At 37.5% G+C, this 144,179-nt stretch overlaps 1 protein-coding gene and 1 long non-coding RNA gene across 2 annotated transcripts; one reads left to right on the top strand and one right to left on the bottom strand.

Moving 5' to 3' along the window:
* Positions 1-32,047: 32,047 nt before the first annotated feature.
* LOC145270157 (uncharacterized) lies at positions 32,048-107,635 on the top strand. The gene is made up of 4 exons (XM_080125770.1): positions 32,048-32,156; positions 47,036-49,320; positions 93,948-94,061; positions 107,486-107,635. The coding sequence occupies exons 2-4, from the start codon at positions 48,454-48,456 to the stop codon at positions 107,633-107,635; spliced, it is 1,131 nt and encodes a 376-aa protein (XP_079981896.1). The 5' UTR covers positions 32,048-32,156; positions 47,036-48,453.
* A 16,682-nt stretch (positions 107,636-124,317) lies between these two features.
* On the bottom strand, positions 124,318-140,339 carry LOC145271012 (uncharacterized). Its single transcript, XR_013865651.1, has 2 exons — positions 140,066-140,339; positions 124,318-127,061 (listed from the first exon to the last, which is right to left on the bottom strand). It is a non-coding gene; the product is annotated as an uncharacterized LOC145271012 (long non-coding RNA).
* Positions 140,340-144,179: the final 3,840 nt, after the last annotated feature.

Here is a 144,179-nt window from a genome sequence, read left to right as displayed (position 1 = left end):
ATAATTTAAGTGTCCATCGGAGACCAACTTTAAATCCATGAAATCATTGTTTACAATAGCAGCAGTTAGGTAAGGTTGCATTTGTATCTGAATGTGATTTTGTAAATGATCATTAGGGTCATTACTTATTAGCCACGTTTGAGCTATCAAAAATTGTCCTTATTCACATAGATTAAGATTCTTAGAATTAGAATAAATTTTAAAACGAGCTTCTTTTAAATATTGTTGCCAGGAGTAAGGTATTCTCTTACGATAACTCAGTGTATCTCACCCCTTCCAAAGATCTGTCATCATACAAAGTAAGAGACAAGTGCATTGTTTTTTTTGTTTTTTTTGCTTTTTTTATTACATTTTCACCCCAAACAAGGCGCATTGCCATGTTGGTGTAGGGGGCTAGTATCAGGAGCAACAACTACTGGGGTACTATGTAGGGATTTGGGCAGCAAGATGTCGGTTCACATTACACTTGAACTTCTGCACGTCAGTACTGTTGGGGAAGCAAGGACCTGGAATGGAATTCCAAAGTCTAGCGGTTCTGGGGAAGAAACTATTGGAGTAGAAAGATCTTTTACATCTAGGGATCTCTACAGTGTGGGGTTGGGATTTAGCAGCCTGTCGGGTTTGTCGAGGGTGCTCATGTCGTCAGGAAAAACAAGAAATTTGATGGAATGGTGGAGCTCAATTATTTTATTGAACATTTATGGCAATTGCAAATGTATGTACACAAAAACTGCGAGACTGGCAGTGTGAAGGCTCTAATGTACCATATTGAAGAAGGCCTATTGCCTTGTGCACATACATAAATCACTGCGACCCTTTCAGACAGTGATTTTAAAGGAGCTAGATTATTGTCCCATGCGACTTGGGTTTGGCTTAAACACTGTGCCAATTATAATGTGATCCATTAATAAACACAGTAATTGTTGTGGGGTACAGATCACCCCTATTTGAGAACTAAGTGGAATCAACCAGTCCTATAAATACTACTGGCTTCAGAAACTAAATGGAGACATTCATACTATGTTTAACCACATGCTACGAACACGTTCCTCTCATACCACTTTAGTTGCTCCTACATATTATATTTTATACTCTTTGCACTACTCGTGGTTTCTTTCATTTGTGACCCCTAGGACGGGTCTACAACAGTAATTTACATGGTTACTTCAATACAATGAGCTATGTTGTTATACATTGGTGACGTTTTCAGCAATTGAAATCTCGAATCTGCTGAGTAAGTAACATTTGGCAAAATTTAGACTAAAACCTATATAAAAACTGGCCCTATAATAATTAATTGCAACTTACTATAGGTTCTATATAGATGTTGCACTAATCAGATTATGTCTATTTGCATAGGGTAGCAAAGTGGAAATAATTCTACTATCAGGAGAAGTAAGGTTCCACCTTCCTTCCGCTAGCCAGTGTAAGACATTTGACCAAGGTCGAGTACCACTCCCCCCCATCCCTATCAGGGTATGTGAAGTCACGCAGGGAGGTGGACTGTTGAGAATAGGTTAACTCTTCTTAGGTACGATGGCTAAGACTAAAATCTCTATAGTAAGTAATTGCAAGTTACTATAGGTTCTATACTGCAAAAACATTATGTTGTAAGTGAACAAATGTAAAAAGAAGTAATGGGCCCTAATCATCGACGTCTGTTTAAGACAGGTGACAACAAAGTCCACCAACTGATAAGAGTATCATAGCAGTGGCTCCCGCAAACTGGGGTGTACGACTGATTATAGTGTGCCTATGAAACAGGAAAAAATGGTGTGATTGAGAGAAGCAGCAGAAATGGGAAAATCATTATGGCTAGGAAACAATGTCCCATACCAGAGGAAGTATATTAGTATTACGTTATGTTAAAAGATGGTTTTTCAACATCCACTGCATGATCCAACGCTATATACACTTACAATATTCAAATATAAGGTATTGATTTTCTAGCAAACCTGACTCACAATTTGCTCAGGAGTAGTAGTGAGTCGGTGCTGTTTTTGTTAGAGTATATGGTACCAGGTGTATGAGCAAGTCAAGAAATGTGAAAACCATTTTGACTAAGAAAGAATGTTCCATACCAGAGGCGGTTTACTGGTATAACATTATGCTAAAAGACAGTGATTCAACATTCACTGCATACGCCAATGCTATATACATCTACAAGGTTTGTATGCAAGATATTGATTCTCTAGCAAGACCTTTGAGGTTTTGACAGCCAAAGAGAGAGAAGGAATAGATGTGGTAGAAGCTGCTATTTGGGTAAGAATATCTAATAGCAGGTGTATGAGCAAGTCAAGGATAGGCTGGGCGATTAGAATCAACAGATCACACTTAGTCTTGATGGAATACCTCATCATGTAAAGAATTTCCACCCTTTTCTTGGATCTCATATACAATCCAATATTACCAGTGGCTTGTCAGAAGAAAGCAAACATTAGCCATACTGAGTATTGGAAGCAGAGCGACTGGCATCTTCGTATATAAATTAGTCCTAATACCCTGTGTTTATTCGAATTTTCCTCGACTGACAGAGCCCTGTTGGTGGGGCATTAGAATACACTGACTGCCCCCCTGCAGAGGGTAAAAGTCCCTCAATGGGGGTCCTGGATATGACCTTAAACTATATTCAGTGGTGAGGCCCCAGCTTGTGGGCTTTGGGGAGTGTGGAGCCACCCTTTAATTACCATTGCTCCCAGGTCCACTCTGACTCGGAGTGGTAGTACCTGTTAGGGTTCCAACCATTGGTTAAATAGAAACCGACTTGAAAACAACAAATATATTCTATTAAAAAAATTTTCTCCAAAATCTTTGGATTCGGCATTAAATAACCCGAAAAGGGTTGATATGCCGTAAAACAAAAACAACCAACCAACCAAACCCTTCCGGGTTCCTGGTTCCCCAACTTCTGCCAAAACTCACTACTTAGAAACTCAACACTGCTGTCCAAATTCGTTACTCCAACATATAGGTCCTGGATATGACCTTGAACTATATCCCGTGGTGAGGCCCCAGTTTGCGGGCTTTGGGGAGTGTGGAGCCACCCTTTAATTCCCATTGCTCCCAGGTCCACTCTAGCGTCCCATCTATTGGTTGGGTTAAATAGAAACCGACTTGAAAACAACAAATATATTCTATTAAAAAAATTTTCTCCAAAATCTTTGGATTCGGCATTAAATAACCCGAAAAGGGTTGATATGCCGTAAAACAAAAACAACCAACCAATCGACTGACAGATTTAATCTTATCAGCTTTTTGGATTATTCATCATGGCCGCACAGGATTAAATTTTCTTTAAATTTTCATCATCATCTGTAACTGTTTTAAAACTCCAAAAACATATATACTTTCTGTCGCTTCATGATATTTATATCATACAATATTTGGATTAGTACAGTTTGGTTTGATTTTTTCTTTTTTTTTCTTTCTCTTTTTCGTCTTTCTTTATTCCCCTTGACAAACCTTATACAAACATTATTTCACAAGCATTTTTTTACCCAAACATTTTATATAAACATTATTTTACAAAGAGTATTTTACATTCTATGAGCACCATCATAAAATGCAGTTTCATAAAATGGTAAAACCAGCAAATTTTTAGCTCTGCTATATAATTTGTTAACTAGTTTCTTTCATCTGAAGACAAGAATCTTACATTCTTTGAAATTCTGCAGAATAAGGATATTTCACTGCCTTTCTTTATTGGAGTTATTCTGTCGAAAAATAAATTTTTACATGTGAATTCCCAGTTTGCACATAAGCACAAATAAAAACTACAAACGTTTTCTATGACTTTTAAGCAATATTTAAGTATTTTTTAAGTAACATTTTCAATATATGTGCTGATAATATGTTTATTCATAGCTGAACATTTTGCTAATTGCATTTCATTTCCTCAGATGATATGAGCCATTATTGAAAATCCATGGATTAACGAAATAAATAAAATTCTTTTCAACATATTTTTTGTTTCAAACAATAAATTCTTAACTTGAATATATTTTTATGTATATTTTAATCTACAGAATTTTACTTTAATTATCACACACACACACACACACACACATACATATTATCAGAATCGAGCAAGTAGCACAACATCTATAACACAACTTGCCACTCATTTTGGAAAAGATTGCCTTACAAATGATACTGAGAACCCAAACAAGCCTGCCACTGACATAGCCCAGAAAAGTCGGAAAAATACACTAGCCAGTTCCATAGTGTTAAAACAGAAGAATGGACCAACCATAAACGGGCAAAATACCTACCGACTGAACTATCCCAAGAATATATTGATAGGGATGGTTCCCTGGACTGGCTCAAAAGAGGATCCCTCCATTACGACCAAGAGAGGTTGATATTGGCTGCACAAGACCAGGGCCTCATGACAAACGCCTTCAAAAAGATGTGTGGTCTAAGCAACAATAATAAATGCAGGTTCTGTAGCACTGAGGTTGAGAGTGTGGGCCACCTGATTTCTGGTTGCAAAGTCCTACTTGGAGACGGTTATTATACAGATCGCCATAACGGAGTTTGCAAATACCTTCACTGGAAAGTATGTAAGAAACTCAACATTCAGTGTAGTAAAAACTCCTGGGAACATATACCCGAACGAACAGTTGGGAATGACAACTACACTATTCACTATGACTACATAATCCCTACTGCTACATATCTTGAAAATGCAGCTGTTAAACCAGATATAGTGATTTGGGACAGAGCAAACAAAAAAGCAACCGTAATAGAGGTCAGTGTACCCAATGATACAGGGCTTAACAGAGTTGAGAGGGAAAAGATTACAAAGTATCAAGGACTTATGTATGATATGAAACGAAATTGGAAATTAAAAGACGTTTCAATTATACCAGTCATCATAGGTGCAACTGGGCTTATGAAAAAGAACTTTAAAAAGTACATAGCAAGCATACCCGGTGAACCAAGTGCAAGTGAAATACAAACGATTGCACTGAAAGGGACGGCTAGAATCCTGAAAAGATCTCTTGGTTGGACTCACTAAAATAGGGGTAAATGTCAGACATCTGGTTGGATGTCCCATCCCCTAGAAGAAAAAGTTTAAGAAAAATGAAAAAAAAAGAGAGAATATATATATATATATATATATATATATATATATATATATATATATGTACTAGCATTTCAGCCTGGCATTGCCCGGGTGTTTGGAGGTTTATGTTGTAGCAAAAAAAAAAGCAGTCAATTTTTTTTTAACTTTGACCCCTATTATGACCCCTTAACATTATTTTCTTGAGCTCAAATCAGGTTATTAAATTAGATCCATGTCCAAGGAATCAATATCTAAAATTTTAAGTGTTTAGACCCAAAATTGGCAGAGGAGATTGGTAGAGTTCTCAAAGATAAAATCGTTGAAATTTGACCTCTTAATAGCCAAATTTCTGTCCGAAAACGGATTAGAAAGATTTTCCCAAATCTCAGTGCCCTGTATATCAAATTTCGAGTCTGTAGACTGAAAATTGACAGAGTTATTGTGTAGAGAAATGTACACAGACAGACACACACACACACAGACACGTTCGCTTTTATAGATATATAGATATGTGTGTGTGTGTGTGTGTGTTGCCTACATAACCCCTGAAGTTAAGCATTGATGAGGCTGGTCAGTACCAGATAAGTTACCATTTTGGGAATACTAGGCGCTGTATGTGTTGTAAACAACTGCTGCATTTAGTATCAAATTTGGTCATTTTCAGTGAGAGAAGTAGTTTATAACAGCGCGGCAAGGAAACAGAAGTCAGCACCGTTTGGCAACCAAAATTGTGTACTGGCATTGGGTAGCGGCAGACTTGTACGTAATTTTGGAAAAGCGGGAGATAACAACTGTTTGTTGTCCTTATGGTCTACCATAGCTGAGGTAATATCACATAACAACAAATTGCCAAAAGATATTATCACATTTTTATTAAAATGCGCAATTACTTATCAATTTTTTTTTTCTTTTTTTGTATTGATTCTTCAAAGCATTTCCTATTTAATGCTATATTGGCAATATGGGCCTCACTAAAAGAAAATTATCAATTTATTTTCAAAGTAGAACTTTTCGCAAAAATAATGAAAATATATAATTTTTTTTGCTAATCTGGAAGATGATAATTATTATTAACATATTAAATTTCACTTCAAAACACAAAAGATAAGAAATTAAACATATTCAAAATTCAGATTTTCAACCTTAAAATCTGATACGTGCACAAGTGTTTTTTTTTTTGTTGTTGCTCATTTTATCAACAATCCTAACCCTCCCACAACACAATATATTTTGCTCAGTGTCGGCTGATTATTTTAAACATATTTGTAACCATAAAAAAAGAAGGGGTGGTGTAGGCAGTATATATATATATATATATTTTTGTCATCCACATACAGTACTGTTTCGTTGTATTACAACTCATCAGTGCAGCTAGACAAACACCTTTCCTCAGCTGTGGATCGAACCTACAAATGTTGCGTTGACAGTTAGCACCTCTAACCATCTTTCAATGCTGTAAATATTTCTCCTTGAGTGTGTATTAAATCCACGCTCGCCCATCGCAGAAAGTGCTCAAACCATCATTTTTTTTTTCACACAGGCATCACCACATTATCAAGGCCAAGAGACCACTCGAGGATAAGGGTTAAAGACTGTACAGTAGAAATTGGACGATATAGTAATCAATTCGGTAAATTTGTTAACTTATATGGAACGGCTCATCAAGAACTTGTTTTCGTTAGGCTTGAAGACAACAATATTGTAGTTAGCCGGAAGGCAGGAAAACGGAAGACAATTCCACAGGCGTGCAGTTCTAAGAAAGAAGCTTTGTTCATGGAATCTACGTTTAGGTTTAGGCACAGATAAATAGTGAGCTTATATATATTTTGGGTACAGAAAGTTGTTAGATGAGACAAGTCATTGGTACCGTCGGTTTCAAACCCGATAATAAGGACTGTTTAAGTTATCCTTATCAAGCTCTCTTCAGCCAATATTGGTCTGGTTTATAACCGGAAGTGTGAAATTATATACCCTGTGAGCTCACATTTAAATCTCGTTTCGTTAAATCCCCCCCCCCGTTTATTTATCAGATGATGATGATTTCATTAACTTTAAAATACACTCTTACATTTCGGATTTTCCTTTTAATTGAGCACTCTGCTGGATTTCTTTTTCCAAAAAAACTAATCATATATATTATAATATATTAATATCGATTATGAAAAAAAAAGTACACCATCATAGAGTTCATTCGTCACTTAATAATCAGTGAAATTTCATACTGATCGGATAATTACTTGATTTTTGGTAGATTTTTAAAGAGAGACTCCATCAAAAAAATACTCATACCCATGTACAGGAAAAATGGCCACACAAAGATAGGGGACATAGTTTTAAAAGCCAAGTTATAATTATTTTGTAGAATTCCGATTATGTTTTGATTGCATTTGAAAGATTAAAGACTAAAGTTAATTCCTAAAAGGAAAAAAAATATTTGTACAAGTGAAAAAAGTTATGAAAAATGTTTTCCCGGCAAGCTACCTAATTCAGCTAAATTTTGAAAGTTAAATAAAATTCATTATAAAAATCCGTTAAAAGATAAATATTAGTTTTCTGAATCTATTTCAAAGATAATTAATAAAGTCCTAAGATATTGAATTAAATAATAAAAAAAAACCTTGTTTGTACGATAAAATAGTTTAATTAGCCCCTCAAATCGAGGGGATTCTGCTCTCCGCAAAATCGCAAGAAATGGAAGTTTTGTAAACATCAATTATACGGAAGCTCCAAATCTGAGACAGTCGAAAGGCTGTTTGAAAATGACGTCATGTAATTAAAAGGTAAGGGGTGTTGGTTTTCGTTTTTCCCTAGACGTGTATCCGTACATTATTATCCTGAACGTTTGTATCATTTTTACCATTTTTTAATTTAATTATTTTTCTATGTTCCTGCTTTTAAAATTATAAAAAAAACAAATGTTATTTTTCAAGATTATATAAAAATTATGTTACGCCAAAAGTTTTATATTCATGCAAGCAAGGAAAATATAAAACTCTTATGTATAAAAATTATGTGAAACCTTTAATTTAAAAAAAAAAAAGTAGAAATAATTTATTTTAATTATAATTTTTGTGTGTGAAAATATTAAATAAATAATGCTGTTGCAATATTTTGGAGATATAATAGGGTAAATATTTATTTTCGTAAAATACAATAAAAAATATTTTAAGAAAAATTTGGCACAAGGCCGAACATGGGGGAGTTGGGAAGGGCGGTCTTCTTTGTCTAAAGCTAACTAATCTAACCTAACTAGATCCTACTCTCACTCTACTTTCACCACAATACCACATTCATACTATACGTCCATCAACGTATACATCCTTCGTCAGTCACCATAACAACAACATACCATGATAAACTAATTAAAACTCATAAGAAGAAAGGGGGGTTTGGGGTATAAAAATATGATCACCCATCTGGTACTGACCAGGCTCATTGTTGCTTAACTTTAGTGAGGACTGGTGTGTAAACGTAATTACGCTTTCAAGCAAATGATGTTGTGCTAACTGGCTTCATCACTTGCCAATTGCTCACATTTCTTCGGCATTCGTTTGACGTTTGTATATGATACATGCATAATTAGTATAAAAGTGTGTAGTTAGAACATGCACACAGGATACTTGGATTCTCCTTTCCAGCTGTACATGAAAATACTATTTGTTTTTGAAAATTTAAAATGAACTTTGAAACTTAATTATTTTAAATAAAAAAAATAAAAAATCAAAAAATCGAGGTCATTCAAAGCAACCTCTCAATTTAATGATAAAAATATGCATTTCATTGTGTCAAATATAAACGTCATAAAGATAGAATGAAATATGTACAATGTTAGTAACAAAATTAAACTGTGGCAGGTGCGCTGATTCGCCAGTCGAAAAGGTGATGCGGGTCCGAACGCTTTATTTTAACACCTCTTACGAAAAAGGGAACCCGCATCTCTGGCGAATCAAGCGATCTGTCACCTAAGTTGGAGGAGGGAATGGGGTTAAAAAAGAAATGCAGTCGGACGATTCTATTTATAAACGATGCTGCTAGGAACTGACGAATCGAATTAATTCACATTCTGCTACCAGCCAATCAGAAACCAGAATTGCTCCATAAATATTAAACCTTTTCGGTAGCAATTTTGCATGTTTTTTCCGTCTCGACACGGTAAGAATATTTTGCACTGTGGAACTGCCTACTGCAAACCAGTCACCTCTCAGGACTTGTGTGTAACAACGAACCTTCGGAAACTGTTTCGTCTACTGCAAACCAGTCATCTCTCAAGACTTGTTTAGAACAACGAACCATCGGAAACTGTTCTGAAATTAAACATGGCTTACACTTCTAGAAATGCTTTATTCAATGATAATATCGATAGTTCAAGAAATTGATTTTTCTTTGGGTTATATCGAATTCATTAATACAAGTTTTAAGAGCTTTTTTTTTTATTTAACTTTAATTATTACACATTATTATATTCCTGTAAATATAATTTTTTTTAATTGTTATAATTTGCGATGCTTTATTTCCATAAAAAAAGCAAAAATAAATTCATGCCTTTTTTTTTTTATTACTGAAAACCATAACTTTAGTAAAGGTATTTTTTGTTTCAACAAAATAATACATTTCCACTATAATAAAAAATAATGGATTCCCTATATGTCGTGATCATTCTTTGTACAGTTTAATGAAGACATTAAAAAATGAAAATATCAAAAAAGGTTATATTGTACGTATCCGTTTTGAACTGAAGATCTCCGGAAAAAAAAAAAATTCACTTAATTTAATAGATTAGGTTTTCTTTTTTTTTTTTTTTTTACAGCGGAAAAACACGTTTTTATGAGAGCGCGTTGAAGGCAGGCATTTTGGATATTTTTTAAAAATTTTGTTTGAATTTTATAAACGGCACGGGGAAATAACTCCATGTAAAACGCCAACACTCCTTCCCCATCTTTAATACTAGCTTTTGGGGGTTGTATTACTGTACACATAGATTCGAAAAAGTTGTCAAAAAACAAATATATAACAAATAAATCTTATCAAAGGCAAGATAAGTTACTTTTCTACCAAACTGTATATATTTTTCGTGTTTTTATTCAATTTAACATGTTTATTCAGCTCGAAAAGCATACAGTGTTTACCGATGTATTGGAAAATTCAAGATGGCGTCTGATTCTCTCTTTAACACGGTAAGTTCGGGAAAAGGTGTTATAAATAATAAACTAGACAAAATACTATTAAAAAAAACCACCGAATATATGTCAAGCTATGTCACGGTAACATATTGAGCGAGTTTCTAACAGTATTTTGTCTAGTTTATTAATTATTACACCTTTTTCCTAACTTACCGTGTTAAAGAGAGAGTCGGCCGCCATTTTGAATTTTCCAATATATCGGTAAACACTGTATGCTTTTCGAGCTGAATAAACGTGTTAAATTTAATAAAAACACGAAAATTATATCCAGTTTGGTAGAAAAGTAACTTATCTTGTCTTTGATAACATATATATATATATATATATATAACTTGCCCTTCTAAAAAAAAAAAAAAACGTATACAATCAATTGAATTCAAGTAATACTTACCTTTTGTTTGGCAAATTTCTTATAAGAAAGAACTGAAATTTAATATGGCGGTCGGAATATCAAGTTCGCAGAAAATTAAAGTCTATCTAATTTAAAGCACTGCTGTGAAACAGTCGATATTTTCGGTGTATATAACGCACAAAATTCTTATTTATTTTACAGCAATATTATGATAGTTAAATATGAACAAAACAAAACACCACAGACCAGATGAAAGCCCCCCCCCCTTGACCGAGACAAACTTCCTCCTACAATGGTGTCTCGAACTTTTTGTATTTTAATTTAACATTTTTAAACATACGAAAATATCGATTAACATGTAAGTAAAGTGGTATTTTCTTATTGAAATATGTTTATTTACAGAAATAATGGTGCTTGAACAGTTGGTACTTGTACAGTTTAGTCAAGATATTAAAAAATGAAAATATCGAAAAAAGTTTAAATTGTACGTGTATCCGTTATGGAATGAAGTTCCCTGGAAAAAAAAATTCACTTAATTTCATCAAGTAGTTTTTTTTTTTTTTTTTTTTTTTTTACAGCGATAAAACAATTTGTTATGATACCGAGCAAAAGGTTCGATTTTTAGGAAGAAAAGCTAGTTTTAAAGATGGGGAGGGAGTGTCGGCGCTTTAAACTGAGTTATCTCCCCATGCCGTTTCTAAAATCCAAACAAATTTTTTTTTAATCGTAGAATCCTGTCTTCAACCAGCTCTCATAAAAACGTGTTTTTCCGCTGTAAAAAAAAAAAAAAAAAACCTACTCGATCAAATTAAGTGAAATTTTTTTCGGAGCTTCAGTTCAAAACGGATACGTACACTATAACCTTTATTTCGATATTTTCATTTTTTTTAATGTCTTGATTAAACTGTACAAGTACCTTATCAAATAATGATCACGACATATAGGGAAGTTAAAAAAATGTCACTTAATTTGATTGAGTATTTTTTTTTTTTTTTTTTTTTTTTTTAGACCGGTAAAAGCACGTTTTTATGAAAGTACGTTGAAAGGAGACTTTGATTTTTTTTTAATTTTCGTTTGGATTTTTAGGTACTTGTGCATTTAACGAACCAGACGTAACTCAGCATGACATCAACAGTTGGAAAAAACCGAGCATTGCCGCTAAAAAAAAAAAGAACGCTACAAAATAACTGATGCGCGAGCCTTTTCTAGTCTCACACAAAAACACGCGTTCACATTTCAAGCTATATTACTTGTCATATACATACGCACACACAAACATACGCGCCCACATCCACACACGTACATATATTCACGTTCGTGTACATACACTCACATTCATGTGTATATACACACACGCTCACACGTAGTCACACAAGGACAACGTAACTTCCCCTTTCAAAGGAAATACACACATGCGCAAAAGACCACCGGAAACAAGTATAAAAGAAAGAGAAATAAGCGGCTTCTCCCTTTTCAGACCAGCTTTCGAGCTGTACGGTCTATGGACCGACAGTGTGCCTTTTTCGGCATGAGCGCGCACGCGCGTACCTCACACCACTTGCTACTATGTGGGACAAAAAGCCAACAGATTGTACGTACACTTTATACGCTTTCTATCTCCATAACCTGGATTGACTTTCTCACTCTATCTACCCCTTCGGTTTTGGTCCACCAACACAGAGATGTGCGCGACTCTCTACTAAGCTTAACCCTCTCTTTCTACAGGCCGGCTTGCCACTTTGCGTTTCTCTATTGCATTCTCCTTTCCTTTCAATGGCCGAATGAACACGTGTACACCCAAGACTTTCATTTCTCAACAGAAAATAAACAACATGTTTATTTTATTCCAGCATTCGAGTTCTTTGTTTCCTTCATTTAATTCATTTCAATTTTTTTCCTTGTAGCGAATTTAAAAAAAAATTCGAGCTCGACAAACATTTTTCATGGTTTCCTAACATTACCCTGCAACAAACGCGAGGAGTAAAATCACATAGGCCTATACACATTCCCTCCCGCACAGCAGACACAACAACAAAGAAACAATTACAGGACATCCCTATAAACACATAGGAAGAAGTTGAATCAACAATACGAGTTGAGATGCACCACGCACACTGATAAACTCACAACTTGGAAGTTTCATTGACAGCCGGCAACCACACCTCATTCAACAAGAACGAATGCGCAACTAGCGCCCGTACAGACAATGTACGCACTACCGCAGAATCACATGCGAAGACACTGTTAACACGAAACAAAAATTTTCCTTCCAAATGAACAATTCATTTTACTGTCCAAGCAACTCGTTGCACATGTCAGCACACAAAAAACAACCAAATATCACCCTAAAAAAAGAGTAAACACCTTTTCCACGCGTAAGTAAATACTTTTTTTTACAAACACAATCCGTTTTTGACGTTTTTTTAAGCAAGCACACCAACACAAAAAAAAAACTGGACGCTCAGTTAATTGCCGAAAACATTACTTACAAAAAATATATATATATATATATATATATATATATATATATATATATATATATACACTGCATATATTTTTTTTTCCTAGGAAGGAGAGTATTGCGCAAGCCTTTTCTAGTCTCACACAAAAACACGCATTCACATTTCGAGCTATATTACTTGTCATATACATACGCGCACACAAACATACACGCCCACGTCCACACACGTACATATATTCACGTTCGCGTACATACACTCACATTCACGTGTATATATACACACACGGTAATGTACACACATGTACTCACACACGTGCACACGTAGTCACACAAGGACAACGTCATTCCCCTTTTAAAGGAAATCCACACATGTGCAAAAAACCACCGGAAACAAGTATAAAATAAAGAGCAATAAGCGGCTTCTCCCTTTTCAGACCAGCTTTGGAGCTGTACGGTCTACGGACCGACAGCGTGCCTTTTTGGCAGGCATGCACACACGCGTGCCTCACACCACTTGCTACTATATGGGACAAAAAGCTATCAGACCATATGTACACTTTATACGCTTTCTATCTCCATAACCTGGATTGACTTTCTCACTCTATCTACTCCTTCGGTTTTGGTCCATCAATACAGACATGTGCGTGACTCTCTACTGAGCTTAACCCTCTCTTTCTACAGGTCGGCTTGCCACTTCACGTTTCTCTATTGCATTCCCCTTTCCTTCCACGTGCGTAGTTATCAACAGCCCAATGAACACGTGTACACCCAAGACTTTCATTTCTCAACAGAAAATAAACATGTTTATTTTATTCCAGCATTTGAGTTCTTTGTTTTCTTCATTCAATTCGTTTCATTTTTTTTTCTTGTAGCGAGTTAGGGTATTTATATCCTAGTCTTCTACACTGTTAAATGAAATTGTAAATGTAGAAACATCCAAAAATAAATAAAAAGCAAAAACCTACCGTTCATTTAATAATAATAATATTAATAAATAATAATAAAATATTAGCATTATTGTTGGAAATTGTTTTCTGTTTGCAAAATAAATACGTATAAAACTTTTTTTTTTATTATAGTAATTTTTTTAACACGTAATAGTTAGTAATATTATTTTTTTCCGAAACTTACGTAAAAAAAGAAAAAATCGTAAAAAGAAAAAAAAAAGGCAATCAACGGAAACATTATTTTTTGTGAAACAAGTTTGGGGGGGGGGGGCAGGAACAAGGATTTTTGTTATTTTATTATTTTATTTATCTATCTATTTATTTATTTATTTTTTTTTTTTTTGCCAGAAACAAGGAATATTTTATTTATTTATTATTATAACCGGAATCCCTGCGAGATATTTATTTTTTGTTTTGTTTTGTGTGCCAGGAACACATTTTCTCAGGAGGATGTATTTTCCTCAGACTTTTGGAGGGCTTCAGATGACAAAGTAGACAGAGAAGAGGTAGCGAATGTGATAGGAAGCTAAGCTCCTCCTTACCAATCGGGTAGCTTTCGGTTATATGGGTTAATATGGAGTCAAAAGGCTGTCTACCAAACTTTTGCCTCCACGTAAACTCAATAAGATATGTGTCCAAAAGTTCCCAGTCGGTAACACGTTCTCGTTTATTGCATTGCTTGGCTTCCTTCCACATTAGCTTCACATGATTTACTGTTTATAAAAATATTTCATTTGAAACAATGTTTTTCTTGTTTGCTAATATTAAGAAAAAATAGCAGGCTTTTTCCTCCCGTAGATGTTATATATGTTACCGTGACATAAGTTGACATATATTCGGTGGTTTTTTAATAGTATTTTGTCTAGTTTATTATTTATAACACCTTTTCCCGAACTTACCGTGTTAAAGAGAGAGTCGCCCGCCATTTTGAATTTTCCAATACATCGGTAAACACTGTATGCTTTTCGAGCTGAATAAACATGTTAAATTGAATAAAAACACGAAAAATATATCCAGTTTGGTAGAAAAGTAACTTATCTTTCTTTGATAACATTTATTTGTTATATATTTGTTTTTTGACAACTTTTTTCGAATCTATGTGTACAGTAATACAAACCCGGAAGATTCATTATTTCGTCACTTGGAATGCAGTTATCTTCTTTTTTTTTTTTTTAACCCTCTTCAAATCAGCGTTTCTTTTTGTTTTGTTTTTTAACCCTCTTCCAATTGATAGTGAAATTCTCGTCTGCTGGTAGACGCGACGTGCGCCAGCAGCAAAACCCGAGCTGTTGACGTCACGCCGGTCAAAGCCGAGATCAGAATTTTTGTAGGAATTTTTGACACCCCTAACACGAAACTGCGAATAAAATATAAAAATCTCGCAATTTCTCTGTTAAAAGTGGGTTATTTATTTTCTTTATAGATTATACTTCCAAAATAAAATATTACAGTTGTTTTAAAAGTAATAGAAATTTTTTTTTTTTTAAACAGTAATGAATTTTCCGAACTCAATATTTTTCAATTTTTAAACTTTAAAAATCTATCAAAATTTTTCTATTGATTCTATTTTTACGATATTTTCAGGGTCAATGTGAAATTTTATGTTCTTTCCAATAAACCGAATATAATATTTTAGACAAACGTTTTTTTTTAATTCACGCCCCCCCCATTTGTGTAAGTGTCACACATTTTCAAGTTTCTCTTAAAAAGTAAATAATTAATTTATGTTTAATAGTTTTATATATCATAAATTGAAGAGAAAAGGTCAATAAATAATATATTCAAATTTAAAACAAAAAAAAAATCCGTTTTTTAGAAATTTACCCGTAAAGTCCGAAGTTTAAAACCTTTAAAAAAAAAAAAAAAAAAACACATTGTTGTTTTTGTTTTTTTTTGTTTTTTTTTTTAATGAAACCTTGGTACTTGCTCCTTTAATTGAAAAAAAAAATTAGGGCTTGAATTACATTTTTCGAGGAGTTATAAGCTTGGAAAGATGGGGTGGAATTATTCACTATTTTCACGAAATTTCTGACACCGCTAGAGTTACATCTGGTTCGTTAAATGCACAAGTACCGATTTTTATAAACGCCACGGGAGATAACTCAATTTAAAGTACTGACGCTTCCTCCCCATACTAGTTTTTCTTCGTAAAAATTGAACCTTTTGCTCGGTATCATAATAAATTGTTTTTTTTTTGTTTTTAGTTTTTTGCTGTAAAAAAATCAAAAAATACTGCCTAGATAAATATTTTAGTTTTTCCCCTCACTTATTAGTTGTCCTTTTTTAATTCCTTTTTCATTCTGTTCTTTGTTAATCGCGTTTTTGTGTAAAGGCATCCCCTCCCCTCCTCGTCCAGGAAAAATCTGAAAGATACGATCGACCTCATTAAAAGTCTATTAAAAAAAAAAACTACTTGATCAAATTAAGCAATTTTTTTTTATGAGAACTTAATGCTAAATGTGTAGTTTAGCGGTGAAAATTATTTGACAAAAAAACTTTAGGAAAACTATGTATTTTTTTTTATATATATAAAACACATTAATAGACCCCAAAGGCTGAAATAAACCAGAAAATAAGCATTCATTTTTATTTTTATTTTTTATCATTTTTTTATTAGACTAAATGTATGACAATTGAGGCCGCCATATTGCTTTTAAAATTTTGCCTTTCTAAAGTTTGACAGAGTGGTCTTTTTAGTCGTGTGCAAGCAACTCTATAAGTCACTCCGTCTCGGTTGGTCTGTCCGTAACACTTTTGTGCTACTGCTATGCCTTTTTGGTTAAGATCAAAGGTCTGTTGTTAATAGATGCTGTTCTTAGCTTTTTAAGCTTTTCTTGGCCTTTTGGCCATGATCAAAAAGTATTTTGATTGTAATTTTCATTTTAACGAAATAAATTATGTATGAAGATCAAAGTGTAGTATTTGTTCTCCCAGTTACCTCATTTTTTATTTTTATCAAAGGGCTTGACCCACCCCGGGTTAAGTTCAAGGTGTCACTTTTGTCATTTTCGTGACGCACTAACTTTTGTTAGTGGGACCGACCCCCTTTTTGGGGAGTCAGGACCCTCTTTTCTTCCCCCAGGACCAACGCCATTGTGTGGTAGTCTGGACCTGAAACCGATCCCTTCTTTGGGAGTTTGCTGTTTCCGGGACCGACAACACTTTCTTTGGTAGACGCAACCTGGTTGGGTTAGCTTTAGTTTGTTGGGTACTTCGTTTCCTCCTCTCCTCTGAGGTTGAAATGATCTATTCTCTCCTCTCTTAATTGCCTGAGCAGCACTCTGACCTGCCAGGCCCAATCTTTGTCTTCCTTCACTGCTCTCCCAGTGGATTGAGCAGATGGGGCTCTCTTTTTCGCTTCCTTGGGGTTGTTTGCGGGCAGGGTGACGTGAGTAGGGTGGGTGTTTCGTTTCTGCTCCCCTCTTTGGGCAGATACGTCTAACCTTCTCTCTCTTAATTGTGACATGGCACTCTGACCCACTAGCACCCACTGCGTCTTCCTTCGCGGCTCTCCTCCCTTGCGGGGGATCTGAGCTGACTAATCCGCCATCTCCGTGAGGGGAGGTCAATCCACTTTCTCTCTTCTGACCTTACCCACTCCCCCCCCCATTTCCCTGCATTTTCTTTTCTCCCCCGCTACACTTTGGTCCGCGGCAGCGGCAGCGGCCGGTGCAGTTTTTTTCCACACGATGCCGGAAAAAAGGCGTATACCACCTCAGATGCGCCACATTGTCCCACTCGAGTACTCCCTATCGGAGGGAGCACCTCCCTCGAGGGATGAAGAGGAGGAGAAGGCCAGCGTAGGGCCGCAGCCCGTGGCAACCCAGGCAGCGCCAACACCAGGAGGGCAACCAACCCAGCCCCTTGCTCCCCACGAGGGCCACTCCCCAGAACGGGGAGTCAAATAAGCGGCTGACGTGGCTCAAACTCTGTGGTACACACCCAGCGACACCGGTTCCACCTCAATCTTCATCGGTCAAAGCAAACACTCCCGCTCAGGCTCCTCAAGAGGACAAAAATGAAACGGAGGACAACGGAAAAACGGCTGACGAGGGAACGATGCACCCGGCAGGTGGTACACACCCAGCGACACCTGTTCCACCTCAATCCTTGTCGGCCAGTGAAAACCTCACCACTCCTGCTCCCCAAGAGGACAACTTCCCAGCAGAAGAGCAAAGAGAAGCTGAAGACGAGGAGACCAAAGACGACACTGATGGACCACAGCCTGTGGCACCACCGGTCTCCCAATCCCTTTCCGGTCACCCAACACCAGCTCCCCAAGAGGACAACTTCCCGACACCAGAAATGGAGGAAGACAATGATGGTGTTGCCTGCAGAACCAGAGCTCTGTTCAGAGACACGCTAGCATCGCTCAAGATTCTCGGGGGAGGGGGAGAGGGGGAATACAGGGCACCTTCACCGCTCAAATCTTCTCTAAACACGCCAACTCCACACAAAGTCCCGAAAGGCAACCCTCCGATGACCAAGTCTGCAGAGAAGAAACCCACCACTCCACAATCTCTAGGCAGAACCAAGGATGGGGGCCAGAAATTGGGCTACAACTAGTGCACGAGCCCCCAGGAGGTCTGGCCAAGCCTTACCCCAAACAAGGCAACTAGACAGCAGCCACAGCAGCTGCAACAGTAGAAAATGAAAGAAACAGCGGCCACTCCTTGTCCCAGTCCGTCCAACGCCAAACAGCACAGAACAGCGACATGGGGCCAACAGAATCAGGAGCAGATGACACCTGAAGAGTACAGAGAGCTCTTCAACTCAACTTACAAGGCCGTCACATAGGATAAACATCCAACCCCTTCCGGGACAAATTGAAGAGCTGGAGAAGAGAGTTCTCTCCCTGGTCACCTCTGATCTTAAACCAGGAGCATAACAGGTGTCAACAAAGACACCATGGTGGAACTCCTCATTGGACTGAACATACTGGTCAGCTACATATGCAGAAGTTTCGCCATGTGGGACATCCTACTCCCCAGTCAAGAAGAGGCAAAAAGACTGGCCGAGACTGACCACATAACTAGAAATATTCGGCTCCAATAAAAGAATCGCCTCAGTCTCAGTCTTAAGTGTCCCGTGCTACATGACCGGAAGGGAGCTCGGGGCCATAATGAGCCAGTATGGCGACGTGGAAGCTGTTGTCCCATCCCATGGTCAACACAACGTGATGACCGGTGACTACAAAGTCAGAATGGTCCTGGACAAGGTCGAATTTGACACCCTTCCGGCCATGCTCAAGTTTGGGGACTGGACCATGACACTGATCGTGCAGGGTAGAAGGCGGCACTGCTGGCACTGTCAGTAAATGGGACACATGGCAAAGGACTGTCCCAAAAAAAAAACAGCCAGAGCCCCGGTAAAAGCCTCCACCAAAGCACCGGCCAAAATTCCAGCAGAAGCCCAAGTCTCAACACAAGTCACAACCTCAGCCACAGTAAACACCGGCCCAGTAGCAGAGGCAGGTTGGGTGATGGTCACTAAGAAAGAACAAAAACCTGCTCAAGCCAATAGTGACCAAAACCCAACCCGACATCACACTGATGGACACGCAGGCATCCTCTTCCTCCAACAAAAGGAAGCTCCAAGATTCCGAGGAAGAGATTGTGTCGGACGGAGCAGAGGCGACCACAGACACAGAGGAAACAGCCACAGCAACAGTCACCAAAAAGACAAGCAAGAGGAGGAAGAGCAGGAAGACTAAAGGAGACACCCCCACCCACAAAGACAATAGTAAAACAGAAGCTGAACTCCCCACACACCCCACCCCCAATCAGCCAGTAGAACCAACCCCCTCCTGCCCAAGCTCCCCAGAACAGTTTCATGTAACCCATCCCCGGATAGGGTAGACACCAATCCCCAAAAAACCTACACCCTCAACTCCCATCACTCCTAACCCCACTCCTCCTCCTCCCCCCGGCCAAGGAAAAACCTACGCCACCAGTCCGCACGGAGTGGACGAAAAAACTCCCTTTCCTACCAGGGGAAAGCATTTGCAAACTGGACCCTCTGCAACCAATACCTGACTTCAAATGTCAGCAGAAGGTCCGGTACAACAAATTGAGGAACTTTGTGTATGTTGGTGGCGACAACGTCGCCGACCCAACCAAATTCAAGAACGTTCCCTTGCTGACCACTTTCATTAGGATCAACAAGGATGCTAGGACTGAAGCCCTCTGGGCCATGATAGATGCAGCAAAGGATGCTATCCCAGGCTAGCAGCTGGTGGATAGGGAGCATCCCTCACTGAACAATATCATACACAAATGCGAGGGAAGAATCCCTGTTTATGCTCACCCCTCCTTTTACAGGGCACTCAAACTCACTTTCCCCCTGGACGTGGGAGGTGTGGCCAAGGATGGATTACCCTCGCCGGACTTACTCACTGGAAGCATTGGACAGGCCTGCCACGTCCTCACCCCCAAGGATTTCAGGCCCGTGTGTGGCACTGAATAAGGTAGGTGACCATGGCTTTAAACTTGGCTACTTATAATGTGAGGGGCCTCAGATGTTAAAGCAAGGCCGTGCACGTGCTGAGAGATCTGGTGTCCCTCAAGGTAGATATTGCCGCTATACAGGAGACCTACTTTATTTGTGATTGGGATTGTCAGGTGCTGGTGAATGATTACGATGTTTACTCAGCATATGGCAATACCTATAGTCGTGGAATCTCCTTGCTAGTAAATCGCACCCTATCAGCGTTGGTGAATGTTGTTCATGCAGACGGGGACAGGTGGGCGATTGTCGTTGATGTTGCCATTAATAGCAGTGTGTTTCGGATAGTCGCAGTTTATGCGCCTAATTCTGCTGTGGAGAGGGCTTCCTTCATTCGACAGGTGGAGGGCTTTATAGATGATCCAGATGGGTGATTGGAATGTCATCCTTGATCCTAAAATAGATAAGGTCGGGGGGACTAGCAGGTCGGTGTGGTGTGACAGCAGTCTGTCTGACCTGATGGCTTTGTGCAACCTGGTTGACAGATTTCGCCTGGACCACTCGGGGCGGGAGATGTGGACGTGGCATTCTAATACGCCTTCCCATCCAAGGATCGGATGTTAGTTAGAAGAGGTGATGTAGATTTCCTATCTTGCTCCATGTTCCACCTTTTAGGACACTCAGACCATAAACTAGTTATGACCCGTCTCAACTTGAGCTCTAGGCCTAAACTGGCCGGATACTGGAAGTTCAACAGCACCTTGTTGGAGTTGGATGATTACCGGTTGAAGGTTACAGAGATAATCCAATGGGCATTAGTGGGGGCAGTTACCAGGAGTAAGTGGTGGGTTAGTCTCAAGGCTAGGATTAGACGCTTCTTGGTCCAGTACAGCCAACGCCTCGCGCCTCGCGCTAGATAAGGCTAAGGCCAAGAAGCAGATAGAGAATAGGCTGACCCGGGCGGTGGAGGCAAGGGGGGACCCCTAGAGATAGCATTAGCTAAACAAGACCTCAACCGCTTGGCTAGCGAGTGGTACTAGGGCCAGATAGTTAGGGATAGGCTAATGAAAGTCTCGAACGAGGCTGTTAATGTAGACACTGTTGAGCGTAAGGCTACTCTAAGGCGCGGCTCCTACGGGTACATTCGAAAAGTAAATGATCTGGAAGGACACGCCCTCGTGTCTACGCGGGAGATTTGCGAGGGGTTTCGAAAGCATCTATCGGAGCACTTCACCCAACCACCCAGACTAAGGGTCGAAGAGTTTGGCAGCTATTTGGCTGTCTCGCCCTGCGTCATGGCGGCTCAAGCGGCTAGCTGTGATGGTCTTGTTGTGGAACATGAGATCATTAGTGCGTTGAAGCAGGTCAGCTGCAACAGGTCCCCGGCTCTTGATGGTCTACCCTACGAATTCTACTTGAGGCTGTCGCCCATGTTGGTCCCTATTCTGAAGGACATGTTCAACCATTGGTTTGTTCAGGGCTCCATCCATGGGCAAGTGACCAAGGGAGTGATCACATTGTTGAGGAAAGGTCAACGGCACGGTGGGGAGGAAGATTTAGATGATTTCAGGCCCTTGACTCTGCTAAACACAGGGTTAAAGATTTTGGTAAAGCTTCTTGTGAATCGGTTGCAGGTTGTCATCACTGACTTGATCGAACCAGACCAAAGCTATGCTGTGAAGGGGAGATCGATTCAAGACAATCTTCATCTGATATGCACGATCATAGAGGGGACAGAAGACAATGCCGAGGCTGCTCAGATCAGTTTAGATCAGTCCAAGGCATTCGATAGGGTGTACCATCGGTTCCTGGGAGCTGTGCTAGAGGCCGCCGGATTTAATCCGGACTTTCGCGAGTGGATCTCTGTACTGTATGACAGCCCGACGGTAGTGGTGAAGATCAACGGTAAGCTGTTGGAGTCTCTTGCCATCTCCCGGTTGGTGCGACAGGGTTGTCCGCTGTCGCCTCTCTTGTACGTCCTGGCATTGGAACCCCTCCTTCGCAAGTTAAGAGACGAAGCGACTACACCAGTCCTGCGTGGGATAGCTCTCCCTGGAGGAACATGAGCCAGGGTTTCAAACTTTGCTGATGACGTCACTGTGTTCGTGTCTTGCCCCACGGACATTAAAGCGGTCACCAAGGCGCTCGCTTGATACAAAGAAGTTACGGGGGCCGTCTTTAATCGCAATAAGTCGGTGGGTCTGTGGTTGGGTGCCTCGACCGGAGTAAATTCACTTCCGAGCATCTTCAGTTGGACCGACGGCCCGGTCCGGATCCTCAGTGTGTGGTTCGGACCGGGTCTCCAGCTGAAGAAAAACTAGTTGGAAGTAGAGACCAAGGTCGAATCCTCTGTAAAGATTGGGGTTCGAAGGAAATTGTCCTTGAAGGGTCGGACGAAGGCGTGTGTTACATACGTCTTTCCGCTCATCCTTTACCGTCTGTCTGTAGTTCCCCTCCCTGCAAAATGACAAACCAGCTTACAGGAGCACCTCAACACACTCTTGTGGAACAAGGGTAAGCATTATGTTTGCAGAGAGGTCTATGTTCAAAATCCGAGCAAGGGAGGTTTGGGACTGCCCAGTCTCCTGTGTCACAAGCACACAGAGAGGTTGGCCTTCCTGAGCCGTTTGTTGTACATAGACGTTCTATGGGTCACTGCGGTTGGAAGCTCATTTTCTAATCTCACACCTGACCCCTCGGTCGAAGTTCGGCAAAGGCCGAGGGAGGAACAAACATTCTATGCTGAATGCCGGTCCACACTTAGAGCGTTGCCGAGGACCAGTGTCCTCAAACAGTCTAGGAACAGGCTTTATCGGGAGCTCATAGGGCGTAGCACAAAGGAACCGCTAGTGAAATGGACGAGAATGTGGTTAGAGGAGGTCCGCTCCCAGTGGAGTTGGGCGCTGAGTCGGGACTTTCTTATGTAACACTAAAGAGAGGCCACATCAGACCTGTAGGGTTGATGTGACGTTTCTTTTGGTTAAAAATAATTTTTTGTTCCCGGACGATGATCGGGTTTTGAAGGAATAAAAATTATTATTAATTTTTTTTGTCAATAAATTCTGAGCTAAGTCTGTTGTTGCGATGGTGGCGGCAAAAGTGCCTTTGTAGCGAAAAGTTAAATCACATTCTAAACTTCAAAAGCGAAAAAGAATGCATAAAATATTTTAGCCAAAAATACACAGGCGTTTGATCTGAAATGGCCGAGGTTGTAGTTGTACAGGAGCCGGGGAGTTGGGGATTGCACGCCCGCGGTTGGCAAAACTGTGGGCCAAGTTTGATCTGTGAGTTTGACAGTTGAAAGGGTCGGGTTGTTTTTGATCTGAGAGAAACACACGCAGTGACTCGGCATTGTGTTTTAGAACAAAGAATAGGAAAAAATGAATTGTCCGAAATTTCAAAACAATAATACATATTTTTATGACGTATCGAGAATTGTCATTTGGCGAATCAGGTCGAACGAAAATTGAAGTTATGAAATATTTTTGCTCGGATGGGAAAATGTGTTGTCCGATAAGTTCAAAGCGACAAATGCATTCTTGGTCTTTTGACATAATTAAAATGTCTGATATAATGGAATGGCCGACAACCAGAACTTAATTCAAAGATAAACTAAAATTCCTTTGAATTATCAAAGCTAAAAATGAGATCAATAGATAATTTTAAAACAAATAAAATCGTGTGATTTACTTTAAGTCATAGGAAAAATAATTTTCCTGGATATGGAAAAATTCCATTAGTAAGCCAGGGAGGAGTTAAATAATACAACGTGTAAGTTGGGCGTTAATTAAAGGAAGAGTCAATCCAATTTTGGAAATGGACCAATGAAAAAGGGCCCTGTCGAAGTATAATCAACCAATGAGAAAAGGCCCCGTTGAATTATAATCAAGCAATTTGATTGGTCGATGATGAACATGGGTGTCGTCATCATTCCATAATTGTATTATAAAAGAAATGAAAAATCAGAGATTAAGTCAGAGAGTCTGGGTCTGAGATTGGGAATCAGAGTCAAAGAGAGCTAAGTCGAGTTGTTTCGTCTCGGCAGAATCACCTCTCCTCTCTCTCCCCCTCGCTTGTTGCCTGATAACTCAACGCTTATAACGTGTTGATCACTTAACGAGAATTACGCAAAGTCCACGATACCAACCAGGTATTTCAAAAACAGAAGCTCAGTTGTAGAACTAACTGCTTGTTTGAATTAATTGTCAACTATATGTATATGCTGTAAATACTTCTTTTATGAATTTCCGAAATATATATTATATTAACCAACCTCCGGAGTTTTGTTGCTGATGTGCGTTGATCCCTATATGTGTATATTTCTTTATTTGCCATTTGTGACACCGTATCCGTCAACGAACACCCAGAATAACTAGACGATCCACGGAGAACAGGCCTTGAGGACCGAGCATCCGAGAAAAATCCCCAATGCCTTAACGAAGAACTCACTGGGTGACGCGACGTACTAACGGTTGGCAGACCTAGTTGCCCAGTCGACATATCATAACTGTACCGACCAGGGTGCAGATCATAACTGGGCCGGGATCAGAGGTTCAAGGTCGTGTAAGACCACGTACAAGGTCACATTTGCTGCCGTGACCAGGATTTGGACCCTGAAAGGCTTCTACGGCACATCAACCGGGAGGAAAAACTCAGAAGAAAAACCACGGCACAACGTTTTTGAAGGAAATCATAAACTACAGCGCAGCGTTATTGAATTGAAGGAGAAAACCAACCAGCCACCAAAAACTGGAACGGCTGCTTGCATTGAAGAACCAATCGACAACAAACACTACCACGGCACAACGTCATTGAAGAGACCAATCAACAACAAGGAACTACGACACAACGTCATTGAAGAGACCAACCAACAACAAGGAACTACGACAAAACGTCATTGAAGAGACCAATCAACAACAAGGAACTACGACAAAACGTCATTGAAGAGACCAACCAACAACAAGAAACTACGGCAACGCGTCATTTGGAAGTTAAAGAAGAAAAAGAAATCACAAACTGAACAGTATAGACTTTTTTCTTGCGCTCTGAGAGTGAGCGTGCAACCCCAAACTACGGGAACTCGACTCTCGGAACCTGAAGCGAAGCGGGATATAGGTGAGACCCTCTTATTTTTTTTGTGATTTTTTGACTTGGGTATTTTTTTTTCGCAGTGGTTTGGGGGCGCCTGGAGGCATTACTTGTGAAAATAGTGAGAAAGGGATAGACAAGCGAGTCATATTTTGTGGAGAACATTGATCCGCCACTGCCTATGGAGAAAAGAATGGTTTTTCTAGCAATACTGGCAGTAGCGAGGATGGTCATATGGATCACATGCCTCAAGCGAGTCCACGCAGGGATATCTGTTCCGGATCGGGATCTGATCCTCTACATTAAACATCTGCTTAAAGTAAAGATCAGATGCGATTGGAAGAGGTTGCCTCGAGTGGCCTTTAACAAGAGGTGGGTGCATGACGCTAGCTTGCGCATCTGACGAGGCGCCAAGTTTGAATTCGTGTTACCACCATAAGCATGGCACATGCGGTACTGGGTTCTACGGAGCCCATCCCGCTAGGCTAGACAAATAAAAAGTAAAAAGACTCTTGACTGGTGGTACAAATGAGATCCTGTCCCCTGATTATTTGTTTTTTGGCACTAGAGAACCTTCCGAGGCTACCCTACCACTACCCCTCCTATCTTTTTGTTTTATCACCCCCTGGTCAACCCCTACTCGAAGGTCGCTGCCTACAGCCACCCTCCCCATCTTCCCCTTTTTTGTTTTTGACAATTATTTATTTTTCCTCCCTACACCTGATAAAAATTCTTCCCAATCCCCACTAGGGATCTTCCCGCTTGTTTTCTGTGCCCCGGAAAATAGTAGGTGATCTAATTTCTAGATTAGCTCAGGGAGGGGCCTTACTAACAATGCACTAATTTTATTTTTTGTATATTTTTTTCTAGATTCCCCACTCCCCAGCACGAACTGTTTCTCTTCCAAATTCAAGAACTCTTTACTTTCCAATGAATTGAACTTTTTTCACACGCACACACACACATTTTAATAAAAAAAAAATTTTTACACGCGCGCACACACACACATTTTAATAAAAAAAAAATTTTTTACACGCGCGCGCACACACACACACACACACACACACACACACACAGAAATTGTAAATATATTCTTTTTTGCAAAAACGCTTGGGGTTTTCATTAGTTAGTTAAGAGTCCACAGAGAGTATGAGGTATTTTGATAAATGTTGCCAGTCAAGAGTAAAGTAGCCAAAGACTCCATTTTCACTTTAGTAACAAAGACCTTGCAACACTCCCCATCCCACTTCTTGTAGGGCCTTGTGCCTAAGTTTGTTTACAAATGCTAATATTTTACTTGTACTTTTTTGAATTTCTCGTTATTTAATTGTAAAATTTTTTCATTACGGAAATAAACTATATAAACAAGATCAAAGTGTAGTATCTGTTCCGGCAGATACTGCAAGCAAATGCTATATGAGGGTTTTCTCCCACATATAAGACCTTGGTCAATGTAGGGGCAACCTTCATACCAATTGTCACTATCCAGCTCCCCTACTCCCTGGGGAGTTGGTCCCCATTTCCCCTTCACTCCTCACATTAAAAATCGGCCTTGTGCCAAATGTGCTCGGTGGGGGAGCAAATAAATACCAACCCCACATATAAGACCTTGGTCAATGTAAGGGAAACCCTTCATGCCAATTGTCACTATCCAGCTCCCCTACTCCCCGGGGAGCTGGTCCCCATTTCCCCTTCGCCCTTCACTCCTCGCATTAAAAATCGGCCTTTTGCCTAATTTGCTCGGTAGGGGAGCAAATAAATACCCTTTTCTTGGCCTTCGGGCCGGGATCAAAGTGTAGTATCTGTTCCGGCAGATGCTGCCAGCTATGACTAGCTATGACTAGCAAAGACCAGATGTGGGGGCAACCCCACATGCCTGACCATTAACCAGCTCCCATTTCCCACCTCTCGGGAGCTGGTCCCCTTTTTCCCTTCCCCCTCCCTTCACTCCTCACATTAAAAATTGGCCTTGTGCCTAATTTGCTCGGTGGGGGAGCAAATAAATACCATCTGTTCCGGCAGATGCTGCAAGCTATGACTAGCTATGACTAGCAAAGACCAGATGTGGGGGCAACCCCACATGTCTGACCTTTAACCAGCTCCCATTTCCCACCTCTCGGGAGCTGGTCCCCTTTTTCCCTTCCCCCTCCCTTCACTCCTCACATTAAAAATCGGCCTTGTGCCTAATTTGCTCGGTGGGGGAGCAAATAAATACCATCTGTTCCGGCAGATGCTGCACTTAAGATAATTTGTACCAGTCAATGGAGGGGAAACCCTCTATACTGGGACAATTATTATTTTTGGTAACCAGAGTGCCCCCTTTTTGCCTACTTTTAGGGGAGCTGGTTTTTACCTCACATTAAAAACGGCCTTGTGCCTAATTTGCTCAGTGGGGGAGCAAATAAATACCATCTGTTCCGGCAGATGCTGCACTTAAGATAATTTGTACCAGTCAATGGAGGGGAAACCCTCTATACTGGGACAATTATTATTTTTGGTAACCAGAGTGCCCCCTTTTTTGCCTACTTTTAGGGGAGCTGGTTTTTTACCTCACATTAAAAACGACCTTGTGCCTAATTTTCTCAGTGGGGGAGCAAATAAATACCATCTGTTCCGGCAGATGCTGCACTTAAGATAATTTGTACCAGTCAATGGAGGGGAAACCCTCTATACTGGGACAATTATTATTTTTGGTAACCAGAGTGCCCCCTTTTTGCCTACTTTTAGGGGAGCTGGTTTTTTACCTCACATTAAAAACGACCTTGTGCCTAATTTTCTCAGTGGGGGAGCAAATAAATACCATCTGTTCCGGCAGATGCTGCACTTAAGATAATTTGTACCAGTCAATGGAGGGGAAACCCTCTATACTGGGACAATTATTATTTTTGGTAACCAGAGTGCCCCCTTTTTTGCCTACTTTTAGGGGAGCTGGTTTTTACCTCACATTAAAAACGGCCTTGTGCCTAATTTGCTCAGTGGGGGAGCAAATAAATACCATCAGTTCTTACTACATACTACTGCACTAATGTTCGTAACTTTGTGATATAAAGTGGGGGATCACTTTTCTGTATTAATTTAATGTAAAATGATCACCCACTTTACAACCAGTCAGTCTCAAAGCCATTCAAGTCATTCTCCAGATCATTCAAGTTGTTTTTGAAGGATTCCAATTATTTTTTAAGCAGCCAAGCCACTCTTAAGGTCATTCAATTCATCCTTAAGTTCATTAAAGTCATTCTAAGTTATTTACTTTTTATTTATTTAAGTCATTTCAGCCCATTTTTCGGTCATTTTAGTTTATCTTTAAGAATTTTATGTCAATCCTACATTCACGCATTCATTCATTACACGAGAGCACGCGACTAATGGCTGTCGGCCTTGTTTAAGGCCAAATTTGGCCTTTTTTGCACTCTTCCATTACAAAAAAAAAAATTTAAAAATATGGCGGCCAAAAAAATAGTCAATGAAACAACGTAAAAAAAGGCCAAATTTGGCCGTAAAAAAGCCACTCTGTCAAACCATAGAAATGCCAAATTTTTAAAGCAATACAACGGCTTCGATTGTCATACATTTAGTCTAATAAAAATGATAAAAAATTAAATTTTTTCGGGATTAGGGTCTAATAATGTTTTTTTTTTATATAAAAATAAATAATTTTTAAATTTTTCTGTCTATCAAATAATTTACGCCGCTAAACTACACATTTGCCAACTTAATTTCATAACGGGTACGTACAATATAATTTTTTTTTTTTTTTTTCAATATATTCGTTTTTTAATGTCTTTGTCTACACAAACATCACGAAAAATTAAAATCAAGCATTTTTCTGTAGATTTTGTCTCTGATTTAGCGGGTTTTGGAAATCTGCAAACACTCGGAGTTAATCAAGCTTCATTCTTCCCATGCAAACAGGTTTCTTAAATTGGCTTAAATATGTTAAACAGCACACGTGGACGAAAGATAATAGAACCAATCTCTTTGGTAAATATTACATGTAAAATATTATCATTTTTATGAATCGCAATGTGTTAATAGTTTAATGGAAACAAAACAAAATATAAGATACATCGGGTTTGTATTACTGTACACATAGATTCGAAAAAGTTGTCAAAAAACAAATATATAACAAATAAATGTTATCAAAGGCAAGATAAGTTACTTTTCTGCCAAACTGGATATATTTTTCGTGTTTTTATTCAATAACATATTTATTCAGCTCGAAAAACACAGTGTTTACCGATGTATTCGAAAATTCAAGATGGCGTCTCACACCCTTTTTAACACCGTAAGTTTGGAAAAAGGTGTTATAAATAAAAAACTATACAAAATACTATTAAAAACCTGCCGAATATATGTCAACCTATGTCACGGTAACATATATTGAGCGAGTTTTTAACAGTATTTTATCCGGTTTTTTATTTATAACATCTTTTCCCACACTTATCGTGTTAAAGAGAGAATCAGACGCCATCTTGAATACCGATAAGTAAAAACACATTTAGTTTTTATTTGCACTTTTAACAACAAAATTTTTTTTTTAAATAGAAGTTTTTATTTTATTTGAAACTTTATAATAAGGAATATGTTTATAAAATTATAAAAACAACTTCTCTCTCTCTCTCTCTCTCTCTCTCTCTCTCTCTCTCTCTCTCTCTCTCTATATATATATATATATATATATATATATATATATATATATATATAGGTTCGATCCTCGGCTTCGGATAGATGTTAGTCTAGCGGCACTGATGAGTTGTGAAACAACGAAACAGGACTGTATGTCGATGACTAAAATATATTTTATAAAGCCCTCCTCTTGGGTTGAGCACTATCGTAAATAATCTCACTCGCTACTTAATTTAGCTGAAAAAATGCGAAGCTCGCGGTTTGTTTACAAACAAACGTTTGAGTACTTTACGAGTGGCGGACGGATGTTTATTTAAATCGACATTCGGACAGATTAGTTGCGGCCATCGCTTCCGTAGTCAGGGGGTAGAACTGCCGACTGTCATCACGACGGTTCTAGGTTCGATCCTTGGCTTGGGATAGGTGTTAGTCTAGCGGCACTGATGAGTTGTGAAACAACGAAACAGGACTGTATGTCGATGACTAAAATATATTTTATATTATATATATATATATATAAGTTTAACTCGTGTCCGGGTAACCTACATTTAAAATTTCAAGTGTTTATACCCAAAATTGGCGGATGAGTTTAGTAGAGTCTGCAAAGGTCAACTCTCTCAATTTTGACCCCTTGGCAGCCAAAATTTTCACCCCAAAACTGATTAAAAGGCTTGTTGCATGTCTGAATACCCTTTATATAAATTTCAAATGTTTAGACCCAAAATTGGCTGAATAGTTTGCTAGAGATTGCAAAGGTCAAATCTTTTAAACATTAACCCCTTGGCAGCCAAATTTTCGGCCAAAAACCGATCAAAAAGCTTGCCCTATATCTAAATACACTTTATGTAAAATTTCAAATGTTTCGACCAAAAATTTGGCTGAGTAATTTGGTAGAGATCGCAGAGGTCAATTTTTTGTAATTTGGACCCATTAACATTTATTGTTTTGGGCTCAAATTAAATTAAAAGTTTGATCCATGTCCAAGTAACCTACATCTAAAATTCACTCTAAATTGGCGAAGGAGTTTGGTAGAGTTTTCAAAGGTCAAATCGTTGAACGTTGCCCCTTTGACAGCCACATTTCTGGCCGAAAACCGTTTAAAAAGATTTTCCCAGTTCTCAATACGACTTATGTCAAATCAAATCTCGAGTCTGTCGACTTGACAGAGTAGTTTGGTAGGGAAATGTATACACACAGACACACACACACAGACAATTTCACTTTTATATATATATATAGATATATGTTTATGAACGTCCAAAATAAAATTACTGAAATCCAAATAACAAATGAAATTATTGAAAGGTGTTTAGTTCTTTCCCACTAGACAGCAGGGGGACTTAGACAAAGTGGAACTAAGAAGTCAGCACCACCGAGGAGGGGTTGTTCTCTGACCTGCAAAATGTGGCTGGGCAGCAGGTATTGGCATTCCCCAGTAAGGCCGCCTATGGTGATTAACAATAAACTAAACTTTTCTCAAAGAGAGAAGTAAGGCCTGGGAGGGCGGACGTCCTAGAACTGCACAAAACTAAGCTCTCAACAGCAAACAACAGGAATCAGATCATTACAGAAATCTTCTAATCTCTGTTTGTTTTTTGGGAGCCGAGGAATCCCAATTAAAATTATTAAAATCTAAATAATAAATTTCAATCTAAAAATATCCAATACATAATAAAACCGATTTTCCTTGTCACCGCTTCCGGTAACACCCCGCAGAAAATTAGAAGATACGTTAGCTGACTATTTATATTAAAAAAAAAAAAATACAAAAAAAAGAGAGAAGGTAAATAAGAAAATTGTATAAATATAATAAACCAAAATAATCGAATAATCATGCTTACAATAGTAGAAAACAGAGAGGGGGGGGGGTCGGATTGATAACGCATGCGCCGTCAACATTAATATAACCTTGATGCACATTGCACAACTCCAGCATTCATCCAGTCCTGTTTTATTTCAAAGAATACAAACAAAAGAAGATTCGATAAAAGTAAGTTTAATATTATTTGAATTAATTTACATTTTTGTAAAAGTGTTTGTATTAACTTTCCAACGATATTACAATGTATTCTCTCATCGAGGTGAGGTAACTTTCTTTTAGGGGAAATGTCGCTAATTGGGAAATTTAATCCCAATTAGCGACAGCCTTTAAATAATGTAATCTGTTAAATGATTTAATTTTGGATGAATTCGGTCGATAAAAGCGTAACTATTTACGTCTTTGCATTTTTTTTAAGTGAGAGAAAACGTAATCACTGTGTAAAATAAAATTTAAAAAAAAAAAGAAAGAAAACTGGTTTGTATTACTGTACACATAGATTCGAAAAAGTTGTCAAAAACAAATATATAACAAATAAATGTTATCAAAGGTGAGATAAGTTACTTTTCTACCAAACTGGATATAATTTTCGTGTTTTTATTCAATGTAACATGTTTATTCAGCTCGAAAAATATAGTGTTTACCGAGGTAATGGAAAATTCAAAATGGCGCCCGACTCTCTCTTTAACACGGTAAGTTTGGGAAAAGGTGCTATAAATAAAAACTAGACAAAATACTGTTAAAAACTCGCTTAATATATGTTACTGTGACATAAGTTGACATATATTCGGCAGGTTTTTAATAGTATTTAATCTAGTTTATTTTTTATAACACCTTTTCCCAAACTTACCGTGTTAAAGAGAGAGTCGGGCGCCATTTTGAATTTCCCAATACATCGGTATACACTGTTTGTATTTCTGCCAAAAACTTTGGAGAGAGGCGACGGATTTTCATGAGATTGGCATCATTTTGAAGCTCGACATCTCGGACGACAAATATCAAAAAAGTGGCACAAAAACATTAATTCTTTCACGCTCAGCTGGGCATTTTTCTACAGAGAGGAGTCGCGTTTTTCGCTGATATTTTTGAAAGTCATCGCTTCTTTTTGATTGTCTAGCTTTAATTTAAACCTATGTCATTTCACTTTTGTTTTCACTTTATTTTCCTCCTTCACAGTAAAAGTTTGAGCCCGCCTGCCTACTACCACTTTTTTTTTTCGCTTGCAATTTTCCTTTTTTTCTTTTTGCTCAACCAACACCCTTACACACACCTCCACTTTCTTTTCTGCCTTTGCATCATTGGTTTGAGCCTGCCTGCCTTCTACAACTTTTTTTATCTCAACACTCACTGCCAAACACCCAGGCAACACTGGGTACCAAGGCTAGTCGATTATATGAAAGGCAAAATGGACACCAGCGTTTGTGTATGTCAGTGGGCATTCCATGCTCTTCTATCAGCGACGTTATCACTTTCAGTCATTGCTAGAGCAAAATTTCAGCCAAGTTAATATGCTGGGCATCATTCGTGGTGGACACAGTCAACACGCGCCTTTGAGAACAGTCATTTGAGGAGCATGATGAATCTACTCATATTGATGTATGGTATGAAAAGAAACTGGAATCTGAAGGAGATATCAATCATACCAGTTATTATAGGTGCCACAGGGCTTATGAAGAAGAACCTGAAGTCCAACCTAACTAATATTCCTGGTGAACCAAGTGCAAAAGAGATCCAGACAATTGCACTTAAGGGAACAATGAGGATACTAAAAAGAGCTCTCGGTTGGTTTCAATAAAAAGCAGGTCAATGTTGGCAGCTGGTTTCGCTGCCCCGTACCCAGCGTTACAATCTTCAAAGGAAGAAAATTAAAAAAAAAAATGGCTTGTCCATGCACACACTATAAGCCCATTGAATATATTAAGGAAACATCGAGATATTCACTTATCTATATATCTATAAAAGTGAACGTGTCTGTCTGTGTGTCTGTGTGTCTGTCTGTCTGTGTACATTTCCCTACGCAATAACTCTGTCAATTTTTAGTCTATAGACTCAAAATTTGAAATACCGGGTACTGAGATTTGGGAAAATCGATGTGACGGGTGTCAGCCAGAAATTTGGCTGTTAAGGGGTCAAATTTCAACGATTTGACCTTTAAGAACTCTACCAAACTCTTCCGACAATTTTGGGTCTAGACACTTGAAATTTTAGATATAGGTTCCTTGAACCTGGATCTAACTTAATAAAGTGATTTGAGCCTGAAACTATGAATTTTAAGGGGTTATAATAGGGGTCAAAGTTTTAAAAAATTAACCATTTTTTTGTTTTTTTGCTTTTTTTGCACAGCATACACCTCCAAACACCCGAGCAACGCCGGGCACCCCTGCTAGTCTATTATATTACTAACCTGGATGCCCGGCTTTGCACAGGTGTTTGGATGTGTGTGTTGAGCAAAAAAACAAAAAAAGTTGTAGCAAGCAGGTAGGTTCGAACCCAGGATGTGAAGATGAAAAAGAAAGTGGAGGTGTGTGTAAGGGTGTTGGTTAAGTTTAAAAAAAAAAAGGGGGGGGGGAATTGCGAGCACAAAACCAAAAAAAAAATAGGAGTAGTTAGCAGGATCAAACCCATAACACACCAGAAGAAAAAGAGGTGAAAAAAATCCCCAAAAAACAAACGGTCTTACCGATGAGCCTACCATGGTTGTGACGTCGCGAGCAGTCGAAATAACGTGTTCTATGCGACGTCAGGGGTTGAATGACTTGCAAAAAATGTCAGTGAAAAAAACCCGACCCTTCCTGTAGAAAAGGGCCCAGTTGTGGGTGAAGGAATTAATGTTTTTGGCTAATTTTTCAATATTTGTCGTCCGAATTGTGGCTTTGTAAAAATATAGGATGCTTTTTTGTGCAAGTCATTTCTTCCTTATCCTCATCAATGATTTTGTAAATCACATTCTAAGTTCATTCCTCGATATACGTGAAGATACACTTCCATTTATGGTACTACTTCAAAGGCCAACAATGACCAAGATTTCTTTGATTTTACTTCTCCATTCATCTGACTTTGAAAGCTCTGTTCATTACCTCATCCTCATCTACTTTTCACATATTTAGGGGACCATAGATTGGAGCTCAGTCGAGCACTTACTATGAAAATGACGGTAGAGCAGAGACAGGCTCAAAACATCTCTTCTATGGGAACGAGATTGCAAAGAAGAGAAAAGGGCATCGCCTACTAGATTGCGAAGTCGGTTTGGAACTCTGTCAAAGCTGGATAGGATGCTCTGAGCAGCTCCTGCCCAGATGTGGCAAGAGTATTTCATCCGTAGACATACTTGGCTCTTATACAGGTAGAGAATTGCATCGGCAGTGAGATATCTACTCTAGCGGTAGAATTATCTCTATTTTTCCAGCAGCTTTGGCAACAGATTTGATATGCGTGCTCCATTTCAGATCAGGAGTGAAGGTCAGATCAAGAAGCTTATCTAACCATGGAGCGTCTGTAGGTTTCTTTGTAGCTTCTACAGATGTGCTTATTCCTTGAATTGTTTATTAGAATTGCAGTCATGGTTTGTAAAGAAATAAAAGCCAAGAAACACAGAGGAGTAGGCTTCATTCGAGGCTACATTTTCATGTGATGCTGTAAATTGACTATCTTCACTATTGCTCACTGCATTGGGCTAATAGCAGAAGTTTCTAACTTGATACATTTTTATCTATTGTAACTTTTTGGCTACTGAATTCACTGCCCTTGTTGGTCTCCCGATTTATTGGAGAGGGACCTATGTTTTCAGTGGCATCCGTGCGTCCGATAGTCCAGGCTATTGCCAGATAACTGTCCATTAGTTTTTCCTGAAATTTTGACACAAATTGTATTTCATTAAATTGATGTGCACAGTTAAAAAAACATTTTATTACAAAAATTCCCGTTGTGCCCCCAGGGGCTCAAAAGAGGTAAAAAATGTCCCAAAATGGCTCAAAATTACACATTTTGCCCCATAACTTTTGATCAATCCATTAGATTTTTTTAAAACTTGGCCAAAATATGGAACCCATTGTTCTTTATATAAACCCAGTACGGGTGACCTTGGCAAAATTCTGGGACTTTTAAGTGCTAAAAATGCTTCTTTTTGTGGCTTTTTTTTCATATTTCTCAACAAAAACTTGATATATCTGACTATATAGTAGTTTTTTCACGGTGGTCAACTTAAATATACATGTGTTAAGGCTTGAAACTGCACTGTTATCCATTTACAGTAGGATTTGGCGTCCCTCGGTGCTCAAAAGGTATAAAAAAAATGTCCCAAAATGGCCAAAAATGACACTTTTTGCCCCATAGCGTTTGATCCATCCATTAGATTTTCCTGAAACTTGATCAAAATGTGGAGGCCATTGTTCTTAATATAAATTCAGTATTGGTGACCCTGGCAAAATTCTGATTCGCATCCCTCTGGGACTTTTAGGGCTAAAAATACATGCCTTTTTGGAGCTCTTTTTTTTCATATTACTCAAGAACTTGATATGTATATAGTAGTTTTCCATGGTGCTGAATTCAAATATACATGTCTTAAGGCGTGAAACTGCATCGTTTGCCCATTTTCACTGGGATTCGGCATTCTCAGGAGCTCACAAAGCGTCACAAATGCCCCAAAATTGCAAAAAATGCAACTTTTTACCCCATAACTTTTGCCCCATCCATTAGATTTTTCTGAAACTTGGTGAAAATGTGAAGGCAATGTTGGAACTTTACACTTCTCACATTCATCATTTCTTCACTATTTTTTGTGGCGTCGTCTCACATGCAGCACCAGAGGGGGACCATGCATGCGTGGCTTGTTATTGATTACTACATAAGGACAAGAGCAGAATCTTTAACTTGAGGATACACCCTATCTATTTCAACAGTTTGGACATTGACAATTTCTTTACATTGGAAAGCCCTTAATGCATCAGTGCATCTGTTCAGCAAGACTTCTGGGAACATCACTTCTTTTTCATAAATTGTGATTTCCATCTTAGTAACCTGATGCCAGAACAAGACATTTACTGGCATCCATTACATGAGCATGAGATAACCAGATCAGTTGGACTGTGTACACCAGACTTATCTGTCACATTATACTAATATATGCTTCATTGACTTGTGATATCATTGGTTAAATGATATTACCTGATGGTGGATAATCACTTGAAATATGATTGCTGACATTCTAAATCTTAGCAAAACACAATTTAGACAATGAAGCATTGTGTACAAAATTGTGTTGTAAGAATCGGCAGATAAGTGAATGCACAATGTATGATGTGTTTAATAGTTTTTTTTTGTAAATTTTAAATCCTTGGAATCAATATCATAGCAGCCGTCCTGTTATTACATGTATATTTCAATCATAGGAAGATGGCATACAGCGCCTAATACTCCTTAATTGTAACCTATCTGGTCCTGGCCCTGTACTGAATAATTTTATTTCCGAGAACTTTTTTTTTTTAAATTCAATTTTCACCTCAAACAAGGCACAGTGCCACTTTGAAGTAGGGGGCTACTATCAGGGACAATTTGCAGGGGCATTATGAAGGGAGATGTGTAGAAAGATGTTTGTTCACATTACACTTGAACTTCTGCGTATCAGTACAGTTGGGAAAGCAGAATCCCGGAAGGGAGTTCCAAAGACTTGCAGTTCTGGGGAAGAAGCTATTGGAGTAAAAGACTTTCTTGCACCTAGGGATCTCTACTGTGAAGGGGTGGGACTTAGTTGCTTGTTGGGGGGGTTGTCATGTCGAGGAGGTACAAGTGTTTGCAGTTCATTAGAACATTCACCATTAAAGTATTTGCAGAACAGGCAGAGGGATGCAACATCTCATCGATGGGACAGAGGCTGAAGCCTAGATGACAGTTCAGGACCTATCTGGTTGGCGACTCTCTTTTGAACCCTGTCCAGGAGTGAGAGACAAGCAGCAGATGCACCAGCCTAAATGTAACAACAGTATTCCATACATGGGCGAATGGTGGCCTTATAGCTTTAATAGAAAACGGGTATATCAATGTTATTATACCGTGCATGTTGGCTTTGGTAGGGTTATTTTAATAACTTATTTTGTGATAGATATCTCAATAACGTTCTTGTTAATTTTTTAATTGAACCAATAAAAAAAAAAAGATCCAAAAACAACGACTAATAAAGATGAGACTAATAGTCCGAAATAAAAATAAAAATTAACATATAATGCTCATCCCAAAAAATGAATTCCAATTAAGGAATAATATATATATATAACGTTCTTGTTGTTGCAAAGAAAACAAGAGTACACAAAACCTCAGCTCACTGCAGCAGCGTTGTCTGGCGGTACTTTCCGTAGACTCGTTTTCACGTCTGTTCCTATCTGCTCCAGTGGCCTGTTTTTATAAAAGACAGTCCTCCAGATTTGCATATGTGCGCAAGAGCACACAAGATTCTGCGAGACTGCATTGTTATATAAGGCCGCAAGTGCTATCTTGGACCCTTTTCAGTATCATGACGCTGCGTCGGCAAAGCGCACGCCAAGGCCATTTAAGAGGTAAGCGTGCGTTCCCACAATTTTTGCCGCAATCGTCTAACATGTAAATCCCCATTCGACCTTTGACTTTAAGAAGATTCTTAACCCTGATCAAGATCTTGATCACAGTAACACATACACTGGTATTCGAAAGTTAATGCCGGTTTGTGGTAAATTCTGAAATTCACTTTGCCAGGCTTTTTTAATCGCTAATTTACTTGGAGCATAGCAGGAGTGAAGCTGTTTTGCTCATACGAGAGGGGGGGGTGTAACTAATTTCATCTTAAGACTAGAAAGTTTGCAAAACAAGAAAAATAAGACATAATAGATATAAATAAATAAAAGAAAAACAAGCTATCTCAATAACATCGCCTAACATGGAAATCCCCATTCGACCTTTGACTTTAAGAAGATTCTTAACCATTATCAAGATGCTGATCACCATAACACATACACTGGTAGTCAAAAGTTAGACATTAATGATCTACATCAACATTTTTTGTGTTCATATTTACTTTTGCCACATTCTGCAAATTTAGTGGAGGTTACCCTTTTCTCTTCCCTGCAACCTCTCCCCCACAGAAGAGACGTTGCAAGCCTGTCTTTGTTTTATCATTATTTCCATGGCAAGTGCTCATCTGGGCTCCAATCTCTGGTCCCCTCTCGCCAATCTTTCACGAAAAACACCCGTCTAGCTGAAACCACTGTCAATAATTTTCCCCACTCTTTATCTGTGCCAAAATCACAATGTAGATTCAATGAACTAAGCTTTTTTTTTTTTTTTTACATAAGCATCACCACATTATCAAGGCCAAGAGGCCACTCAAGGATAAGGGTTAAAGAGTGTACAGTAGAAATTGGACAATATAGTAATCATTAGTAATGAAAATTTGGTAAATTTGATAACTTATATGGAACGGCTCATCAAGAACTTATTTACGTTAGACTTGAACACAACCATATTGTAGTCAGCCGGAAAGCAGGAAAACGGAAGACAATTCCACAGGCGTGCAGTTCTAAGAAAGAAGCTTTGTTCATGGAATCTATGTTTAGGTTTAGGCACAGATAAAGAGTGGGGGAAATTATTGATAGTGTTTACAGCTAGACGAGTATTTCTTGTGAAAGTTTGGCGAGGGGGGACCATAGATTGAAGCTCAGTTGAACACTTTCCATGAAAATAACGATACATCAGAGACAAACTCGCAACATCTCTTCTGTGAGATAGAGGTTGCAAGGAGGAGAAAAGGACATCTCCTACGAGGCTACGAAGTCTATTTTGAACTTTATCAAGGCAGGACAAGTCCTTTCTAGCAGCTCCTGCCCAGATGTGGCAACAGTATTCCATCCTTGGACGTACCTGGCTCTTATATAGATAGAGAATAGCATCAGCAGTGAGATATCACTTTCTTAGAAGTGCTCGCCTGTGGAACTCTCTTCCGTTTGCCTGCTACACACCTGACTACAACTTGCATGCCTTCAAGTCCAACATAAACAAATTCCTGATGAGCCGCCTCCTTAAGTAATCCAATTTACCAAATCTCCAGTACTAATGATTATTACGATATTATCCCATTGATTACTGTACACACAATAACCCTTATCCTCAGGTGGCCTCTGGGCCTTGATAAATAGTGATTCTTATGTAAAACAAACTTACAATGGCTCTTGATAAGGTCAGCAGCTTGTAAATGTCAAGCATCCTGATCAGAGAAATGTGTGTAAGAAGATATATATGAGCAAGTTAATCTAAAAGTGCATGCCTGTGGAACTCCCTTCCGTTTGCCTGCTTCCCAACTGACTACAACTTGTTGTTTTTAAGTCCAACATGAAAAAATTCCTGATGAACCACCCCCTTAAGTAATCCAATTTACTAAATCTCCATTACTAACGATTACTACGATATTATCTCATTGATTACTGTACATGCAATAACCTTTATCCTTAGGTGGCCTCCAAGCCTTGATAAGTGGTGACTCTTATGTAAATAAAAACAAACTTACAATGGCTCTTGGTAAATCTAATCATATTCAGACTCTCTCTCTGTCTAATAATATTTTTCAGTATTAAGACTTATCAGTGGATATTTGGAACTACAATGAAGGAGTTGGCCCCGAGTTTCACAAGAGCACAACCAAACGTCTGCATAGCACTTAGTCACTCATAGTCATCATTTAATATCAAATAATATCATAATGCTCGAATGCAAACAGTGAAACTCTTAAAAAATGTTCATTAGTTTCGGTTCATGAACCTCTTCATTTCGTCTGAACAAACTTATGGGGAACAATTTTAAATGAATCTTTTCACCTCAAAGAGTTAAAAGCATTCCAGATATTTGAAGTAGTTATTACGGCAATGTTGAGTGAAAATTTAATGAAAACTGAAACTTAACAGACCGATAATCGAATCGACCGATCTAATACATGATCGCATAACAGAAACATGTTAGCTATACTGCTATGAATTTAGTTTCTTTTTTTTTTCGTTTATTGATATTCATATTAAAAACCTTTCTTTCTATTTATTTAAAAAGAAAATACAACTTCGTTATATATGAGTCGTGGAACTGCAATCATCTGCAATTGTGTAAGAAGATATATATGAGCATAGCTTTAAGCTCATTCACTATCATATCAAATTATTTACAATATTTACATATGCCAAGAAATCTCTATAGTTTCAACCTGGTACAAACAGAATGCTACAGAGCATGTATGTCTTGCATGACTTCCCGAGAAGTGTTAATTGGGTTTTCTTTGTAAAAGAACACCTCTGTTTTTTCTCTACCATTTGTTGTTAAACCAAAGTGACACTATGTGTAAACACGTGTGATTCGACAGACTATAATTCTTACTTCACACAGCAAACACTTTCCATTATCTGTTGGTAAGCAGCGATCATTTCCATTTCACCAACATCGCTACAACAAGACAAAAATAATTCTAGAAGTGTAAGCCATGTTTCATTTCAGGACAGTTTCTGATGGTTCGTTGTTCTACACAAGTCTTGGAAGGTGACTGGTTTGCAGTAAACAGAACAGTTTCCAATGGTTCGTTGTTCTGCACAAGTCCTGGAAGGTGACTGGTTTGTAGTAGACAGAACAGTTTCCGATGGTTCGTGGTTCTACACAAGTCCTGGGATGTCACTGGTTTGCAGTAGACAAGTTTCTGATGGTTCGTTGTTCTACACAAGTCCTGGGATGTCACTGGTTTGCAGTAGACAACAGTTTCCAATGGTTCGTTGTTCTACACAAGTGTTGTATTATGGGGTTGCTCCCAAGTTGGGAAATCGTAATAGTGCGTAGGACTCCCTGGTTGTGGTACCTAGCAGTTTTAGTTACGTCGGTCGTCCGTAGGTTCACTTGTTTACTAAGTGGTTGTGATGACAACGAGTTAAGACTAGTGAGTTATCTCACCTTAGACTGGCACTTTTTCCTTATCTTGCCTCTCGTCAATTGTCAAAAATGTCATAACAACGTTGAACCTGAAAACAAAGCGGTTGACACTTAGAACAATCAGCCGTAACTTAAAAATATGCATTAAAAGACGTAAGTCACAATTGTGTTTGTTTTTGTATAAAATTATATTTTACAATATAGTTACAATTTAAAACAGATCGTCTTTTTTCTTTTGGTGGTTCTGAAGTTCACAGCGATAGTAAGTTTTCTCACAGTGCTCTGAAAATGACGCTTCAACGATCCGGTCTTCAGCAACACATGCTGTTCCGTGTTTCTTCTCTCTCTGCTCTGCTCCGCTCTGCTGATTCACCGTTTTTATTGGCATTTTGTCGCTTTGTTTTTTCTATCCACGCGTCCTGTCAATCGGTTGATAGATAATAGAACATGCGTTCTTAAGTCACGTTTTGACCTCAGAAGATCATTCGATTTTGTCTTCAACGGAGCGACACGTGAATTACCCACTCATGCCAATATCTGTAATTCCAGAGCTTACGAGGAATGTCACGTTTCTTTGTTTTGTAAACAAAAAAAATCGTCGTCCGATTTCTCTGTTTATGACGTAAGCCCTTCCTCTTTTCAACCGGTAGACAATCGATTATTCGATGCCCACTCTTTTAAATCTTTTTATTAAAGTTTTTTCTTTTCAGTTATGTATGATGGTTCCAGCCATTCATTACATAACACAAGTCCTGGGATGTCACTGGTTTGCAGTAGACAACAGTTTCCGATGGTTCGTGGTTCTACACAAGTCCTGGGATGTCACTGGTTTGCAGTAGACAACAGTTTCCGATGGTTCGTTGTTCTACACAAGTCCTGCGAGGTGACTGATTTGTAGTAGACAGAACAGTTTCTGATGGTTTGTTGTTCTACACAAGTCCTGGGAGGTGACTGGTTTGCAGTAGACAGAACAGTCTTCAATGGTTCGTTGTTCTACACAAGTCCTGGGATGTCACTGGTTTGCAGTAGACAGTTCTCGAGTTGGAATCCAGAGAGCAAAAGATTTTTTCGTATTCTTTCATTCTATCATTCCGCTGTTCTATTATTCTCCTATAATCTGCATTAGTTTGTAATTCATTTACCCCATTTTGTAGTTTTGCTCGTATCTTGTTATTCATACATCCTAACATTTGATTATTCCCAGAATAGTGGTACCATAATATGTTACATCCCACCCATCACTAAAAAATTTCTGGCTGGCGCTTACCTGACGCCCTATTCTGTCAACATGTAAACAATATGTCTTAAAACATATTTATCCTTCTAGAAAAACTTTGAAAATGTAAACCAACAACGAATATCATTATTTCTGGGATTGGCTTACATTTTTTCATTAATTTACATCAATGGATATCGAGATGAGCTATGCATAGTATAGAGGACTTCGATAAAAATGTCTCTTCATTTTAGCACCATCCTGCTGCATTTTCATGTAATGTCTCCGGTAGGTTTTACTTTGTTGAGACATGTCCTGGGACCAGCAACCAGCTCCCCGGGGAATAAACGATATTTCGATATGAAATGATAGGCACATGGACAATTGCTACAGAAAGGTTTACTATTTATGGAGCAATTCTGGTTTCTGATTCGTTGGTAGGTGAACATGAATTAATTTGATTCGTCAGTTCTTAGCAGCATTGTTTATAAATAGAATCTCCTGACTGTGCAGTATCATACCCCATTATAGTGCAAAAATATTGTAACAATAACAATGAGAAAAGAAGTGAAACTAAAATAGCAATGGCAAAATAAATATAAAAAGCATGAATTAACAATGTCTATGAAATAGCCATTTTTATATAGCGAGAAGGGCATATAAAGCAAACGTTAGTAGTTTTTATATTCTCATCAAAAGCAGAGGTTGTATTTGGAAAGATAAATAATTTGCAAAATAGTCGAAATGTCTCAAAGTTAATTGTGTAGAATTTGAAGTTTGAGCTCAGCTTTAAATGACATCAGCAACTGTTTAAGTGAATTAGTTTAGAGTCAAATGACGTCATTATAACATGAGTATGAAATGGAATTGTGCAAATGATGTGCAGTCTTGTATTTGTTCTATTGTATTTTTGAACCGAATAAACATGTTACATTAAATAAAACCACTAAAAAAAATTCTCCAGTTAGGTAGAAGAGTAACTTATCTTGCCTTTGATAACATTTATTTGTTATATATTTGTTTTTTGACAACTTTTTCAAATCTACGTATATAGTAATACAGACCTTTTTTTTTTAAATAGTATTTGCAAGTTAAATTTAAATTTAACAATATCTATTTTGGTTGGTTGTTCCACTAAAAACTTACATGCAAAAGCTGTTTATTCTTGTTTTTATTTTGTTCTTTTCTCTTTGTCTTCTTTCAACTTTCCCCGTCCTAGCATGGAAAATGATAAAGTAAGTTGTAGATGTTTTATATATAATAAATATATATCCATAATTACAATACACATTTTTAATAACCTTAAATGAAACTGAATATTGAAAAACTTTTGCATAATGCATTCAATGTATAATTCATTATAAGACTTGTTAAGGTGATCTACAATGATTACTTTTTAAAAAAAATAAATGCATATTCTTGTTTAAAGTAAGTTGTAGATGTTTTATATATAATAAATATATATCCATAATTACTCTCAACATTTCTAATAACCTTAAATGAAACTAAATATTATGAAAGGCGTAGCATAGACATTAAAAAAATAAATGCATATTCTTGTTTAAAGTAAGTTGTAGATGTTTTATATATAATAAATATATATACATAATTACTCTCAACATTTCTAATAACCTTAAATGAAGCTAAATATTATGAAAGGCATAGCATAGACATTAAAAAAATAAATGCATATTCTTGTTTAAAGTAAGTTGTAGATGTTTTATGTATAATAAATATATATACATAATTACTCTCAACATTTCTAATAACCTTAAATGAAGCTAAATATTATGAAAGGCGTAGCATAGACATTAAAAAATAAATGCTTAATCTTGTTTAAAGTAAGTTGTAGATGTTTTATATATAATAAATATATATATCCATAATTACTCTCAACATTTCGAATAACCTTAAATGAAGCTAAATATGAAAGGCGTAGCATAGACATTAAAAAAATAAATGCATAATCTTGTTTAAAGTAAATTGTAAATGTTTTATATATAAGAAATATATATAAATAATTACTCTCAACATTTCTAATAACCTTAAAGTAAACTAAATATTATGAAAAGTGTAGCACAGACATTTAAAAAATAAATGCATATTCTTGTTTAAAGTAAGTTGTAGATGTTTTATATATAATAAATATATATATACATAATTACTCTCAACATTTCTAATAACCTTAAATAAAACTAAATATTATGAAAGGCGTAGCATAGACATTAAAAAAATAAATGCATATTCTTGTTTAAAGTAGGTTGTAAATGTTTTATATATAATAAATATATATAAATAATTACTCTCAACATTTCTAATAACCTTAAATGAAGCTAAATATTATGAAAGGCGTAGCATAGTAAATTAAAAAAATAAATGCATATTTGTATCCATCATTTGTAATTTTGAAAATTTTATTGTGTAATGAAGTTTTAAGTATATATATTATTCCTTAATTGGAATTCATTTTTTTTTTTTTTTTTTTTGAGATGAGCATTATATATATTAATTTATTTTTATTTCGGACTACTAGTCTCATCTTTATTAGTTGTTGTTTTTCATCTTTTATTGGTTTGTTTATTCACAATGGCCTTCGTCAGGTGGTAACCGCGATGGATAGGAACTTCGAATCTCCTAACTGCATTCTCAGCCATCACTGCCATCCGTAGTTGTTGTCGTCTCACCACATTTTTGGCCAATTAACCTCTGGCATGCTTTGGGTGGGATTGAAACCGCTATCTTCAGACAATGTTCATCTGGAACTGTAGAGACTCAACATCTCTATCAACTGCGCCATGGGCCCCGAATGCAGTTAGGAGATTCGAAGTTCCTATCCGTCGCAGTTACCACCTGACGAAGGCCAGAGGAATTAGTTGGCCGAAACGTTGTGAATAAACAAAGCAATAAAAAATGAAAAACAACAACTAATAAAGATGAGACTAGTAGTCCGAAATAAAAATAAATTGAAGTTTTAAGTGTTTAAATCTTGTATCCACCATTTGTAAATTGGAAAGATTTAATATGTTATTACATTAAATTGTAATGAAGTGTTTTAAATGCTTTAATCTTCACAAATTGGCATATCAGTATGCTTAGTTTATAGGCAAGTTAATAAAGGATAATAATAAATTATTCATTACTAAGATGGCATTATTTTCAGTTCGTATTTAAAGAATGTAGGAATATAAGTTTTACATAAATGATAAACGCTCAATTTCATCAAATTTGAATTTATTTCCTGTCAGTAATTCAGTAAAGAAAGTATAAATGTATGAAATATTTAAAAATAATCTTGGAAAATTTAATTTACGATTTTCAATTTTATTTACATTATATAATCTATTTTTAATTAAAGTAATTATTACTAAAGTATTACAATAAATAATAACTAGTTAAGTAATACGATAAGTAAATAAAAGCTAATTAAATATTACAATAAGTAAATAATGACTAGTTAAGTATTATGATAAGTAAATAATGACTAGTTAAGTATTACGATGAGTAAATAATAGCTAATTAAATATTACAATTAGTAAATAATGACTAGTTAAGTATTACGATACATAGATAATGCCTACTTTAGTATTACAATAATTAAATCATGCCTGGTTTAGTATTATGATAATTAAATAATCTTTAGTTAAGTATAATAATAATTAAATAGACCCTAGCTAAGTATTATGAAAATTTAAATAATTACTAGTTAAATGTTTTAATAATTAAATGATAGTTAAGTATTATCTGCCAACAAAATATTAAATCGATTAATGAACTAAGTAAGTCACAAAAAATATTCTTGTTTGAGGTAATCGTTTGGTCAATATGTAAATGAACTTTAGAATAAATGTAAAAAATAAATGTAAAAAATAAATGTAAAAGTGTTTTATTAAATGAAATCTCTTCTTTATTGCAGGGATAATGGATGAACCTGAAAGGATTTTATGTATATATATATATGGAAAATAATATTTCTATTTTGTTGACAATGGAACCATATTTTAGAAAGATTTAATTTAAAAATGCAAATAAAACAATAGAAAAACCTGATGCTCATAAAGTGTGTAGGTTATCATTTTCATGTTCTTCAACATTAAAAGAGGAAAAACCTAATCAGTATTTTCATGAATGTGCAATTTACGAAAGAATAGAAACATCCCGAGAAATGCCTTATAATGATGAAGTTTGACTCAGCTTTTTGGAAACATCAGTTGAAAATTCAGGTACATGTTTATGACAACAACTGTATATGCATATTTTGAGTAAAGTTTAATGTCTTCACATGGAACAAAAAAGTAGAGTATTTGAGGCAAGCATTTATTTCATCTGCTGGTGTTGATTGAAGAATAACGGGTAACATTTGTCTGAAATCTCCTGCAAGCAATATTACTGCATTCCCAAATGGTCTGAAATTGCCACGCAAATCTTGCAAGGATCGACCAAGAGCCTCAAGTGATTTTTTGCGTACCATTGTGCATTCATCCTAAACAATAAGTTTGCATTTTTGCAATATTTTTCCCCATATTGGATGTTTTGGAGATGTCGAACATGAGATTTTTGAAAAATTGAATGTTTTAAAGTAGAATAAATAATTCTTCTACTTGGCAGAAAGTTCGCAGGTATTCCTCATGCAGCAAGGGCTAAGGCTATGTCATTTCGTTACCAAAACACTGATGAAAAATCTTCCGTTTGTGGATCAGCATTCTCTTGAAATTCAAAAGAAAAAAGGTGAAAAACTTTATGCACGTAAAATGTGTCTCAACGTCTCTCTCCGTTTTCACATATCTCTTTATCTTTCTATCCCCACGCCTCCTTCTCTCTTTCACATTTTTTCTCTCTCCTTTCTCTCTCTGTCTCTCTCTCAGTCTCTTTCTCTAGCTAGTTTGCGCTTTCATCCTCTTTCTCTCTCTCTATCACTCTCTCTATCTCTCTCTTTTCCTCTTACTCAAAATCCCTTTCTCTCCCCCTTTATATTTGTATGATGTATTACTCCATCAAAATTCACTTAAAAACTGCACAATCGAACAAGTTCACATGATAAAGAATTTTAAAAAATCTACATAGAAAATATATCTGTTGAACCAAGTTCAAGAGTGATTATACGATTCCATTTAAAGTGATGATTATAATCTTTAAAAAAAATCTCTTTGTTAAAATGTGCATCTCAATATTTTCACTGCATATGTGGACAACAAAAACTAGTTAAAAACCTTATTTATATGAATGTCTTGCTACAGTAAAATTCACTTCAAAACTGCACAATTTAACAAACATACATAATGAATCTACCTGGAGAAACCAAGTCCAAGTGATGGTTAGAATCTCTTTGTTAAAATGTATAAGATAGTTAGTGATTGTGTCACTTCCAGTAAAATGTCGCACCCCCAGCATGAACAAAATGATGACAGAATTAAAAAAAATAAAAAACCGTATATTTGTGAAGTGTGCAGCTCAACATTCTCAACGAAATTAAAATTAGAAAACCACATACGAACACACACTGGTGAAAAACCTTTCCCATGTGAAGTGTGTGGCTCAACGTTTTCACAAAACCATTATTTAAAAATCCACATGCGCTCACACACTGGTGAACGGCCTTATTCATGTGAAGTGTGCGGCTCTACATTTACTGTAAAACACGCTCTAACCCTGCATATACGAACTCACACTGGTGAAAAACCTTATTCTTGTGAAGTTTGTGGCTCAGCATTTTCAACAAGATCCAAATTAAATTACCACATGCGAATACACACGGGTGAAAAACCGTACGCATGTGAAGTGTGTGATTCAACGTTTTCACGAAAGCAGCATCTTAACTACCACATGCTGACACACACTGGTGACAAACCTTACGCTTGTCAAGTGTGTGGTTCAACGTTTCAAAGGAAATATACTTTAATGGTACATATGCGTTCACACACTGGTGAAAAACCTTATTCTTGTAGAAAGTGTGGCTTAGAATTTTCCAAAAAAGAACATTTTAATATCCACATGTTGACTCATAGTGAAAGACCTTATGCTTGTAAAGTATGCAGCTCGAGATTTTCAATAAAATCCGCTTTAAAACTGCATATGAGGATACACATTGGTGAAAAGGCTTACGTGTGTGAAATGTGTGGTTCAGCATTCTCAATGGAATCCATATTAAAAAGCCACATACGAACGTCACACCAAATTCCTGCCTCAGCAGACGTCAACTACTAAGCTTGGTGAAAATTCAGTGGTAACACACTGGATAACACAATAGAACAATATGGAATTGTCTTCTGTTTTCCTGCTTTCCGGCTGACTACAATATGGTTGTGTTCAAGTCTAACGTAAACAAGTTCTTGATGAGCCGTTCTATATAAGTTATCAAATTTACCAAATTTTCATTACTAATGATTACTATATTGTCCAATGTCTACTGTACACTCTTTAACCCTTATCCTTGAGTGGCCTCTTGGCCTTGATAAGTGGTGATGCCTATGTAAAAAAAAAAAAATATGACAACCCAGCAACCTGAGCACCTGAAAGAAGAGGAGTATTCTAAAAAGGAACTGAAAACAAGACTGGAACAATGGCAACAAGATAAGAGAACAGGTAAGTTCATGGAAGAACTGAACCAGAGCTACATCGACAAGGAGGCTTCTTTGGCCAAAATCAAAGTGTAGTATCTGTTCTTCAGATGCTGCACTTCCATTTCTTGTTCTCTTGCGGTGGAGGATCAGTCCTTCAAGACTGAGACAATTTTTTATTTTTGTACCTTTTCTCCACGTTAAAAAACGACCCTGGTGTCTAACTCTGTCCCGTGGGGAGGCATTGTAAATAGGTACATTGACAAGGAGGCTTCACTACTATGACTTAAAAGTGACAATTTTCTGTTCAATGAAGAACAATTATAGCTGCAAAGACTAAGGCTTACTCACGAATGGGTTTAAGAAAATGGCTGGTCTACAAAAATCTGACCCATGCAGATTCTGTCACTCGGCTGTTGAAAACCCAAAACACCTAATGTCTGGATGCAAGATCCTTCTAGCCAATGGTCATTACACTGCCTGCCACAACAAAGTGTGTACATACATACACTAGAACATCTGCAGAGAGATGCAACTTGACAGATCGTCGAACATCTGCGAATATGAACCACCATCGATAACATCAAACAGAAAAGTGACAGTGTTCTACGACAAAGACATACAGGCAGGCAGATACATAAAAGACAAGGCCATCAAGCCAGATATAGTAATATGGAACAAGCCCAAAAGAACTGCACTCATTACCGACGTCACAGTTCCAAACAACTTGGCCCTAATAGAGCAGAACGAGCAAAAATAACAAAATATCAGGACCTAAAAAATGATCTACAAACAACATGGTCTCTAAAAGAAATAAACATTATACCAGTTGTGATGGTCCTGGATATGACCTAAAACTATATCCGATGGTGAGGCCCCACCTTGCGGACTTTGGGGAGTGTGGAGCCACCCTTTAATTGCCATTGCTCCCAGGTCCACTCTGACCCGGAGTGGTAGTACCTGTTAGGGTCCTAACTATGGGTTAAATAGAATCTGATGTAAAAAAATATATATACTCCATTAAAAATCGTTCCTCAAAATAACTAGATTCGGCATTAAATGACCTGAAAAAGGTTGATATGCTGTAAAACAAAAACAACCAACCAACCACTTGTGATAGGACTAAGTGGTCTAATAAAAAAGAACCTTCAAAAATACTTAGGTTGATATGCCGTAAAACAAAAACAACCAACCAACCACTTGTGATAGGACTAAGTGGTCTAATAAAAAAGAACCTTCAAAAATACTTAGGTTGATATGCTGTAAAACAAAAACAACCAACCAACCACTTGTGATAGGACTAAGTGGTCTAATAAAAAAGAACCTTCAAAAATACTTAGGTTGATATGCCGTAAAACAAAAACAACCAACCAACCACTTGTGATAGGACTAAGTGGCCTAATAAAAAAGAACCTTCAAAAATACTTAGAAGCAATCCCTGGAAAACCAAGCTTTAAGGAAATACAGATAGCAGCCATAAAGGGAACAGTTTCTATTCTTAAAAGAGCCCTCGGATATAAGTTTAAATGAGCCCCTTGATTTCTGAGAACTTTGACTGAAGTAAAATAAAACAAAAGAGAAAAACCTCATTGCTGTCATGTGTGAGACTTCGTTTTACACGTGGCAGATGTTAAAAAGACACATGCAAAGTTACAGTGAAGTGACCGTGTTCTATGACAGACATACAGGTGGGCAGAAACATAAAAGACAAGACCATCAAGCCAGATATAGTAATATGGAACAAGCTCGAAAGGACTGCGCTCATTATCGATGCCACAGTTCCAAATGACTTTGGCCTTAATAGAGAAGAACGGGAAAAGATAACAAAATATCAGGATCTAAAAAATGATCTAAAAACATGGTCTCTGAAAGAAATAAACATTATACCAGTTGTGACAGGAGCAACTGGCCCAATAAAAAAGAACCTTCAAAAATACTTAGAAGCAATCCCTGGAAAACCAAGCTGTAAGGAAATACAGATAGCAGCCATAAAGGGAACAGTGTCTATTCTTAAAAGAGCCCTCGGATATAAGTTTAAATTGTAGCAGAATCAAGTGTTAGTCCAGGAAGGAGCCCCTTGATCTCTTCAAACTAACAAAAGTAAAATTAAAAAAGTGTGAATCGTGAAAAGACACATCAGGAATACCACATTATTAGCTACAACAAACTTGTTTCCTTCAATAATTACAAGAAACTATGTCTACCACCAATAGCAATAACCAAAGACTCTTTATCTGAAAGCACATCTTTTAAACTCCTCAGCCTAACGTTCACAGGAAACATGAATTAGAACAATTACATTAAGAGTATTGCCAGGACCGCTGCGAAAAAGGTAGGTTCTTTCTACCGTGCTAGAAAGCTACTAACACCCAAAAGTATCCTGTATAAGGCCACCATTCGCCCATGTATTATGTATTGTCATATTTGGGCCAGTGCATCTGCTACTAGTCTCTCACTCCTAGACAAGGTTCAAAAGAGAGTTGCCATCCTAATAAGTCCTGAACTGTCATCCAAGCTTCAGCCTTTGTCCCATCGACATAATGTAGCATCCCTCTGCCTGTTCTACAAGTACTTTAATGGTGAATGTTCTGACGAACTGCAAACACTTGTACCCCCTCTACGTAAATACTCCCGACAAACCTGACAAGCAATAAAATCCCACCCCTTCACAGTAGAGATCCCTAGATGTAAGAGAGCCTTTTATGCCAGTAGTTTCTTCCCCAGAACCGCTATACTTTGGAATTCCCTTCCAGGTTCCTGCTTTCCCAACTGTACTGACATGCAGAAGTTCGTGTAATGTGAACCGACATCTTGCTGCCCAACTCCCCACCTAGTACCCCTGTAGCCTGTGTCCCTAATAGTAGCGCCCTACATCAAAGTGGCAATGTGCCTTGTTTGGGGTGAAAATGTAATAAAAAAAATATGAAATGAAATAGTAAAAATAAAAAACGTAAATGAAAAAACCTGTGAAGTGTGTGGCTCGGCATTTTCATATAAGTCTTTTAAAAAAAATCAAATGAAAAATAACTATTCAACTACTGATATGGCATAAGACAATCAATCTCTATTTTTCTTCATAAGACAAAACATTCTGTTCACCTACATAAGCCAACCTTTGTCTACATGTGGACACACAGAAAAAAACGTGAGAGACACACAATTTATGAATGCACATGCAGAAACACAAGTAAACTGAGACCACATAATAACATAATCTTCAAAAACAAAAACTCGACCCTGTCCAAAAAAGCTAGAAATCGTTTAAATGAAGCAACAGTATATAGCTAATGACATAACACAGTTACATAGTTTTCCACAGAGGTGTTGTAGTTAGTCTCGTAAACTATTTTTATTGATAAAAAAAAGCACTTCACTCATTAATTAATTTTTTCGTCCGTTTATTAATTTATTATAAAATATTTTTGGGACAAGCATTCAGAATTTCTTTTCAAAAGTTTTTTTTTTTTTTTTCTTTTTTTATAGGGGCGAATTTATTCCTAGTAAGCTGCGATCAATTTCTGAATTTAAAGTAAAAAGGCAAATTATTCCTTTTTTTTATTCTTTAAAGTCACATTAAAAAGATGAAAACAACTGTTATCGAAATTATTAAAATACAGAGGTCTTTTTCTATCTATATGATTGAATGAGAAAAATTTTGGTTCGCGTCTATAATAAAAATTATGAATGGAACATTTTACTGTTTTAAGTGTTACTTCCTGGTAATATGTAAGAGTATCTTGTGTAGTTTCCGACGTGTAGGAGATGGGGAGTCTCGTCGTGGGCGACGAAGCGTATCACTGAAGAACCACGGTAACACACAGCGAACCAACAAACAATGACAGCCACGGCGCGAAGGTAATTAACAAAGCTCAGCTGACTGCACGAATAGAAACGGAACCCAACGGTCACTAACAGAACCCAACGGTCACTGTACTGATCGCCACGAACGTCAGAACCCGACTGCCTCGCACCTCCAATGGACCGATTTTTATTCCTCAAGATGGCCTAGCTAATTTGCGATCCTGCGAGATTCCGTCTCTAATAAAAGCAGGCAGGCGCCATCTTGGAACTCTTTCTTCCGCTGCCCCGACCACAAGATCAGCCACTACCCCGCATGCCAGGCACACACGGACCCTCTTGCACAGAGGGCTACGGTTAGTCTCACATAATATCAGTAAATTGGATGATATGAAAAAATAAATATGTATTTGCATTAAAAATGGTTCTTATCTTAAACAATATTACATGTTGAGTCATTTTGAGTAAAAATGCTAATTTATTGGATTTTTAAGTAATAAGATCATTATTTCAACATGGTTTGTAAAGTGCACAACTATTTCCCCCTAAAAAAAACATTTCAGACGAAAGATAAAAAAAACTTTCATCAAAATTATTAAAATACAGAGTTTTTTCCTATCTATATGAATAAATGAGAGAAATTTTGTTTCGCATTTATAATAAAAATTATGAATGGAACATTTTAACGTTTTAAGTATTACTTCCTGGTAATGTCACTAGATAGGATGATATGAGAAAATAAATATGTATTTGTATTATGTTGAATCATTTTGAGTAAAAATGCTAATTTATTGAATTTTTGGTGCTAAGGCTGAGAGTGATCCGCTCTATTTTTAAATCATATTTCAATGTTTAAGTAAAGTTTTATGGTGTTTCTTTTTTTTATTCAATTGTAAGGTTAAAGTGCAGAATAGGTACAAAACACCCTCCCCTTCCCATGTTAAGAATGGCTTTTTAAATAATAACTTTATTATTAAAAGAAGAACAAAACACCCTCCCCTTCCCATGTTAAGAATGGCTTTTTTAAATAATAACTTTATTATTTCAGCATGGATCATTCTCTGCATGAGTACCGAATTTTTAAGTAATAAGGTCATTATTTCAACATGGTCTGTAAAGTGCACAAGTAGCCCCTCCCCCCCCCCAAGGAAACATTTCAGATGAAAAAACTAGAAAATGCAAGTATGAACTTTGGTAATGTTGTTATGTAAAGAATGGCTTTTTAAATAATAACTTTATTATTAAAAGAAGAACAAAACACCCTCCCCTTCCCATGTTAAGAATGGCTTTTTAAATAATAACTTTATTATTAAAAGAAGAACAAAACACCCTCCCCTTCCCATATTAAAAATGGCTTTTTAAATAATAACTTTATTATTAAAAGAGGAACAAAACACCCTCCCCTTCCCATGTTAAGTATGGCTTTTTAAATAATAACTTTATTATTAAAAGAAGAACAAAACACCCTCCCCTTCCCATGTTAAGAATGGCTTTTTAAATAATAACTTTGTTATTAAAAGAAGAACAAAACACCCTCCCCTTCCCATGTTAAGTATGGCTTTTTAAATAATAACTTTATTATTAAAAGGAGAACAAAACACCCTACCCTTCCCATGTTAAGAATGGCTTTTTAAATAATAACTTTATTATTTCAGCACGGATCACTCTCTGCATGAGTACCGAATTTTTAAGTAATAAGGTCATTATTTTAACATGGTCTGTAAAGTGCACAAGTAGCCCCTCCCCCAAGGAAACATTTCAGATGAAAAAAAACTAGAAAATGCAAGTATGAACATTGGTAATGTTATGTAATGGTTTATTTTTAAGATGTTGTATATTCTGTATTGTTGTTCGTCTTAGGAGAGTCTTAGTGAGAGATTAGAGTCTTAGGAGTGTTCATGTGTTGAGTGTTCGTCTTAGGAGTGTCTTAGTGAGAGATTAGAGTCTTAGGAGTGTTCATTTGTTGAGTGTTCGTCTTAGGAGAGTCTTAGTGAGAGATTAGAGTCTTAGGAGTGTTCATGTTGTAAGAGATAGCATATTTGAGACATAAACAGGTATATATAAAGAGAGATGCAGTTCTGTATGAACGGGAGTGTTTCTATAAATATTGATACATATATTTCTTACCTATTTTTGAGGTGATGATTTTCACAAAGTTCTTATAATATAAATGGACAATACCTTTTCCGTTGAATCACAACACGAAGACGCAGATACACAAAGATGATGACGTCCTTTATTTCATGACCGGTCCATGATTACGCTTGAAGAATTCAAAGTTTCTTTACATGGATTTTTCTTCTCTAACCTTTCGCTTCCAAGGTTTGACGTCAGTAGCCGTTTCTGAGCTCTCTCTCTTGGCTCTTTCTCTCCGACTCTTCTCCATTTCTCTCCGACTGCATCTAAAAACTCTACCTATATTGAGAACTCATGTCATCGCATGATTAAACATGTGCTCATAAAGCACAGATGACATGCGTCACGTTGCAAAACTTGACAGGACCCAGAGTTCAGTAACCTATTTTTCAAATAACCTCTTTTCAAAATATGTTTACAATTTCAATTGACGATTAAATTCCTTATTTTAATTTTCACAGAAACAAATTTCATTATTACATTCCTTTTCCATATACAGATATGTAAGCTAAACAATTGCAATTCCTTATTTCAATAACATTCTGTATTTATTTTAACTTATGATTGGAATTTTCAATTCCAAATTTAGCTTCGCAAGTTCGAATCCTTGACTATCCTATTTCATATTTACATTTAACTAATTCCCCATTTTTTTATATTTACGTGTAAAGGGGACAGCCCTTATCATGTAACAATATCACTACATAGTGTTTGTGGGTGATTATGAGAAAAATACGTCTATGTAGGCATTAAAAATGTTTCTCATCTTAAACATTATTAAATTAAGAATCATTTTGCGTATAAAGTTATATTATTTTACCTATTGAAACTGGAGAAATGCACAATTAAAACGTGTAAACATCGAATGTGAAAAAAATCAAGACGGCTGATACTAGCAAATTTATAGACCAAATAGCAGTTCCAGGTGAGCATTGTCTGAAGACAGCGGTTTCAATCCTACAAAAAGCCGGCCAGAGGAGAAGTTGGTCAAAACGTGATGACAAACAACTATGAAAAGCAATAATTACTGAGGATAAAGTCAATTCTCTCTCCTCTGATCTTGAGCATGTAGTACAATGGGGAAAGGAGTGGCTGGTTACTTTTAATGCATCTAAAACCAAGCTTCTCTCTTTACATCATCAACATTCTGATCCACATCTGGTATCAATTGAAATGAATGGCTCTCGTCTTCAGGAGGGCTCAAGTTTTGACAAGCTTCTGGGCTTGACCATTACTCCTGATCTTAAATGGAACACGTACATCAAATCTGTTGCCAAGGACGCTGGAAAAATGGTGGGATCTTTCTATCGATCCGGTAGATATCTCACTGCTGATGCAATTCTCTATTTATATAAGAGCCAGGTACGCCCAAGGATGGAATACTGTTGCCACATCTGGGCAGGAGCTGCTAGAAAGGACTTGTCCTGCCTTGATAGAGTTCAAAATAGACTTCGTAGCCTCGTAGGAGATGTCCTTTTCTCTTCCTTGCAACCTCTATCTCACAGAAGAGATGTTGCGAGTCTGTCTCTGATGTATCGTTATTTTTATGGAAAGTGTTCGACTGAGCTTCAATCTATGGTCCCCCCTCGCAAAACTTTCACAAGAAACACTCGTCTAGCTGTAAACACTATCAATAATTCCACCCACTCTTTATCTGTGCCTAAACCTAAACGTAGATTCCATGAACAAAGCTTTTTTATTAGAACTGCACGCCTGTGGAATTGTCTTCCGTTTTCCTGCTTTCCGGCTGACTACAATATGGTTGTGTTCAAGTCTAACGTAAATAAGTTCTTGATGAGCCGTTCCATATAAGTTATCAAATTTACCAAATTTTCATTACTAATGATTATCATATTGTCCAATTTCTACTGTACACTCTTTAACCCTTATCCTTGAGTGGCCTCTTGGCCTTGATAATGTGTTGATGCCTATGAAAAAAAAAAAGTCCAATGTGAACACGCTCTAATTGAATTGTCCCCCTAAGTAATCCAACTTAAAAAATTCCCACTGTTTACTATGCTAAAATCACAATGACTAATGTATACCTATTAACCCTTATCCTCGAGTGGCCTCTGGGCCTTGATAAGTGGTGACACCCATGTAAAAAAAAAAAAAAAAAAAAGTTTCTGGCTGGTCCTGTTCAGTTCAGCCCGTCATTCCGGCAGCCCTGGTCTCAGCCTCGATGCTTCTTTTCCATGTCTCCCTCAGGCGACCAATTTTACACTTGCCTTGCAGGTTCCACATCCTGGTCTTGGCCTTGGTCGTTCGTAGGTCTGTCAGCACACTGGCTTTTTTTTTTTACACAGGCATCACCACATCAAGGCCAAGAGGCCACTCGAGGATAAGGGTTAAAGAGTGTACAGTAGACATTGGACAATATAGTAATCAATTCGGTAAATTTGTTAACTTATATGGAACGGCTCATCAAGAACTTGTTTACATTAGACTTGAAGACAACCACATTGTAGTCAGCCGGAAAGCAGGAAAACGCAAGACAATTCCACAGGCATGCAGTTCTAAGAAAGAAGCTTTGTTAATGGAATCTACGTTTAAGTTTAGGCACAGATAAAGAGTGGGGGAATTAGTGATAGTGTTTTCAGCTAGAGGAGTGTTTCTTGTGAAAGTTTGGCGAGGGGGGAACCATAGATTGAAGCTCAGTCGAACACTTTTCATGAAAATAACGATACATCAGAGACAAACTTCCCAGAGGCTTTTACCCACTCACGCCATGAACTCCACAGATGATGTTGTTGCAGTTTCTGTAACTTTCTTTTACAGAATTGGGTTGTTGGCCCTAGTCTAATCCCCAATCTGGAGGACTAGTGATCGCTCTTAGTCTGATCTCTACCCTTCAACCTGTCTGGCTTGGGTGACCCTACCAGATGAATCTCTTGCCAGCATAGCTATCCGGGTCCTAGAAACATGCAAGCCCCCTTACCATGCCAAGGTTGCACTCGCTAGGTGGGGAGGATGAAGTCAAGAAACTTGGAATTCCTATCCCGTCACAGTTAACCACCTGATGAAAGTCAGAGGAATAGTTGTCCGAAACGCCATAAAACAATAACTATGAAGATGAGCATAACAGTCTGCAAACAAATATTTAAATTAAGTTTTTATTAATAAAAAAAAACGTGATACAATGAATTTAAGTATTTATTTGGTACGTTAGGGTTTGTGTTTCATGATAAAAGCATTGAGTTAGAATAAAATAAAATACGTATTAGATACGTTTGAAGCCAAAACAACGCATTATTAAAAAATAAACAGATATTTATTTTGTTTGAAATTTACTTGCCATGAAAATAACGACAAAAAAAGAGAAAGAGGTTGCAGAGAAGAGAAAAGGGCATTCCCACTAAACTACGAAGTCTATTCTGAACTCTGTCAAGGCAGGATAATGTCTTTCTAGCAGCTCCTGCCCAGATGTGACAGCAATATTCCTTCCTTGGACGTACCTGGCTCTTCTATAGGTAGAGAATTGCATCAGTAGATATCTACTGGATCGATAGAAGGATTCCATCATTTTTTCCAGCGACCTTGGCAACAGATTTGATGTACTTATTCCATTTTAGATCAGGAGTAAAGATCAAGCCCAGAAGCTTGTCTAAACATGGAGCCTGTCCAAGACGAGAATCATTCATTTCAATTTCTGCCAGATGGAGTTCAGAAAGTTGATGATGCAAAGATAAGAGCCTGGTTTTAGATGTATTAAAAGTAATCAGACACTTTTCCCACATGCTCAAGATCGGAGGAGAAAGAATCCGAGAGAATTTTGTCATTTATGGCCTTTGATGTGCTGCCATAGATGGTAGTGTTGTCAGCAAAAATGTCAACGAATGATCTAAGCATGTGATTTGGAAGATCATTAATATAGATCAGGAAAAGAGATTGGACCCAGGATGGACCCCTGAGGGACTCCAGCATTAATACTATGAGCTTCTGATTTCTGCCCATCAACCACTACTCCTATGAGCCTATCAGAGAGATATGGTTTAATAATTGAAAAGACATTTCCAGCTATACCATAGCTGAAAATCTTGTGAAGTAGACCTTTATGCCAAACGCTATCAAAGGCCTTTGATACATCAAGACCAATTGCACTAGAAAGGAAGCCTCTGTTGAGAGTTTCGCTAATCCTATGAGAAATAATCGTAAGCACATCCACTATAGATCTAGCAAAACAGAAACCATATTGCATGTCACTAAGAAGTTATTTTTACTGAGGTGGTTGATTACTTCTCTATGTAACATAGATTCAAGTAATTTACTCATGATGCGCAGGAGACTTATTGGTCTGTACTGATAGGGAGATGGCCGATCAGTTAAATTCTTAAATATAGTGCATGCCAATGAGATTTTCCAGGATGTTGGGAAGCAATTCTCCTTAAGACAACACTTAAACAGCTTTGTAAGTGTGGGAGCTATTTCTGGTTGAATCTTTTTGAGCACTATAATTGGAATACCGTCAGGGCCAGTTGCTTTACTGGAAACAAGGTTTATGATTAGCTTGGTAACATCATGCACAGATATTTGTATGTCACATAGCGTGTTTTCTGATACAGGAGGAAATATTGGGCGTTGATGGCCTTGGTCACATGGGGTAGAATTAGCTGCAAAGTTCTTAGCAAAGAGTTTGGCTTTGTCAGATGCTGACGAGATTACCTCAGGTCCATTGATGATAGTTGGGATAGAGCACACGCTTCTGTTCAGGATCCGGTTGATCTGGTCTCTTTCTGTCTGTCTGTCTGTCTCTCTCTCTCTCTTTCTGTCTCTCTCTCTCTCTCTGTCTCTCTCTCTCTCTCTATCTCTCTCTTTCTGTCTTTCTTTCTGTCTCTCTCTTTCTCTCTCTATCTCTTTCTCTCTGTCTCTCTCTTTCTCTTCTCTTTCTCTCTCTCTTTCTCCCTTTCTCTCCCTCTTTCTCTACCTCTCTCTTTTTCTCTCTCTTTCCCTATCTCTCTCTTTCTCTCTCTCTATCTTTCTCTATCTTTTTCTCTATCTCTCTCTTTCTCTCTCTCTTCTCTCTCTCTCTATCTCTCCCCTTCTCTCTCTCTTTTCCTCTTTCTCTATCTTTCTCTATCTCTCTCTTTCTCTCTTTCTCTTTATCTCTCTCTCTCTTGTGTTCTTCATTACTCTTTTACAGTGCTTGCTGGCAGTCCTGAAAACGGCTTTAGCCTCATTACATCTGTTATGTTCGAAGCAATGGAAAAAGTGATTTCTGTGGCAGCAGTACATTCAGGAGAGAACCACAGCTGGCTGTTAGGTTTTTGTTAGAATTTTAAATTGAAAATGTTTTGCTAATAAATAAAAAATAAAATAAACCTGGAACAGAGGGGTCCTCAAAGAACAATTATTGCTATTTTGACTAGTGTTTCCACTCTGAAAACACTGGGGAACCCAGAAATCACCGTAAAAATCACTTTGTAGAATTTTCAACTACATCAAGACTAAGAGTGGCAAGGGGAGGTTATTAAGAAATTGACTAAAAACGGATTCTTTTAATTCTTAGTCCATTTAACAACACCAGACAGATGTCTAAAAGTACAGCGAAGTGGCATACAGCAGCACAAATAACCTTGTATGCATCTAATTCTTATACAAGTAGAGCATGTAACTTATACAACATGCATTTTGAATTCACTCTATAACATATATTATTATTATTATTATTATTTTGAATTCACTCTATAACATATATTATTATTATTATTATTTTGAATTCACTCTATAACAAGCCTACTTATGTGGTTGCACATTCATCTGTTTCTTGAAAACGTGTAAAAAGACATATGGGGCAAGTTGAGCCAGTGGCACAACTTACCCCATTAGCATTGGCTCAACTTACCCAAGTCTGACATCATTGACTTGTCTGTTCAAATGCATGCATCCCATGTGTGGTGAATGTAAAAATATTTTACAGGTATGAAGTCAAATAATTGAACAAACAACTACCACGTATTATATCTAATCAAACTATTACTACACACAAGAAACATGCCCTCACCTCTGAAACGCTTTATGTTACTTTTTTGGCATGGAATCTGATTTTCTTTTACTGCATCAACCTCCGATATTGGTTCAGCAAAACAAAATGGATGGTGGAGGTTAAAGTCACGTGATCAGTTGTTTATAGATTGCATACAAACTTGGATTGGCTTAGTCAATTGTGGTTAAAAGGGGTGGCTCAACTTACCCCTATGCTCAACTTACCCCGACTTCCCCTACTTTATTTCTTTATAATATATACCAATCGTTATTTAAGAAGCTCAATGCAATTACAGAGCAATCTAGTGAATAAATGACAAAACATTATATTCCAAACGTCATGATGTTGACTATCTTAAAATGTATTACTTGTATCAGAAAACACACTACATGACATACAATTATCTGTGCATGTGTTACATATAGGGGTTATATTAAAAGAGTCTTAGAGATAAAGAGATGTTGTATCTTAGTGAGACTGTTTAAGAGGAATGTTGAAAGACTCAGGGAGAGAGAGAGAGAGATGTTGTTGTAAGAGACTTAGAGAGATTGTTCATATTATTACGATTCCTATATATTAAATTGTTCATTCCTTACTTGTGTTTATGGAAGAAGAAGAAGAAGAAGAAGAAGAAGAAGAAGAAGAAGGGGAAGCTCTTTGAGTGATGGGGATAATGTTCAGACATTGTGTAGACATGAGATGTCGAGACGTGTATGTAAAGACATTTTATAACACAAATATATAATACAATTTCACTTTACCTTTTTGTAAGAATTATAAGACAAGACGTTTTTATAAAACACATGATGAGGTTTATTTCTTCACGACCGGCCGTGATTTCCCATCATCAAGAATTCAAGGCTTCACATTTTAGTTTCAAAGTGACGTCTCGCTTCATAGACGACTGACTGTCTCTTGTTATATAGTTATTATTATTATTATTATTATTATTATTATTAGACGATACCACTTGTGCGCATATGTTACGTGAATTCTTATTAGTAATGATATGAGTCTTAGTGAGAGTTCTTGTCTTATTACATATGATGTTGTATCTTAGAGAGAGAGATGTGTATGTAATGACATTTTATACACAGACATATAATAACAATACAATTTACCTTTTTGTAGAAATCACAAACACAAAGATGAGCTTTATCCAAAACACATGATGGATTTATTTAATACGACCGGTCGGGATTTCCTCATTAAGAACTCAAAGTTTCACATCTTAGTTTCTGAAGTGACGTCTCGCTTCAGACGTCCGCCTGTCTCTGTCTCCCCTGACTGTCTCTCTGACTGTCTCTGACTCTCTCTACGACCAACTAACTCCCACCTCCTATATTGAGAACTCCATGCATCCCGGCCACGTGAGCAAAATTCACGTGTCTCAACATGCGCGACTTTGCACGTTTTCGACATTGATTTCCCAATAACCTATTTTTCTTGTGTTGTTTCCACAAAGGAATTTAACCTACATATCTAATTTATTTAACCATATTTTATTATCCACATTCTTTTAACAATTGAATCGTTTATTTATTATTTATTTCATCCGAATTAACAATTTACTGGACATTCCATTTAAACCTATTGTTCTTTAAAACTTATGTCCAGGGTTCGATTTCTGCTTTCTCTTATTTCCATTTTAACTAATCTCTCTATTTTTATACTTACATGAACAGGGGACAGCCCTTATCATGTAACATCCCTCCCTTCCATATTTCACAAAAAAAATGTATGCATTTTCAACTTTAGGACATTTTTTTTTTTTTTTTTACATCTACATCTACACAACCACACGGCTAGAAAGATCAGGCTAAAAAAACACAAAAAAAAAATCTCTTTCAGTCAGCCCTTCACAGCCGACTTCACAATTATTTATTTTTTTATAAGAGGACCTTTCTGATCTTTGTGGCATTTACTTTTTGGGTGTAGGATATTTACCTATGATACACATCAGCTATTTTTCAGCCACCCATATGCCGCAGACTAAAGGTTTTCACCTTTCTCGAAATGGACGACTTCCTTCGTCTCAAAAGTGTTCTGATCTCTCTTTCCGCATGGTTAGTCTTATCAAGTATGGCTTTGTTTTTTTTTATTCTATAACTATCTCATACGGGACATACCAAAGCTCATATACTTAAATCTTTGTGGTTGGCTTCAGAAGTTTAAGATATACCTTTTTTTCTCTCATACGGATTCACTCGGATTTCCTTGCTTGGATTTTTGAAACTTCGACGAGGATTTAGAAATATCATCCCTAACTAACTAACACGTTTCGCGCCCAACACCTTAATTGCGCCTAAATTCTATCTAATTGCCCGATTTTTTTTTTTGTGCTTTTTCTTTTCTCTCACCAGGGCTTCCAAGATCCAGCAGATATATCCCACATTCATGCGTCTCTAAAAAAAATACAAGGTTATATCTTTCTTACGTAATCTACGGCATATTTTTGCTTGTCTCTTACTTCATTAAGCTATATGTGATTGCCTCGGGACTACCTCTCATCGGTTTACTGGTCCCCTTAAGAATTTTCGTATTCTTTCCAACGCCTGTTTATTAACTAAGCCAAGACTTATTTACTACTTTGCTTGGAGTCGTTTACGTGCAACCAGCTTATTTTAAGCACTTAATTAACCAGGTTCCCAAATTTTTCGTATAGGGGCACTTCTTGTGCTTATCAATCCCTACCAAGTAACTTTTCTTGGATAAAAATTTTTAGGATCTCTAAAAAAAAAACAACAAAACCAAATGCTAAAACAAAACACCTTTCTTACGGCTTATCACATCTAAAAACTCCAAATACCCGTTTACGTAATTTTAATTCTTGTCCCCCTTCTAAAATTCTAACTGAATCTGTAAGCCAACCATACGTCTTAACTTATTTTCTACTAGATCATTTTAATCTAATGTATATTTACGGATAACTTTGAATTCTTGCTGTGAAAATCATAACATTACATACATAAGACAATTTACAATATTTGTTCAACATCATCACAAAACACATGCTGAATTTATTTCCTCACGACCGGTCGTTCCATCACCAAGAATTCAAAGTTTCACATTTTAATTTCTGAAGTGACGTCTCGCTTCAGACGTCTGCCTGTCTCTGAGTTTTCTCACTGACCGTCTCCCCTGACTGTCTCTCCTAACTGTCTCTCTGACTGTCTCTGCCTGTCTCTGACTCTCCTCGACCAACTAACTCCCACCTCCTATATTGAGAACTCCATGCATCCCGGCCACGTGAGCAAAATTCACGTGTCTCAACATGCGCGACTTTGCACGTTTTCGACATTGATTTCCCAATAACCTATTTTTCTTGTGTTGTTTCCACAAAGGAATTTAACCTACATATCTAATTTATTTAACCAATATTTTATTATCCACATTCTTTTAACAATTGAATCGTTTATTTATTATTTATTTCATCCGAATGAACAATTTACTGGACATTCCATTTAAACCTATTGTTCTTTAAAACTTATGTCCAGGGTTCGATTTCTGCTTTCTCTTATTTCCATTTTAACTAATCTCTCTATTTTTATACTTACATGAACAGGGGACAGCCCTTATCATCTAACACTCTCTGTTTTCCACTGTTTCTTCTAACTAAAGTTTTTCTCTATCCCTAGAACTTTCTATTTTCCGTGACGTCATACACATGTTAAAACATGTGCCTTCTTTCACGTGTTCTGGACATGCGTGTCCAAAACTTTTCCTATACTCAGTAACCTATTTTTCCAATATGTTAAAAACATTATCTTATAAGCTGCATTCTTTCAATTTAAAATTTCATAACAAACTTGACAGTTCACATTCTTTTCTTGAAATATTTTATCTATATTCTAAACAATTGTTTGTTTTACATTTTCAAATTCTCACACGTAATCTATTTCTAAACCTAAATTACGAGGTTCGAATTTCGTCTATTGCTATTTCATTTTAACTAATCTCTCTATTTTTATACTTACATGAAAAGGGGACATCCCTTATCATGTAACACATGATGTTACCAAGCTAATCATAAACCTTGATTCCAGTTGACATTTACAATTCTTGTCGGTATCTGTTTCGTATCACAAAATCAATCACGTAATTATTATATCAAGCAGTGAATCTATTATGCCCTTAACTCATCAGAAGAAATCTGTCAAAAGGAAATAAAGTGTGATTTGACATGATTAAAATCCGAAAACTGGAAGAGAAGCTACAAATACCGTTAATATGTTTCCATTATGCCATTTTGAATTTTTTAAATATATATATATATATATATATATATATATATATATATATATATATATAGAGAGAGAGAGAGAGAGAGAGAGTCTTTGAAGTTTTTAACCTTTAAAACTATACAAAAAAATACTTTTTATCATTCGTTAAAAACCATCTAGTCAGTAAGCCATTTAATCACCTGCAATCACTGCATCAACTCTCTCGAATTTACTATAATACCAATTTTTTTTATTTTTCAAGGGATCATCAGTTGTTTACCATGAAACACTGTTTCGGGGATTTAAAAACAAAACAGTATATTACATCATGGCTCCCCAGCAGTGTTGATCAAACACCACCACCCTTAATCTTAGGAAGAAGACATGTTACAAACATTTGATCCAATATATATATATATATATATATATATATATATATATATATATATAATTAATACTATAATATATATATATATATATATATAATTAATACTATAATATATATATATATATATATATATATATAATTAATACTATAATATATATATATATATATATATAATTAATACTATAATATATATATATATATATATATATATATATAATTAATACTATAATATATATATATATATAATTAATACTATAATATATATATATATATATAATTAATACTATAATATATATATATATATATATAATTAATACTATAATATATATATATAATTAATACTATAATATATATATATATAATTAATACTATAATATATATATATATATACATATATATATAATTAATACTATAATATATATATATATATATATATATAATTAATACTATAATATATATATATATATATATATATATATAATTAATACTATAATATATATATATATATATATATATATATATATATATATATATATAATTAATACTATAATAATTTGTCTATGTGCAGATTATGTGTAGGAATGATATTAATATGACAAGAACACATAGTAAGCTATTTAAAAATACAAGGTTCAAAGTAAGAATGTGAAGAAATAATAATTAATTAGATGTATGTTACTTAGACAAGTCACAAACAATGCTATAAAAAGAGTAAAACAAGACAATATGCTGCAATGCATTAAACAACATCTGCTTGAACATGTTTTCCCTCACATATACACACCCACATTATGCACGCACATACGCACAGACACGTACATATATTCACGTTCACGTACATACACTCACATTCATGTGCATGCACACACACACACTAACATACACACATGTACGCACACATGGGAAACGTCACTTCCCCTGAAAGGAATTCTAGACATGAACAGTAAGAACACTCACCCCGATATAAAAGTCAACATAACCATTCAACTTCGTCTTTCTTCCCTTTTTGTCTGGGTTTGTCAACCAAGCAAGTCCGCGTCCATAGCTCTTGGCTTGAAGACTTTTCCCCGTGGACGACTGCTATCATGAATGCACGGTTTTGCTGAGGCCAACACTCCCTTTCCTATTTCCCTTTCTACATGCAGGACGGCCATTTCTCGTCCTTAACTTCATTCCTTTCTTTTCCATGCGCATAGTCGTCAATGCCTGAATGAGCACGTGTTACACCTAAACCATTTAATTTTGACAGAAAATAAACGACATGTTTATTTTATTCAGCAATTGAGTTTTGTTTCCTTCATTCCATTCGTTTCATTATTTTCTTTTGTAGCGAGTTAGTATATTTATATCCTGGTCTGCAACACATCACAGTCAGGCAAATGTCTTTTCAATATAAAGAATGCTATAAAAAGAGTAAAACGTGATTATACAGAGTGAGAATTTTCGAATATGTGCATGTGCAATACTTAGATAAACAAGTGTTCTGCACGCTTTCGCATCAACAAGACAGTATGCTGCAATACATTAAACAACATCACAATCAGGCAAATGTCTTTTCAATATAAAGTACACAGCATTCCGCCATGCCATTCGATTAGGGATATCTAGGAGAAAAGATGATGATGCTCAAAATCCCATGCCTTAGCAAATTTTTGAAATGCTGGGAGCTAAAATGTGAACCATTATCCTAACTAGCCTTTCTGCGACTTTGCTCAGCAAATATTTGCTTGAGAAAACTAATGACTTCCATGCTGAGAATTCCCTGAGTCTGCGAATTAAGGAGTACTTTGAATAATAATCTAGGATGAGGAGATAATTAGCTCCATTTAGGTTGAAAAGGTCAGTGGCTAGGATTTGCCACGGCCGCGCAGGAATCTCTTGTGGCATGAGGGTCTCAGCAGTTTGGGATTCCTGCAGTTCTTAGAAAGAACAGGTCTTGGCTCTTAATTTGCACTTGTCACTTTCTTGGTGTCCATAATGCACCTTCTCCAATATATCTCGTTGCATTGATTTAGGGATCAGAATTCTGTCACCTTTAAGTAATAAATAGTTTATATTAATAAAATCTACAAGAGAGCTGATGGAAGCTTATCTGGACCAGTTCGATCGGATTGGTAACTTTGATGGGGAGTACCACATTGTACTTTACCCAAACAATCATCCCATAATCCACGCACCCAGAAAATGACCCATCAACACGAGGGACGAGATAAAGGTAGAACTGGATGGAGGTGTCCCAGGGGATAATACAAAAAATAGATGAACCAACAGATTGGGTGAGCAGCATTGTGCATGTGCGTAAGAGCAATGGCAAACTTTTCCTATGTTTACACCCTGAAGATCTGAACACAAACATAATACGTCGCCATTACAAGACACCAAACATGGAAACAGTCTATGTGGCTCTCACACAGACTGTCTGGTGTGAAGTTCTTCTTCAAGCTCGATGCAAAAAATCGCGGGTTTGTATTACTGTACACATAGATTCGAAAAAGTTGTCAAAAAAACAAATATATAACAAATAAATGTTATCAAAGGCAAGATAAGTTACTTTTCTGCCAAACTGGATATATTTTTTGTGTTTTTATTCAATGTAACATATTTATTCAGCTCGAAAACCATACAGTGTTTACCGATGTATTGGAACATTCAAGATGGCGTCTGATTCTCTCTTTAACACTGTAAGTTGGGGAAAAGGTGTTATAAATAAAAAACCGGATAAAATACTGTTAAAAACTCGCTCAATATATGTTACCGTGACATAGGTTGACATATATTCGGCGGGTTTTAATAGTATTTTGTATAGTTTTTTATTTATAACACCTTTTTCCAAACTTACGGTGTTTAAGAGAGTGTGAGACGCCATCTTGAATTTTCGAATACATCGGTAAACACTGTATGTTTTTCGAGCTGAATAAATATGTTACATTGGATAAAAACACAAAAAATATATCCAGTTTGGCAGAAAAGTAACTTATCTTGCCTTTGATAACATTTATTTGTTATATATTTGTTTTTTGACAACTTTTTCGAATCTATGTTTACAGTAATTAAAACCCAAAATGGCTATTGGTCAATCAAGCTCGACATAGAATCACAGCTACTGACCACATTCAATTCACCGTTTGGTTTGATATTGTTTTAAGACAATGCCCTTTGGATTGTTTGTCTTATGATGTTTTCCAACAAAAAATGGACATGATCATTGAAAAATGTCCTGGTGCATAAGCATTAATTGATGACGTCATCATCCATGGTAAAACTAAAGAGGAGCACGACAACAACCTAAGAAAGTTGATGGAAACTGCACGAAATACTGGCCTCACAGTCAACTTGTGCAATCAACCAAAATCAAGTAAGATTCTTCGGTGCAATCTTCGACGAGAATGGGATGCACCCAGATCCCGAAAAAGTTGAGGAAATAAAATCGCTCCCTAGCCTAACCAATACTACCGAATTGTAAAACGTACTGGGAATCATTAGCTATATGGCACCCTTCATTTCGAGACTTCCAGACCTCACAGCAAACCTAAAGGAGCTCCTAATAAAACATGCTGACTATTGTAAGAAATTCTCTTACTCGTTTTTGCCTATGGCAGAATGAAAGAGACACAGAAAAGCAACTAAGGCTCACCTTAAATCCAAGAATAATTTTATTTACAAAAGGGTAAAAAAGCAGTCCATATTGCAAAAGAATGCCCTCTTTAGCTTCTGACAAATGGCGGGTAGTTCTTGCCTTGAAAGGCGAAGGTAGTTGTAGTTCTTGCCTTGAAAGGCGAAGGTAGTTTTCTTCTTGTTGAAGATGCTGGTAGAATTGGCCGCTCGTAGAATTGGTTGAGGGTTCTCGTAATCCTTCCAGACTGTCGATACGATCAACGCACTTTGCGATCAATGTTCATAAAATAATATGCCCCCCTGCGGGCAATGTTAATGAAGTAATTAATCCGTAGAACATTTTAGCCTCTGGCTTATATCCGCATTTAAATGAGCGGAGAAATAAATGGGGTAGAACCATGCCTTAGTTCATTAGGAATAGAACGAGATTACGTGCGTCGGCTTTGCTCGATGCCAAATTGAAATCTGTATTTTGAAACATAAAATTCCCGCCACTTCTGAATCCTCCGCAGCAACTGGACAACGCAATACCATTGGTCGAAATAATCGCGTGATTGTAAATCACGCGGTTATCGCCCTTGCTTCTGAAATTTCTAACACTATCAATGGAGTAATAGCTGCCAGAGGTCGCTGCAACAAACAAAGGACTTAATATGCAAGGAGATGCTACTTCCATATTATGACTCTTCGAAAAAGTCCATCATACAAGTTGATGCATCATCTAGAGGATTGAGAGAAGCACTAATATTTTTCATTTATTGCGATTTAAAATTTTGTTTATATATATATATATATATATATATATATATATATATATATATATATAGTCTTTGAAGTTTTTTAACATTTGAAACTACACAAAAAATGACTTTTTATCATTCGTTAAAAAAAACACTTAGTCAGTAAGTCATTTAATCACCTGCAATCACTGCATCAACTCTCTTGAATTTACTATAATACCAATTTTTTTATTTTTCAAGGGATCATCAGTTGTTTACCATGAAACACTGTTTCGGGGATTTAAAAACAAAACAGTATATTACTTCATGGCTCCCCAGCAGTGTTGATCAAACACCACCACCCTTAATCTTAGGAAGAAGACATGTTACAAAAAATTTTTATCCAATTTCCTATTCTTAATTGCAATTACTAACCTTTTCATAGTATAAAAATGAATTTCTTACTTGTGCGATTCATCAATTTCCACATTTAAAATGGATTATATTTATTTGCTGTCCACTCAGCAAAATGTGGCACAAGGCCGGAAAGTGGTAACCCAGCAGGCTCCCCTAAAGGAGGGGCACTCCTGCAATTTTAAAAATTGCCTGAGTAACCCCGTCGGCATTCCCCGGTCGGGGCGCCTCAGGCAGCAAGCAATAAACTTGCCCCACCGGAAAGCCCGGTGGCAAGGCCTGGGAGGGTGGACCTCCTAGGTATTACCCAAGCGGTGTACCTCAGTCCAACAGGTGCTGGGCCGGTTCCCGGCCCCTCACCTGTTGGGCTGAGTGTCAAGTGACGGATCCTTGACTGGTACTATCCATTTAAAATGGATTATATTTATTTGCTGTCCACTCAGCAAAATGTGGCACAAGGCCGGAAAGTGGTAACCTAGCAGGCTCCCCTAAAGGAGGGGCACTCCTGCAATTTTAAAAAATTGCCTGAGTAACCCCGTCGGCATTCCCCGGTCGGGGCGCCTCAGGCAACAAGCAATAAACTTGCCCCACCGGAAAGCCCGGTGGCAAGGCCTGGGAGGGTGGACCTCCTAGGTATTACCCAGGCGGTGTACCTCAGTCCAACAGGTGCTGGGCCGGTCTCCGGCCCCTCACCTGTTGAGCTGAGTGTCAAGTGACGGATCCTTGACTGGTACTATCCATTTGAAATGGATTATATTTATTTGCTGTCCACTCAGCAAAATGTGGCACAAGGCCGGAAAGTGGTAACCCAGCAGGCTCCTCTAAAGGAGGGGCACTCCTGCAATTTTAAAAATTGCCTGAGTAACCCCGTCGGCATTCCCCGGTCGGGGCGCCTCAGGCAGCAAGCAATAAACTTGCCCCACCGGAAAGCCCAGTGGCAAGGCCTGGGAGGGTGGACCTCCTAGGTATTACCCAGGCGGTGTACCTCAGTCCAACAGGTGCTGGGCCGGTCTCCGGCCCCTCACCTGTTGGGCTGAGTGTCAAGTGACGGATCCTTGACTGGTACTATCCATTTAAAATGGATTATATTTATTTGCTGTCCACTCAGCAAAATGTGGCACAAGGCCGGAAAGTGGTAACCCAGCAGGCTCCCCTAAAGGAGGGGCACTCCTGCAATTTTAAAAATTGCCTGAGTAACCCCGTCGGCATTCCCCGGTCGGGGCGCCTCAGGCAGCAAGCAATAAACTTGCCCCACCGGAAAGCCCGGTGGCAAGGCCTGGGAGGGTGGACCTCCTAGGTATTACCCAAGCGGTGTACCTCAGTCCAACAGGTGCTGGGCCGGTTCCCGGCCCCTCACCTGTTGGGCTGAGTGTCAAGTGACGGATCCTTGACTGGTACTATCCATTTAAAATGGATTATATTTATTTGCTGTCCACTCAGCAAAATGTGGCACAAGGCCGGAAAGTGGTAACCTAGCAGGCTCCCCTAAAGGAGGGGCACTCCTGCAATTTTAAAAAATTGCCTGAGTAACCCCGTCGGCATTCCCCGGTCGGGGCGCCTCAGGCAACAAGCAATAAACTTGCCCCACCGGAAAGCCCGGTGGCAAGGCCTGGGAGGGTGGACCTCCTAGGTATTACCCAGGCGGTGTACCTCAGTCCAACAGGTGCTGGGCCGGTCTCCGGCCCCTCACCTGTTGAGCTGAGTGTCAAGTGACGGATCCTTGACTGGTACTATCCATTTGAAATGGATTATATTTATTTGCTGTCCACTCAGCAAAATGTGGCACAAGGCCGGAAAGTGGTAACCCAGCAGGCTCCCCTAAAGGAGGGGCACTCCTGCAATTTTAAAAATTGCCTGAGTAACCCCGTCGGCATTCCCTGGTCGGGGCGCCTCAGGCAACAAGCAATAAACTTGCCCCACCGGAAAGCCCGGTAGCAAGGCCTGGGAGGGTGGACCTCCTAGGTATTACCCAGGCGGTGTACCTCAGTCCAACAGGTGCTGGGCCGGTCTCCGGCCCCTCACCTGTTGGGCTGAGTGTCAAGTGACGGATCCTTGACTGGTACAATCCATTTAAAATGGATTATATTTATTTGCTGTCCACTCAGCAAAATGTGGCACAAGGCCGGAAAGTGGTAACCTAGCAGGCTCCCCTAAAGGAGGGGCACTCCTGCAATTTTAAAAATTGCCTGAGTAACCCCGTCGGCATTCCCCGGTCGGGGCGCCTCAGGCAGCAAGCAATAAACTTGCCCCACCGGAAAGCCCAGTGGCAAGGCCTGGGAGGGTGGACCTCCTAGGTATTACCCAGGCGGTGTACCTCAGTCCAACAGGTGCTGGGCCGGTCTCCGGCCCCTCACCTGTTGGGCTGAGTGTCAAGTGACGGATCCTTGACTGGTACTATCCATTTAAAATGGATACATTTTTTAATTTATCAGTCTTGTATTTATAAGCTTTGGATTAATCCATTTAACTACTTATCACCCCCACTATAATTAGTAGTTTTAATATTTACATTCTTATTTATTTAAAATTAGATATATAAAGGTTAAAAATATTTTATTTTTACATATATACATTTTTTTTTTTTTTTATATATATATAAATTTATTATATGTAATTATAAATACATTTTATACATTGCTAATATAGTTTTGCATTTCCTTTATTAATATAGTCTGGTTTATCTTAAACGATTCAAAAGCATCAGGATAACGAACAAATGCTTTATTTAACTGTTTAAATATTTTATTTTTATCCCCACCTTGTTTTATCATCCTTATTACTAAGCTAGAAACTGGTGGTATAAAATCTGTTAATTTTAGAGTAACGCGAGCTATTCTCAAAAACTCTGACATAATGGTTCCATACACAAAAACAGGGCAGGTGCTATCCTTATGGGGCATACGTACTATTTTAAAGGGGAATGCGTTTCTTTTATCAAATATTTTATAAAGAAAAATCCCATCCTCAATTTTTATATCTAAATCCAGAAATGTAGCCTGTTGTCCTCTATGTTCACAATTCACAGTTCGTTTAGTGTTATATATATATATATATATATATATATATATATATATATATATATATATAGGCGCTTATGCCAACGGATCATTAAATCTAAGGGAGATAGCCAGCATAAACATAACAAAAACAAGCATATTTTGCGAGATATAATTTAAAACGTTGAAAATTAAAACAGTGAAAAAATGTTTAAAAAAAAAAAAAGAAAAAATGATAACTGCAGCCGAGTTCCGGAAATAAATCGCTGTAACAGTTTACGAAAAAGAAATAAGTTAACAAAGTTGATCAACAAACTTAAAAATATAACAATGCTAAGTAACAAAATAAACTTATTAATTAACACAAAACAAAAGTAAACAACCTGTTACAATGAAACTATGTTAATTAATCAACAACAAAAAATTAAATAAACTTGTTTGAAACGATCGTAATTAACCAAAAACAAAAATTAAATAAACTTGTTAATTAACGAAAATAGCGAATCTTTTTTAAAGGAGATTTTTGTTGTGAGTTAATTGACATCGTTACATTGTAACAGTTTACTTTTGTTTTTGTTTTTAACTTTTGTTTTGTGTACGTTGATTAATTGTAATATTTTAAGTTCGTTGATTAACTTGTTTTTTTTTTTTTTGTTGAAATTTACGGGACTAATTTCAATTTCACCCGGCGTTTCCAGGTACAGTATTCGTGTGATAATACTTCTTTTCTCTCTCTCTCTCTCTCTTTTTTTTTTTTTTTTTTTTTTCAGCTAACATTCTTTCATTGTTCTACTGATTGTTTCAACGTCCCAAATTATATCTTGCAAAATATGCTTATTTTTGCTATGTCTTTGCTGGTTATCTCCCTTAGAATTAATGACATAAGCGCCGGAGAGATAACGACGTGACGTCTTTATATTATTACAAGAAACCATTTTCCTTCCAAGGGACGTAACTCGTATAGTTAAAAATACAAAGCAAGGTGAGATAATCCATATCTTGACAGGTTCTCTTGCAGTTTGGATAAATCAAAATACGAGGAAAATACTAAGATGTTGTTTTTTGTTTTGGCTTTAGCGATATGTTTGGAATGAATTCAATTATTTACGAAAATGCATTTGGGTTTGTATTACTGTACACATAGATTCGAAAAAGTTGTCAAAAAACAAATATATAACAAATAAATGTTATCAAAGGCAAGATAAGTTACTTTTCTACCAAACTGGATATATTTTTGTGTTTTTATTCAATGTAACATGTTTATTCAGCTCGAAAAACATGCAGTGTTTACCGATGTATTGGAAAATTCAAAATGGCGCCCGACTCTCTCTCGGAGAGGGGAAGTTTTGGAAAAGGTATTATAAATAATAAACTAGACAAAATACTGTTAGAAATTCGCTCAATATATGTTACCGTGACATAAGTTGACATATATTCTGTTGTTTTTTAATAGTATTTTGTATAGTTTATTATTTATAACATCTTTTCCCAAACTTACCGTGTTAAAGAGACAGTCGGGCGCCATTTTGGATTTTCCAATACATCGGTAAACACTGCATGTTTTTCGAGCTGAATAAACATGTTACATTGAATAAAAACACAAAAAATATATCCAGTTTGGTAGAAAAGTAACTTATCTTGCCTTTGATTACATTTATTTGTTATATATTTGTTTTTTGACAACTTTTTCGAATCTATGTGTACAGTAATACAAACCCGTGCATTTTTACCTAAATGCGAGTTGGGAATAATTTTCCCTTTTTTAACCAATTTGGTTCCCCCACATGGGGAGCGGTATATATATATATATATATATATATATATATATATATATATATATATATATATATATATATTATTTTTAAAATGTAATTATCCACTGACACGTGTTTCGTCATCTACGACTCATCAGAGTGGCTGCACTGTGAAGAGGGAGACAAATCTCATTTAGTAAATGATTCGTTCATTTTTTTTTTCATCTCACAATTTAGGACGCGATATTTTTTATTAAATCAAATCATTAAAAAAAAAAATGAAAGCTTCGACGAATTGTTTTAAATGTATCAAAGTTGATAACCTTAATAATACAAAATGTAGTATTTACGTGACTATTAAGAGAATCGTTTTTGTTTTCATATCATAATTTATTTAGGTACGGGCAAAATGAATGCCGATGCTCAAAATGTATAAACATTTTGACCCCTCCCTTTAATTAAAAATTCACCAAAAATCAGGAAATTAACCAATTTTAATGAAGTTTTCAGTTTTTATCAAATAATGATCGCGGAATATAACGAACGAATTATTTTTATTTAAATCTTAGTGGAAATATATTATTTTTTCTAAACAAAAATACCTTTACTAAAGTTATGGTTTTCAGTAGTAAAAAAAAAAAAAAAAAAAAAAAACGCAAGAATTTATTTTTGCAACAATAAAATAAAAAAATAAAAATTCTTACAGGAGCATCACGAAAAAAAAAGCCCCTAAAACCGTATTAACGAAATTGATATAACTCGAAGAAAAATCAATTTTTCTGACTACCAATATTATCATTGAATTAAGCATTGTTTATTTAATATTTTACACGAAAAAATTATAATTGCAAAAAATATTTCTATTTTAATTTTTTATACGCTTACATTTTTAACGTCATCTTTATATGTAAGATTCTAATATTTCCGTTGCACGCAAGAACGTATAATTATCAACGAAAGATAATGTTCATATAATCTTGGAAAATAAAGTAAAAAAAAAAAATTAAGTTGAAAAATAGGAACATAGAAAAATAATTTAATTAAACAATGGTAAAAATTATACGAACGTCCAATGTTGGTAAGTAGAGAGGCACAGAGTTGAAAATAAAACCAGTCTGTTTTGCCCACCCTCCTCCTCCTCTCTTCAACTACCCGCCTGTTTGTGTTTATCAACTTTAAATTTTACGTAAACATTATGATAAATTTTTACATCGGTTTGTATTTTTTTAGTGTGTAATTTTTTCAATAACTATAAATTGTTTTCTTAACCAATTGTAATTCTGTATTAATATTAATAAATAATGGTGCTAACTTTTTTTTTTCAATAAATAAATTGTCAGTAGTATAATTATTACCGAATTTCCATTACTAATGATTACTATATTGTCCAATTTCTACTGTACATTCTTTAACCCTTGTCCTCGGGTGGCCTCTTGGCCTTGATAATGTGGTGATGCCTGTGTAAAAAAATAAAAATAAAATAAATTGTCAGTAGTATAATTATTACCGAATTTCCATTACTAATGATTACTATATTGTCCAATTTCTACTGTACATTCTTTAACCCTTGTTCTCGGGTGGCCTCTTGGCCTTGATAATGTGGTGATGCCTGTGTAAAAAAATAAAAATAAAATAAATTGTCAGTAGTATAATTATTACCGAATTTCCATTACTAATGATTACTATATTGTCCAATTTCTACTGTACATTCTTTAACCCTTGTCCTCGGGTGGCCTCTTGGCCTTGATAATGTGGTGATGCCTGTGTAAAAAAAATAAAAAATAAAATAAATTGTCAGTAGTATAATTAATGAATTTAATGAACTTTTGTTACATGAAGGCTTTTGCGTCCTTTAATTTATTACTTATTTAATGGTTTGCTTTTCTTTTCTTTTTTTTTTATTACATTTTCACCCCAAACAAGGCACATTGCAGCTTTGGTGTAGGAGGCTACTATCAGGGGCAACAACTACTGGGGCACTATGTAGGAATTTGGCCAGCAATATGTCGGTTCACGTTGCATTTGAACTTCTGCACGTCAGTACAGTTGGGGAAGCAGGGACCTGGAACAGAATTCCAAAGTCTAGCGGTTCTGTGGAAGAAACTACTGGAGTAGAAAGATCTTTTACATCTAGGGATCTCTACAGTGTGGGGGTGTGATTAACAGCCTGTCGGGTTTGTCGAGGGTGTTCACATCGTGGGGGCACAAGTGCTTGCAGTTCGTCAGAGCATCCACCATTAAAATATTGTAGAACAGGCAGAGGGATGCAACATTTCATCGATGGGACAGAGGCTGAAGCTTAGATGCCAGTTCACTGGTCTCAATCTCATGGGGAGTGGTCACTGCAGACAGATGCATCGATAAACAACAAGACGGATTTGAAGCTTCAATCTTTTATTTCAAGGCAAGCCTATCATCTCGAACCCTGGTTGTTGGGAGAAACCCGAGATTTCCCGTCTGCATTCTCTGCTACACAAAACCAACTCTCTGCATGTGATCATCAACTGGAAGCCTACGACCACGGTTCTATTATATACATTTAAAATGTTGCAATTTTAGACAATAAAACTGTGTGTGTGTTTTTTTAAGAAACAAGGGAGAGTTTCTTGCTAATGTGAAACGTTTTTTCTCTAACTGTGCGGGTTTTATCTTAGGGATTTTTTCTGGTGTGGAAATTGTATGTAAATCGATGTAAACTGTTCTATGGAATGTTAAAATGTATGTTTTTTAGGAAGTGGCAGAAGAGGCCATAATAATAAGCACTCGGATAAGTAAAATGTGATGTTTTTCTTTAAAAAAAAAAAAAACCCTAGAGTTGCGTGACGTTGACAAATTTAGTTTCCATCGATTGTTATTTTGTGTTAAATTTTTGGTTGTGAAAGAATATGTGGAGGTTTATAAGTGAGTCGTTTTGTTTTCTTTGGAAACGACCATGTATTTTAATTGTAAATGTTTATGTGTTTTTTGTAAACGACTGTGATTGTTAATTTTTTTTATTTTTGATATTCTGTGAGGTGGTAAAGGTGATGTAGCCGACCTCAGAATTTGATGACATGGACAAAATTGGGTTTCCACGAAACTGTGTTTTGTTATTTGGAGTTTTATTATTGATGAGACGAGACTTTGTGAATGCTTATAGGATATTTTTCATTTTTATTTTTTATATAATTGATGTTTTTCTCGAATCGGTATTGTGCGATATTTTCTTGTTCGTGACATGACCCTAACCCGTCACCCCTAATTTCCCGTGCATGTCACCCCTAATTTCCGGTTCATGTCATCCTAATTTCCGGTGCATTCTCTCTAGGTTGATACCTGTCAAACCTAACCTTTTGTGACCCTGCCAACTTGCTCATGGGAAACCCAAAATGTGCTTATATAACTTCTATTTCTAAAACTACCTATATAGCAATTAAGCTGGGATTCCCAATACTACACTTTTATGCATTTTAAAATGAAGGAAGAGGGTCTGCGACTCAAAAAAAAGTTGCTCGGTTTAAGTTTAATACACCAATTTCAATATTGTTTCATTTTAATTTTAAAATTCTTTTACAATAATAAAGTCATTTTCAATAGACAATCAAATTGCATTCTTACAGACAGTGTACCCCCAAATATGTCCTAGTATTTCCCTCATATTTTAGTTTATTTAAACTGCAAAAGAAGCATGATTTGTAGGTTCTGGCCGTGGGGTCACTAACTTGTAAAGGTGTGAGTCGGTGTTCATCAATTGATAATCGAGACCTATCAGTTTTAAGGAGCGAGCATGCAGATGCAGAAATCTCCTGAAGTCAAAAACAGGAGGGTATCCGCGGGACCATTAAAGGTAAATTTAATGAGATCGCAGATTAATAGATAGTTCTCACCAAGGCACATACTAGCCTATCATGCCTTGACAGAGTACAAAATAGACTTCGTGGTTTAGTGGGGGATGCCCTTTTCTCTACCCTGCAACCTCTCTCCCACAGAAGAGACGTTGCGAGCCTATCCTTGTTTTATCGTTATTTTCATGGCAGGTGCTCGTCTGAACTCCAATCCCTGGTCCCCCCTCGCCAATCTTTCACGAAAAACACCCGTCTAGCTGAATCCACTGTGAAAAATTCCCCCCACTCTATATCTGTGCCTAAATCAAAACGCGGATTTCATGAACAAGGCTTCTTTCTTAGAACTGCACGCCTGTGGAACTCTGTTCCGTCTGCCTACTTCCCTCCGGACTACAACTTGGATGTCTTCAAGTCTAATGTTAACAAATTCCTAATGAACCGCCCCCTTAAGTAAACACTTCATCAAATCTCCTCACTAACGTAATGTACTTGCAATAACCCTTATTCCTGAGTGGCTTCCGGGCCTTGATAAGTGGTGATCACTGTGTAAAAAAAAAAAAAAAAAAAATGAAAAAAAAAATAGAAATAACTCTGGAAAATAACGACACCTGACAAAGAACTCGACATCACTGTATTAATATGAAATAAACAACATTTATTTATGTGCATTATTATTCATCGGACTAATGTTCGCATCTTGAGTGTGATTTTCAAAACATTTCGGTCGATATAACCTCCGACCTTCTTCAGGTGTATCTTGTAGAACTCGGGAATGTTTCTATCGAACACGGGAATTCGGACGGAATTTCGATAAAAAAAAAAGCATGACTAAGAACTGCGTACATGAAATCCCATATAAATATGGAAAACTATACAGAGGTGAAACGTGTCATCCGGAAAAAATCAATTGTAAAAGTGATATTCTCCTGAAGGTTGCAGGTTCAATCCTCAGTGTGGGCGACAGAAATATACATTTACGAATTACTTAGGACCTCTATCCAGTCATGGCTGACGGAACAAGTGCATGCTACCCCGTTAAGTAAATAATAAAGGGTTCTGCTCGAAATTCCGTCCAAATTCTCGAGTTTGACAGAAACATTCCCGAGTTCTACAAGATACACCTGAAGAAGGTCGGAGGTTATATCGACCAAAACGTTGTGAAAATCACACTCAAGATGAGAACAGTCGTCCGATGAATAATAATACATATAACCAATCCTCATTTGAAAAATTCAGGAACGTCATTTATTTATGTGTTAGGAATATTAGTTCAAATCGTTCCAACGTAAGTGTTTTCTTGTAATGAATGTTTATTATGCAGGATTAGCTAAAGGGGGGTTTCTTGAGAATAACATGGAGTTTAAAATTATTGAGTTTCATGAACAGGATGGCACACGTTGCTTGAAATTAATGTGATTATTTTCTTAGAAAAGCAGTCATTAATCATGAGAGTGAAAACGTGTTTGTGTTCATCGCATAAGAACAGTAATTCGAAATTGTTATATATGTATATATATACATATATAACAATTATGTGGAATATGTATATATATACATACATATACAAAAGACATTTACTGCGGGTTGACAGTTGAGGACACTTCCGGTAGCTGGGGCTTCCAGTAAGATGGCGTTCTGGAAATAAAAAGGTGTTTTAAACTACTCGGATTAAATCTCTTTCCTCGTATCTCTTCCACAGGATATCCCGATCTCTACTCACTCATAATGATATTAAATAAGTATCTGCACGGTAAGACAAACTTATTTTATTGTCACACTCACAAATAGATAAACTTTGCTTATATAAATCACATACATAATGATGTATGTATACAACAGTGTATATATATATATAATCATTTATGTATACAACAGAAATAAAAATTGTTAAAAAAAAAAAGAATTAAATTCCTATTCGATGCGATAATTTTCCATGATGAGAATTAAGGTTAATTTGTCTTACGCGCCCAAAATCATGTTGGGGTGATTGAACGCCCAACAAGACAGAGTTCTTCAGCACAAAGTGCGGATTTGAAGAGAAAAACTGAAAATCTGATTTGATTTTTCGTGGCAAATCATTATATAGGGATGTTCTCAAAAGTTCCAACCAGTTTGCTGCATTTATAAACGAAGCAATGAAGCATAGTTCCTTTGTCTTAGATGTGCGGGTGGTCGTATCATACGTTATGTCTTTACGCATCCTTCATATGCGTTGGCATTGAAAACGGTGATTGCTATGAAATATTCCTGCAGGGGATTTGTGCCGGCCATATGTAGCAGCCACTACAGTCACGAGTTTCGTAGACAATATTTAAGATGGCGACCAAATTTAAAAAAAAAAAAAACGGCTTGCACAAAATTGAACATATTTAAATCACATAATTCAATTCATATTTTTGATAATACAAATTTGAATGATTTAATGGAGAAAATAAAATTTGACGGGCACCATGTTTGGTAAATTCATATTTTGGGGAACCAAAAAAATGGCTAATTATTTACGAAGAAAATGACATGCATTATGACGGATTAAATTTTTGGAACAAGGTAGGAAATAAGGACCCCAGTTAACTTCATTATAAAGAAAGAAATAAAAATGACAGATTTTGGTCAACACTGTTACATAATTATGGACAACATCTCATTTCGATTTATTAAACTTTCTTTTAACACATTCTTAATGATGCAACCCTGGTCCTAGCGAAAATACAGCAGCAGCAACAATTAACAGAAAAGAACAAAAACAGTCAATTATGTAAAATACTTAATTCTGATTGGTTAAAATCTCGAAGTTTGATTGGTTACTGTAATCCAACTTCAACCAATCAAAAAACAGTCGTCCTGGGAGTCAGATGATCAATATTTAAGGGAAGACTGTAGAGGACTAGGATATATATACCCTAACTCGCTACAAGAAAAAATAATGAAACGAATTGAATGAAGGAAATAAAGAACTCAAATGCTGGAATAAAATAAACATGTTGTTTATTTTCTGTTGAGAAATGAAAGTCTTGGGTGTACACGTGTTCATTCAGACGTTGACGACTATGTGCGTGGAAGGAAAACTCGCTCAAAACAATTAATTTCACAAAGGTAGGGTCCCCATGCTTGTTCATTTCGTGTCAGTCGGGCACCAGTTTGTTGTGAACTTGTGGCATAGGAGGAAATGCGTTTTCCTCTCGCGTTCAGGTGTCACCATTTTGTAGAGGTGGTGCAAATTAGGAATAATGAATTGCTTCGAGGAAGAAATGAATAGGAATTTATTTCGTGAAGAAACAAATGAAAGAAAAGGGTACTACACATGTTTAGTTTGACGTGCGTCTCTCGCTGTTAACTGGTGAGAAGGAAGGTCTATAGTTTGGCGGGCGTCTCTCGTTGTTAGCTGGTGAGAAAGAGTCTATAGTTTGCCGTGCATCTCTTGTTGTTAGCTGGTGAGAGGGAAAGTTTATTGTTGTAGAGAGAGAGAGTCTGTGTGTGTGTATGAGTGTTTCGTTCAAATTCATCGATTTCATTTTAAAATAACGGGGTCACCATCTTCCTGTAGAGGACTAGGATATATATATACCCTAACTCGCTATTGGAAAAAATAATGAAACGAATTGAATGAAGGAAACAAAGAACTCAAATGCTGGAAGAAAATAAACATGTCGTTTATTTTCTGTTGAGAAATGAAAGTCTTGGGTGTACACGTGTTCATTCAGCTGTTGATGACTACGCGCGTGACCGGAAAGGGGAATGCAATAGAGAAACGCGAAGTGAAAAGCCGGCCTGTAGAAAGAGAGGGTTAAGGTCAGTAGAGCGTCGCACACATGTCTGTTTTGATGGACCAGAGCCGAAGGGGAGATAGAGTGAGAATGTCAATCCAGGTTATGGAGATAGAAAGCATATAAAGTGTACGTACTCTCTGTTGTTTTTTTTTGTCCCACATAGTAGCAAGTGGTGTGAGGCACGTGCATGCCTAAAAGGCACGCTATCGGTCCGTAGAGCATACAGCTCGAAAGCTTGTCTTAAAAAGGGCAGGAAACAGCTTGTCTCTTGCTTTTATAGGTGTTTCCTCTGGTCTTTTGCGCATGTGTGGATTTCCTTCTAAAGGGGAAGTGACGTCGTCCGGGCGTGCGTGTATGTGAGTACATGTGTTTACGTTAACGTGTGTGTATATACACGTGAATGTGAATGTATGTACGCGAACGTGAATATATGTACGTGTGTGGACGTGGGCGCGTATGTTTGCGTGCGCGTATGTATATGACAAGTAATATAGCTTGAGATGTGAACGCATCTGTTTGTGTGAGACTAGAAAAGGCTCGCACAAGACCCAAACTTCTCCAGCAGCTTACCAAAGAGAAGAGAAGACCAGAGACAGCATTTTGACATCACCAACTTGGCAGACGACAAATCTGTACCAAGTTTAGGATCAACAAAGCCGTGAAACGTATCTGAACAACTGCCCCATTCAAACGTGAGTTGAATAATATTTCCACGTCAAATAGATAACAAGGCTGTTAAATTGTCTCCCTTGAATAATTTTCATTGAAAAACAAATTCTTGTTTTCTGATATTGTTGTCAACAAAACCAACCAGCACAAAGAATAACGTACGTTGACATATTTTTTTATCGAAGACTTATTATTTATGCTAAGTGGTTTTCCTTGAACATTTTTCATTGAAAAGTAAGTTCCTATTCTCCAAAACAATACCATAAAAGAATAGCAGATATATTGATATAATTTATCAACAAAACATGTTTGTAAGTTGTTAAGTTGCTTCCCTTGAATAATTTTTATCAAAAAACAAATTCTTGTTTTCCAATATTGTTGTCAAAACCAACCAACACAAAGAATAACGTACGTTGATATATTTTTTTATCAAAAACTTATTATTTATGCGGTAATCGTGAAGAAAGAGAGTCTAGTCTGCTTACCCCGTTTGACTATAGGTGGCGTTACTGTCTGTCCACCCAGTTACGGAAGCACAAAATGTATATAATGGCATCCTTGAAATAAAAATAAATGTTTTTGTTATATTTTCATTTTCAACATGTTTTTTTTTTGTTTTTTCTTTTTGAAAACATATTTAAGTTTTTTTGGGGTTTTTTTTTTCAAACATATTTACGTTTTTTTTTTTGATTTTGCAAACATATTTAAGTTTTATTTTTCCAAACAGTTACGTTTTTTTTAGTTTTTTTTTTTTTTTTTTTTTTTCAAGCATAAACTAAATGTTTTTGTTATATTTTTCTTTTAAACATATTTATGGGAACAACCGTTTTTCCGCGAGTATTTGTTACGCTCTTATAATAATAAAAAAAAATCAACGTTTTTTTCTTTTATCTTTTTTTATGGACCCCCCCTTTTTTTTCTTAATTTTTTTGCACTTATTTTACCTTTTCCGCGGGTATTTATATATATATTTGAAAAATGATATTGTAAAACCTGAATCTTACTTGAAACTAATATTAAAAAAAAAAAATAGCGCGGTACAATAAGTGCATAAGCAAACTTTTCAAAAAGAAAAATATTTAAAAAATATTTAGTTCATGCTTGCAAAAAAAAAAAAAAAAAAAAGAAACCGTAAAAACAAAAAAAAAGTAAATAAGTTTGAAAATAAACAAGCAACAAAACGTAAATGTTTTGGAAAAATAAAACTTAAATATGTTTGCAAAAAAAACAAAAACAAAAAAAAAAAACGTAAATATGTTTGAAAAAGAAAAAACCCAAACTTAAATATGTTTGCAAAAAAAAAAAAAGAAGAAAAAAAAACATGTTTAAAATTAAAATATAACAAAAACATTTATTTTTATTTCAAGGGTGGCATTATATACATTTTGTGTTTCCGTAACTGGGTGGACAGACAGTAACGCCACCTATAGTCAAACGGAGGAAACAGGCTCTCTCTTTCTTCACGATTACCATTTATGCTAAGTGATCTTCCTTGAACATTTTTATAATTAAAAAAATCTTTCATTCTTCGGTATGTTAACGGCACCCAGCACAAGGGATGGTACTTGTACAGTTTAGTAAAGACATTAAAAAATGAAAATACCGAAAAAAGTTTAAATTGTGTGTATTCGTTATGGAACGGAGTTCAGCGAAAAAACAATTTGTTATGATACCGAGCAAAATGTTCGATTTTTAGGAAGAAAAGCTAGTATTAAAGATAGGGAGGGGTGTCAGCGCTTTAAGTGGAGTTATCTCCCTTTGGCATATCTAAAATTCAAACAATTTTTTTTAAAATCCAAGATGGCGGCCTTCAACGCGCTCTAATAAAAACGTGTTTTTCCGCTGTAAAAAAAAAAAAAAAATACTTGATGAAATTAAGTGAAATTTTTTTTTTATTTATTTATTTTTTTTAGAACTTCGTTCCATAACGGATACATACAATTTAAACTTTTTTCGATATTTTCATTTTTTATTGTATTGATTGTAAGGAATAATGCAATAGTGACATACGTATATCAACGAAATTATTGTTTATAATAAGTTGTCTCCCTTGTATATCTCTTCTATCACTGATAAGGACTATGCTGAATGAATAATTAACAGCAGGAACAAACTGTTGTTCAACTGAAGAACATTTTATTTAATTTGAGTTTCTTAGGTTTATTTTAAAAATAAACGATTGAGCAATGAATCGCTTAAAATTAAACTTATATTGTTTGTCTGGTTCTTTCGTGCCACCATACGCCTATTTATAATATAACAACACCGGTTTGATCTGGACTCTTGAGTTGACTTTTGTGACCAAGTGTGCGCTTTTTTTATTTTTTTATTTTTAAATATTTTTACCCAACTTTACTTAAACATTGAATTGATATGTTTATTATCATTTACTCCCTGAGAGAACTCACACAGGCCATCAACAAAGATTTCTCCTTGAGAACAATGCCGTTCTCTAGAGTCTGAGTGACATCAAGTCTCCCCAGATTTCAACTACTCCCCACCTCTTTTCACAGCCATCCTCCTTCATCCTCCTCTCTTATTTTCTGGAGCATCAGTAGGTGTGTCAGAAATTTCGTGAAAATAGTGAATAATTCCACCCCATTTTTCCAAGCTTATAACTCCTCGAAAAATGTAATTCAAGCCCTAATTTTTTTTTTCAATTAAAGGAGCAAGGACCAAGGTTTCATTTAAAAACCAAAAAACAAAAATAAACGTGGTTTTTTTTAAAAGGTGTTAAACTTCGGACTTTACAGGTAAATTTCTAAAAAACCGTTCTTATTGTTTTGTTTTAAATTTGAATATATTATTTATTGACCTTTTCTCTTCAATTTGTGATACATAAGACTTTGGTACATAAATTAATTATTTACTTTTTAATAGACATTTCAAAATGGGAGGCGTGAATTATTCGACCCCCTGTCTTTCCAAGCTTATAACTCCTCGAAAAATGTAATTCAAGCCCTAATTTTTTTTCAATTACAGGAGCAAGGACTAAGGTTCCATTAAAAAAAATAAATAAAAAATAAATAACGTGGTTAAAAAAAAAGGTTTTAAACTTCAAACTTTACAGGTAAAATTCTAGAAAACACTACGTTTTTTTTTAATTTGAATATATTATTTATTGACCTTTTCTCTTCAATTTGTGAGTAAATTAATTATTTACTTTTCAGTGAGTAAATTAGTTATTTACTTTTTAATAGAAACTTGAAAATGGGGGGGGCGTGAATTAAAAAAACGTTTATCTAAAATATTATATTCGGCTTATTGGAAAGAACATAAAATTTCACATTGACCCTGAAAAGATCGTAAAAATAGAATCAATAGAAAAATTTTGATAGATTTTTAAAGTTTAAAAATTGAAAAATATTGAGTTCGGAAAATTCATTACTGTTTAAAAAAAAAATTTCTATTACTTTTAAAACAACTTTAATAGTTTATTTTGGAAGTATAATCCGTAAAGAAAATAAACAACCCACTTTTAACAGAGAAATTACGAGATTTTTATATTTTATTCGCAGTTTCGTGTTAGGGGTGTCAAAAATTCCTACAAAAATTTTGATACACCTAGTGCATCAGTACCCCTAGATTCACCTTCAAGGATCATAAACCTAATTTTTATGACAACCCCCCCCATCAGATTGATCTGCCTATCTAACTCTGACTTAGGTGCTGTAAGCAAAAACATCTTAGATAGAATCATCACTTCTATTAAAGAAAAAGCATTTCTACATACTTTCTTCATACTTTATAGCTTAATAATTCTTTATTTCTTCTTTGTTTGGCCGGTTTTTTATCTGCAATTTCCGTTTTAGTGTTTAAATATTCCTATCTATCAAATATATCAATCTACCGACACATTCATATCCTGTATGTATATTTACCTATATTTTACTATATACATTTACTTGCATACAGTTTTTGATAACAAACACACAAAAAAGAAGTGAAGATAGGAGTGCAGGAAGGATTCACTTACAATTATAGTTTCAGTTTTCATGATTCCATGTGATGCTCTTTGCATTTCACATCCATAGCATTTTTTGTATGCCCAGTTTTTGCTTATAGCTCATGTGTGTTAGTCTTCACATTCAAAGGTTTTCCTTAATATTTCAGCCCTTTTCATTACTGTTATTCGTTGTATCTTACCAGCCTTCCCTCTGTTTCCAATCTCTCTCATTCTTTTTTCAATAATGTTCGATATTGTTCATAGCGCTCCTACTATTAGTGGTGTTACCTTGAGTTTTTTTTCATCTTCCAAAGCCTTTTAAGCTCACTGGTTAGTTCAGTGTATGTGCTCCGCTCCGCTGTCTCCTGGATCTGTGGTTTGCTGGAACGGCAATATCTACAATGTGGCAGGACTTTTCCTTCTTTTTGACTAGTATAACATCCGGCCCTTTTGGTTTGATGGGTTTATCCGTTCATATATCCATGTTCCATAGAATTTTGTGACTTTCATTTTCAAGTACTGCCGGTTTGTGCTTGTACCATTTTTCCGGGTGTTCAGGATACAGTTGTTTGCATAATTCCCAGTGAACTACTTTCCCCACTTGACCGTGTCCATTCTTGTATTTCTTTTGGGCTAGTTTGCTTCATTCACTTATTATGTGGTTTTACGTTTCGTCTCTTTGTCCATAGATACTGCATTTGCTGTTTTCTAGTGTCTTGTCGACTCTTGCTTTGATGTGGTTGGTTCTAACCACGTTATTTTGTGCGGCTCTTATTAGAGATTCCGTTTCTCTGTTTAAATTTCATTTTTGTAGCCATGTCCAAATGTTTCGTGAGTCTCATATTTGGCCATCCTTAGGAATCGCCCGTGTGGTTGTTTCTCTTTTCATTTTTTTTTTGTTCTTGTCTTATTTTTAGTTTTTTTTTTCCATTTCTGTCTTGTTTGTTTTCTTAGTGTCTTTTGCTGCAGTAACTATTCTTTCGTGTTCTCCATTATGTATTTTTCTAAGCCTTTTGTTTCTATACATCTTCCTCCATCTTTCCTTTACACATAGAGTTAGTCAGTATCATCTTTTGGGTGTAGTGCGTTGCGCATAGTCATGACTTTCCTTGTCTTCTGGGTGAGATGTCATATTTCTTCTTTGGTCTAACCTATAAACGATCCAGAGTATCTTACTAGTGTTTACACCTTTAATTACGTTTCTAAGACATTGTTTAGTTCCAAGGGGTTTTATTATTCTTCTGAGGCATTTCTTTCCAATTTTCTTTTTCAATTCTGTTGCTTTGATGGTGTCTGCTTCCAGAACTCCCAAATATTTGTAGCTGTCATATACACATATTACCCCCACATCTGTTTGGTTGGATAGTATTACACCTTCCATTGCTTCCAGCTTTCCTCTTCTCATGATGGTCCTGGATATGACCTTAAACTATATCCAGTGGTAGGCCCCAACTTGCGGGCTTTGGAGAGTGTGGAGCCACCCTTTAATTGCCATTGCTCCCAGGTCCACTCTGACCCGGAGTGGTAGTACCTGTTAGGGTCCCAACTATGGGTTAAATAGAAATCGACTTGAAAACAACAAATACATTCTATTAAAATTTTTTTCTTCAAAATCTTTGGATTCGGCATTAAATAATCTGAAAAGGGTTGATATGCCGTAAAACAAAAACAACCAACCAACCATCTTTTCATGATCAGCAGTGCGCACTTTTCCATGCCGAATTCCATTCAGATATCCTGACTGAATATTCTCGTTGTGTTTATTAGCGCCTCTAATTTTATTATTATTGTTTTTTTTTTTTTTTGCAAATAGCTTCAGGTAATCCATATACATTAGGTGGTTCATGCTTTTATCTGCATTAGTGAACTTGTATCCAGCTTGGAATTTTCTTAGTATATTGTATAGTGGCATCACTGCTATGATAAACAGTAGTGGTGATAGGGAATAAACTTGACAGTAACCTCTTTGTATTTTAATATCACTTATGTATTGTCCATCAGCTGTCAGTTCGAATCGCAATGTTTTCATTACATTTTCTATTAAGATGGCCATCTTGCTTAATATTTTGTACATTCCTATGCATTATTTTAGCCATGCTTGCGGGATTCTGTCATGCGCTTTCTTGTAGTCGATCCATGCCATGGCCAAATCTTTTTTTCTATTGTTTACTTCCTTCAGAATCCTTTGGTCTATATATATATATAGATCCAGTGTTCTTTTTTTTTTTTTCCTTTTTGGCATCCTTTCTGTTCCTCAAGAAGTAGTCCGCGATTATAATGGAATGATAAATTTGTTCCCTCAGTTTTTTTAAATTTATTTATTTATTCAATTTTCACCCCAAACAAGGCACAGTGCCACTTTGAAGTAGGGGGCTACTATCAGGGACTTAATTAGCAGGGTCATTATGAAGGGAGATGAGTAGCAAGATGTTTGTTCACATTACACTTGAACTTCTGCATGTCAGTACAGTTGGGAAAGCAGAATCCCGGAAGGGAGTTCACAAGTTTAGCAGTTGTGGGGAAGAAACTATTGGAATAGAAGGCTTTCTTACACTTAGGGATCTCTACTGTGAAGGGGTGGGATTTATCTGCTTGTTGGTGGTATTCACGTCGAGGGGTTACAAGTGCTTGTCGTTCGTCAGAGCATTCACCATACAAGTACTTGTAGAACAGCCAGAAGGATGTAACATTTTGTCGATCGGACAGAGGCTGGAGACTAGATGACAGTTCAGGACCTATCAGGTTGGAAACTCTCTTTGGAACCTTGTTCAGAAGTGAGAGACAAGTAGCAGATGCACCAGCCCAAATGTGACAACAGTACTCCATACATGGGCGAAGATACAGTTGTGCTGTTAATATTTTCCACATAGTAGGTAACCATGTAATAGGCCTGTAGTTTCTGCAGGTGATTCCTTTTTTCTGAATTTTTTAGCACTAAAGTGGTTTTATCTTTGGTCATCCATTCTATTATGTGTGCTTCTTGGATACATCTTTTCAGGTTCTGAATTAGTTTTTCAAGTAATCTTATGAATTTTGTTTTTTAAGTCAATATGCATGTATTCCGTTGTGACCTGGGGCTCTCCAGTTTGCCTTTTTTTCATAGGGTTGTCTTGGGCGTTTTCTTGCTGGTTTCATTCTCTGTCCCTTCTTTGATTTTCTGAGATTCTTCTTTCATATGTCTCAGCCACTCGGCATTTTTATTATAATCCTTTCGCTCTTCCCATATCTGGCTCTAGTAGAGATATTGTTGCATAGGGGTGTTCGTATTGAAGAGAGACGGGGACATGTGTGCAATTTGATGAGGGAGAGATAGAAGAGAGAAGACATTTATACAGTTCTGTAGATTCTTAACATAGTGACTGAGAGAGGGTGATCACTTCTTTCACCACATAGAGAGAGAGGGGGTCACATTACTTAGATGAAGAGGAGAACACATTACTTAGATGAGTTATACACAATGCTCATTAATAAGATGATGAGTGGGAACAAGTTCATATATAATGAGAGGACACAAAGTTCATATTAACGATTAGTTCATACTACCTTCGATTTGGTAGAAAGATGATACAAGACGTCAGATACAAAATATGATGATGTTCGTTTATTACATTCGACCGGTCGCAATGATGATGACATCCAGGAAATAAAACTTCCTCTCTGGCTTCTAAAGGGAGACCCTCCTCTGATTCGATCCAGACTCGACTCTGGACTCCCTCTCTCTCTCTCTGTCTCCAACTCTGTCTCCCAATCTCACTAAAACTAGCAAACTATATTGAGAATTCATTTTCTTCCATGACGTCATACGCATGTCCAACAATGTTATCAACCCCGTGGCCTGAACATGTCTGGTTCGCACATGACCGCAGACAAGAATTCTTACTAACCTATTTTTCGAATTAACTTATTTTTCAATGTTTTTAAATTTTTATTGTTCGCTTTCTAGATGGCTTTATTTTAATTCAGTTTTCATAAAAAGAATTGAACAATCAAAATTCCTTTTACTCAAACATGTCTACTAGTTTATATTAAATTGAACAATACGAATTCTACATTCCATTTCTGACCCTATTTCTGAACTTTGCTTACAAGGTTCGAATCTCGGTTTATCTAATCTCATTTTCATTTATCTAAAGTTTTTCTTACTTACTTGGCCTTCGGGACAAGATCAAAGTGTAGTATCTGTTCCGGCAGATACTGCAAGCTATGACTAGCCAGGACTAGCTATGACTAGCAAAGACCAGATGTGGGGGCAACCCCACATGCCTGACTAACCAGCTCCCATTTCCCACCTCTCGGGAGCTGGTCCCCCCCTTTCCCTTCCCCCTCCCTTCACTCCTCACATTAAAAATTGGCCTTGTGCCTAATTTGCTCGGTGGGGAAGCAAATAAATACCATCTGTTCCGGCAGATACTGCAAGCTATGACTAGCTATGACTAGCAAAGACCAGATGTGGGGGCAACCCCACATGCCTGACCTTTAACCAGCTCCCATTTCCCACCTCTCGGGAGCTGGTCCCCTTTTTCCCTTCCCCCTCCCTTCACTCCTCACATTAAAAATCGGCCTTGTGCCTAATTTGCTCGGTGGGGGAGCAAATAAACACCATCTGTTCCGGCAGATACTGCAAGCAAAGACCATATGTGGGAGCAATCTCACATATAAGACCTTGGTCAATGTAGGGGCAACCCTTCATACCAATTGTCACTATCCAGCTCCCCTACTCCCCGGGGAGTTTGTCCCCATTTCCCCTTCACTCCTCACATTAAAAATCGGCCTTGTGCCTAATTTGCTCAGTGGGAGAGCAAATAAATACCATCTGTTCCGGCAGATACTGCAAGCAAAGACCATATGTGGGAGCAATCTCACATATAAGACCTTGGTCAATGTAGGGGCAACCCTTCATACCAATTGTCACTATCCAGCTCCCCTACTTCCCGGGGAGTTGGTCCCCATTTCCCCTTCACTCCTCACATTAAAAATCGGCCTTGTGCCTAATTTGCTCAGTGGGGGAGCAAATAAATACCATCTGTTCCGGTAGATGCTGCAAGCTATGACTAGCTATGACTAGCAAAGACCAGATGTGGGGGCAACCCCACATGCCTGACCATTAACCAGCTCCCATTTCCCACCTCTCGGGAGCTGGTCCCCTTTTTCCCTTCCTCCTCCCTTCACTCCTCACATTAAAAATCGGCCTTGTGCCTAATTTGCTCGGTGGGGGAGCAAATAAACACCATCTGTTCCGACAGATACCGCAAGCTATGACTAGCTATGACTAGCAAAGACCAGATGTGGGGGCAACCCCACATGCCTGACCTTTAACCAGCTCCCATTTCCCACCTCTCGGGAGCTGGTCCCCTTTTTCCCTTCCCCCTCCCTTCACTCCTCACATTAAAAATTGGCCTTGTGCCTAATTTGCTCGGTGGCGGAGCAAATAAATACCATCTGTTCTGATACCTACATCGTGCGAGGCAGTGCTGTTCTGGCGACACATTCTCGTGCCCGGAACACCTGACAAGCTTTTTGGGTCGCGTTCTGTCCGCACCCCCACTTTGTCTGTCTTTCTCTGCTCTCCCCCCTCCCCCACGGGGGGGATCCGAGCTGATAATTTACGACCTTCCCGCGAGGGAGGGTCGGAAACACCTTCTCTCTTCCCTCCACTAACTTCCCACTCCCTCTCTCAGTTCTATCTCCCCTCTTGCCGCCTTTTGGCGCCACAGTCGGCTCCCCACTTTGGACGCTGATTCCACGTCACTTTTTTCAGTGAATTTTTTAAAAGAGGGACCCAAAACGGACACCCCCAGCCCGGGGGCCACCAATATGGATACCCTCAGCCAGGGGCCCACCAATATGGATACCCCCAGCCAGGGGGCTACTGCTCCCCAAGAGGACGAATCCCCAACAGGAGAAAAAACAACTGCTGATGGGGCGTACCGCCATGGTATGACACCATTGGACGCTCCCCCGGAGGGGGAAAATTTAACAACAGCTCCCCCCGAGGGCGACTCCCCCCAAAGGGGAGCAAAACCAAAATCGGTCGTAGCATCTCACTCCAACCACAAAAAGGAGGAGGTGCAAGACCAAAAGGACAATAAAGGGGACAGCGCTCCCCAGGAGGGCTGCTCTCCCAAAAGGGGAGCAGATAAAGAAAATGAGGGGGCATACCGCCTGGACCTCACAAACGAGGAAGGGGCAGATGGCCTCAAAGTAAACAAAAAAGATCATGCTCCCCAAGAGGCCGACTCCCCAAAACGGGAAGCTGCTCCCGAAAAAGACACTAAAAAGGGAGCCGCCGCCCAAAAATGTGACACTCCCACAAAAGGACTGACCAAGAAATCTGGGGAGGCAGGAAGCGTCGCCAATAAACAGGCAGGGGCGATCTCCATAAAAAACCAAAAACGGTCTAACCCCACTAAAGACCCCATACCAACACCAACAAGAGGGTCTGCGTGGGGGAAGACCGTAGAAAAACAACTGTCCCCTCAAGAGTATAGAGACCTGTACCTGACAAAGTACAGACAATACATAGAGGGGGCAGATATAAAACCCATACCAGGTGCCTGGGAGGCGATTGAGGGCAGAGTCCTGTCCTTTGCCATTTCCGATATACCGGAAAACCGCCTCCTAGGGATGAAGAAGGAAGACATGGCGGGGCTCCTCCACAAACTTAACATCCCAGTACTATACCTGTACCAGAGGAGCTTCGCTGTGTGGGACATCCTCCTACCCACCAAGGATGATGCGGAGAGACTCTCCCTCCAAGAAATAAAGCATGGGAGAGTCAAACTAATACCTGAATACCAGGGCAAGAGAAGGACTCGGGTGCAGGTATTTAATGTGCCAACCCAAATACCTGTGGAAGTATTAGGATGCCTCTTCAGCCAGTATGGTGAGGTAGAACAGGTGACCCCAGTACGGTCAAAAACTGGGACTCACCTGGGCTGCTACACAATAGCAATGAGGCTGAAGAGGGAGGGTGTTCGAGCAATACCACCGCTGCTGACATACAAAGACGCCAGCATAACGGTAGTGGTGGAGGGCCGTCGTCCACACTGTTGGTTCTGCCATAAGCAGGGCCACATGGCTAGGAGTTGCCCCCAAAGGGTAACCCCTAATCAAACAACCCAAAAGGCGGTCACAGCCTCTGAGACAACGCCCGCACCAAAACAGGCGGCAACAACCCCTGCAACTGCAGCACCAACCCCAGCTCCAAGGAAAACCCAAACCACCCAGGAGGCCAAGTGGGAAGAATGGAGGACGGTAGTGAGACAAAAGCGGAAACACATAATCCCTTCTGCCACCGTCCCACCACCAGCCCAAAAATCGAGGCAGGAGCCTCTGCAAATGCAGCAACAACAACAGCCACCGCAGCCAATGCCGCGGAAACAACTGCAGCAACAACTACTGCAGCAGCAAAATCAGCAAGTGCAGCAGAAGCAGCAGCAGCAACGACACCAGCGAGAGCAGCAACAACAAAAACAGCTGCAGCAGCAAATAGAGGAGCAGACACAACCAATGGTCCCCACACCAATCGAGACGGGGATCAAGCGGAGAAAAGACTGCTCCTCTGAGGATGAATCCGCAAGTGAGAGGGAGAGGAACTCAACCTCACCTCTCCCCGGTTCATTCGAAAGAATGAAAAAGAAAAACAAAAGAAGAAAAGAGGAAGAAAAGGTGGCCCCCACTCCCTGTGAACATACACCACCCCTAACAACAAAATCCACTTCCACCCCCAAACCACACACTGCACCAACACCAGACACCGCACCAACACCAAACACCGCACCAACACCAGACACCACACAAACACCAACACCAACACCAGGCACCACACAAAAACCCGTCCCCACACCAAGGCAAACTGAGCCACTACCCCAAAAAGAAAAGGAAAAGAATTAACCGAGGGAGGGAAGAGACTCCTCTGCCTCTTGCAGACCAACCAGACTAAAGGTCCTTGCCCCTGAGGAACTATGTAATGTAGACCCTCTATCTGCGGCCACAGACATTTCCCATCGGCAGAGGAAAAACTTAAAACCTCTGCTCGATTACAAACAGATAGAGGGGAAAGATGTAAATATCCCCTCAAATTTCCCGGACGCCCCACTCCTAATAACTTTTGTCAGAACTCCAGAGGCCTGCAAGACCAACTTGTGGACAAGGCTGCAGGCCGCTGAAGGGGCGTTTCCGGGAATTGAACTGGTGAAAAAAAATGACCCTTCTCTTGATGAACTGTCAAAACAATGCAAGGGAAGGGTCCCCGTCTTGGTCCATCCGTCACTCTACAGGGCCATAAAATTAATTTATCCTTTGGACGTCGGCGGCATTGTGAGAGAAGGTCAGGATATTAAAAACCTGACCCCCTGTAGCATGGCACATAACGTCGGCGTCCTCTCCCCAGCTGACTTCGGAGCTGAGTGTGACACACCCTAAGGTAGGTACCATGGCTTTGAATTTGGCTAGTTTGAATGCGAGGGGCTTGAGATCACCGGGCCGGGCGGCTCGCCTCCGGCACGACCTCTTGTTCCTGGGAGTGGATGTGGCTGCGATTCAGGAGACGCATTTCGTTTCCTCTGTGGACTGTCAGGTGCTGGCCAGAGATTTTGAGGTTTTCTCAGCATATGGCAGCCCGCGGGGGAAGAGAGTTTCCGTGCTGGTTAAACGTACCCTGTCGGCGACGGTCGACGTTGTCCATAGAGATGCGGTGGGCAGGCTGGTTGTGGCCGATGTTGCCGTAAAAGATTCTGTGTTTCGGGTGATCGAGGTTCATGCGCCCAGCACCGCTCGTGAGACGGTCTCATTCTTCAGTCAGCTTGACGCGTTTGTAGATTGTCGGAAGCGGGTAGTGCTAATAGGAGATTGGAACGCCATCTTAGACCCCGAGATAGATAAGGTAGGAGGCGATGCTAGAGGATCGGAGAGGTGCGAGTCCAGCCTGGCTGATCTGATGGCTAGATGCGGTCTGGTCGACAGGTTTCGGTTCGAGCACCCGGGGCGGGAGATGTGGACGTGGACCAATAGCGTTTCCTCCTATCCAAATACCTATTTGGACAGGATGTTAGTTAGGAGAGGCAAAGTAGACTTCTTATCTTGTCCCACGTTCACTTGGCTAGGCCAGACGGACCATAAATTAGTTATGGCCTGGCTGAAGCTAGGAAATAGGCCTAAGTTAGCGGGGTACTGGAAGTTAAACACCTCCCTTCTGGAGATACAAGACTTCCAAGATCAGTTAAGAGAATTGATTAAAAAGGCACTAGTGGGGGCGGTTACCGGGAGTAAGTGGTGGTTAGGTCTCAAAGCCAAGATCAGAAGCTTCTCCGTCAAGTATGCCCAGCGCCTCGCACTAGATAAGGCCAAGACGAAGAAGCAGCTAGAGCAGAAACCAGCCCAGGCTACGGGGGAGGGTGATAGGGTTAGTCAGGAACTAGCTAAGCAGGACCTTCTACGTGAGACTAGCGAGCGTTACAAAGGCCAAGTAGTTAGAGCTAGGCTTAAAAAGATAGGCAACGAAGCAGCCAATTCTGATGCAGACGTGCGCCGTGAGGTTTCTAGGCGTGGCTCGGACAAATATATTGCGAAAGTCAAACATCCGGATGGACGCACCCTGGAATCGACTCGGGAGATCTGCGAGGGGTTTCGAGAACATTTCGAGAAGTGTTTTACGCAGCAGCCCGATCTTCCGGTCCTTGAGTTAAGCGACTATTTGGCCGACTCTCCCCGCCTCGAGGCGGCTAGAGCGGCTGGTTGCGAGGGCCGGGTGACGGAGCGGGAGGTCTTTACTGCGCTGAAGCAGGTCAGCTGTGACAGATCGCCAGGACTTGATGGTCTGCCATACGAACTGTACTTGAGGCTGTCGCCCATGTTTCTGCCTCTTCTGATGGATATGTTCAACCATTGGTTTGCTCAGGGATCCATCCCAGGGCAGGTGACCAAGGGAGTGATCACATTGCTGAAGAAAGGTGACGGGCATGGAGGGGAAGAATTAGACGACTACAGGCCCATAACTCTGCTAAACACAGAGTTGAAGATTTTGGCCAAGGTCCTGTCAAATCGGCTGCAGGTTGTTATCGACGAGTTGGTTGAACCGGAACAGAACTACGCTGTGAAGGGGAGATCGATTCAGAACAACTTGCACCTGATCTGCACGATCCTAGAGGGGGGAATAGATGACGACACGGAAGCCGCGCTGATAAACTTAGATCAGTCCAAAGCTTTCGATAGGGTCGACCATCGTTTCCTGGCATCTGTCTTAGAGGCCGCCGGTTTTGAATCGGACTTTTGCAAGTGGATCTCCATAATGTATCGACAGCCCATGGCTGTCGTGCAAGTCAACGGAAAGCGCTCGAAACCCTTTGTTATCTCTCGGTCGGTTCGTCAGGGTTGTCCACTGTCGCCCCTGCTTTATGTCCTGGCTTTGGAGCCTCTTCTCCGCAAGCTGAGACATGGGGAGGCAAATTCGGCCCTGCGCGGAATGGCTCTGCCTGGCAGCTCAGCTGCCAAGGTATCCGCATTCGCCGATGATGTCACGATCTTCGTGTCGGGCTTCAGAGACATTGAGGTCGTGTCGGAGGCACTCACACAGTACGAAAGAATCACGGGGGCCAAGATAAACCGCAACAAGTCGGTAGGACTGCGGTTGGGCGCATGGAGTGGCAACGCAAACCTCCCTGCGCCCTTCAGCTGGACAGATGGCCCGGTCCGGATCCTCGGCGTGTGGTTCGGACTGGGTCTCCAGCTTGACAAGAATTGGTTGGAGGTACGGTCAAAGGTGGAGGCTGCAGTCAATTCGTGGCTTCCTAGGAAACTTTCCTTAAAGGGTAGAGCTGAGGCGTGCGCCACTTACGTCTTTCCTCTCATCCTTTACCGACTGGCCGTACTTCCCCTGCCTGCACAACACCTAAAAGCTCTTGTCGAACTCTTGTCCTCGCTCCTTTGGGACAGAGGAAGACACTAGGTGAGTAGACAGGTCTGTATTCAACGTCCGTGTGAGGGAGGCTTGGGAATGCCGGACTTGAAGTGTCATCGAGATGCTGAGAGGCTGGCCTTCCTGAGCCACTATATGCAGGATGACCAACCGTGGCACCCCGTGGTTACTGCCGCCTTCCCCGACCTCGTTCTTGACCCTTCCATCGAGAGCCGTCGCAGGCCGCGGGGAGAATCTGCCTACATGAAAGAGTGCCGAGCCGCGCTAAAACGACTACCAAGGTCCAGTGACCTTGTGACTGCTACCCGTAGGGAAATTCACAGGGATCTAGTGAAGGGGGCCGCTGACGACCCGCTATGCGCGCGTTTGGGGTGGCAACAGAGTGAGATCCGCTCCGCGTGGAGCTGGGCGCCAGGTTCGAGTCATCTGAACAATTCGGAGTTCTCTCTGACCTGGCGATTGGCCCGAAATGCACTTCCACTCAACAACATATAATGCAGTTCCGGGTTTTTGGAGTCGCCTGATTGTCCCCGTTGTGGGACAACGGCCGTAGAAACTACGGATCACACTTTCTTCGATTGCCGCGAACTCCACCAGTACTGGTCGTATGTCAGCAGAGTGACGGCTCGCATCGATCCTGAGCATCCTCGCCCAATTACTGTATCCAATGTTGTGGACAACGTGAGGCCGCCGTGGGACCGGGAAAGACAAATGGTCTACGTTACGATCCTGGCCGTGGCGAGAATGGTGATTTGGACGTCGCGTCTGCAAGGTTGCTGGGGGGTGTTGTCTTTTTCTGATCAAGATCTGATCGCGTTCTTTAAACACCAACTACGGGTGAAGATCAGATGTGATAGAAGAAGGCTGCATCGCGCGGCATTTGACAGAAGATGGATACATGTGGCAAGTCTGTGTGTACGAAGAGGAGCCAAATTTGAATACGTGTTCCCCGCCTAGGTGTGGAATGCGCAGTTCTGTAAAGTAAAATTAAACAAGTAGTCTCTCAGCTAGCTGAGTGTGTGTTCCATCCCTCCCCGATTAGGAAGCCTCCAAGATCCCCATCCCCTCTTACCTGCAATTTTTGTTTTCACCCCTTCCTCTAAATTTTACCCATCTTGGAGAAAAAGAAATACAAACTAACCTCCATCCCTTACCCACAAAAATTTTCTTTTCTCCATTCACCCCCATCTAGAGGGCATCCCCACCTAGAGACTGACCCGCAGAAGCGAGGTTCCTTTTACAAACCTAGTGGAACGGACAGTCTATCAACTAGACGGGGTTGGGAGGGTCCTACTAATCACCTTTTGTTTTTTCTTCCCCCGCCCTCGACACAAATGAATTATTGTACCATTTTATTGTTATCTTTTTTGTTTTTACACGTCAATAAAAAATGTTTTAAAAATTGGGAGTTACTAGGACGTCCCCCAATATGAAAGGGTGAATGCGGTATTATGGTGAAAGAAGATACTAGCTGGGAGAAACTTTTGACTTTGTTTAGTTCTGTAGTGACAATGATGACCAACGACCCCCAAAATCCCCCCTTTTGAGTTGGCCATGTGCCTAAGTTTTTTGTTCATCGTTAATTTTGACTGTATTTTTTAACATGAATAAAAGATTTAATATCTCAAAGTGTAGTATCTGTTCCGGCAGATACTGCAAGCAAAGACCATATGTGTGGGCAACCTCACATATAAGACCTTGGTCAATGTAGGGGCAACCCTTCATACCAATTGTCACTATCCAACTCCCCTACTCCCCGGGGAGTTGGTCCCCATTTCCCCTTCACTCCTCACATTAAAAATCGGCCTTGTGCCTAATTTGCTCGGTGGGGGAGCAAATAAATACCATCTGTTCCGGCAGATGCTGCAAAGCTAAGACTAGCAAAGACCAGCTATGACTAGCAAAGACCATATGTGGGGGTAACCCCACATATCTGAACTTGGTCAAGGTAGGGATAACCCTACGACCACAGTTACTATCCAGCTCCCATTTCCCACCTCTCAAGAGCTGGATCCCCCTTTCCCTCCCCCCTCCCTCTCTCTCCACATTGAAAAACGGCCTTGTGCCTAATTTGCTCAGTGGGGAAGCAAATAAATACAAAGATCAAAGTGTAGTATCTGTTCTTCAGATGCTGCACTTCTATTTCTTGTTCTCTTTCGGTGGACGAGAAATCCTTCACGACTGAGACAATTTTTATTTTTGTACCTTTTCTCCACGTTAAAAAACGACCCTGGTGTCTAACTCTGTCCCGTGGGGAGGCATAGTAAATAGGTACAAGAAAAAGGGACCTTCCCCTTGTAGTAACAATATATCCGGCTCTAGTAGAGATTTGTTTTTGCCGTGTCTGGTTGTTCTGTTCTCATTCTTCCTCCTTTTCAATTTTGTACGAACTGACCTTCATTGCTTTCAAAAGTCCTGTTTCATTTGCACTGTTCACACTTGTATTAATCTCTCTTCTTTTGCTGCTATTTTTTCTTCAATTATTCCTGTTTTGTTTTTGTTTTTTTAAGCCTCTCCTTGCTTGTCACATTTCTACTGCTCCATCCTCCTCTAATCGTTTTCTTTTTATTTATCGCTTTAACTTCTTTCTTAATTTTGTCGATCTGACTTTACAGACTCAATTCTCATCCAGGTTTTGTCGGCCCATTTACTTCCCGGGCCTTTTTTTTTTTTTTTTCTACTTTGAAATAAATACTTACCGTCTTAGCACATGCGTACCTATTTACTATGCCTCCCCACGGGGCAGAGTTAGACACCAAGGTCGTTTTTTAACGTGGAGAAAAGGTACAAAAATAAAAATTGTCTCAGTCGTGAAGGATTTCTCCTCCACCGAAAGAGAACAAGAAATAGAAGTGCAGCATCTGAAGAACAGATGGTATTTATTTGCTCCCCCACCGAGCAAATTAGGCACAAGGCCGATTTTTAATGTGAGGAGTCAAGGGAGGGGGAAGGGAAAAAGGGGACCAGCTCCCAAGAGGTGGGAAATGGGAGCTGGTTAATGATCAGGCATGTGGGGTTGCCCTCACATCTGGTCTTTGCTAGTCATAGCTAGTCATAGCTTGCAGTATCTGCCGGAACAGATGGTATTTATTTGCTCCCCCACCGAGCAAATTAGGCACAAGGCCAATTTTTAATGTGAGGAGTGAAGGGAGGGGGAAGGGAAAAGGGGACCAGCTCCCGAGAGGTGGGAAATGGGAGCTGGTTAATGGTCAGGCATGTGGGGTTGCCCCCACATCTGGTCTTTGCTAGTCATAGCTAGTCATAGCTAGTCATAGCTTGCAGCATCTGCCGGAACAGATGGTGTTTATTTGCTCCCCCACTGAGCAAATTAGGCACAAGGTCGTTTTTAATGTGAGGTAAAAACCAGCTCCCCTTAAAGTAGGCAAAAAGGGGGCACCCTGGTTACCAAAAATAATAATTGTCCCAGTATAGAGGGTTTCCCCTCCATTGACTGGTACAAATTATCTTAAGTGTAGTATCTGCCGGAACAGATGGTATTTATTTGCTCCCCCACTGAGCAAATTAGGCACAAGGCCGTTTTTAATGTGAGGTAAAAACCAGCTCCCCTAAAAGTAGGCAAAAAGGGGGCACTCTGGTTACCAAAAATAATAATTGTCCCAGTATAGAGGGTTTCCCCTCCATTGACTGGTACAAATTATCTTAAGTGCAGCATCTGCCGGAACAGATGGTATTTATTTGCTCCCCCACCAAGCAAATTAGGCACAAGGCCGATTTTTAATGTGAGGAGTGAAGGGAGGGGGAAGGGAAAAAGGGGACCAGCTCCCGAGAGGTGGGAAATGGGAGCTGGTTAATGGTCAGGCATGTGGGGCTTCCCCCACATCTGGTCTTTGCTAGTCATAGCTAGTCCTAGCTAGTCATAGCTTGCAGTATCTGCCGGAACAGATAGTATTTATTTGCTCCCCCACTGAGCAAATTAGGCACAAGGCCGTTTTTAATGTGAGGTAAAAACCAGCTCCCCTAAAAGTAGGCAAAAAGGGGGCACTCTGGTTACCAAAAATAATAATTGTCCCAGTATAGAGGGTTTCCCCTCCATTGACTGGTACAAATTATCTTAAGTGTAGTATCTGCCGGAACAGATGGTATTTATTTGCTCCCCCCACTGAGCAAATTAGGCACAAGGCCGTTTTTAATGTGAGGTAAAAACCAGCTCCCCTTAAAGTAGGCAAAAAGGGGGCACTCTGGTTACCAAAAATAATAATTGTCCCAGTATAGGGGGCTTCCCCTCCATTGACTGGTACAAATTATCTTAAGTGCAGTATCACCGAGCAAATTAGGCACAAGGCCGATTTTTAATGTGAGGAGTGAAGGGAGGGGGAAGGGAAAAAGGGGACCAACTCCCGAGAGGTGGGAAATGGGAGCTGGTTAATGGTCAGGCATGTGGGGTTGCCCCCACATCTGGTCTTTGCTAGTCATAGCTAGTCATAGCTTGCAGCATCTGTCGGAACAGATACTACACTGTGATCTTGTCCCGAAGGCCAAAGGCAGAACATGTGTAATATAAATTGTTTAAGACTGTAATTGTATCTGTTGGGATGTATGGTAGGAGCTTAATAATCTTTATTCCATGAAAATGCGAGCTTTGCTTTTTTTTTTTTCCTTCGTCATAAGTAGGGCTATGACAACAGCGTATTATTTTTATTGTAGAGATTTGTTTTTGTCGGGTCTGGTCTTTCTGTTCTCGTTCTTCATCCGTTCATTGCTTTCAAAAGTCCTATTTTATTTTCACTGTTTAGATTTGTATTTGTATCGTCTTAATCTTCTTTTGCTGCTGTTTTTGCTTCAATTATTTCTGTTTTGTTTTTGTTTGTATTACTGTACACATAGATTCGAAAAAGTTAAAGTAAGATAAGTTACTTTTCTACCAAACTGGATATATTTTTTGTGTTTTTATTCAATGTAACATGTTTCTTCAGCTCGAAAAACATACAGTGTTTACCGATGTATTGGAAAATTCAAGATGGCGTCTGATTCTCTCTTTAACACGGTAAACTATACAAAATACTATTAAAAACCCGCCGAATATATGTCAACCTATGTCACGGTAACATATATTGAGCGAGTTTTTAACAGTATTGTGGTGTAATTGAAGAAAAAAGAAACAAGAACGACCGACCGCGTTTTTGTGTGGCTTACCTCGTGTTCATAATGAAGAAGAAAGAAACAAAAATGGCTGCCCTGTTTCTTTATATGCCTACAGGGTGACCACGAGGTATGCAAATGAGATGCTCCTGATTGGAGATAAAAGAGGAGTGATTTGGGGAAGGAAGGCATTCTGAAGTTAGATTGCGAGCAGAGAAGTAGTATTTGTAAAAGAGAAAAGTCGGATTCGGGCAGAGAAAAGCTAAAGTTGCAGAAGTTCGTTTTGGAGTGGAGAGAAGACGCGTCAAGTGGTAACCGGAAAGTGAAAGTTCGGACAGCAGTGTCACGCAAACGACAAGAATTTTATCTGGGGTTTTATTTATAACACCTTTTCCCAAACTTACCGTGTTAAAGAAAGAATCAGACGCCATCTTGAATTTTCCAATACATCGGTAAACACTATATGTTTTTCGAGCTGAATAAACATGTTACATTGAATAAAAACACGAAAATTATATCCAGTTTGGTAGAAAAGTAACTTATCTTGCCTTTGATAATATTTATTTGTTATATATTTGTTTTTTGACAACTTTTTCGAATCTATGTGTACAGTAATACAAACCCAGAAATTTAAATCCATCAGTTATTCTTATCGAAAAAGTAATGCATTGCCAGGAAACCAAATTGATTGGAATTTGATTTATGAAAATACAAAAATGAGCGGTGGTTTTGTTTTTGTTTTGTTTTTTTAAGCCTCTCCTTGCTTTAATTTCTTTCTTAATGCTACGATAAGGCGTTTTTCTTGCTAATTTCTTTCTCTGTCCCTTAGGGACTGCCAAAAGTCACCACAGAATTACCCCACCCTATATATAAAACGATGTAACTTTATTATAAATGAATATTATCAATATAACTTTTGTACCATTTAAAAGAAGGGCAAAATAAACCAGTAATAATTTTAAGAAATTTTTTTCATCGAACGAAAATAATGAAATTGCGAGACGAAAATCGTGTTTACCTAATTAGCGCTTTAAAATAACGTTCCCATGCAGTAGACATTCCGAACATGAAAACATACCCGTATTTAATAAATCTAGCAAATAACAACTAATGGTCAGATTTTCGTGAAATTTTCGATACTTATCCATTTTAGAATGCAATCTATATATATAAAAGGCAAAATGTGTGTGACCATTTCGTGTATGTCTTCAAAAGGCTTTTCGAGCACACGCTCCCGGGTGCGTTACTATCGCTTACAACTGTTTATATGGGTCCTATATCATAATATATAGGATTTGGGAACGCGGGCCGTCTCTAGATTTATTTACGTCGACTTTTATGAGATTCGTGCTATTTCGCTCTGTCCCCAGTTCGTCCTCCATTTTAGTATAAATACAGTGAAAAACGTTGGGTTCTCGGATTTTGCTCTGCTTTCCCCCCTTCCCACCATCATCTGGGGTGAAGTGAAAACTAAAAATAACGATCGCGCGATGACCTCATTTAGCGTTGTCCTGTCAATCAAACCTCTTTTAGCTTTATAAGCTTTAACTTAACACGCTAATGAATTACTCTCACTCGTGGTCGAGACCGTTAAGTAGTTGGCATTGGTTTCCACCTCCGCGTCAAAGCTTCCGGGTTCAATCCCTCCTCCCGACCAAACGTTTATTTTTATTACTTCGCTTATTCTTTAGTTTACCCCCACCCCTCATACACAGGTTTATTTATGCCATTTTTTTCCGTTTTGGTTTTGGATTTTTTTTTTTTACATCGTCTTTTTTATAATATTTAAGCGGATTATTAATTACGCCCCCCCCATACACACACCTACAAATACCCGTGCAACGCCGGATACCCCCCCTCGCTAGTTACATATAAAATGCAGTTTCCGTAAAATATACGAGAGGAAATATATTTTTAGTGCGTGTTCCCCCCCCCATATTTTTTTTTCGCAATTCGAACAAAATACATTTAAACCTATCGACATTTCTATTTATTATGAAACATAAGAGTTCAAATAAGTAAAAAATATTTACTTTTTAAAAATTTAAATACACGTATTGAACAAAAATTTACCTTGAAGTTGCAATTAAAAAATTGATATAAACTTAATATTATGCTTTTTTTTTTTAAGCGTTTTTTCGAATTGATATACACTATAATCAGTTGAATTGCCAAGGAAAAAGAAACCCCGTAAACATTAATTAATTTTTAAAAGATTAAAATTCCATTATTTCAAAATGTTCCGTTACGACATAGATTTTTAATTATTTGTGTTTAAATTTCTTTTAAATATTAAGTTTTAATATAAAAATTACACTTGCCAGCTATTTTATCGACAGATTAAAACCAATTTGAAAATATTATTGCACAATATTAACCTTGACCTTGACTTTGACATATAGATGTTTGAGGCCCAGGTTTTGGACCTGTTAATTGTTCCAAGGGAAACATATCCTAGACAACTTTGTGGCATGCGTGGCAGTGGCACAGAAACCCAGGAATTTGCATTTCCATTTAGGTGGATGGACAATATAAACTCGGCAGTAATCTCCGATAGGCGTCAAGTCTGCTTTTGAATGCGTTTACCGTTTGTGCTTGTAGAACTGCATCTGGAAGATAATTCCATGTGTTGACAACCCTCTGTGAGAAGGTCCCTTTGCGGACATCTAGCCTACAGTGTTTTTTTACGATTTTGAGGGTGTTCCCCCTGGTTGCGCTGTTTTTTTGGCGATCTGAAAAGACGGCTTTCTTGTATCATAGATCCCATGGATGTACTTGTAGAGAAATATCATTTCACCACGATTTCTCCGATGCTTAAGAGTGGGCAGTCTCAGCGTTCTCAATCTTTCAGAATATGGCTTGTCCTTCAGTGATGCCAGCAGCTTGGTTGCTCGGCGCTGTACGTCTTCCAGATCACTGCATAAGGTCTTATGGTGCGGCTTCCAGACAGAGTAGCAATACTCCAAGATAGGACGCACAAGGCTCTTGTAGAGTTGCCCAAAGACTGTATTCGAGAGGAAGTTAAAAGTGCGGCGAATGATCCTGACAACTTTATTTGCTTTTGCGATGGATTTAGCCACATGTTCCTTGGAACTCAGTTTGTTGTCATATAGACGCCTATGTCTTTCTCATGATCATGCTCTTCCAGTGTTATCACTCCAAGCGAGTTGTCTTTCAATGTGTATTTAGCCTCTGATCTCCTGCTCCCTAGTTTCAGGACGCTGCATTTCTGTGGGTGAAAACGGAGCAAACAGTCCTGTGACCAGTTCTGCAAGTTATCTATGTCAGCCTGTAGGCTGTCTGTGGCTCCTGGGATGTCACTACGTGTGAACAACTTTGTGTCATCTGCAAACAGCTTCATTTAACTTTGGAAGAGTTTGGGTAGGTCGTTTATGTAGATGACGAATAACAATGACACTTCCCTGTGGTATCCCCTCATTACTGGTGCTGGTCTTGATTTTGCTCCGTTTAATACAACACACTGTTGCCTAGCATTTAGGAACGCCTGAATCCAGTTGAGGATTTTGCCCTGGATGCCATATGACTCAATCTTTGTCAGCAGGCGATGGTGAGGCACGGAATCGAAGGCCTTCATGAAGTCCATGTAGACGATGTCGATACTTCCTCCTGCATCGAGAGTTTCTGTCCAGGTATCCATAACATCCAGAAGCTGAGTAGTACAGGACCTTCCCTGTACAAAGCCATGTGCTAATAACGTGGTTTTCCCTTAAATGCCTTATAACTTCTTTCCTGACGAGTTTTTCCATCACCTTACAGAATATGCATGTGAGACTAATTGGTCTGTAGTTACTCGCTTGTAGTCGGCTTCACTTCTTGAAGATGGGGGAGACTGTTGCCTTTCTCCAGTCCTGTGATACTTGTCTCTCTAGCAAAGATATACGGAAAAGCAGTGATACTGGGTGTGCCAAGGCATCAGCAGCTTTTGAAAGAACAAGAGGGTTGATGCCGTCTGGTCCTGCAGCCTTGTTGGTCTATATGTTCTTGAGTAGTTTCCGTACTTTTGCCTCAGAGATTTCGAATGTTTCTAAAGGTAGATATATAATTCTACATGCTTGATTCTGAAACAAATGCCATCAGGTTGAATGAGTTTTTATGAGGTAAATACGAGCCAACAATAGATGTAAAATGTACTTCTCCAGGTTCCTGACTTTCTCAAAATCAAATGTAATTGGTCAAATTGAAATTTGTAATTTACGAAAACTTTATTTGTTGTGGAATAACAGTATGTCTTAAATTTTTTAAAAATTATCCGTTCAAATACGAAACTCAGTAGGTGGTGAGTCAGGTAGCGGACCATCGTCTTCTCGGGTGAAAACGCTCTGGAAGAAATCATTTAGTGTATCTGCTTTTTCTTTATCTGATGTTGTTTTGCTTCCATCTTCCATTTCTAGGTTTCCTATTCCCGATTTCGTTGTCGTCTTGCTTTTAACGTATGACCAAAACGCTTTGGGATAACTCTTAGCCTCAGCTGCTACCTTAGCTTCTAGACCTCTTTTTGCTTTCCTGCAGTTTTTGGTGGCTTTGTTGTTTGCCTTAAGGTATTTGGTGTAGTCTTCTTTCTTTCTAGTTTGATGCCATTTCTGAAGAGTCTGTGTTTCTTTATGACTGTTTCCAGCGTTCCTTTGTCCATCCATTCTTTTGTATGGACTCGGCCTACTGATTTGGTTGGTGCTGAGCGTTGAACTGCCTGGTTGATTTTGTCCTTAATCAGAGTCCACATGCCGTCTACATTTTTGCCTTCCAGCTCCTTATCCCAGTCTATTTCCTGCAGTTCACTTATGAGTTTCTCAAAGTCCGTTTTTGGGAAGTTGAAACGTTTTTGCTTGGGCTGTTTTGCTTTATAGTGGTCTATTTTGATAATGAGAGTGTGGTGGTTAGTTTTCCCCAGTCCAGGTGCCATTGTAATTTCTTCAATAAGGTTTTCACGGTTCGTAAGGACCAGGTCCAACACATTAGATTTTTCCCCTTCTCTATATCTTGTTGGTTCTTTCTGATGTTGTACAAGAAATGCGTCTTGAGTAGCTTTCAGGAATTTTGATGCTGAGTGGTCAGGACCGACTGTGCTAATTTCTTGCTTCCAGTCTATGTTAGGAAAGTTAAAGTCACCGATCAGAAGTAGGCCCATTTTTGTTGCCTCTGTCGCTTTGCTTTAATGGTATTTAGTTCCCGTGTGTTTTCCTCACTGCTGCTTGGGCTTCTGTATACAAGGCCTACAAGGAGGGAAGAGTTATTTGCCATGTTGCAGTTGACGAAGAGTGCCTCTTTGAAGTCGTTTGCGTCCACTCTGTCACAGATGATCGGTTTCAAGTCTTTTGAGATCAGCAAGCATATCCCTCGTCCATCTTGCTCAAGTGTGTTGAACAGTTGATATCCCTCTATATTTATTTCGCATTCCTGAAGATCGTATTGTGATCTTTTGGGTTTCAATTCAGTTAGGCCTTGGATTGCTGGCTGGGGTAATTCTATCATTTTTTGTATTTCAGCTTTTTTTTTTTGTTTTCACTGTATCCACATTACAATAAATACATGGCCTTTTTGGTCAAGATCAAAGTGTAGTATCTGTTCTTCAGATGCTGCAAGCTATGACTAGCTATGACTAGCAAAGACCAGATGTGGGGGCAACCCCACATGCCTGACCTTTAACCAGCTCCCATTTCCCACCTCTCGGGAGCTGGTCCCCTTTTTCCCTTCCCCCTCCCTTCACTCTTCACATTAAAAATTGGCCTTGTGCCTAATTTGCTCGGTGGGGGAGCAAATAAATACCATCTGTTCTTCAGATGCTGCACTTCCATTTCTTGTTCTCTTTCGGTGGAGCATTAGTCCTTCACGACTGAGACAATTTTTATTTTTGTACCTTTTCTCCACGTTAAAAAACGACCCTGGTGTCTAACTCTGTCCCGTGGGGAGGCATAGTAAATAGGTACAATAAATACATGTTAAATCACTAACAGACTGCTCTAGTGAGAAACTAGGCGGAACAAACTCATGCTTGCAACTTTGATTAGAAGAAAACTTTGAAGAAACACACCCACTTTTAAAACCATGAACAAATATTTGTTTTGTTTTGTTTCTTACTTTCTTTTTAGGCTCTGCCCTGAGGGCTTGCCCGGGTACTTCCCTATGTTTATTACTTGTCCGTCTTGTCAGACCCAGTGGGTGTTCCCGTCCCCCGACTTTTCCGATTCCTCTCTCTTCCTCTTCATCTCCTGGTAAAGGTCCTCCTCATCTTCTCTCTCCTTCGGTGTCAGGTCCTTACATTTTGTCATCTCCTCCTCTTCGGATTGTATCTGCTTCTTAATTTTGTAAAATCCTCTCAGGGTCTCGTCACGAGTGTTTTCTGAAGAGAAGGTTAGTCTCAGCGGCCTCGTCTTTCTTCTACTTCCAGTTTCCCTGTCCTCTTGTGGTTCGTCTTCTCTCTTTGTACTACTGGGTAGCTTTCCTAAACGACGGATCTCAGCAGGTTGGTGCACTCCTTTAAGTTTTTCCATGATTTCCTGCACCGATTTCTCATCTTGTACTAGTTCATGCTCTTATCCCTGTGACGGGGGTTTCTTTCAGACCGAATATAACTATGTTAGTAGCCCTTCTGGTATAAGCATTTTGTAGCCCCCCCCTCATATTTTGTTTGTCTCTTTTTACCGAACAAAATATGGAACCCCGTAGGTAACCAAATGAACATTCAGTAAAACCGTTTTTCATATTTAATATACAAATGTTTATAATATTATTAATCATTAAACTGTGTAAATCTTAAAACCTAACAAAATTATAACAAAGATTAATTATTAATTGCAGTTTGAAGAAGCTAAACAAAAGATTTAAAAAAAATCATTGTCTCTTCTGCTTTTCCATAGTTCGTATAGTTAACACAAGTCTGACGTCAAGGAAATATGCGGTCCAATCTTCACAATCGTTTGGCAGTCCCTACTGCCCCTTCTTTGATTTGCTGTGATTCTTCTTTCATGTATTTCAGCCAGTCGGCATTTTTATTATCATCCTTCGCTCTTCCCATATCTGGCTCTAGTAGAGATTTGTTGGTAGTCTTGCAGTTAAGCCCGGCAAACCCAAAAGTAAGTTCGATAACTCTAGAAGGGTCACATTAGTATTTACACCGTCAAATCACAATATTACGAATTATTAATTGGTACTTATACAGTTTAGTCAAGACATTAAAAAATGAAAATATCGAAAAAAGTTTAAATCGTTATAGAACGAAGTTCTCCGAAAAAAAATTTCATTTAATTTCATCAAGTAGTTTGGTGTTTTTATGAGAGCGCGTTGAAGGCGGCCATCTTGGATTAAAAAAAATGTTGTTTGAATTTTAGAAATGACAAGGAGATAATTTCAGTTAAAGCGCTGACACCCCTTGCCATCTTTAATACTAGCTTTTCTTCCTAAAAATCGAACATATTGCTCGGTATCATAACAAATTGTTTTTTCGCTGTAAAAAAAAAACCTACTTGGTGAAATTTTTTTCAGAGAACAACTTCGTCCCATAACCAATACATACGATTTAAACGTTTTTCGATATTTTCATTTTTTTTAATGTCTTGATTAAACTGTACAAGTACCTATCAATTTTTAAAACATGAAATAAAAATATTTAATAAAAAAATATTTAAAAATTATTTAAATACTTTTATATCTATTTTCTTTTATTACGCACAGCAAAATTCCACGGTTTTTAAAAAAATATATTTTAATATTTTTTTTTATTTGAGGGTAAACCCGTCAAATCACGATATTACGAATTATTAATGTTTTCAAATGTTTTTTTTTTAATATTTAGATATTTTAAAATATTTTTTTAAAAATATTTCATTTCAAGTTTTACACTTTTGTGTAAAGCGTAAAACTTGAAATGAAATATTAAAAAAAAAATATTTTAAAATACCTAAATATTTTTTTTAAAAAGTTAGTTTTTTATATTATACTTTGTTCTGTTAAGATAATAAGACAGCTTCTAAAATTGTTCCTTTTTTCTGTTAAATAAATAGTAATAAATATATAAAAAGGTATATTTTTTCCGTTTACTTTATTTAATCAAGTGGTTACTTCCAATTCGTTCAATATAATTTTCTTAAAATAACATATGATTTACAGTGTAAATACGGATGTGACCTGTTGCGGACCAGGATATAAAATACCAACTCACTACAAGAAAAAAATGGTACTTATACAGTTTAGTGACGACATTAAAAAATGGAAATATTGAAAAAAAATTTTATTGTACGTAACTGTTATAGACTGAAGTTCTCCGGAAAAAAATTTCACTTCATTTGATCAAGTAGTTTTTTTTTTTTACAGCGAAAAACAATTATTTATCACGACGACGTCAACGTGGCCATTTTGGAAATGTACCTAGCAGAATACCTCCATTTAGGCCAAATTTCGCAATCTAGCCTTTTTTTTTCTCGCCATATTGGATGCATGCGCACAACACATCTGCAACCCTTTTACGTTTTTTTTCTTTTTTTTTTTAAATCTGCAATTTTTTTGCGTTTTTTCTTTTTTTAAAAAAGAATACTATTGAATATGCAAAAAAATTGAAGAATGCAAAGAATTGAAGAATTTTTATACGAGATTATTTTCGAAACATGCGCAGTTGGACACGCATGGATAACTTCGAAACTTCGTTTATTTACTTCTGTTACAAATTTAAAAAAAAAAAAAAAAAAAAAACGCCCCAAAAATGGCATCTGTCTTCGCAAAAAAAAAAAAAAAAAAACTCATTCTGGTGGGGAAAAAAGGGCTAGATTGGCCTAAAATGGAGGTATTCTGCTATGTACGGCAGTTACCTGCCCTTGGGGAATTCCTGGGCCTGCAATAACATTTCCAAAATGGCCACGTTGACGAAGCCGTTATAAATCATTGTTTTTCGCTGTAAAAAAAAAAACTACTTGATCAAATGAAGTGAAATTTTTTTTCGGAGAACTTCAGTCTATAACAGTTACGTACAATAAATTTTTTTTTCAATATTTCCATTTTTTAATGTCCTCACTAAACTGTATAAGTATCGAACAAAATAATGAAACGAATTAAATGAAGAAAACAAAGAACTCAAATTCTGGAATAAAATAAACATGTTTATTTTCTGTTGAGAAATGAAAGTCTTTGGTGTACACTTGTTCATTCAGCCGTTGACGACTATGCGCATAGAAGGAAAAGGGGGAATGCGATAGAGAAACGTGAAGTGGCCAGCCGGCTGTAGAAAGAAAGGGTTAAACTCAGTAGAACGTCGCGCACATGTCTGTGTCGATTGGCCAAGACGAAAGGGGAGATAGTGACATTAGAGAATGCGGTCAGTTCGTCGACTCAACAGATCGAACGCTGGTCCAGACGAAAAAGGGAAGTTAACAGGTTTTGTTGACTTTTATACTGGAGTTAGTGTTCTGGGTGCGCATGTCTGGTTTTCACTTAAAAGGAAGTGACATCCTGCTCGGGTGCGTGTATGCGCATGAATGTGAGTGTGCGTATGAGGCTGTGTATATGCGTGCGTGTGTGTATGTGCGTACGTACATGTGGGTGTGTAAATGTGGCTTAGTGGGGGATGCCCTTTTCTCTACCCTGCAACCCCTCTCTCACAGAAGAGACGTTGTGAGCCTATCCTTGTTTTATCGTTATTTTCATGGCAGGTGCTCGTCTGAACTCCAATCCCTGGTCCCCCCTCGCCAATCTTTCACGAAAAACACCCATCTAGCTGAATCCACTGTGAAAAATTTCCCCCACTCTATATCTGTGCCTAAATCAAAACGCGGATTCCATGAACAAAGCTTCTTTCTTAGAACTGAACGCCTGTGGAACTCTGTTCCGTCTGCCTGCTTCCCTCCGGACTACAACTTGGATGTCTTCAAGTCTAATGTTAACAAATTCCTAATGAACCGCCCCCTTAAGTAAACACTCCATCAAATCTCCACACTAACGTAATGTACTTGCAATAACCCTTATCCCTGAGTGGCTTCCGGGCCTTGATAAGTGGTGATCACTGTGTAAAAAAAAACAAAAAAAAAAACATGTTCGGACAGACCCTTCTGGAGTTGTCAAACTTACTTTCGACTTTGACGGGTTTAACTGCAAGACAGCCGATTTGTTTTTCTAGAGTCCAGTTGTTCTCTTCTCGTTCTTCATCCGTTCACATTTGGATAAAACTGGCCTTCATTGCTTTCAAGGGTCATGTTTTGTATTGCTGTACACATAGATTCGAAAAAGTTTAAAAAAAAACAAATAAATGTTATCAAAGGCAAGATAAGTTACTTTTCTACCTAACTGGATATGTTTTTAGTGTTTTTTATTTAATGTAACATATTTATTCAGCTCGAAAAACATACAATGTTTAACGATGTATTGGAAAATTTAAAATGGCGCCCGACTCTCTCTTTGACACGGTAAGTTTGGGAAAAGGGGATGGTATATATAGAGTTTCCCCTACATAGACTAACAATTCGGGACAAGATCAAAGTGTAGTATCTGTTCTTCAGATGCTGCACTTCAATTTCTTGTTCTCTTGCAGTGGATGAGAAATCCTTCACGACTGAGACAATTTTTATTTTTGTTCCTTTTCTCCATGTTAAAAAACGACCCCGGTGTCTAACTCTGTCCCGTGGGGAGGCATTGTAAATAGGAACAACCAATTGCCTCAAGGGCAATGGTCACAAAGTGCAGCATCTTGAAACAGATACTACACTTTGATCTCAGTTAAAAGGCCAAGGAGAGGGGGGGTCCCGCACAGATGGGAGATTCTATTTATAAATGATGCTGCTAGGAACTGACGAATCAAATTAATTCATGTTCAGCTACCAACCAATCAGAAACCAGAATTGCTTGATAAATATTAAACCTTTCTGTAGCAATTTCGCATATGTTTTCTTCGTGTCAACACGGGAAGAATCTTTTGCTCTGTGGATTCCAACTCCAGTTCTGTCTACTGCGAACCAGTCACCTCTCCTGACTTGTCTAGAACAACGAACCATTGGAAACTGTTCTGTCTACTGCAAACCAATCACCTCCAGGACTTGTCTAGAACAACGAAACATCGGAAACTGGTCTGAAACTAAACATGGCTTACACTTCTAGAGCTATGACAACAGCATATTCTTTTCATTGTTTTTACTCTTGAGTATATATTCGACACAATTAATCAAAGGAGAACCACATCACTCTACATAAAACATACAAGATATCAATAGATATATACCTGAGAATCAAAACAAGGAAAAGAATATGCTGTTGTCATAGCCCTAGTAATAAGATGTCTGATGTTTTCTACCTCAGCTGATTCATTCTCGTTAAGTTCTGTTGTTTCATAGATCTCGAACTCCATGTTTCTAGCGTCTGAATTCTCAAAGTTTTCTACATCTGAAGTTTCTATTTGTATTTTCTTCCCTCATAAGTTGTATGATGTTTTCAACTTCTGTTGTTTCATTCTCGTTAAGTTCCGTTGTTTCATAGATATCGGTCTCACCGTTTACTGTGTTTATATTTTGCTGGTCATCTATGTGTGGATTTTCCATGTGCGAGATTCCAGTGAGGATCTCTCGGTGTCTTTTCATCATTTATCCTTTGTTGTATTTCGAATAGTTCTAGATTAGAAATCCACCCTCTTCTGCGAATAAGTCGTGCAATTCTTTGTTCAGTTGTATGGTATTCTTTCCGATAACTGTGTTCCTTGTTACCAATCTATTCTCTTTCGTTGTTCATCTCTTCCTTTGGGTTTTTACCTTTTATTTTTATCATCATTATTTTAATAATAATGATAATGATGATAATAATAATAAAAGAAAACAAATTAATATAACAATAAACAAATTAATAATAATAATAATAACAATAATAATAATAATAATAATAATAATAATAAACAAATTAATAATAACAATAACAACAAAAAATTAATAATAATATAAAAATAATATTAATAATAATAAACAAATCAATAATAATAATAATAATAAACAAATCAATAATAATAATAATAATAATAATAATAACAGTAATAATAATAAACAAATCAATAATAATAATAATAACAGTAATAATAATAAACAAATCAATAATAATAATAAACAAATCAATAATAATAATAATAACAACAGTAATAATAATAATAATAAACAAATCAATAATAAGAATAAACAAATCAATAATAATAATAATAAACAAATCAATAATAATAATAAACAAATCATTAATAATAATAATAAACAAATCAATAATAATAATAAACAAATCAATAATAATAATAAACAAATCAATAATAATAAACAAATAATAAAATTAATAATATCAATGATAAAGAAATTATTAATACTAATAATATTAATAATAATAAACAAATCAATAATAATAATAATAATAACATTAATAATAATATTAAACAAATCAATAATAATAATAATAACATTAATAATAATATTAAACAAATCAATAATAATAATAATAAACAAATCAATAATAATAATAATAATAATAATAACAGTAATAATAATAAACAAATCAATAATAATAATAAACAAATCAATAATAATAATAAACAAATCAATAATAATAATAATAAACAAATCAATAATAATAATAATAAACAAATCAATAATAATAATAATAAACAAATAATAAAATTAATAATATCAATGATAAAGAAATTATTAATACTAATAATATTAATAATAATAAACAAATCAATAATAATAATAATAATAAACAAATCAATAATAATAATAATAATAATAATAATAATAATAACAGTAATAATAATAATAAACAAATCAATAATAATAATAAACAAATCAATAATAATAATAAACAAATCAATAATAATAAACAAATAATAAAATTAATAATATCAATGATAAAGAAATTATTAATACGAATAATATTAATAATAATAAACAAATCAATAATAATAATAAACAAATCAATAATAATAATAATAATGATAATAAAGAAATTGATAATAATAATGATAATAAACAAATTAATAATAAACAAAATAATAATAATAATAATAATAATAATAATAAACAAATTAATAATAAGACAAAGATTAAATATTTATAATAAACAACTTAATACTAATAATAACAAAAGAAAATGAATTAATGATAATAATATTAATGCTACTAATAATAAAAACAAATTATTAATAATAATAAACAAATTAATAATAATAATAATAATGATAACAATTAATAATAATAAGAAGAAGAGGAAGAATACAAAACAATAATAATAAAAAGAAAATTAATTATGTTATGTACTCGCGACCAAAGCTCCCCAAAATGAGGCACTCTAGAATCATATTTTTTATGGAAAGCAAAAAAAAAAAAAAAAAAAAAAAAAATGACGTAATATTTTAAAATTTAGGCAGCTAATTTCACTTGTTGGCAGTTAGTGATGGAGATATCTCTCCAGACTGGGGCAATTTTCATGCATAATAAAATCAGAAATAGAAACAACAAGTAAAAACAATATTTTTATGACTTTTATTTTTATAAAAATGTTATTTGCTAACCTCGTTACAAGCGCAAATTAAATGCAAGTTAAATTTTTAATCTAAAGAAAGGAAATTAATTAAAGCAAAATACATTTAAATAAATGGACGTTGTGCAGAGATGATACCAAACAATTTGAAAAAAAAAGGTATTTTCTGGGTGTCCTACATGTCGTTCATGTGAATCTAAATACGATATTCTACAACCCAAGCGTTGATTAAAACAAAATGTTTTTGAGGATTTCAATAACTTTCTATTGTCTATGTATGGACTTTTAGTTAATAATAATTAAAAAAAAAACAAAAACAACAAAAAAAAGGGAATGTTTGCGTATTCATATCATGTCAGGTTCACCAAAATATTTAGAATAAGAGACAACAAAATGGAGTTTCATTCTATATTAATAAACAACTTTATTTGTCATCTTTGTTAGTAGCTTCGTTACATATATGTCTGGCTGCTTATCATCTATCGATTAACTGGAGAGTTATTTCATTTATCCATGAATATGAGACACTTTGTTTATAAAAAAGACTTAGTTTATTTTACGATATATTAAATATACACGCTTCAACACAATGAGAGTGGTGGTGGGGGGGGTTCATGGTAGAGGTGGGTCGCAAACTGTATAAATTTGTGTCTCGCATTTGTCCGTTTCTCTGACTGTCCTTGCTTTATCTCCTTTTTTTATTGATATCTCTTCGACCTCTTAACCTATTTCTTCGCCAGCTTGTTATTGCACTTTTTGCTGGTTTTCGGTCTGACTCGATTGACGCCATTGATCCAGGTCACTACAAGTCCGGGAGTTCCATTGTTTATTTTCTTTTGCCTAGATGTAGATTAGGTCACCTTTCCCTGGGACCCATTGTTCTTTCCTGCTTGCCTGGACATTAGTTCGCTCGCACCTCTCCTTAACAGCTTTAGTAGAAGAGTACAAAAGAGAAACAGGTTAGTAGGTTGAAGTGTTCTTGTGTGAAGATAGAATTAATGTATTGCTGGCTTGTTGAGGAGAGAACAGCTCAGTCCACACGTGTTTGTAGCTAGTAGTCGTCAGGACGAAGGAAGCCGATTACAGGAGAAAGAAAGGGCAAAATCTTCAGTGCGTTATCGTAGGTGAGTGTAAGTTGTATCGACGAGAGTAGTCCGGTAGAATGAAAAAGTTTATGTGGGTACTGCACATGGAAATAAATGGTAGTCTGAAGAGAGCCATTGTTAGCGCGTTGTACTCACGTTCTGCCAAAGCCTCGGGCGGAGTCTGCTACCAGGCAGGGTCAGGATCAAAAAGAGTTAATGGTTTAGATTTCGCCTTTCTTTTATATACTCGGTCACGTGATAGAGAGCTGGCTTGTGATTAGACAAGCTTGTGATTAGACAAGCCAGGGAGAAAAAGGATGTCAAATCTCGAGTTGTGAGAAGTAGCTCCTGCCTGTGTTTGTAGCGAGTGTTGGCTGCTATAGAGTTGATTGTTTGGTTTCACAAGATAATGTGATTGGTAAACAGTGTAGTTGGAAAATCCTAAATCAGTTGCTACCGTACATTTTTCATTCAACGCTAGGAATTAAGAAAATATGCTAACCTCCAAGATCAGTGCTTGGAAAAAAATCAGGCTACTGGAAGTGGATGTAGTTGATTTTCTAAGGTAATTGAATGGAATGGAGTCACAGAGACACGAAAATGGAACCATATATTTATTTTTAAAAATTACTTTAGTTTTAACACTTCTTGTGTTATTACGAAACGAAAATAAAAAAAAATTCCATTATATCTTGATGAATTCATGTGGCTAGAAATATTAGGCTCAAATACATTCAGCGAGATGCTTTGCTGCATCGCTTCCAGTAGTAATTGCTAAACGAATATGAAAAAAAAACGTATGTTTTCGTGACGTCAAACTTGTGGTAACTATATGAACTATGGAAAAGCAGAAGCGACTTAATGATTTTTTAAAACCTTTGTTTATCTTCTTCAAACTGCAATTAATAATTAATCTTTGTTATAATTTTGTAAGGTTTTAAGATTTACACAGTTTAATGATTAATAATATTATAAACATTTGTATATTAAATATCAAATACAGTTTTACTAAATACGTACGAGTGTTCATTTGGTTAACTACCAGATTCCATACTTTTGTCCAGTAAAAAGAGACAAACAAAATATGAGAGTCGTTTATAAAATGTTTAATATTTGTGCAACAATATATTTTTTTATCGGTTTTAATTTGCACATAAAATAGCTGGCAAGAGCTGTGTTTATGTAAAAACTAAATATTTAAACACAATTAATTAAAAAATCTATGTTGTAACGGAATATTTTGAAATAATGGAATTTTAATCGTTTTATTCTTTTAAAAATTAATTAATGTTTACGAAGTTTCTTTTTCTTGGCAATTCAACTGATTATAGTATTATATTAATTCGAAAAAAACACTATTTAGAAAAAGCATAATAATAGTTTATATCAATTTTTTAATTGCAACTTCAAGGTAAATTTTTGTTCAATGTGTATTTAAATTTTTTAAAATAAATAATTTTTACTTATTTGAACTCTTATGTTTCATAATAAATAAAAATTTCGACAGATTTAAATATTTTGTTCGAATTTTGAAAAAATAAATATGGGGGACACGCACTAAAAAATATTTCTCCTCGTATATTTGTACAGAAACTGCATTTTATATGCAATTTGATTCAAAAATGTATAAGTATCGAAAATTTCACAAACATCTGACCATTAGTTAATTTTTGCTAGATTTATTAAACACAGGTATGTTTTCACGTTCAGAATGTTTACTACATGGGGACGCTATTTCAAAACTACTTATGCATACGGGGTGCTGATCGAGCTGTAGATCTTCTCATAAGATTTAAGTAGAAGGAAAACTATGAACTAAACATGTGCTACTGACCTTATGGATCTTGGCATTAAATGGATGTCCCCTCCTTGTTTCCCGTCTTCCTAAAGCTGATGACTCGAACAAATTACCGGTTTGCAAACCTAAACTTGCCCAGTTCTCATACTACTTTTTTGCTTATTAGCTAGGTCCAGAGGTGCGATCATAAGGACTCGACAGAGACACCCAATGTTTTACTGACGATGAAAGCCGTTCTCATCTACTATTGCATTCCCAACCCCTTAAGCTGGCATCTTGATGGTGCTTGAGTGCTATATAGGAATGTTATTTTAAAAAAAAATATTTTCCCTTGTATATTTTAGGAAACTGCATTTTGTATGTAATTTCATTCTAAAATGGATAAGTATCGAAAATTTCACGAAAATCTGACTATTAGTTGATTTTTGCTAGATTTATTAAACACGGGTATGTTTTCACGTTTGAAATGCTTACTACATGGGAACGTTATTTTAAAGCTCCAATTATGTAAACACGATTTTCGTTTCGCAATTTCATAATTTTTGTACGATGAAAAAAATTTTTTTTTTACAATTATTACTAGTTTATTTTGTCCTTCTTTTAAATAGTACAAACGTTTTATTGATAATATTAATTTATAATATAGTTACATCGTTTTACACATAGGGGAGGGGTTAATTCTGTGATGAATTTTGGTTGGTTGGTTGTTTTTGTTTTACGGCATATCAACCCTTTTCAGGTTATTTAATTCCGAATCCGGTGATTTTGAAGAAAATTTTTTTAATAGAATATATTTGTTTTTTGCAAGTCAGTTTCTATTTAACCCATAGTTGGGACCCTAACAGGTACTACCACTCCGGGTCAGAGTGGACCTGGGAGCAATGGCAATTAAAGGGTGGCTCCACACTCCCCAGAGCCCGCAAGCTGGGGCCTCATTATTGGATGTAGTTTAAGGTTATATCTAGGACCCCCATTGCGGGACTTTTACCCTCTGCAAGGGGGCAGTCGGCGTATTCTAATGCCCCACCGACAGGGCCATGAATTTTGGAGGTGCCTTTCCAGTTATTCATCTTAAGAAAATGTTTTATAAAATATTTATAGTGATAACACAAAAAGTGTAAACAAAATAAATGGCGGACGTTGCTCCCTATGTGTAAATTATTTCATCTAAAAAAAAAAAGTCATTTTATTTATCCTGTTATAACACAACAAGTGTTGAAAATAATTTGATAAAATAATGTAATGAATTACTTTATGTAATACTTTAATATTTTATGATACAAGAAGCATTTTCTTTTTTGTTGTTGTTTCATAATAACACAAGCGTTAAAACTTGTTGGGATTAATTTTACCCTAAAAAAAAAAAAAAAAGAGTTCTATTCTCACACATGAAAATATGGAGTTGCTGACCTTCCAGCAATTGCCGGAAATGGCGTATTGCAGAGAATGCAGCTAACAGCTCTCTGGAAAACGTACTATAGCGATTTTCTGTCTCAGTTAATTTCCTGGAGAGGAAGGAACTTCTTTTTTTACATGGGAGTCACCACTTATCAAGGCCCAGAGGCCACTTGAGGATAAGGTTTATTGCGTGTATCAATGGGATAATATCATAGTAATCGTTAGTAATGGAGATTTGATAAATTGGATTACTTAAGGGGGCGGTTTATCAGGAATTTGTTTTTGTTGGACTTGAAGACATCCAAGTTATAGTCAGGTGGGAAACAGGCAGACGGAAGAGAGTTCCACAGGCGTGCACTTCTAAGTTCTAAGAAAGAAGCTTTGTTCATTGAATCTACGTTTTGATTTAGGCACAGATAAAGAGTGGGGAAAATTATTGACAGTGATTTCAGCAAGACGGATGTTTTTCATGAAAGATTAGCGAGGGGGGGGACCAGAGATTGCAGCTCAGACAAGCATTTGCGATGGAAATAACGATAAAACTTGCTTGCAATAGGCTTGCAATGTCTCTTCTGTCGAAGAGAGGTTGCAAGGAAGAAAAAAGTGCATCCCCCACTAAGCTACAAAGTCTATTTTGTACTCTGTCAAGGCAGGATAAGCTGTTTTAACAACTCCTGCCCAGATGTGTCAGCAGTACTCCATCCTTTGATGTACTTGGCTTTTATATAGAGAATTGTATCAGCAGTGAGATATCTGAATAAAGAGTGCTTCTTTCAATTCTGGCTCTTTTCGTATGGACGTAAATATATTCTGCTTTCTGGCTTAGTCGCAATATTGGGAGATGAAAAATGACTATCTCCCTGCTGCCATCAGGGCTGCGCAGAGAAACAGTCACTGTAAATATGATAACGGTGAAAAAGAGGAAAATGGCTTTCTGTGACTGCCGTTGAGGGCTTTGTCACCAATATTCTCACTGCTGTTCTGCTGGGGTCGTAAAGAGGACGGAATGCCATGTGCAAGGGTTTTTATAGGCTGACTCACGTGACCCTTAAGAGAGTAGGGGATGGAACTCTAACCAATTCAGGGCTTTAAAGGGACGAGGTAATAAATAATCAGTGAAGAGAAGATGAGGCAAACAAATTAAAATTGAGTGAATTTCATAATTAGTTTCATTATTAAAACTGTGCGTGTAACAATGTTGTATGTTTAAGACATCTTGAATAGACGTACATATTCTTACACGAAAACAAAACAAAACGCATATCTCCTAACAAATATCAAAAGTTCGGCAAACATCCGAGCTGGTAGAGAAGGCAGGGGGGCACCACCCTCCTCTTTTTCACTTTCTCTCTCTTGCGCGCACCTCTGCTACTACCACGGTGACGAACGAGGCCAACCCCGGCCCAAGTCAGTGCGCCGTGCAACAGTCAACCTGTAACACCAGCCCGTTTTCTCGAATCATTTACACGTGTGCATGCTATCCACATATCTCTTCGCTACCCAACACATACACCACCCGGCCAACATCTCCTCGCTCCTTTGTGAATCCTATTTATGATGACTTTAATTGCAAAACCCAGTCAGTTTTATGTTAGAAAAAAGAAACATTTTATCGTATTTACTATGAACAAATTAATTCAAGGATAATTGTTGTAAACGTTAGGAGTTTAATAGTTGGTTGAATCACTGAAACTAGAAATGCTTGCAAACATAAATACTTAACAAATGCAGATAGTTCGCAAGTACATAGATGCACATTTTTATTACAAATTGACAAACGTGAAGGTCATGTAACAGCAGTAATTTAGTATTCACTTAGAAGTGGTTAAAGTTCTACTTTGTCTCATAGTGGGACAATGTTCTCACCCGGGTAAAACCTTACATTTTCTGTTAAGGCCGAAAGCTTCTTTCTGTCCTTTTTGTCCCAAAGGAAGTCACTCTCTGGTGTGTATATAAACCGGTGTTTTTACCTAAATTACCCTACAACCCCCCCCCCCGAAAGTCATGTAACAACAGTAATTTAGTATTCACTTAGAAGTGGTTAAAGTCCCACTTTGTCTCACACATATATATAATAAATGACGAAAACTATATTCCAAAACTCATGATGTTGACCATCTTATAATTTATTCTTTTAATTCAGTTGACTTTTACAATTCTTGACGGTATCTGTTTCGTAGCGCAAATTCAAAGTGGCGTAATGGCAACATGCTGCGTATACCTTTAATATGTTTCCATTACTCCATTTTGAATTTGTGCTATGAAACAGATACCGTCAAGAATTGTAAAAGTCAACTGAATTAAAGGAATAAATTATAAGATGGTCAACATCATGAATTTTGGAATATAGTTTTTGTCATTTACTTTATATATTGAGCTTCTTAAAAAAGGATTGGTATATATTATAAGAGAATATATTTCTACAGAAATTTTATATATATATATATATATACACATACACACACACCAAGTTATAGGTATTCAAAAGAGAAAACTCAAGAATTCAACAAGATTATTAAGAGTGCTCAAGTCACTCTCCGGTGAGTATATAAACTGGTGTTTTTACCTAAATTACCCTACAATCCCCCCCCCCCAAAATACGGAGATCCTGAAAAACAAAATATGAACATTTATTTTTATTCTATTCACACAAAAACAAAGTTCTTGAAATGGGCAGGCAATCTGACATGTTTACCTGACCGTTTCTTGGCAGGGGTAAGCAACTTTCTTTAGTGTCATCTCAGTAGGTACGGCGTTTGGGGTGTTATTTCTAAATACTCTTTTTCTAATACTGCAGGTTTTAATTCATTGAGCGAAACGTTCTGCTCACTATTCTTATTAAGAGCTTTGAAGAATTTCTTGTATCTCTCGATAACTTTATAAAGACCATGAGATGGTGGTTGCCATATCAGGGATAAAGATATGAGTGCAAGTTTCTTAAGTACGTATGTGTCTGTTTTTTTATTTACTCCTGACTCTTGGCTATGTTTATTGTCAATCAGTCGACAAACGCTGTCATATTCCAAACCTTCTTTGGAGCTTCAAAAAAATATTGCACTGGTAATGGCAATGTGGTTCCATACAGGGCTTCTGTAGCTGAGCACTCCACATCCCTCTTTACTGCGGTGCGCAGCCCCAACAGTATTAGTGAAAGGTGTTCAAGCCACTTTGCATTATTAGTAAGTTGCCCCCATAAGGAGGCTTTTAAGCTGCGGTGTAATCACTTGACCATGCCGTTTTCCTGAGGTGATAAGCCGTAGTATGGATGTCTGGTGCCCAAAAGTTTTGACAGTTTATGGAATAGGATTGACTCAAACTGTCGGCCTCTGTCCATCATTATGTTTTTGGGAACACCAAACCATACTGCCCAGCCGGCAAGGAATGTCCTGGTAGTTGTGTATGCAGTTGTCTGGCATAGGTAGAGCTTCGAACCATTGCAAGAATCTGTCAGTATATGTCAGCAAACAGCACTGCTCTTCACATTGAGGAAATGGTCCAGTGATGTCGATGTGTATGTGCTTGAACCTCTCATCGAGAATGTGCCTAAAGGAGCTCGAGTATGACGACCATTCTTGGCTTTTTGGTACTTCACACACGTTTTTACTGTTATATCTGCTTTGATCCGCAGCCAGACATATCGGTCAGTTAGTAGCCTTACCAATGTGTTAGTTCCCAGATGTGATAGGTCATGCACTGCAGTGAATATGTCGTTGTGTAAAAAAGCTGGAATATATGGATGCAATTTGTGCTTGTGTCACACACGATTTTTTGTTGCTGGTAGGGTTAGTAATCATCACCAGATGCAATGAAGTTGCATTGTTCTGCACGAGATTTTGTAAGTGTTCATCAGAGAAGTAGAGGAGGCAGAATGGCAGGGTGGTGTTGGGGTAAATGTTGGCACATTATGGAAAAACAGTTAATTAAACTGCAGAAGCACCTGTTAAGCCAGACAAGTTCTATAACTGAATCCCCACCCAAAAAATGTTTGGTGCTTTTGCTTTTGTCAACCGCTCATGAAAACTTTGTTTTAAATCAATTAAAATGCATGAAAAACTATGTAAGATAAAAAAAGTCCCCCCCTCAAAAAAATGCTATAATGTATTTTAAAAAGATTTTTGTTTTAGAAAACTTTTTCTCCTTATTTTAAATTGTCCGCCAATGAAAAAAAAATGATTTTCTGACATTATCCCCACCCGCCACTTGGAGTGCTTTTCTTCTTTTTCATATAATTTTAAATGTTCTGCGAAATATTTGTATGCTATGTGAGAAGGTAGTTTGCCATGCTAAGGCACATTTAGCAGCCATTATTTATGCTACCGCATGCATACATGTAGTGTACATGAAAGCTGTAAAATAGCAGAAAATAATCCTCAGGTTCAGGGGTTAATACCATGCAAACGGTAAATTTGCGACGGGTTTGATTATCAGATTCATTATCAGCGACCTTGAATACCCCTAAAAAATAAATTAAAGTGCTTGGTGTTCTATTGTAGCATAGCACTATACTTTTTTATGTAAAAGAAGCATGTGTCGCAACATATTTTGTTTTCGTGCAAAAGAAGAACCACATAATTCACAAGAATATGGTTTCTCTCCGGTATGTGTTCGCATATGTAGCATCAAATGTTGTTTCCTTGTAAAAGAAGTGGCACATACTTCACAAGAATATGGTTTCTCTCCAGTGTGTGTTCGCATATGTTGCAACATACTTTGTTTTAGTGTGAATGAGGCATCGCATATTTCACAAGAATATGGTTTCTCTCCAGTATGCATTTTCATATGTCGCAACATATGTTGTTTCAGTGCAAAAGAAGAACCACATACTTCACAAGAGTAAGGTTTTTCTCCAGTATGCATTCGCATATGTTGCACCACATGTTGTTTCCTTGTAAATGAAGAGCCACATATCTCACAAGAATGTGGTCGCTCTCCAGTATGTGTTCGCACATGCTGTAACAAACTACATTTTTGTGCAAAAGCAAGCCCACATGATTGACAAGAATATGGTTTCTCTCCAGTATGTGTTCGCATATGTGTCAACATGTCTGATTTCCTTGCAAAGGAAAAGCTACATATTTCACAAGAATATGGTCTCTCTCCAGTATGTATCCGCATGTGTTTTAACATATTTGATTTATTTGTAAAAGAAGAGCCACATACTTTACAAGCATATGGTTTCTCTCTAGTGTGTCTTTGGATATGTTGCGACATATGTAATTTTATAGGATTTTTTTTTTCAATACAGTATAAGAACATGCGATTTGATGAAACAAAAAAATTGTATAGTTCACATTTCTCTCATTTCCAGTTCTTTACTTTAATCAATTTGCGTTTATTTTCTGGTGTTATTTCCTTATATTCTGCAAAATTAAAAAAAAAAAAGATAAATTTCAAGAAAATATATTAATTTTATACATGTTTTTGCAAACAAAGTATTTTATGACATTAATGTTATTTATAAATATTTATAATTAGAAATAAGTTTCAGTATAATGTGCTTAAAGCAAAAATTGAAGTTAATCATGCTCAATTTTATTAAGAAGTCCTTAAATTCAATATTGTTTAATTTGAAAATAAAAGGAGGGTATTTTTACGATACTAATCCATTAATAAAATGAATGAATTAATTATGTATAGATATTTAACTAAACTTTCACAAAACCTTCAATGAGATCACAAATTAATGCTTTTAATACAATTTACACATTTTATTCAATTCATAAACCAAGTACAAAAGGGCATTGTATTAGTGATTATTGGACAGCAAGATTCGGCAAAGCATTTTATTGTAAAATCTGGAAAAAAACAATGGCTAGCTCAGCAAAGCATTTCTTTAGTGCTATAAAAGGATGAGTGAAAGGTATTGTATGAGTGAGGATTATATCATCATATGTGTGATGGAAAATTTGAGAATTGTTTGTGGAATCAAAAGGGAAATGAAAGGTGAACCACTTGGCAAGTAGTTCAGCCTAATTTTAAACAATTTCTAAATAATAATGTTACTATTTTAACGAATTTCTAAATAATAAAAAATCAGTTAAGCTGAGCAGGAGTAAGTTTTAACAAAGCTGTTATCATCTTCAAAACTTAATTCATAGCTAAAAATTGCTTAATCTATGACATTTCTCCTACGTCTTTTAATAGTTCAAAAAGTAACATCATCAGGGTACTATGTAACAACTAAGGCCGAACGCTAAAAATTTGTTCAAATTCTACCTTATGACACCCATGTAATATTTTCGTACCAAATTTATAAATCTTTACCGTATATTGGATTTAATATATTTAAATTAAATTGGTTTGATAAGCTCATGAAAGTGTTTTTATATCCCAGGTATTGTATGAGTGAGGATTATATCATCATATGTGTGATGGAAAATTTGAGAATTGTTTGTGGCATCAAAAGGGAAATGAAAGGTGAACCACTTGGCAAGTAGTTCAGCCTAATTTTAAACATAATTGGTTTGATGAGCTCATTTGTTCTCATGTTCGACTTCATCAAGGAAAATCCATTGTGCGTTCCACCTGATCATAACTTCCACACACAGAAACTCTTTTCTCCCTCAGCAGGACTACCTAACGATCCATCTCCATCCATGCATATGGACTCATTCTACAGCTAACAATTGTCTCTTTCGACTCCACTCTTGCTAACAAGGATAATTAAACAAAAATATTGATTTTACATCAAAATCGCCGTCAGTCATTCATTTATTAAAAAGTAAACAATGGCATTTAGAAGCATAAATATTTTATTGGTGATCTTTAAAAAACTATTATAATAATCTCCTTACATTTGCAACACATTCAATGCATTTAATACATCTTGGAATTCTTCAACATTGCTCTTAGTTCAACAAATTAATGTATAAATATGTGGAAACGCCTGAAATTGGAGAACATATTAAAATCACCAAAATTACAAATACTCGATATTCAGGAAAATACAAAGCAAATTCATTCATCTTTTTCACATATGGCATCAAATATTTTTTAATTTACTATATTTTGTGTATCAAATAAAGTAAAATTTTAAATATGATTTTCATACTTTGATCAATATAGAACAAGTGAAGCATGCAGTAGTCACCACTTATCAAGGCCCGGAAGCCACTCAGGGATAAGGGTTATTGCAAGTACATTACGTTAGTATGGAGATTTGATTAAGTGTTTACTTAAGGGGGCGGTTCATTAGGAATTTGTTAACGTTGGACTTGAACACATCTAAAGTTGAAAGTAAGTTCGACAACTCTAGAAAGGTCACGTCAGTATTTACACTGTCAAATCATGTGTTATTTTAAGAAAATTATATCGAATGAATTGGAAGTAACCACTTCATTAAATAAAGTAAACAAACAAAATATACATTATTTATTTAACAGAAAAAGAAACAATTTTTAAAATGTGTATTATTGTCTTAACAGAAAAAATATAACATAAAAAATTGGAAAGTTTGTCATATGTTAAGTATAAAACTTGAAATAAAATATTTAAAAAAATATTTAAAAAATATTTGAAAACCTTAATAATTCGTAATATCGTGATAAAACTTTAATAATTCGTAATATCATGATTTGACAGTTTTACCCTTAAACTAAATTTTAAAAATATATATTAAAATATTTTTTTAAAAACCGTGAAACTTTGCTGTGAAAAGAAAATAAAAATATTTAAATGATTAAAAACAAATTTTTTATTAAATATTAATTACATATTTTTAATTTTATTTTTTTAAACTTTAAGAATTCATAATATCGTGATTTAACGGTGTAAATACTAATGTGACCCTTCTAGAGTTGTCGAACTTTGCTGGGCTTAACTGCAAGACTGCCAACGTTTTTTTTTTTTTAAGTAAACGAATAATCTTTAAAGGAGCAGCCGTTCACTTAACAAGAGAATAAGTTAACAGAAGAATTAACGATGTTAGTGCACTTATTGATCCATGCTATTTTTTAAATTGTATTTTCAAGTTTAATTAAAGTTTTATGATATATGTTTTAATGAAATTGTAAGGTTGTATTACAGAATAGGTACAAAACACTTAACATGTAAAGAATGGCTTTCTAAATAATAACCTTATTATTTCAGCACGGATCAATAATATTACAGAAATGTATTTTTTATAATACTTAAAAAGTATAGTTATATACTTATAGCTATAATACGTAGATTCATAAACAAAGCTTCTTTCTTAGAACTGCACGCCTATGGAATTGTCTTTCGTTTTCCTGCTTTCCAGCTGAGTACAATATGGTTGTCTTCAAGTCTAATGTAAACAAGTTTTTAGTGAGCTGTTCCATATAAGTTAAAAAAAGATTTACTGAATCTCCATTACTAACGATTACTACATTGTCCAATTTCCACTGCACACTCTTTAACCCTTATCCTCGAGTGGCCTCTTGGCCTTGATAAGTGGTGATGCCTATGTAAAAAAAAAAAAAACAATACTTTTTAAGTATTATAACTTATGTAGCAAAATGTAGTAGGCAAACATCAGAAACAAAGATAAGAAATATTCAGTTTCGCCCTGCACAGCCCATCTCTAGAAGAGAAGGATTTCTTGGCTGTAATGACCGTAGAGAAAGGAGACAGAAAAAAAAACAGAAGAAAACTCGTTTCGCGACATGGTTCGTGGTTCGTCACAAAAAAACAATCCAACTGCCAGAACCACCTACACACAGTCTGCAGGACACTGCCTGACTGCTTCCCAGTGCCCTGCCTTTATATTGGCCGGGAATTATATATTTGCATAATCGCGTGAGAGCACACATGATTCTGTGAGAATTGTATGAGGTCAACGCCAATAAAAACCCATGGACACCATCTTAGAACTCTTTCCCACTCTCTGTGATAGTAGGAACCATTACCTCCCCTTAAGGAACTCTTCAGTAAAGAAGTCTCGGATATACTTCCACTTCCGTTTGACATGGAACTGGAGTTCAATAAAAAAATGGAGACCGTATTCCGCTTCTCATAAATGAATCTCATGTTTTGGTATTCTTTTACATAATATTTCATGGTTGCAAGCGGTGGTGTTTCCCATTTGGGAAACCTTACGAACAGGTCGTCCCAATTATATGCACACAACAGTAAAAGAAATATAAAAAAAAAATAAAAAAATAAATAAATGAATAAAATTGGTCACGTTCAGACCGCATGGGAAAAATTATTACTTGGCACCAAGCTTCAAACAGTGAGTAAGCATTGTTTTTCGTGTTTCAAATGCAACGAAAATAAATGCATATATATATATATATATATATATATATATATTACTGTCATTAAAAAAAAAATATACATATATTAGGAAGTATATGTATAAGTTCTCAGACGTTTAAGTTTTGCACGGAAAACACACATACATGTACATTTGTTTATTAAAAAAAATAAATAAATAAAAAAAATAAAATAAAATAAATAAACGGAAGACTGAATTTATATTATCTGGAACCAAACGAAATAAATAAATACAATGGCTACAAACGAACCGTCGATGAATTGGTCGTCCACAGACCTAACCAAAGCATTTCGATTATTTAAGCAACTTTGTAATCTTTACTTCTCAGTTAAAAATATTTCGTTGGAAAAACAGGTCGACCACATCCTGCTACTGTCCGGAGAAGAAGGCCTTAAAAGATACAACACTTGGTCATTCGAAAACGAGGCCGACAGGAATAATCCAGAAATAATTTGGGAAAAATTCGAGGAAAGACTGCAGCCGCAATTAAACTTCCGAATCGCTCGTTTTTACCTGCGCCAGTATAATCAAAAGGAATCAGAGAATTTTGGTGACTTTCTGGCCCTGTGTAAATCGCAGGCATTGAAATGCAAGTTCCGGGATATCCAGGAAATGGAGGAACGCCTCATCGAGCAGGTTATATCAGGAACAAAGCACCCAGAACTCCAAAAGCATCTTCTAGTGAAAGGCGAACAATTAACACTGCTGGAAGCTATAAACTGTGGTAGGACACATGAAGTTTCCATAACCCACATGAGACAGTTGGCTGAACTAGAGCAGAATAAGCATGAAATAGATGCAATCAAGTACAAACAGTGTAACAGATGCGGAGGCTCCCACCCGAGGCTAAAATGTCAAGCATGGGGTACCACATGTTCCACGTGTGGACAACAAAATCATTGGGCTAAGGTCTGCGCAAGCAAAAATAAAAACGCAGCAGGACGTTTTCCGACGCACAACATGGAAAGATGGAGGTAATAAACCAGGACATGGAGAAGCACAAAGGGACCAGTACAAACACTGGAAACACGGCAACCGTATGCACTCGGTAAATACCTCTCAAAGGGACAATGAAGGGATTTATAACAAGTTTGAACAAATGTCTTTCGACTCTATTCAAGAACAAGGCAACAGTCGGACAGAAGTTTTCACAGACTATGTAATCAAGCTTCCCAACCTCCCAGGCACCCATTTTCTGAAAGCTAAGGTTGACACAGAAGCCGAAGGTAACATACTTCCATTACGTACCTTCCGGAAGATGTTCCCACACCTAATAAGTGCAGCAGGACAGCTACTCCCCAGTGCAACAAAGGATGAATCAACTGTTCTAACAGCCTGTAATGGTTCTCATATTACCCAACATGGATCCATTAAAATAGCTTGTTCACACAAAAGAATATGGAAGACAATCAAATTCTTTGTAGTGACAACAGAAGGGCCTACCATCATAGGACTACCTTCAATCAGAGACCTGAGACTGGTAACATTACACTGTGCAATCCAGGAAACACCAGTCTCAGTACGTTCAACATAGGATCTGGTAAATATGTACCCAAACCGTTTTGACAATATCTGCAATTTTGAGGGTGAATATCACATTGTCCTGAAACCAGACAACACCCCTGTCATACATGCACAAAGGAAATGTCCTATACATATGAGGGAGGAAATTCAGACCGAATTTGAAAATATGGCAAAACAAGGCATCATACGGAAAGTAACCGAGCCTACACCATGGGTCAGCAGCTTAGTTTATGTGCGGAAAGGCAATGGAAAGCTCCGTCTGTGTTTAGATCCAAAAGATTTAAACAAGGCTACCATGAGATGCCATTACAAGACCCCAACAATGGAAGAACTTGCACATAAACTCTCTGGCGCCAAATATTTCTCCAAGTTGGATGCCAAGAATGGATATTGGTCCATCAAACTAGACGCAGCCTCACAACTGTTGACCACCTTCAACTCCCCTTTTGGAAGATTCTGTTTCCAGCGGATGCTTTTTGGTCTGGTGATGTCTCAGGATGTGTTTGCCCAGAGGATGGACATGATTCTGGAGAAGTGCTCTGGCGCCTTAGGGCTAGTTGACGATGTCATTGTCTTTGGAAAAACTGAAGAGGAGCATGATAGGAACCTCCACAATCTAATGAGAATTGCTCAAAAGGAAGGACTGCGCTTCAACCGCGAAAAGTGTGCCATCAATAAGAAACAAATTTGTTTTTTGGCGCAATCTATGATCAGAATGGTATGCACCCTGATCCCAGCAAGGTAACAGAAATAAAAATGTTACCTAGTCCAGCAAACACTACCGACCTGCAGAGGGTGGTGAGAATCATCACATATATGGCACCTTTCATTCCACACCTGTTCGATCTCACAGCACCTTTGAGAGATCTCCTAAAGAAAGAAGTGGAATACCAGTGGACAGAAAGTCACCAGAGATCCCTCCAGCAAATCAAGGATCTAATTTGCAAAGACATGTTGCTATCATACTTCGACCCTTCCAAGCAAACTGTTATCCAAATCGATGCATCAAGTAAAGGACTCGGCACCGCACTCTTGCAAGGAGGTAAACCCATAGCTTTTGCATCCAAGTCCTTAACAGAAACTGAACAACGCTATGCCAACATAGAGCGGGAGCTCCTTGAGGTTGTTTTTGGCTGCGAACGATTTCGGACTTATATCTATGGAAGTGCGTTCCAGGTGGAAAGTGATCATAAACCCTTGGAAATGATCAACTTAAAAAATTTGGTTGCAGCTCCACCTCGCCTCCAACGCATGCTACTACGTTTGCAGGGGTATGATATGACAATTGTATATCGCCCTGGAAAAGATATGGCACTAGTAGATGGATTCTCAAGGTTACCAAATAAAAAAGCTAAAGAAGCTATTGACTTGGATCTGAGGGTGGATTTTGTTCAATTTTCAACCCAAAAGCTAGCTCAGCTAAACCAAGCAACAAGTGAAGATGCCACACTATGTGAATTGAGAGACATTATTCTGAGAGGTTGGCCCGACATTCTCAGAGAAATGGGCAAGAATATGAAACCTTATTGGCCCTATCGAGACGAACTGTCCATTGAAAATGCATATTATTGAAAGCAAACAGAATAATAATACCTAAATCGATGCAACAAGAGGTATTACAGAAAATACATTATGGGCACCAAGGGATGGAGAAATGTAAACTCCGAGCCAAAAGTTGCGTTTTTTGGCATAACATTTACAAAGACATCGACAACATAGTACAACAATGTACCCTTTGCCAGCAGCACCAAAAAATGCAGAGTGCTGAACCCCTGATACCCCATGAGATTCCGGTGAGGCCATGGCAGATAGTGGCTACTAACTTATTTTACATTGAAGGTCTCAGTTTTATGCTCATTGCAGACTATTATTCCAAGTTCCCATTTGTGCGAGTGTTGAAGGAGTTCTCCAGTCAGTAATTTATTAAACTGACAAAGCAAATATTTGGAAAACAAGGAATTTCAGAGAGAGTGATAAGTGACAATGGCCCACACTTCACCTCAATACATTTCAAGCAATTCACAAAAGAATGGGGTTTTGAACACCACACATCCTCACCTAAGTTTCCGCAGTCAAATGGCTTTGCTGAACGCTGTATCCAGGGAGTGAAATCTGCATTCAAAAAAGCTGCATCAAGTGGTCATGACTTGGATATGGTACTATTATGCTTGCGTTTGACTCCTTTAGATCATACCCTTCCCTCACCAGGTGAGCTTATATACCAAAGGAAGTTAGCAGGGAACATCCCAGTCAAATGCACCAACCAAAACGCTAACAAGGAGAAAATAATGGAACGACTGTATCAGAAGCAAGAAAAACAGATGTACCATGAACAACATACAAAAGGGCTGCTCAGACTGCCCATCGGACAACCTGTACGTGTGTTAAATAAAGAAGCAGGTGAGTGGTCTCCTGCAGTTGTCACACAATTGGACCGAGAACCAAGGTCGTACATAGTACAGACCCCCTCCGGAAAAACTCTTTGTCGAAATCGACAGTATCTTAGAGTAATCCCCTCCAGAAGCATAGCACATCCAGAGATGCACTCCACTGAAATTCCTCAGGAACCTACCAGGGACGGTTCATTGAGTATAGAGACGGACAGTACACAATGCCAACTGACGTAAAATGGGGGGGGGGTCACCTCAAATACACAAACGGAATGTTCAAGAAAGATTATCGCTACAGTCCTCTGTCTCTTCTCTCTTGGCTGGCCGGGAATCATCTCTCAGCACCCAGAAATGGACATCGTTTTATAGGTTCCACCTTCACGCACACACGAGATTATGCGAGAACGGACGAAATAAAAATGCTGGCCGCCATGTTTGTTCTTCCTTTTCTTCGCCTGTACTCACTCGCTGAGCACCCACGGTAAGACTTCTCTTTCTTGCTTCTAACCACATGCCTCCCTGATCTCAAGATCACATTTCATAGTCTCTCATCCACTGTGGCGGTCGCCTCTCTCTACTTGGCCTCTGAGGTGTCTCGTCCTCCTCCTGTGGCTGCACACTCCCCTCCACTGCTTCGCCCTCAACTGGTCTCACGTCAAGAATGTGCCTCGGGACTCCTCCCATCACAATGTTGTTACTAGTGTTCCTCCCAGTTAAGCGACCCCTACTCCATTGTGTGGTGCAGCGCGCCCCCGGTGGCTTCACCCATACCTCGTCCCCAAGTTTAATTGTCCCTGTGGCCTCTACTTCTCGGCTTGCCGGCTCCACCCTGGGATGCCTCCAGGAATATGCAAACATTGACAGTTGCGGGACCGTCTCTGGTACTTGTCCCAGTTTAGGCGACATGTTATACCAGAAGACGGCTTGCTCAGGTGAGGTGCCTCCTCTTTCCGCAACTGCCTTTATGGTGCGGTGGTTTCTCTCTACGATCCCGTTGCCACTAGGTCTATAGGCAGCTCTGAAAAATTGTTCGATCTTCCATTTCTTCAGTACTTCTGTCACTGCTACTGACTTGAACGCAGTCCCATTGTCGGTTAACAACTCTTCCACGGGGCCTCGCTCCAAAAACACCTCATCAAAGATTGCCGCTATTTCATTGCCTGTTCCTCTACGTAGCTTCTTCCATAGAGCAAATCGCCCGGGCCCACAGTCAATCATGGTAAGGTAAAGTCCACCCCTGTAATGGGTGACATCGCATGCCAGTCTCTCCCAGGTCCCACTCACCTCCAATTGGCCAGCTTCATGCGTACTTGGAGCAGGATCAATCGACTGACATCTGTCGCATGTCCTGACCACTTGCCTCACCTGCTCCTTGGTGATCCTTGGGTCGACTCTTTTCACTAAGTACCAAGTCCTCTCTACCCCCATATGGTGCAAATTGTGCAGTTCTCGCACACCAACATCATCTAGATCCGATGCAGCAACAACATCTTTCTTTGGCAACAGCCAACTCTTCTTCACTCTCGTGAGAGCATCTGCTCGGTTCTTTTCAGAAGCAACCATGTCTATGTGAAGCTTCAAACAAAACTCTTGCATCAGCTCAGCCAGCACCCCAAGCCTGCGCTTCACTAACATCTCAGCAGCCCCTCTCGTTTTTATCCTTTTTTCGCTTGAAATGAGAGACTTTAGCCAAGCAAACACCATGGCGGAGTCTGTTTTGATGCAGATGTCACGTAGTCCCCATTTCAAGGCCAGATTGACTCCTTTTATTGTCACGTCTAATTCCGCCACATTGATGTGGCTGACGTCATTCTTTTTCCTCAACCAGGCTGCATCTTCTGCAACTACTCCTCCAATTTCCAAAACGACCCCTGTTGCAATGCTGCTCGCATCGCACCACATGACTCCATCCAATGTTCGCGGTATGTTCCAGGTTCCCCGGACTGGGTCTTGCCGTTCTGCTTCTTTCAGGAGCTCTTCCATCATGGCGACCATTCTTTCTCCCACCTTATCATTCCATCCTTGTCCTTCGGCGTGTCTCTTTATGTAGCTGCATGCTGGTCTAAGCCAGCTAGCAATGGGGTAATGTCCGATCAACTTTCCGCATATGGAAAAAAGTTCACGTCTGTTGAGCTCCTGCTTCAGTTGTGGGATTTTGTTTCCCCTGCGAAACTCTAGGCCGCCTGACACACCTCGTTTCAGTTTTAGGCCCAAAGCAGCCCCTCCGTCTAATTTTTCCGGCTCTTTGGCGACCAACCCGAACTTCTTCAAATGAGCTACCACCTCCTTGGCAGTTACCACAGTTTCATTCACCAGAATGTCGTCTATGTATGAGCTCACTACCCCATCTCCCTTTCCCATTGTCTCCAGAATCTTCCTGAGGATAGTTGACATAATCTTGGGTGCCGAATTTAACCCGAACCCTACTCGTGTAAGGCAGTAGGTTTTGCCTTTGTACTTGACTAACTGATATTTCCAGAGCTTCTTGGCAACATGGAGTTGCAAATAGGCAGATTTTAGATCTACCAATGTAGATGCGCCATTCATCTGCCTCCATTCCCTAATGGTCTCACTGCACACATCTACGGTGTCGCCTCCCGTATGGCACTTAACATGGCCGTTCGGCTCTCGAAAATCCAGGACCGGCCTTACTTTCCCTTTAGTTGTTTGCAGAACAGCCATCAACGGCAAAATGCCCGACTCCACATCATCTGTCCAAGGCATCAGTATCCCTTCCTCAATCCATCGGTCGACTTCCTGCTCAAACTCCTTTCTCGCCCCTCCTCTAAGCGAATTTGTGTAGCACGCCACCCTGTTTGTCAGCGATGGCGCTTGATGTTTCCATGCCCACTCCACCGTCCACCGCTCTCCGTCGAATTCGGCTTGGAAGTCCTGATCTTTGATCGACAATTTTCTTTCCTCCCCGGCCTTGTTGATCCCTCTGGGAGCGTTCTCCGTCACCGCGCACTCAGCTAGTCCGAACCTCACATTGTCACATGTGATGGTAACACCTCCAAGGCGGCATATAACATCCATTCCAATGATGGCTTGGACACCAGGCACCAGGCGATCAGTGACAATTGCATGGACCCTCATCCGACGTTCAGCAATATCAATAGTGACGGTCTTCTTCCCTCGACACTTCACTCGCGACCCATCGAATGCCACTACTTCACCCTTCCCTTTCCATCTTCCGAACAGGGTAGTGTGCACCATGGTAGTGGTGCAGCCAGTGTCAATCAGGGCCATAATTTCCCGTCCTTCCACCGCAATCTTCTGTTTGGGCATCTGCTGCGGGTGCGCCTCTATTCTCGAATCGGGGCGGCCGCTGGCGCGTCGAGCTTCCCCTCGCCAGTTTCCCGAACTTGTGCATTTTACCGCTAAATGGCCTCTTCGATTGCATTTGTAACACACTGTCCGTTGCAAGAACTTCCTGCAGTCTCTTCTCATCTGTGGTGCCCCGCATTCGAAGCATGCGATCCCTGGGTTTGGCAGATTCCTGCCCACATCCTGCTGTACCGTTGCTGTCGTTCCTCCAGGCTCCGTGGGCTGGGTGCTCACTAAAATTTTCGCAGTTCTAAGCAGCTCACTCACATCCAGCATCTCCACCCCCGGTACCTGCTGCAACCTTTTCGATATTTCTTCCGGGAACCCGGTAACAAAAGTCATCTTGACTACGTGACTCGTGGCATGTCCTCTGATGCCCGACAACTCAACCAATCTCCTTATCTCATTCGCATAGACATCCACAGATTCACCAGTCCACCTCTTCTCTTTCAACTTATTAAAGGCCTTGAAAGGCCCCTCTGCGAAAGCTTCGATCAGTCGACCCTTGATGGCGTCTGCATCACCCTGTTCCCGCTCGCTGAGCTCCAAATAGAGGGCCAGTGCGTCCCCTTCCAGAAACAGTGGTATTACTGCGGCCACATCATCCAGCTTCTGAATCCTTGCTACAAGGTCCACTTTTTAAGCCACGCCACCACATCACCGTCGCCATTAAAAGGCTTAATCATATTGCTTAAACCTGCGTTGGCCACCGCCGAAATAGCTTGACGTAAAATGGGGGGGGGGGTTCACCTCAAATACACAAACGGAATGTTCAAGAAAGATTATCGCTACAGTCCTCTGTCTCTTCTCTCTTGGCTGGCCGGGAATCATCTCTCAGCACCCAGAAATGAACATCGTTTTATAGGTTCCATCTTCACGCACACACGAGATTATGCGAGAACGGACGAAATAAAAATGCTGGCCGCCATGTTTGTTCTTCCTTTTCTTCGCCTGTACTCATTCGCTGAGCACCCACGGTAAGACTTCTCTTTCTTGCTTCTAACCACACCAACATGCACCTTTCAAACGTACACACCATGGAGTGCCAGACACGGGCACCTATAGCAACCATACAACAGTTCAAACCACCAGATCTGGACGTGTCGTCAGACCCCCCCCCTCGGCCCGCAAAACAATAACAGGTAAGCTTTTTATTTCCCCCCATTTCTGTTATCGCCAATTCTGCTACAGTGCATATCGCATTCAGCATAGTCGAAAACCTATAAAAGTCGTCATTTAAAAGCAAATTGTGGAGGTGTAAGGTTAAAGTACAGAATAGGTACAAAACACCCTCCCCACCCCATGTTAAGAATGGCTTTTTAAATATTAACTTTATTATTTAAGCACGGATCAATAAGTGATTGAATAAACACGATAACATTGGCAGTTCATAACATACTTTGTTAAAAAATAGTAATATTTTCTTTGAACACTGGAATCTTCTTTAACACTCAATAATACGTTTAGTGTGTGTGTGTGTGTGTGTGTGTGTGTGTGTGATGCTTTACCCAATGCGAACGGTGCGGGGTGTATTGAAAGTGAATCACACCAGCCTCCAAGCCGTTTTTTTTTTTTTTTTTTTTTTTGTATATATATATATGTATTTTTCAGCAGTAGAGTTTGGGTTAGTGCACGTTTGCTATGTTTTCAATATCGAAATCGTTTTAACTGACAATCACAAAAATAAATACCACTCCCCCCCCCTAAAAAAAAAAGCAAGCTTAAAAAATACTAGATTGGAGAGAATTCTAAAATATTACCTTTCTTCATGGAATGTGACTCATTTCTATCTTAAAACCAAAGTTAAACATGATTGTTTCGACGCGGCCCTGTTGTAAAAAACAACTAAAAAAAAAAAAAACAATTAACTTAAAGTAATACTTACTTTTTGTTTAGCAATTTGCTTTCAACAAAGAAACAATCATAAGATGCGTTAATTTAAACGAGATGAGGTTGACCTGTGGAAACCGAGATTTAAGATGGTTACCGGAAAAGCAAGTTCGCAGAAAATTCAAAATAATTATTTTAATTTATTGTGGTTTCAAATGTTTGTTTTTATTTTTGTTGCTATGTATTGTGTTTGTTTTTTTTTTTTAAATATGTTTTATTGTTAACAAATTCGTCATGATTTTTTTTTAACAATAAAAAGAAAACATTGTTTGAATGAGGGGAAAAAATTCGACCACAGTATGAATGGGGATTAAAAAATAAAATAAAATAAATAAAGATTTCCTGTGAGTTTGGGAAGATGACGCATGCGCCGACTTGTGATCTTAACATGTCAAACGAAAACACGCCACAAAATCAACCAAGGTTTCCATCGCAGACACGAATCGAAAGAATTGGATAAAAGTAAGTTACTTGAATTAGTTTAACGTTTTGTGAATATGTTTTTTTTTTTTTTTTTTAACTTTCTAATGATATCTTTTTTGGTACTAGTGCACTTATTGATCCGTGCTGAAATAATAACGTTATTGGGTTCGTATTACTATATAAATAGATTCGAAAAAGTTGTCAAAAAACAAATATATAAGAAATAAATGTTATCAAAGGCAAGATAAGTTACTTTTCTACCAAACTGGATATATTTTTCGTGTTTTTATTCAATTTAACATGTTTATTCAGCTCGAAAAGCATACAATGTTTAGCGATGTATGTATGTATTGGAAAATTCCAGATGGCGGCCGATTCTCTCTTTAACACGGTAAGTTTGGAAAAAGGTGTAATAAATAATAAACTAGACAAAATACTGTTAGAAATTCGCTCAATATATGTTACCGTGACATAACTTGACATATATTCGGTGGTTTTTAATAGTATTCTATTTAGTTTATTATTTATAACACCTTTCTCCGAACTTACCGTGTTAAAGAGAGAATCGGCCGCCATTTTGGAATTTTCCAATACATCGGTAAACACTGTATGCTTTTCGAGCTGAATAAACATGTTAAATTGAATAAAAACACGAAAATTATATCCAGTTTGGTAGAAAAGTAACTTATCTTGCTTTTGATAACATTTATTTGTTATATATTTGTTTTTTGACAACTTTTTCGAAACTATGTGTACAAACCCACGTTATTATTTAAAAAGCCATTCTTAACATGAGGAGGGGAGGGTGTTTTGTACCTATTCTGTACTTTAACCCAACAACTGAATAAAAAAACATATCATAAAACTTGAAGGTGTAATGCAGAAAGTGATCCGCGCTATTTTTTAAATCGTATTTCCATGTTTAATTAAGGTTTTATGATATTTTTTTTTTATTCAATTGTAAAGTTAAAGTACAGAATAGGTACAAAACACCCTCCCCTCCCCATGTTAAGAATGGCTTTTTTAATAATAACGTTATTATTTCAGCATCGATCACTCTCTGGATAAGTATCAAACTTTAATAAAACTTGGAAATACGATTTTAAAAATAGCGCGGATCAGTAAGTGCATTACTGCATTAGCACCTTTTTTTATACTCTGGTTGAAAGAAAAAACGAATTTTTTTAGAAAAGATGTCAGTAATTGGAATTAGATAAACATAAATATTTAAAATGTTAATTAAAAGTTAATTTAATCGCTTTGAGAATTTAATTCTAAACGAATTACGCAGATAAATAGCGAAGTTTTATTTTCGTATTTAAATTTTGGGGGGTTTGTATTACTATATACATAGATTCGAAAAAGTTGTCAAAAAACAAATATATAACAAATAAATGTTATCAAAGGCAAGATAAGTTACTTTTCAACCTAACTTGATATTTTTTTAGTGTTTTTATTTAATGTAACATATTTATTCGGCTCGAAAAAAAAAACATACAGTGTTTACCGATATATAACAAAATAAAAAATGGCGCCCGACTTTCTCTTGAACACGGTAAGTTTGGGAAAAGGAGTTAAAAATTTAAAAAATACTATATAAAATACTGTTAAAACTCCACCGAATATATGTCAGCCTATGTCACGAGTTTCTAACAGTAATTTTTTAATTTGAAATGAATACAGAAATGCAAATGGCGTCTCAAATCTGTAAATATTTTCTTTGATATTAAAGTTTATTTTCAATTCGGTTTTAACAAAATTAAAGAAATGTTTGCTTTAAAATCTTTTCTAGAAATTTGCTTATATTTTCACAAGAATAAATCAGTCACAATGCATTTTTTTTTGTTGTAAATAACTTGGCCATTTTAAATTTGTTGATGGTGGAAAAAAGTCAATTACTTTGTGACCGTTCGAAATTTGAAAGGAAATTGCAATCTTTAAACTATCGAAGAAAACATCTTGTTGTTTTTTAATATTTCGAAAATTCTTATGTATTTAAAAAATCAAATGACAACTGTTGTTTCAGGGTAAATAAATCAGTTTTCGGAACTTGTACAGTTTAACCAAGACATTAAAAAATGAAAATATCGGAAAAAGTTTAAATTGTATGTATCCGTTATGGAACAAAGTTCTCCAAAATAATAAATTAAAAAAAAAAAAAAAATTTCACTTCATTTCATCAAGTATTTTTTTTTTTTTTTTTTTATAGCGGAAAAATAATTTGTCATGATACCGAGCAAAAGGTTCGATGTTTAGGAAGAAAAGCTAGTTATTAAAGATGGGGAGGGGTGTCGGGCTTTAACTGGGGTTATCTCCCCATGGCGTGTTCAATAAATTTCATGATGGCTGACTTCAACGCGCTCTCATAAAAACGTGCTTTTTCGCTAAAAAAAAAAAAAAAAAAAAAAAAAATATTCGATCAAATTAAGTGAAATTTTTTCGGAGATCTTCAGTCTAAAATGGATAGGTACAATATAACCTTTTCTCGATAGTTTCATTTTTGAATGTCTGGATTAAACTGTACAAGTACCCGATTTTCTAAGAAAATTGATACTTGTACAGTTTAATGAAGACATTAAAAAAAAATGAAAATATCGAAAAAAAAAAAAAAAAAAAAAAAGATCATATTGCATGTATCTGTTTTGGACTGAAGATCTCCGGAAAAAAAATTGCACTTAATTTGATCGAGAATTTTTTTTTTTTTTTTTTTTTTTACAGTGGGAAAACACGTTTTTTATTGAAGGTAGCCATCTTGGAATTTTTTTACCATACCACAGGGAGATAACTCGGTTTAAAGCGCCGACACTCTCCCCATCTTTAATACTAGGTTTTCTTCCTAAAAATCGAACCTTTTACTCGGTATCATAACAAATTGTGTTTTCATTGTAAAAAAGCAAACCAACAAAATAAACTACTTGATGAAATTAAGTAAAAAAAAATTTTTCGGAGAACTTCATTCCATAATGGAGATGTACAATATAAACTTTTTTTTTTTTTTCGATATTTTCATTTTTTTATGTCTTGATTAAATTGTACAAGTAGCGAATTTTTGATACGTTCTAAGAACACAGTTATTGCATTATCTATTATTAATAAAAGTAAATGACAATTTTGGAAGGTTAAACCGGTTCATAAGATTATGACATTAAGAATGTTTTAGCGTTTCCATTAGTTTAGTATTACGTAATAATAGCCATGAAAACGTTTTAATACGTTTTCCTCATGAGTGATACTATTGGGAAAAATATTGCTCTACATAAAAGAATTGGTTGATATCACTTACCGGCTGAAACCAAGAAGAAATATTTGTGAAAGTGTAGACTCTTTTTATGTTGACAGTTGTTACGTTTGCTCCATTTGATTGACCGAGCTGATTATAAAAGTCTGATTATGCAGACGGGCAATGAGTTTGTAGTAAAAAAAAAAAAAAAATCGTGCAAACCTTTTACCACTGGCAACGCCCGCTTCAGAGAGTGAAAGAAGAAAGAAGAAGAGAATGGCCACTGCGTCTATTTATAGACTAGAGATCATGGGAAGAGTATGCAAATAACTTTGGACGGTTTTGTCCTATAAAAAGCTTGTATTTGGGAGAGAGGGTGTCTTTTTTGTTTGACAGAAGCAATTGCTGTCAGAACTGCATTGGACTGCAGGATTGAAGAGTGAAGATTGAGTTATGGGGTCATTGT

Source organism: Euprymna scolopes, chromosome 46, assembly GCF_053919585.1.
Source record: "Euprymna scolopes isolate OS-2025 chromosome 46, ASM5391958v1, whole genome shotgun sequence".
Taxonomy (NCBI): domain Eukaryota; kingdom Metazoa; phylum Mollusca; class Cephalopoda; order Sepiida; family Sepiolidae; genus Euprymna; species Euprymna scolopes.
Note: the sequence above shows the minus strand (reverse complement) of the source record. Positions and strands in the feature narration are given on the sequence as shown.

Excerpts from the sequence above, each read along its gene's own strand:
- LOC145270157 (XM_080125770.1), top strand. The coding sequence starts at position 48,454 with ATGTATAAGATAGTTAGTGATTGTGTCACTTCCAGTAAAATGTCGCAC. Across the intron at positions 49,321-93,947 it reads CCTCAGCAGACGTCAACTAC|TCTCACTCCAACCACAAAAA; the intron begins TAAGCTTGGTGA and ends TCGGTCGTAGCA. Across the intron at positions 94,062-107,485 it reads CAGATAAAGAAAATGAGGGG|GCGATGGTGAGGCACGGAAT; the intron begins GCATACCGCCTG and ends CTTTGTCAGCAG.